The sequence below is a fragment of the Argentina anserina genome, chromosome 5 (assembly GCF_933775445.1).
Source record: "Argentina anserina chromosome 5, drPotAnse1.1, whole genome shotgun sequence".
Classification (NCBI taxonomy): Eukaryota; Viridiplantae; Streptophyta; class Magnoliopsida; order Rosales; family Rosaceae; genus Argentina; species Argentina anserina.
The window spans coordinates 13,228,767-13,335,342 of record NC_065876.1 but is presented as its reverse complement, the minus strand read 5'-3'; the positions used below and the strand labels follow the sequence as shown (position 1 = coordinate 13,335,342).

Genomic DNA, 106,576 nt, shown 5'->3' with positions numbered 1-106,576 from the left:
AATCAACCTCACTAAGAACGTTGATGTTGCCACTAAGGTCTTCAATGGAGTCACAAAGATCTCCTAGCACTAAGCTTCTCTTTTTGTGAATTTTCTTCTCTTTGGTTTCACCTTCTTTCTCCTCTTTTTTTTTCTTGTTCTTGTATCTCCTAGAGGCCACCCAACCTACTGCCTATATACATCATATATATAGCAGCCACATGTATTCCCTAACCCTAGGAATTAAACCTAACTTCCCTTCCTAATACATCTCACATAGAAAAGGAAAAAATCCATATGAATATGGAATACACCTTTTATTTTGAATCCTTTTCTATAACAATTTCCAAACACCATTTAACTAAATATATATTCCCAAATATATATCAATCTACCCATAATCAAATCGGTGGAGACTTCTTTAGTAGGAAAAACAAACCATAATCTTTACCTAGTCCAATTAGGAAACAACTTCAATTCTCCTTTTGCATATCAAATCTTCATGACTTGTCCTCCACACCTTTGGATCTTCATCAACTATATGGAGGCCAATATATGTACCTTCACAAAGCTTCAATACTTCCTCATCCGATCCCCTTCGCTAGCTATATTGCCTATACATAAGGTGTTCTCCATCGTCCTTCTACACTTGCCGGCCAAAACCCTTATATTCTGATATGCATGCTTCATATTATCATATATATACCAGGTCCAGCTTCTCCGTCCCTCCTCTATCTTATAATATAATCTCTTTCAGATATATCATATATATTCAGGATTTCATCTGGGATTTGAGATCGAAGGTGCTATTACATTAGTCCAAGACACTAACCTGTCAAGGTATTTGATCTATTTCCGGAGTTATACTTCTGATTTTCAACATGTTATTTGATGTCTATAGGGTGGATCCTGTATACGGTTTATTTTGATTGCATGTTAGTTAGCTTATGGAATTTGGTTTAAGGAAGTTGACAGATCTTTCTCCTATCAAGATTAAGAAAAAGCACTATGACAACTCTATGAGCCATGCATTGACGTGGTCTAATTGGAATTCAACCTTCAATGAGGGCTTGGATAAGCGACCACTCGTTTAGTCTGTTACGTACGTGAGCTAGTGACACTGGAGGCAAGTCCATGATTGATAGTGTTTTGGCTGAATAAGGAACTTAAGATCAATTTTTGTATCAGATTAGCTGTAGTGAACAGAAATCCTAATAAATTTAATCGATATCATTACGAGTTTAAATCACTAACAAGGCTAAATGTTTAGATATTCTTCCTTAAAACTCCCAATTGTGTTATAGGCAAGGGAGAGAGACATGTCCAAATGGCAGAAAGGGCCGGCGGAAACCTCATTCAATTTGTTTGAATCTAATTCCATATGTTCTTAGTTTATTATTCAGCTGACACCAAAATCAGGGAAGGGAATAGCAACAAGTAATAGAGGATCAGCTGCCCCTATATAAAGCTAGATTAGAGGTGCTTGTCCAGATCGAGTACCGTTATTGAAAAGAAGAAAATAAGAAATGGAATCAAAGTCAGCCCTTTATGCCCCAGTTCCGCCACTCCCAAATGTTCAAGAAATGGTGAGAACCGATGTCACGACCCCGAAATTTCGAGTATGAAAGTCTAATTTCGAAGTCATGAAAACGCTAAAATAAATCTCAATAAATTATAATCGTTTCAATATCTCAGTGGATCATTACTGAGTTCACAATACAACTCATACAAACAAGGCTAAATGTTTAGATATTCTTCCTTAAAACTCCCAATTGTGTTATAGGCAAGGGAGAGAGACATGTCCAAATGGCAGAAAGGGCCGGCGGAAACCTCATTCAATTTGTTTGAATCTAATTCCATATGTTCTTAGTTTATTATTCAGCTGACACCAAAATCAGGGAAGGGAATAGCAACAAGTAATAGAGGATCAGCTGCCCCTATATAAAGCTAGATTAGAGGTGCTTGTCCAGATCGAGTACCGTTATTGAAAAGAAGAACATAAGAAATGGAATCAAAGTCAGCCCTTTATGCCCCAGTTCCGCCACTCCCAAATGTTCAAGAAATGGTGAGGACCGATGTCACGACCCCGAAATTTCGAGTATGAAAGTCTAATTTCGAAGTCATGAAAACGCTAAAATAAATCTCAATAAATCGAAATCGTTTCAATGTCTCAGTGGATCATTACTGAGTTCACAATACAACTCAGACAAACCAATTATTACACACCAAATTTATAATTCAACATTACATCAAATGAAAATGTAATAATCCTCACACATTCTCACAAAAATTCACAAGAAATCCTCACCACAAGATGGAAAATGAACGACTTCGAGTTTTCAGAGTTGTCCTTCGATTCCCACTAATCGACACCTGCGGAATTATCCCATACACCATCGAATAGGTGCACCAGGATTGTAAACACAAACCCGGTAAGCTTTACAGCTCGTATGAGTAAAATAAAAATATAACTCGCACATCAATATATACGAAAATCCACAACTCAACAAATATAAATGCACTCATGAGTCAATAGACGGCCCATCTGGTTGTCCCAAAAATATGAAAATGAAAGTGCTCATGAGAAATTGGGCAATCCCTCTGTTTACCCAAATGCATTTATAATACGGGTACTCATGAGCGCTAGTACACCTTTGTTACCCCTCATTTAGTACGCCGCCAACATTGGAAAACCATCTGTCATCCAATATCAAAATATATATGGGTACTCATAAGCCGATAATCCATCTGTTTCCTCACATGCAGTACTCCGGCAGACAGACTAGAGCTCTAACTGTATCGTAACTTTCGCCCGGCCAAAGGCTAGGTTCCGACATGCCAAACACGTCCGAAGACTGGTCCGAAGACATAAACACGTCCGAAGACAAAACTCGTCCGAAGACATCAATCACGTCCGAAGACAAAAACTCGTCCGAAGACATCAATCACGTCCGAAGACAACACCTTTTAACAAAATTCAATGTTAAAACCACGTACAATAATCATCATATCATATTGTACAAATCAAATCACATGCTCGATATATAAATCTCATCACCAACGTGATCATATTCACAACGAAATCCTGACAGTATATAATATAGCAAACTATATATATATACCTATTTACCATTTATACAATATATATATTCCACTATATCATATACATGTCCTATTTCATTCTTTAAAATTCTACATAATCTTAAATCTCCAAAAGGGTAGATTCGTAAATAAGTGAGATTTTACTCACCTTATAATCTCGTGCGTAATTTCACAATTTCCGAAAGTAATTCATTTTCTTAATTTATCGATCACCTTGAAAAGATAAGAAAAGAATTTAGAATCGTTACGTAAACCTTTAAATGCCGAAACCGTAATTATATGTTACTGTTCAGCAATTTCTGGTTTTCCGAGTTTACTGTTCACGGAGTTACTATTCATGTATTTACTATTCTCGTATTTCTATACAAAAACACATCAATTACGTATTCCTATATGTATACATACTATTTACGTATTCCTATACGTATGAATACTATTTAAATGTAAATAATGTCTCAGTAAATAATAATTACTGAATTACACTTCTAAATTAATTTTTACATTTACTGAAAGTAATTTACATTTACCGTACGTAAATCACCTTTTTACATTCACCGTCGTAAAAATAAATTTTACAATTTACTGTTTGAAATCACTGTTCACGCGTCGCCGTACGTGGCGGCGCGTGGGGTACACGCGCCACTCGCCGGCGACCGCACGTGGCGCTCACGCGCCGCTCACTGTGGCAGCGCGTGGGGCCCACGCGCCGAGCCTAAGGCCGGCGCGTAGCACGCCACCGCCGCCCCCAAACCCGTCTCCTTCCTCCCCTCTTCCTTCCCACGGCCTCACGCCGCCCTCCACACGCGCCGCCTAAGACGGCGGTAACTCCTCTCCCTCAATCCTCCTCCGATATCCACAAATCCAACCCAAACTCATAAAAAAATCACACAACAACACTCACAACATCCAATATAGTTGAAACCTCACCTATTCTCGGCCTTGGGAGCACCGGAGCTCGTTGGAGAGCTTGAACCAGTCGAGCTGGGTTCGGTGAGATGCGGCGAAGCTTCACGGCGGCGAGGTGGGTCGCGTCTTGCTCGGAGGTGAGTCGCGTCGAGCTCGCGAGGCTGCTGGTGCCGGCGGTGAGGAGCACGTCCCTCGGAGGAGGGAGATCGGCGGTGAAGCCGAGAGGGAGAGAGAGGAGTTTCGGGGAGAGAGAAGAGAGGGAGGTGGAGAGAAAAGAGAGAGAGAGGGTTTTCTAATTATGGAAACCCTAATCTCAAAAATGCCCTTTTATACTCGTTTCCAAAATCGGAAACTAATTTCCGACGTTAATAACCTTCACATCCGATATCCGATTCGAACGCGTGACATGTCCTCAAAATCGTATCGACGAGCTCTACAACTTCCATGAAGGAAGTTTTCGCAAACGCGCGACGGAATAAAAGTAGATATTCATGTCGCGGAAACGTAACGTTTTTCTAAATAAATGTTCCGAGAACGTTTCTGTTCTTGTTTCGTAATGTCACAAACAACTAATTTCATTTTAAATGAATTTCAGAACTTTATAGAATTTAAATCAAACCAAACATCATTCCGAAAAATCGGGTTATTACAACCGACCCTTTTCAGGTACCAGAAAAATACATCAGGATTCAGGAATGAAACAAACCTTTAAAACGATGCTGTTCTGTGTCCTCATCTTTCTTCTGAGGTTCCCATCATGGATCTCTCCCTGCTCCTAAAAGGGCACGAAGAGGAGCTCGACAAGCTGAAGGAATGGGGTTTCTTTCAGGTATTTCATGATACGTGCACGGTGCACCCTACTGGTTCTGTGTAAGAGTTCAAACAATTTCAATTTCACGTAAATATATCAATGAGACTAAACTGGATTTGCAGGTGGTGAATCATGGAGTGGCAACAGAAGTGAGCAAGGGCTTGAAGGACGCGGCGGAGAAGTTCTTTGAACTTCCATTGGAAGAGAAGGACAGAATTGCAATCCCGCCGAATGACATACAAGGCTATGGTCATACTCAAGTGGATCACAAGGTGCTGGACTGGTCCGACAAACTTGTTCTCGTCGTTTACCCACACCAGTACAGAAAGCTCGACGTTTGGCCGCCAACTCCATTCAAGTATGTTCCTAACTTCAACAAAAAACAAGAACAAAACAACACAAGTGACACACAGCTTACAGAATACATTGGTACAGTACATTTTATAAATTCAAAGACTCGTACGAAGACTTCAGTATACATAACTAGGGGTGGGCATAAAAAACGAAAATCCCGATCCCGTCCCGAAATTTATAGGGACGGGACGGGACGGAGGTCTAAAATCGTTCGTCCCGTCCCGTTTCATAATAGTGGGATGGGACGTGGAACGAATAATTTTTATCCCGCTTCGTCCTGTTCCGTCCCACTTTTAATGAAAACTTAAAAATTCTTATATATTTGTATCAAAATGAAACTAATTTGTGTTCTTAATAACTCCAAAATTATATCAACTCATATAATAATGGTAAATTATAATATTTTGAACATAATATGCATTTTTTTTTAAATTTCATTATTGAATGTTATTTTATTAATGAAAAAGTAAAAATATAGGTTTTTTATTTAACTTTATATGAAGGTGGGATTTGTCTCGTCCCATCCCGATCTCGTCCCGTCCCAACCGGGATTAATCCCGAGTGAGATGCATTCTTAAAAACCCTCGTCCCGTCCCGATCCCGTCCCGATTCAAAAGAGTGGGACGGGACGTGGGATGACCCCTGTCCCGTCCCATCCCGTCCCGTGCCCACCCCTATACATAACCATGTGATATAATGATCCGAAATCTGAAGATTCAGATTTCTGGATTGATCAAATTGAAAGGTTTATTTATCTGATAGCCGGCTTATCATTTGCCTTTTGATTTGATTACCAAAATGTTACCAATATAATTGACTGTATTCTGAGATAATTCTTGTGCATATCATCATCTCTTTAGCGTGGCATGTCTATATGTAGTTATATCTTTACATCAACGTATGTGCTTAAGATTTGATTTGATGTTTTCTTCACTGAGCTAACAATAATTCGTACTAAATTATTGACTTATGAATCGGGAGAAGAACCGAGGGCGAACGCAAATTGTTTCCCTGGGATTTGGTGATTCATTTTGAAACGAATTTTTCTTTTGTGAATCAAGTTGCACCGTATTTGGTTTGCCAAAGATGTCCAACACCTTCAGTGTGTTTTAGCAAGAATGTCCCATTCCTCAAATGAATTGAGTTACCATTCTCTCAATTTATGTGATTGTTTTCATCTGATTTTGTGCATCTTGTAATTGCATGTAATCACCTGATGCAACCTGTCATCTTCTATACATACTTTTTGTAGTCTTATAATTCATTCAGTATATGAGAATCAATTTCGACAATGCATTTGTGAGGAATACAAGCATAGTGCTTAAGCAACAAAAACACTTCCACACTCTTACATTGTGTTTACATTAGCTCTTATGTAGCACAAAAGGATTATGACCCCTTGTTGACTCAAAACTTGTTTATAAACGGTGCAGGGAGGCTATTGAGATTCAAGTGAAGTTAGAAGAGTTGCAGAGGAGCTTCTCAGGTCTCTATTTGTGATCATGGGGGATGAAGAAGAGTGCTCTTCTCGAACTACATCAAGAGTTGGTCCAACCTCTGTCTGTGGCGTACTATCCTCAGTGCTCAATGCCTGACAAAGTACTAGGCCAAAGTGCACACTCAGACAAAGGGAGCTTAGCCATAGTTATGCAGAAGGAAGACGATGTAATGGGACTACAAATCAAACACGATGGACAATGGGTACCAATCAAGCCACCTCGCAATGCCTTTGTTGTCAATGTTGGAGATATTGTTGAGGTACATCATCTTTCTATTTAGGGTTTTAAAAAAAAATCAAATTTTTTCAAGGAACTGATTAAGCTACTTGTGATTGTGTTATATAACAGATATGGAGTAATGGGAGGTATAAAAGCATTGGGAACAGAGATATAACAAACGAAAGCAAGTTTAAGTCAACCTAATCATGATTCATGAGTGCACAAATTTTTCACCACTGGGATGACAATGAATAGCTAGAACTGCTCTTCAAATATTAAAATCAATACCTGTGTTGTTTTCATGTCACAGTCGACCATCGTCCATCAATTGACGTTTCTTGACTGACTTGACGAATAACTTCCTCATCTTGTTGGAATTGAAATCATAGATATCATACATGAACCAACAAAACCACATGCTAGGCTCACTTGGGGAGCCTCCAATTCTTGTCCGTAATAGCATCATTCAGCAATCCTGTGTAGAAGTGTAAGTCTGAATCATGACTCCTATGAGTCTTTGTCTAATCTGCTTTATTAGACACATACCTCAGTTCTTGTACTACCTGTTTTGTCTTTCAACTCATGGCGGTAGGAAAATATGATCTATAAAAAGAACAGCACCATATGCATCTGCTGGGGATGAATAATGTGAACGATGAGACAACGCATGTGATTTTAGGATTTGAAACAAGATAGTGTCCCTCATTGGTGCCAATCTTAACCACTGATTTCATGTAGCTAATGATCTTCCAATCACCCTTTCTTCATCTATAAATATAGACACATGAATTAATGATCAGTAACTCAATCCTCTCATCAAACATCAAAGCTTCCTCTCTTTCTTAGATCCATTCAAGTCCTTTGTATTGTTTATCCACTTGAGAATATAGAAACCATGGGTTTCCGGCTCCCAAGAATTTCAAACACCAGGAGAATTCTTACTCGATCTCTTTCTAATGGAAGCCAGACAGCTTCAAAGACCTCAGATATCCCAAAAGGTTATTTTGCAGTCTATGTTGGAGAGAGCCAGAAGAAGCGATTTGTGATTCCAATATCATACTTGAACCAACCTTCATTTACGGATTTGCTGAGTCACGCTGAGGAAGAATATGGATACGATCATCCAATGGGCGGTATCACTATCCCCTGCAGTGAAGACACCTTCCTTGATCTCACTTCTAGCCTGAGTGTGTAACTGATTGATGTAATGAATATGGGATCCAACTACATATTCAAATGGCATCAGAATTTCAGATCATGCTGCTGAGTCAAGATGAAGAGGAAGCGAGGCCCTGATCGGTTACCAACTGAAAGGAATCACCGCTTCTGTAGTTCCGTGAGTTTGAAGATGCAATAGGAGCTGAATTGAAAGATACACAAGTCATGAAGCAGACAAATTTACAATATGCATCTTCAACAACAATTGGTGCAACAATCACAGTTCTAGTTTTGAACTGAAAGGGAGTGAATTTATGTGTTCAAACCCATGTAAACATATCTCAAAGAATACACTACAACTCTCATCGACTTACTTGTCTTATTTTTCGCCACACCATTACCATTAGTCACTGACTCGCAGTAGATTTACACAAAATAAATGGTTCAAAGCTAACACCGTATTTGGCATCCGAAATCAACAATGGTGAATACTTCCTCACTCCCACATGTTTACTGGGATGACTTACATGTTATAGGATATGAATATGAAGATTATTGATGTAACAAAGTTGAGCCAACCTACATAGCCATCAAAACAAATGAGAGCACAATGCAAGAAGAAACAGCCATGTTCAAGTAGCTCGATAAGTCATATACTAGAATTCTAATCTCAAACCCAAGAATTACACATAATGTAATGGAAGAGTGAGTTCAAGTAAGCATTAGAAAGGGAAGAGGATCTCACACGCATTTCATCGAACAGGTTGTGAGCATCAAACCTCAGCTTGTGATATGCATCATAAATTGCTGAATGACCAGAGCCACTGATCATTCTAAGTCACAAAAAGCAAAGATAATGGAAGGAAAACAGAAGCCCAGAATGCAAAAAGCTCTGAAAAGCAGGTGAAATCATAGAGAGAAGGGAAAAGAGCGGAAAAAAAATTTGGACCATTTCTCGATTTATGCGTGTCATCCTTGCGCAGGGGCCATGCTAATCTTCTCTGTATCGTTCCAATTTTATCGGATGTCCCCGAAGGGACGAGCTCTATTGCTTCCTTAGCATATATGAGCAGGCTACTGTAGTTTCTGTTTCTCGATGTGGGATCTCTAGAACACAGCTATTTCAAAACAGTACGTGCGACTCACGTGCTCTTCTATGGGAGTAAGGTTATTAGGGGTTATAATCTAACAAACTATCACTCCTTCAGGCACCCTTACAAGTTAATATATTTCTACTCTTTGTACGAACATGAAGATCATGTTACAAGTTTTGACCTCATGTTCTGAGATGTACATAGAGTAAGAGTATACTTCCTATCAATTAACATTGTGCTTGAAGCGAGGCAGTTAAGGAGGATGTACGTACGTAGATGAATACAGTGCAGATTTTTAACATGCAAATTCAAAGGAAGGGAGGTTATTGCATAGTCGACTCCCTCAAATAAATTTTGTTGCTGGTACAACATGTCAACATGATAGTCCTTTACCGACCACCAGATAATTATTGCAACCTCTCATCATAGCCAAGCTTACCTAACATATATCGCTTGTTAGATATATGATAAAACTTGTGGTAGCTAGTCTTGTTCTTGTCTCTGCTACATCACCATGGGAGGTAGGGAATGTGTTTCTAACCAAGCATATACAGTGGGGCTGAAGTTGCTCATGTGACTCACAAGCTAGTGTTCCTAATTGGAGCCCATCTCTTTTCTTCTTCACCATTCATTTCATGTAACAGATGATTTTCCACATACCATTTCACCTATATATACACACACATGATCAGCTTCATGAGCAACTCAACTCTTCTTCATCTAAGCCCTGTCTCCCAAGTCCTTCGATTTCTTTTCTCCCTTCTTTGATCACTTCAGTCTATAGAAACCATGGGTTTCCGATTGCCTCGAATTGCTAACACAAAGACGCCAGATATCCCTAAAGGCCACTTTGTGGTCTATGTTGGAAAGAGCCAGAAGAAACGGTTTGTGGTTCCAATATCATACTTGAACAAGCCTTTATTTCAGGATCTGCTGAGTCAAGCTGAAGAAGAATTTGGATACCATCATCCCATGGGTGGTATCATTATTCCTTGCAGTCAAGACACCTTCCTTGAAGTTACTTCCCGCCTTAGTGTGTGAGTCGAGAACACTAATGAAGTGGAGTTGGATCCAAAACATCATCATTTGGAAATTCACAGCTGAGTCAAGCTCAAGAAGAAGCTAACTCATCATCTACTGAATGACTCCGCCTCTTGCGCCGAGGGGGAACGACATCTGGATATTATAAGGTGATTCTGAGCTGATAAGAATAAGGAAGAATCAATATCTCATGATTCATGAAACAGGTGAAGAATGTGAGACTGCATGGACTATCCAAGACAAAAATCTATAGCTAGTTCTTGCCTCCAAATTCTGAATGTAACATTTTCTTGTCCTGAAGAAAAATCATTGGAATTTACAATCTATTTCAAATTATATATTATTATATCCTGATCAACTTTTTAATTAGTTGTCATTAATTTTGCTAAATTGAAATTTTTGTTGTATTTCTCATACCGGTCTAGAAGACTACAACTACGAATTACCAAATCCTAGCAAAATTTGACAAGGAAATAATACTAAGGCGAGGCTTATTTAACAGCATCAAATGAAAATCATATTTCTAATGGCTTATGAATCCATTAGTTTAAGGATATGCAGAGACGCATGACAAACTCAGAGACTAAAATATATTAGACTAGCTAGCAAGGTAATTATTTGTACCACAGTCTACAATATAAAGTGAATACAAGAAAACATATGCAATCAGTGAAATGCTGGATAGTTGAGTTCCAGCAACTGATTTAACAAATGGGAGAAGATATCCCCATTATTCCAAGTATTGACTTAGCTTCATCAGAGATTGCTTACAAAGAATGAACTATATATACGAACAAGTAAGGTAGTGACTTTCTAATTAACCAGTCAAGGAAGTTGAATGTACTACCTCAAACCTATAAGAGTCATTTAAGGTAGAATGCTGTCGATGGCCTGAGCCACAAAGGCATGCATGGAAACGATGCAGCCGTTATCTATATTTCAGAGAAATTGGCTAGCTTGCTGTGCTTCCCATTTCGAAGCTCAAACATTGTATATTTTGTACAGTACAAAAATAAAGAAGTCCCTCCAATTGATCCCTGCAATTAAATGTTCTTGACTGAGAAACAGAAAAACACCTGAAATATTATGCACAATGACTGCGTCAGAGAACACTCATATTGTTGGCATTTCATTCTCTCTCTGTTTTTTTTTTTTGGTTTGATGGCATTTCATTCTCTATTACACATAGTTTGTACCTTCATTTCAATTTCGAAGGCCAAAAATGAATCATTCCGTAATTTAAATTTTATTAATTTATGTTAATATATACAATCTAGCAACTATTTATCTCTTTTCTTCAATTCATCATCAGGTATGTTTTCTTTGATAGCATCATAGCAAGTTAATAGTCAATTCATAATCTGGCTGGTACGTTCCTTGGATAGGAAGCTAACAGAAAGATACTGATGATTCACAGTATGAAGATATGATATAACCAAAAAACAATTTTATTACCATATCATTCTGTTTGACTGATGCCTCAAGCACCTCACCAACCATATTCAAGAATATAAAAAAAAAAAAAACAAAGACGTTGCAGCTGAATCGATTCAGCAGCAAAACAGACAGAGATGTCAGATGTGTAAGCTTTCGGAATTTGCAATTTAAATAGTTATTCATGAAAACATCAACGTCCCTCAACTCTGGTGTTTGAGCAGTTAGCTTGATGGTATAACATATAAGCAATTCAGTACCTGTACGTATGCTTTACGTGTAATGCATGACAAACAGTGAAACAGAAGAATTTCCTAGGTTGACCACATGAAACAAAGTACTCCCTCAGCCTGTTGAAACTACAGATCACAAATCACAGATCAAACAAAAAATCAAACGCTAGGCTGGCTGGGTGCTCCCAATCAAGATATAGCATCCATTTATATCCGGCCACAAGAAAACTTGTGTTATCAGCACCACAAATTCCTGTCTGTAAGCAACATCAATTATCAGAGTTGGGCAAGATTAGAGTTGATCTACCCCACAATGCTACCATCTTTGATCATCACACATTTTCATGTGAAATTTAATGGGTGATGAAGTGGTCCAGTAAGACAACTCCATGTGAATTCTCACAAGCTGATGTCTCCAACTGGATGAGTCCCATCTCAGTTTCTCTTCACCAATCATTTCATGTAACTGATGATTTTCCACATATCCTTTCATCTATATATACACACATAGATGACTGGTTTCCTCAACAACTCAACTCTACTCAACTCTTTCCTTGCAACAAGCATCAAAGCTTTCTCTGTTTAACAGTTCCTTTTTCTTCTGCTCGGCCTTCAATCACATAAAAATACAGAAAGAATGGGCTTCCGATTGCCTCGAATTGCCAGCACAAAGACATCAGATATCCCAAAAGGCTATTTTGCAGTCTATGTTGGAGAGAGCCAGAAGAAGCGGTTTGTGGTTCCAATATCATATTTGAACCAACCTTTGTTTCAGAATTTGTTGAGTAAAGCTGAAGAAGAATTTGGGTACCATCATCCAATGGGTGGTATTACAATTCCTTACAGTCAAGATACCTTCCTTGATCTCACTTCCCGCCTAAGTGTGTGACATAATGAAGAGGATATCTTGGATCCAAAACATCATCATTTGGAAACTCACTGCTGATTCAAGTTGAAGAAGTGCCTACGTGGTTGATAATTCTCATCATCTACTGAACCACATCACCTCTGCACCAAGGAGAAATCTGCTTTATTTCGTCAAGCTGCTTCCGACCTGAAAAGAAAGATGTCCAAAGTTGAAGAAGAATCAAATCATGACTTCTCAATTGCATGAACTCTTCAAAGCAATTCATCTCAAATTCTAGACAACAATTTTGAACACAATGGCGGCCGAGTTCTGTATTTTGCACTCCATGTAAAACTTCCTTGTTCTCCAGAACTGTTGGAATATAAATAATATACTTCCAATCCTGCAAAATATTCTTGCCTTTTAAAAAAAAAATACTTAGAGTGAGCTCTTCATCCTCTGACAGTTTCCAACTCTACATGATTAACCAACATTAAACACAGTGGCAAAACTCTGAAAGACGAACTCTTAAATTTGACCTGATCTTCTGTTCACAATATCTCCAGATTCACAGATGTTCACAAGCAAAATTCATTTGAAAAAAATATAAATATACCTGCTTTAGTTGCTGACACCAAACCTATGTCTGTCTGTATATTCCATACTTGTTTTGCTGAAACACTGAACACTTTTGCACTATGCTAGTACCACGCACATCTGATGCATATGCAAGGCGTAACAGTTTCTTAAGAACTAACTCAAACTCCTTAATACCCGCAAAGCAATCTTCACATACGCATTTATAACAGTACCACATATGAAATTTTATTGAAAACAAGTCACCTAGCAGCTTCAAGCCTTTTCAAGAACTCATTTGCTTTTAAATCAATCAAGTCATTCACCTGGTCCAACATGATATCCAGTTCACCAGCATGTCCTTGTATCTGATGAATGATATATCAAGTTGCGGTAATGGAACTTGCATCTGGCATTTTTATGTTTTGCAGCTGTAACACTTGTAATACACTACAATATGCTGATACAAGAGCAGCAGACTGGTCATCCCTATGATCAGCACCACCACAATCTGGTCCTTGAAACTGATGTCAACTATATACAAGTATAAATTCATACCTGTACGGTTTTCTTGTCAAGCTTGACCAACAACTGAATGTTATAGGATTTCACCAAATAAGACGATAGACCTCCATCTGGTGATACTATTATGAACGGATCATAAATCACACAGAGAGCAAATGGTTAACCCTGTATATTCCGGACCCATCATGAAAATATATTATCAGCAGCAGCAATTCATGTCTGTGAGGCAGCACTAGTTAATGAGCTTTTTGTTATGTATAGGAGATAGGGACAGATGTTCTTACATCATAGATTTCAGAACATCAGCATATGCAAAATAACCGTGAAAGACATGGCACACAATCTATTTCTTGATTCTCGCATGCTAGTGTCACCAACTAGTGCCAGCTTCACCACTCATTTCATGTATCAAATAACTGATGGAGATTCTCAGCTCATTTTATGTAGGGACTCCAAAGGGAGGCAGGGAATCATGATTCAAGACAAGGATACAGTTTTGGTACCATTTGCATGTGAAATGCCCTTGAGGTATGAAGAACTTCAGTAGGAAGACAAACCCATGTGGTTTCTCACAAGCTAGTGTCCCTTACTTCAGCGTATTCACCAATCAATCACGTACAAGATGAAGTTCCACATAACCTTACAGCTAGCTATATATAAATAGGGAAGATCAGTTCATGAGAAACTCAAGTCTTCTCCTTCCTAAGCATCACAGCTTTCTTTCTTTTCCCAAGTCCTTATAATTATTTTTCTTCCTCCACTTGGGAATATATAAATCATGGGTTTGCGGTTTCCTGGAATTGCTAAGACAACTTCAATCCCAAAAGGCTTTTTCGCGGTATATGTGGGAGAGAGTCAGAAGAAAAGATTTGTGATTCCAATCTCTATTTTAAACCAGCCTTTATTCCAGGATCTGTTGAGTAAAGCTGAAGAAGAATTTGGATACAACCATCCAATGGGTGGTATCACTATTCCTTGCAGTGCAGACACCTTCCTTGACCTTACCTCCCGCTTAAGTGTGTGAGTAAATGCTTGTCATTTCAACCTGGGATCACAATCATCCTCGTTCCAGAACTCGCTGCTGAATCACATAAGAAGAGGCAAATCTTGATCATCAAAGGGATAGACAGAGTCTACTGCTGACTAGGAAACTTCTGCAATTCTCAAATTGTCTGCAAGATAGACCGAAAGATACAAAGTTTTTGGAGCAGAGATATCATAACCTCGCATAAACCATATTTACCCCAACATCATGACTCGAGTTTAGAAATTAGAATTCAACCACGGTCAAATTTTGTCTTACTTGACCGTTTTAGTCCCATGTATAATTCAATTTTGAGTCTCACAAGAAAATGTGGTAATAAGTATCATATTTAATTCCTCATCTCATGGCTTTTTTTATTCTTAACTATGCAATTCCCTAGGTATTTACTTTACCTTGTTCATCAAGGTACCTAGCAAATTTATGTCCACTTCAACTCATATGATCTAGAAACAGTCCTAATGTTTGTAGTTTCAGCATTTCAAACTAGTACTTTCGGTTGGCACTTCTAATCGACATACTAATGTTTAACTAGCGAAAGATATACTGTAAAGATAAAATCTGTCATAGATTACATCTTTTCTTACAGCAGCTATATGAGCCGTAGTAAAATATGAGGATCATTGTACAAAATTGTTGTAAACTAACTAATGGAAAAAATACATAAGGAAACTGTCTATTGTACATAACCTTGTACTATTTGACAATAGATTTTTGGAATATTACTTTGCAATTTTATATTTTTCTCTTTTGAAGTTTCTTTTGGTCATTTTCATGTCTACTACTTTTTGAGTACTTCAGCAGATTTACAGTTTCCAATCTTCTTATGTAGTACAAGTTTCTCAAAACAATAAATAAACATTAAGATCGATCAATCAAATTATAATTATCTATTCTCCTCGTCCTCAAATATATATATTTGAATGACAAGCTTTAAAATTTAAAATCTGTACCTGTTGGGATTTCTGGTCATGGTTGGAAGTCTTTATTTTTTTAGATTGATCATGCAGTCCAAACACCTCATCAGCTTGTTGTCACTGGAGACAGAAATGAAACAACATAACTACATAAGCCCACATGCTGGCCTAGAATTGTTGATCCAGTATATACTATAGTACCACAGATTCTTGTCTGTAGAGCTACTCCAATCATCTGTGCTGGGTAGAAATGCACAGATCTGAAGTCTTCTTATTAGATAGAGATTTCACTTGTCGTGGTCCATTTTCTGTCTCTCTTGCAATGAGGTAGGGAAGGATATTTCTACAACAAAGTTTCATCAATGGCGAGACATACCCATGTGATCTCTTGATTTTTCACAAGCTACCGTCCCTCATTGCTGCACATCTTCGCCACTCATTTCATATAGCAAAACGGATAGTATGTCTTCACCACTCATTCAAAGATTTTCCATAACCCTTGCATCTTCTATTTATACACTGATGATTTGAGATCAGCAAGTCAAGTTTTTTCTTGCCTTGGATCCAAAACCTTCTCCATTTCCCAAGTCCTTTGAATCCTTTTCCGCTTTCTTCAACCATAAGAAACATGGGATTCCGGTTGCCTGGAATTGTCAATGCCAAGAAAAGTCTTATTCACTCTCTATCTGCTTTTAAGACCTTAGATGTCCCAAAAGGGTATCTTGCAGTATACGTTGGAAAGAAACAGATGAAGAGATTTGTGATTCCAGTATCATATTTGAACCAACCTCTGTTCCTGGATTTGCTGAGTCAAGCTGAAGAAGAATATGGATATGATCATCCAATGGGTGGTCTCACAATTCCTTGCAGTGAGGACACCTTCCTTGATTGCACTTCCCGCCTCAGTGTGTGATGGGATACTAATGATGTGGATCTTGGATCCGAAACCTCATCATTTCAAAACTCCCTGTCGTTTCCAGATGAAAACGAGTCTATGCTTTGATCATCCAACCAAATGGCCTCACACCTGTCCGAGGAAAACTTTGGAAACCCTGAAGCTGCTTCAAGCTAAGCATGAAGATACTAAATTTGTGGAGCAGACAAATGACAACACGAGTGTCCATAACAATTGGTCCAATATCAGGACCCAAATATGAACTTGCCGTATTCTGTATTTCAATCCCTTGTAAAATTCTTTACTGCAATCAAGAAAAGTAAGGGAAAAAATCCTCAACAAATTTTTCGGTCTTTCATTATTTACTTGCTCCTTTCCCTGATTGCCTCACCATCCCAAAAGGGCAAAACCTAACTTGTGATGATTAAATGTATACTCACATGATATGGCTCGACTTCTGGCAGATAGAACTGATAATTTCACTTTAGTTATTCATCACAACATCTTCATAATTCTCTCAAAGTTGTTTCTTAATGCATAACATGTACTTATCACTTAAAATTCATTACTGTGTTAAACAGTGACAAGCGTGGCCCGTGGACCAACTGTACCGATATTGTCCCAACTTAGCCACCTCACAGGTGTTGAGTTTTAATCACAAAAGGCCTCGGTACAATTGGTTATTATCCAGCCACTTACAAGCTTTATTTTTTTTGTCACTTCTTAGATGTGGGATCTCTCCTCTCCAACACGCCCCCTCACGTGCAACCTAATTTTTAGGTCTGCACGTGACAGATTAACATCCCACATACTGGGATGAAAGAAACTAAAGTCCAGTAACCAACGACACTTAGTGGCCATCCAATCGGAAATCCTCCGATGGCATGACAAAGTGGCACCCAACTCAGGCCCACGAAAGATTGGAGGCGCGACTGGAGAGGGACCCGCTCTGATACCATGTTAATTGGTTTTGGATGTGAACCCCAGATCACTTTATCATGGTATCAGAGCGGGTTACCCACGTCCACGTGTGAAGCCCAAATGGCCACACGGACTCTACGTCACCCAAAATGTTGTCCACGTGTATGGCTTGAAAATTCGCCACACGTGCGGGGGCGTGTTGAGAATATAAATCCCACATTGGGAATTTGAACCTAGCTTGTGGGTTTATAAGGGTTTGGGCCACTCCATCCATTGCCAATTGGTTTTGGATGTGAATCCCAGATCACTTTATCACTGTGACATCTTAGTTTATAACATACATGATTCCACTTTAGTTATCCCTGCTAAGACAGACCTATCATTAGTTAAGAACTGCAAGATGAAATTTCTTACAAAACTATTACTTTTGAAAAATACCTGACCGAAGTCAAAGGTGCATCTATAGTTTGCAAAGAATAATTGCAAAACCAAAATCATTACTACGTAAATTATTTTTCACAAGAACATCTCATATCAGTTTGTAACAAGCAGGGTAGAGGTAGAGAGTATGTTATCAAGGAACACCAACATTACAGAAAAATAGAAAGAAACCAAAAACTAAAGGTCTGACTGGTGATCTTGAAAAGCACTAAAAGATTAAGAAAATACTTGACGCCACGTTTACGAATAAAAGCATGAGAATATTGAAAAATGGAGTGCATAAAAAGAGCTGTAATCTTTCCCTGAGAATAAATTAGCAGGGAAATGATACCCCGAATTCCATGACCAAGTGCACGCTCTAACAGACTCTGGAATTTTTATACTTGAATACACTACTGGACAATCCTTGGAGAGAGACAACTTCTCTCAACTGCACTAAAGATTCTCAACATCTAAATATACTAGTAAGCATTTGGTCAGAACTACTATTTCTCATATAAACCAATACACATTCCGAGCAGGATGATTCTAACGCAAGCAATTCATGAGGTATGAATGTAAGAAATTGTTTTGAGGCATTAAACCAAGGTGTTGATGCATGTAAAAATTATAGATTCTGTTGAAGATAGAGAAATGGGGAAAATATCTTTGAAAATTCCCAAGTGTCAACCGTGTTTTAGAGTTTGCGATGCTTTATGTAGTTGAAACAAGTCAAGTTTAAATCAGTAATTTCAAACTTTATGCAAATTTCCAATTGGCTTTACTTAATCAAAAATACTAGTTTCTAATTGGTTTAAATCAGTAACTTCAAACCATTATAATGTCTCAACACTAGGATTTCAACAAATAGCTGAAACTGATATTTAAATATTAAATCAAGATCTGTGTTATTAGCTCATCATGGCTGATAATCAATTGACTTTTTTTATTTGACAAAAAAAATGAAATACTTACTCGGTGGAAACTGGAGATCAGAGATACCATACATGAAGCAGCAAGACCACATGCTAGGCTGGCTTGGTCAACACATATTCTTGTCTGTAAAGAAATATTATTCACCAGCGGTCCAGTGCTGGAGAGATGTCCAAGTCTGAATCATGGCTATTACCTAATAGATTTTATTAAACAGGTAACTCAGTACTGAAACTTGTGGCCCTTCTTTCTGTCATCTCAAGGAAGTAGGACAAGATGCTGGAGAGAAAAAAAAAAACAGCAGCATATGCATCTGCTTGAGGGATGTGTTACCTGAACGACGAGACAAACCCATGTGATTTCTTGATTTGAAAGAAGATAGTGTCCCTCATTGAATCCAACACTAACCACTTATTTCATGAACCAGATGATCTTCCGAAAACCCTTTCTTCATCTATAAATATAGACATTTGAATTCATGATCAGTAACACAATCCTCTCATTCACAGAACATCAAAGCTTTCTGTCTTTCCCAAATCCTTTCCAAGTCTTTCCTTAGAATATCCACTTGAGAATACAGTCATACACATACCATGGGTTTCCGCCTGCCCAGAATATCAAGCCCCAAGAAGATTCTTATTCGATCACTATCTAATGGAAACCAGACAGCTTCAAAGACCTTAGAAATCCCTAAAGGCTGTTTTGCAGTCTATGTTGGAGAGAGCCAGAAGAACCGATTTGTGATTCCAATATCATACTTGAACCAACCTTCATTCATGGATTTGCTGAGTCAAGCTGAAGAAGAATATGGATACGATCATCCCATGGGTGGCATCACAATCCCCTGCAGCGAGCAGGCCTTCCTTGAACTCACTTCCAGCCTAAGTGTGTGACCGAAGTCACCGAACAATGAGATGAAAAATGACCCAACTTCATACTTAAAGAGCGAGCATCCAAATTTCAGGCATGGATGCTCCGGAGTCCGGAGTCAATATGAAGAAGCGGCGAGTATCACCATTGTTCCATCAACTGCATCGACTCACGCTTCTGCTGAGGAGAAGCTTCAGTGACTTTGAAGCTGCAATGGAGATGAACTGAAAGATAGGTACAAGACCTACAAAGCAGACAAATGGCTCAGAAAGTAACTTTAAATGCAATATTGCATGCATACTGTAAAACAATTGCTGCGATAAACATGGTTCCAGCTTTGAAATCAAGAAAGTGAAATTCAGCATTCAATCTATATATGTAAACATGGCTCTCGCAGGAGAACAATCTAGGATCATATAATATACTCCAGTTCTCATCAGCTTAATTGTCTAACTTTTCGCCACACGATAACCATTAGTCACTAACTTAGTTTGCTTCACAACAAATGGTGCCGAAGGCCTTAAGTATATACCTTAAGGTTTTAAACCCAGCAATGGCCAGCATGAGCAGATCGATAGTTATGCTCAAGTCAATCAGTCAAATGCATTAGGGAATAAAAAAGCAAGATGCAGGTCTCACACGCATTTTATCAAACATGTGGTGACCATCAATATCAGTTTGTCAACTGCATCCAGTCTCGGTGATCCAAGGACCGAACCACTGACCACCAATCGTCGGATGTGCCCAAAGGGACGACCGATAATTTACGAATCTGTGTTATATAATCACTGTGTTTCAGTGTGGGATTGGTAACTCGAAATATTCCAAACGCAAGTGTGCAGAGTTCTAATAATCTGAGTTTTTTTTTTTCGATTAGAACGACGCCTTTTCTTCATGAGACTAGGGGGACGTTTATTGAAAGTATGCTTTCTACCATTCTGGCCTATTAATCGAAACCAGACTTAAGAACCATGAAATTTACACACCAAAAGTTATTCAATTATGAGAAATGTAGCATGCTCTTATAAGACAATTTATAATAGAGTTGGGTAAACAATTGAAGATGACGTACAAGACAAACTATTAGTATACGACTATACGTTGTACGTTACGGTAATCATTCCAAAAGCAAACAGAACAATTCATCAAATTCTAACTAATATAAATCGATATGGTTCAATGCAAGCAACCAACTCAAAGACTAGCTAGCAACTCTTCACTATCAAGTATCAACCCTAGAAGCGAAAACAATAAATTTCTAGAAATAAATTGAAAAACCCTAGAAGCAAAAACATCGAATCTTAGTTTTACTCAAAAGCCCATTGATTCTCTTTTCGAACCTCTTCTTCCTCCTCTGGAGTGAAGTCATTCGTGATGTTGAAAATACCGCGAATCTCCTCGGGAGTTTTTCCCTTGATCATGTCCGCCACTGTCTGGCAAGTCAAGTCCAGCAGCTCTTTAACATTCAGATAGTTGGCCGCTAATATGAGATCAAAGAGTACATTCTGGTCGACTTTGGCGAACTCGGCGTCCCAAGCTTTGAGAGAGTCTTTGCCGGCGCTGCCGGTTTCGGCGGTCCTCTCCTCTACGTGCTTCCGGCAATACTCAATAACCTTGGCTAGAATGGAACCTGACACGTTCGGCAGAGGGATGACATTGTCGGCGCAGTCATCCTCCACCATGTGTTTGATTGTCTGCGATTCAAGGGCCACCATCTCCTCAACCTCAAAAGTCTCGTTATCGAAGCTCTTCAAGGTTATAAACTTCTTACCCTGCGATGTGGACGACGTTGTTGCAGCAGGCTTTTCAGGGTTTGATGGCATAGTTTCGGCAGGAGGGATTTCACTCTTGGACGACATGGTATGATTGGTATCAGAGTTTGGGATATCTTTTTGCGGCAAATTGCTTTGAAGTGTAGCACCCCCTTATCGTGTATATATAATGAAGCGAGGGGGGAGTCTGAGGAGGCCGGAATTCGAAATGTATGAAAACAGACAATTTAATACCTAAAATTCTTATTTAGAAGCCATTTTAGTACTTTTGTCAATTTTGATTATGTTTTCAGAGTGAAGGCAAATAACTCGTTTATGTTTCAGGATGAAATAATTGTGTATTATTGAATGATATGGGGGCCTATATATAGGCATTACAAAACCACAATCCCGTAGGATTCGGAGTCCTAATCTATTACGGAGATGCTAATCTATCTCCTAACAGGAAACCTATTAGGCTAAGACACATACAAGGGTAGAATAGTAATTCTCCCGGAACACTCCCCCTTGTGTCGCATGCCTAGGTTGCATGGTGCACACATCGTTGCCTCGGTAAAAACCTTGTCAAGCAAAATAAAAACCTCTTGGGTAAAAACAAAAGCTTGATCGAAGGGAAAAAGAGCACAATGCACCGTCTACATTTGATAGCATCATGTGAGGTAGACTCCCCCTGAAGTCTACGAAACAACTCCCCCTGATTAGTGTCATAATCATGGAGTACAAAGAACAACGTATACAACGTTCATTACATGCTTCTCAAACGTAGTCTTGGGCTAATGATTAATCATTAATCTAGCCACACATCCTTAGATCATACATGCTATACTTAGCCAAACTTAGATCTTAGGAAACAAGATTGCATAACAACTCAAAACAAGAGTTTGCAATGAAAATCAGATTCTCGGGTAGAAGAACCTTCACTCACTTAAACGGCCATAACTTCTTCGTCAAAATAGGTATCAGCGAACCGTAAAATGTTCTGAAAAGTAGACACCCGTGGCTTTCCAGTGACATAAGGTTCACAACCTCATCCGATCGGAGCAGTTCACAATGCTCTGTCGAAGTTGACTGACTTGCAAATTTCCGGACAGGACTGTCCTACTTTGCTAAAACGGCCATAACTCACTCAATATGATAGCTATGAACTAAAGGTTGATGTCCTTGGAAAGTAGACACATAGACCTTTCCAATGGTACCAATTTCACCATATTTCATCGAGCGAGCTATCCTGTAAGTCACGTTCAAAGTTGACCTACGAAACTGGACAGATTCTGATTTGTCACATTTAATGTGTCTTTCGCGAAAAGAATGGGGGAATGGACCAATGAAGGACTGATTTTGGTCCAAGACGGAACCGTACGCATCCTCTACGCTACCAGTGTCGACTGCTACACCAAGGCGTACGTTGATGTTGCTGGAGCTGCTGGTGGCGTTGGTGTGGATAGGATTTGTGTTGGTTCACTAAGTGTAGAACTAAACCCATGTCAAAGAAGCAATGCAAGTCCAATGACAATGCATAGGCGCATAGTTAATCACGTCATAATGAAAGCAATAGTGTCCTAACAACACTAGCATGTATGAATGTATAGCTCATTGAATCTCTTCATCGTCTATACTTAGACGGAATAGAGAATCAAGAATTAGCTTCATATGAACACATATGGGTATGAGTTCTTGCAACCGATTGTACTACGTTCTCTCTAACGTCGCAATCTGATTACATAAGCTCTCCGTGGTCTGGAGGCATTTAAAGTCCCTCGGGCACTCTCATATCTGCATCAAGATCCCTTTACAGATATTCTATGACCACTATTATATGCTGCAAATCAGTTTTCATGGACACTACTACTGATCAAGTAGCGGAAAGCAATTATGTCCATAACGAGAGAATATAACTCATCGTACTCAATACTAGGATAATGAGACAATCTTTGCGCCATAAGTCCTGCGTATATCGCATGACTTCATCTTTCTCATTATACTTACGAACAACGACTAACATAACAAGTCTAGTTCAGCCTGTATTGATTCTTTCCACTTCGGTCAAGTTGCTCATCGTTGATGCTTTACAACGGAATAAGAGCATAAGCGAATACATCATCAATCATAGGAGATCAATACATTAAACACACGCGCGCGTTGTATACGATCAATTCGTGAGAGTTCTATTCTTCTCTAACATCAACAAAATGAGTCTGTAGCGTCCCACAGAAACTTAGTTGATACACATGTTTAGAGGATATCTCTTGATGATGGGCGAAATACTTGTGCCTACGCACTTCGCTTCTTTCTAGATTTGATTCTAGAGAATAATGGTCTCCCCCTCATCTAGGCAGGAGCCAAGACCGAAGCTATGACCCTTACTAGTCCATCTTTGCGTTTGCCGCCCTTGTTTTGTGGTGCAATGCCACGGGCGCCGACAACACCACAGCGTACGATGGTGCCATCGTCGGCTTCCTTCCCACTGTCAGGGATGGTGCCAACGGTGCTAGGACCAGGTCATATGAAATTCTCTCATATTCTGAGAGTCTCAACCTTACCGGCACATCACAGCATTTATGTGCGATCTCGTCACTTTCGCAATATCGGTAAAGTCATTGAGCATCGAATCTTTGACTTTCTAGAGGTCGATAATGCGTTGCACATTTGCTCACTTTGAGTAGTGCGGGATCTTAATGAGACATAGTGCCACACCACGTCAATTCCTGGCGTTAAAAACCAGAATGGGAGCATTCCATATCTCCCTCTAACGACGGGAAGTATGTCTCATCAAAGTGACCGTCTGCTAATATCGCAGGATAGAGATCAACGGTTGTAGATTGGAAATAGCGGACAAGTGTTGGTGATTCATAAATCATAACCAACCAGAATGCTTAATCGTTTCAAGTAGACCCATTGAGATAACTACAATAGAGGCACATAAACAACTTTAACCAAATAGGCGTTTAAGGAAAAGAACGTTGGGATCGTATCCAGTAACCATCTGGTACGCACTAAACGCTTGGCAAGTTGTGGGTCTAAAACGAATAAGTGTCGCTGCATGCAACATCATTACATATCCGCATGCAAAAATCGGCAGGTTAGTACCCATAACCAAGTCCGAGCTCTGCTAGATCGTGCAGTGAATGAACATGAGGAATAATATGTTCAACGACGATCCTAGTAGACATGTAAAACGAAATCATCAAAGTCGTTGGGGTGAACTCTCCAACGGTATCCATTCAAATAGATTTGAGAGGATGGGAAGGGTGGTGAGCCCTTAGTATGATGATCATAGCTAAAAACTTAGCAAATGCAGCATTCCTTGTGGAAAGCAAAGCGACGTGTGACCAACGCGTCGATGCTCTTAACCTATACCATAAAAATACCGAAAAATGTCCGCATTCGGTTGGATAGGGTCCACTAATGTCACCTTAAATACTTCGTAAGAATAGAATGTTCTCGGTTGGAGCCTTAGCAAATAAGGACTTACTTGAAATCTAGCAAAAGAACAAGCTTTGCAAAATGAGCGATTGGCATCAGAGATTACCATGGAGGCATTAGAAAACACGGGAGGAATCACAAGCTCCTATGAAGGAGGGGATGCCGCCACCGACGGCCTTAATGCCATGGAGCCGCCGAAATAGGCAGGCTCGGCCTCACCGTGCATGGCACGGATAGGCTCGGCCTCATCGTGTGGAGCATGGGTGAGGTGGTCCTCCAATCGCTTCGTGAACATGAAAAATAGATGATAATGTGAATTTCAAAGAACTCGAATCATCATATCTTGTTCAAAATGACCAAAAAACGATCATGTCAAAACCGAGAAGACAGTAAAACCGAACCCATGATTCAAAGAATCTTGAGTTACATAAAGCTACTGCTGCAGGCAAGCAAAACGATGTATGCAGGCTAACAAAGCTACTGTCGAAGCTTGAAAAAGATACTGTCAATGAAATCTGACAGATTTATTCCTCTCCATTCTTAACACAAATATCAAGATGAAAATCCATCATTGGCATGTATGGCCTTTAAAACTTAGCAAGGCACGAAGATATACAACACAATCTCCGCACGAGATCCGTAAAACAACTACCTGCGCCGTAGGACAGTGTGGGTGGTTACGCAATTAGCAAGACTATCGATTTCACGGCGGGACATTCTCAAAATGAAGATTAAGAGAGTCAACAACGCGGTGAACTTCTCTACACAATACGCCGTAGGATATTGTAAGAGAGGGGATTGAAACAAATGGCAATCACATCGAATGTATCACATGGCAATAGAACTACATTCTTCAACTCAAGAGTTGGAAAAACATGGTATTGGAGCAGTTGAATACCAAACGATCTGGGTTGTAAAAACCATCCAATTGGTGCGGGTGGTCACCAATAATAATAAAATCATTTGAGCTATGAAACGACTTGGAGAAAACCGGAAAATTAACCGGAAAACCATGTCAATATAACTCAAAACCGGGTGAAATTTGGACTGGGAAAACTTGGCAGCAAGAACTGCTGAAATATGCGGAAAACATGACGAGAAACGACGGAAAAAAAAAATCGTCGGAAAAACTAGTCGGAAGCCGGCGGCACCGAGTGCCGGAAAACTGGCCGGCGGCAGCCGGAGCCGGCCGGTATGGAGGCCGTAACTTTAGGTCCGACAGGGAACGCCATCCGGAACAGGATGGCGGTGCCGGAAACGCCGGAATATGGCCGGAAGGCGGCGAATACGCCGGTAAAACGTCAAAAAACGTTCCGGAAACGCCGGAACAATAACCGGGAAAAACGACGTCAATTTTGACGTTCCGAGGTCCGTTTTCCAAATTTCAAAGTCCAAAATCACAATGTAGTGCTATTGGGGTCTCATGTAACCCAAAAGCGGCCAATTTAAAAACCACGTGAGTTGCAAACGTTGACCATGCATGCTAAGCCAAGGCAAATAAAATTCTCACGAGTCGAAGGAAGACGAGAAATTTTATAGAATATGCCAATATTTAATACAACACAACCAAACTTCCAATTCCAATAGACGACTTAAGCTAAAGTCGAACAAGAAACATGGCAATGCCAACGTCATACTTGAAAAATAGTAAGCAGAAAACATAGTCAAAATAGATTGACTAATCAAAAGTCCGTAGCAACAAAATCTTGCATATCGGATCGGGCGGAGCCTTAGCCTGAGGCTCAAAAATGTTTGCTTACTTGAGAATGGAAGAATGTTACTTTTCCATCTCCAAAATTCCCTCAAGAAATAGATACAGGTGCCAAAAAGGGCATGCGTTTCTTGGATGTGGAGTATGCATCAAGGTCAACTCTGATAATACAACGTCATAGACGTTCATTAAATCACTTTAAGTGTGTCCCATAGAATTCTTTATTTTTGGGATCTTTTGTCAGCAAATAGTGCTGCATCAGAGTAATGAATCAACTCAAATAAATGAGTACGTAGACCTTGGGATTATCGTTTATAGACATGAGTTTAAGAAAACTCAAACATTCAAATAACAGTCGCGATGGCGACGCATCCATAAGAAACGAGGGTTGTATAGGTTTCGAATAATCGAAATATTCAAGTATGTAACCGGAATTAGAAGGGTTGTGATGTATATGGTCACAAAATAATCGATGCATATCGGCGATTCTCATGATCGCACCCAAAACAGCGGTGCACTCAGGCGACCACACGAAATCGATATCTTCCTTTTTAAATAATAACGTGACTCCCCCAGGACCGTCACACGAAAAACGTCGACCAAGAGGGGAATCATATCCCTCTTTGGTCTCATCGGCGTTATAAGAAAGGCCGGAAAAGAAGACATGAAAAAGGCTAATAGAGCCCGATAATTTATATATATATATATCTTCAAAAGCAGCAACTTTAAGAAAAACATACTTGTTGGTCTGCCAAATAGACCGCATATAAGTAAATTGCTCTGCAAATCGATCGTCATGCATGAAGTTGCTTGTTGAATTCATTTTCGATCTTCGTCTGATGACATAAAATCTTGGGAGGGTACGATCAAAATCGTATGTAGATGACAAAAGTATCATCCATCTCGGCATGAATGTCATCACCATAGTACGACGAGTGATCACTTTTCCTATGCAAGCACGTGAAACACAGTTAGAAAACGAAAACGTGCAAATAAACGATTTAATAAGCAATAGGAAAATAAAAAGGAAAAAAGAGAAATAGTTTAAAGGCCCAAAAGGGTAGAGAAGACGGGAGTAGCTTCTCTTGAGCGAAGAGTTTGCTTGTGCAGTTCGCGTTCATTGCGTATATATGCGGGAGGAGCAATTTTGAATCCTCTGATGCGGGGTTTTTCGGGGCAAAAAGATGTTTTTGCGGAGCGAATGCGGAGGATACCCTGCGGGGCTGCGGAGGCTGCGTGCAGGGGCAGCAGGGGGGGCTGCAGGGGTGCGTGCGGGGTAGCGTGCGTGCGTGCAGGGCTGCGTTGCGGGGGCTGCAGGGCTGCGTTGCGGGGGCTGCAGGGCAGGGCAGCGTGCGGGGCTGCGGGGGTAGCATGCAGGGGCTGCGCGCGGGGCTGCGGGGGCAGCACGCAAGGGCTGCGCGCGGGGCTGCGGAGGCAGCATGCAGGGGCTGCGCGCGGGGCTGCAGGGGCAGCACGCAGGGGCTGCGCGCGGGGCTGCGGAGGCAGCACGCAGGGGCTGCGCGCGGGGCTGCGGGGGCAGCACGCAGGGGCTGCGGGGCTGCGTGCAGGGCTTGCGGGGGGGGTGGGCTGCGGTGCGGCGGCAGCGATGCGGCGGCTGCAGGAGGTGCGCCGGCGAGGAGATGCCGGAGCTTGGAATCGACGGCGGCCGGCGGAGGAGAGAGAGAGAGAAAAAAATAGGGCTCTAAAAGTTCAGGGTTTTAGAGCAACGTGCTGATAACGTGTTTCAGGATGAAATAATTGTGTATTATTGAATGATATGAGGGCCTATATATAGGCATTACAAAACCACAATCCCGTAGGATTCGGAGTCCTAATCTATTACGGAGATGCTAATCTATCTCCTAACAGGAAACCTATTAGGCTAAGACACATACAAGGGTAGAATAGTAATTCTCCCGGAACAGTTTAAGAATTGTTTGTTCTATTTCCCTTTAATCCATTCCCCTATTTATCATCGATATATACTCAAAGAATACGAAATATCAAGCACATACGTGTAGTAGCAACTAAAATATTTAGCAAGTGCAGTACAAGATAGAAAGAATATGTGTGATAGCCAAAAATTGAACGATTACAATTGCAGCAGCAACTAAACTTCCGATGAGAAATAAATAAATTTTAGAGACATGACATAAGCCTATCAATAAAAGAACAGGTTAAGCAAGTGCCAAGTCTATTATGTAAACCTGGAGTGGCTTACAGTTGAACCCAAAGATTAAAATAGTTAAAAATTTCACAAAGTGAAGCACGTGAAATTGTGAGACATGGTGGCCATGCAGAACACCAGTTTGACATCATATAAATCTATGCAAACATACGAAAGCTGAAAATTATTTCAATTTAACAAAAGACCAAAGACCATATCCATCAGAAATGACATATCATCAAAAAGCTGTTCTGTACAATTCCTGGATGATCTTGTTTTGGTTTCCATATCTATTCAGGAAATCCTAGAACAGTTTTTGCAACCGTAGTTTAATAAATAAAAAATCAAGTTTGAGAATTAGGCTAGGACCATGTTTGAGAATTAGGCTAGGACCATGGGATCTGTCTTCGCCTTCTTTGCACTGCCTTTTTTCACTTTCTTATCCTTTCTCTCCCGCTTCTTTAAAGCAGTCATGTGAGCCTTTAGCACAGTTGCATAAGAAGCTTGAAATCGCTGATGTTCTTTTGCCCCAACCTGTTCAATCAAATTCCAGATAAGATTGTTAGTCAACTACTTAAACTTATAGTCCCAAGATCAAGTATACCAACGATTAATAAACAATACTACACAAAAGAACAAAATAAAACAAAAAGGTTGGTAAACCATGTTGTGCACCTACTTAATTTGTAAGCATGGTCATTTAGGCTATTTATCTCACGTTTTACCCATACCAAGGCAGCAGGACAAAAAAACAAAGGCATGAGTTTAACATTCAGGGTTGTACGCAACATTAACAACTCAGAAAAATTTTCACTATCCAACTAATAGACTAAACTACCGAACTTCAAGAGAATACAAGCCTGACCAAGCAATATTTTGTGTACATCACACAACCAATACCAGAATGACAGGAACACAAACAAAGAAATAATAGAATCTATAACCCTATACCCATGCTTCGGTCCATGTTTCATGACTATATAAGCACAACAGTATCCTATACACATGAAGAGACAGTCAGACAGAGGTACATACGGAAGTAGAAATTGTCTTGTTCCCATATGTTGCTCGGATCAGGCATCTGTAGTCGATTGCTTGACCAGCAGTTTTCATTTTATTCCTCTGAACCTTGGACTTCAAGGACGCTGCAATAACAATATTAAGTTTAGCCTTTTTTATCACACAACTCAAATACTACCATACTATAGATCATTTAAACATTGAAAGGAAAAATCTCATTCCATCACAGTGCACATACATCTTTTGAAGGTGACCCAAACGGACCCCTTCTCGGTGCTTTTCGCAAACATGCTGGTAAGTTCACTAAGAAAGGGATCTGGCTGTAGAAGAACCTGAAACCATATAAAGGAATGATATTTTAACCATTAACTTCATTAAACATCTCACAATCATATCACACAGTAATCCATAATGCCGAATTACATTAATCCACATCAAATACAAACTCACTCACTCATATATTTCAAACATCTCAGTAAGGAAACCAATCACGACAAAGCAAAACTGATTCTTGAAACTCGATCACAACAAAAATCATATGTCAATACTTAAATCTGTACTGCACTAAAAACAGAATCGCACGACCTGAAAACACAAGCATTATAATTTCAAATTGGCCTAATCAACACGCCCATAATCCAATCCCCAGATGCCTTACTAATGCGTATACAAAATCACCGAAACGAAAACCTAATTTTGCGATAGAAAAGTTTATCAGATTTCATAAACGATCAGATTCAGATTGCGCTGTTGGATTACAAAGATTTGCACTATTCAAGCCTCCCATTATCCCAATTCCGTCACCAAATCTTATCAAGCAAACCCTAAATTCCCAATTATGCAAAGAATCGAATGCAGCAAATCGAATTCAAAAGGGTGAAGTAAAGCCCAAAGCTTACGACTCTAAGAGAGAAAGAGAGAGAGAGAGAGAGAGAGTACCATGGCTACAGTGGCGTTGAAGAAAGAAGACTGAGCAAGAGCGAAGGTCGGCGGTGATCGAAGACTGGTTGAAGCAGAAAACGCAGACTCGGGGGTTAATAGAGAGAGAGAAGGAGATGGTAAGTTTATATAGCAAGTGGGATTTACTATTCCGGTTTTTTTTTTTAACTTTTGACCGATCCTAAGGCCCAGTTTGCCCCGATGTCATCATAAAATAAGATGCTTATGTACTGGTGGTGTTTCCGTCCTACTCTTCTAGACCTTCTGACCGGAGCCGGAGATTGTTCTGCTTGGTTATTACTACCTCCGGCGTCCATGTTTCAAACTTTCAACAACTAAAACAAAACACAAATGCAAACCAAAGTGGGTGGGGTGACCAATCCTAGGTTACAAATAGGGGGTTTGGTTCCTTGACTTGTTGAGTAGTCAAACGGGTATTTACCATGTACAAATAGTAAAATATCGATCCAACACATTGATGTACTTGCCTTACACAAACACGTTTTCAGGGGTGAAATAATCGGACATGTTCCTTCTGAAGTGTCGATTTCATAGTCATGAGTTGTTTATATTGTTTTGAGGGTCAAGTTAGCGTTGAATAATGTTCATCATTACACTTTGCATCCCGACTGATACTATCACTTTGAAATCGTGTTGGCCAAGAATAGCATAAGAATGATCCGGGCTCATTTGGTCTTTCTCCAATCGTAGGTTTAGAGAGACACTTGACTTGTTCCCTGAAAACCATCTCTAATGGGTGCTGAAAATCATCATTTTTGAAGTTCTTAAGTCTAGGTCGTTTAGACCATGGAAAGAAAAGTAACAATTTGCCCACCAATTTGGAAGCTACAATTAGGGACTTTTCCAACCCTTTATGTTTCCAGATAAGCCTTGCAGCCACCAAAGTGAGAATTAGTTTGACTACATGGACTTTTCAAAAGCTCGGGCGAACCTGGATCCCAAATATGAATTCGGTAGTAACGTTGCTACTTGCCATTTGCTTAAATATAACTCTTTTGCATCTAACAAACAAGCTTAGTACCTCTGTTAAATCTATGACCCGACCAACGTACTTGTGTACGCTTAAGTTGGGCATATAGAAGTAATAGAACGGCTACACAAGCACCAAATTCACCGAGTAGATAAATCAGCCAATGCTTATTAGAGGGGAGAACATCCGGGGACCGATGATTTTCTTGATCTATATACTATATCTACGGAGCCAGGGGATAGAGGTTAAGCTATCTATTACTGATCCGCCGAATTGTCCGATCAAGTTCTCAGATAACATATCCAGATTTTGGTCAATCCGCTGGAATGTAGTCCATTGATATTTCTGAATTTACCAAGTAACCACATTTTGCATTTAGTTACACTGGATTACTATTGGCCTACAAATAGCTATCCACAAAACCTGCCTCTGAAACGTAGCATTTACCCGCCATAATATGTACAAACAACTAATTATACTTTTGGGTAACTAGACGATAGCAACAGCAACAGCTGTTTCAATCATAATCTTACTTTCATTCAGTAGTTTACGCCGCAAGAACCAGGACCTTGATGGTTCCCTGACTGTTAGCTGTTAGCATTGTAGGGCTATCATTCTTCCAACATACAGCACTGATGAAGTAAGACCCCGCCTCATCTTCGGTGTCTTCCATATCAGGTGACCCAAATCTATGCCAAGTCACAGCTTTAGAAATTTCCTGCAAATCATACCCCAAGAGTTTTAGTTAATGACCAGATAACGAGCGCAAAGTTGAATTAATTTGAATATCACCAACCTTATGGTACACAAACACTTCATTTGTTTCGCTGCCACATGCAATGTACTCACTGTTAACTGTAAGACCTACAAAGTTCTTCTCGTTTGTGTGACCTTCAAAAGTACGAACCTTTGACCATATACAAATAGAAGATTCAAGTTAGTTACACCTTTTGTATAATATCAGCACATTAATAGTTTCATTGTCTTCTGTGTTTTCTCTTTTGGTTTTGGCATTGCCAATAGATCGAGCATGATAATAACTTCGAACCCATATCACTTACAGGCATATTATCCTTCACATTCCATAATCGCAACGTGCTATCAGTAGATGCCGAGGCAAGCTCATAGTTTGACAAGAATTTCACATAGGAAACAGCTTTCCTGTGCCCAGTGAACACATGCAGTGGTTGACTCACATTTCTTAGATCATAATAGTGAATGTGATGATCTGCTGAACCAACCTGACAGAGCAAAAGATTAAGGCTTCATCATTTGATGGAAAACATTATATGAGAAAAGTTGGTATGACTATTTCAACATAATCATGTTCTAAACTTCTAAGCATGGGTCAAATTTGCATATCCCAATCTTAATAATGGACGTGCTGACATTGTTGTAAAGGATCTCCTTTTGATTTTCTTTCGGACAATCATACGTTACAAGGTATTGTAACTTTACACTGGTGACACATGTCAACAGGAATACCCATGATAAAGTTCTCTCAAACATACAGTACCCCATCAAATGACCTCGGAACAAAATGTAACAGTATATAGTGATGCGCATGCACACATGAAACTATATATATGCCTGCTGAAGGCTTGTTAATTTGTTGTATCGACCCAGAAGAAGAAAATTATCAAGCATAATGACTAATATCTTCTGTGTTAAATGTCTGTTCCACTCAAATCCTCAGAGTGCTATAGTGGCACATCCTCAGAGTGCTAAAGTATGATCAGATAAGTCCAAATGATGATTCATTCAATAAATTGGTAATAATTACCGCAATACAGTTGCTAGATCCCGGATTATACTTCACGCAACATATGTTTGCTTTCATGTCAATGTTAAGAACACTAGCTTCCTGCCTTGTGCACCAAACCTTTACCTGCTTATTGTACAGGTAATAAAGCACAGCATAGTTAGTTTATAATGATCCATTTCTTGGGAGTTATAAATCTGAAAAGAGAAAGAACCATGAGGTATCAAAATAATCCACTCAAACAGATCAGCAGTTCATTAGCCTAAATTAGGGAATTAAATAAGAAGAGTTTTAAGATCGCCTAAGAGTAAATGCAAGAGTGAGCTGAATAATATCAACAATTTAGAAAGTACCTTACAATCGTCACTACCAGATACAAGCATCGAGGGTTCTGTGCAAGAATAATCAACACTCCAAGCACGTTTTTCATGCTCTTCATATTCCATGATACTCTGCCAAAACATTTTTAGGGGTGTTCAACAAAGTTGGAAGGTTAAGGACTATTTTATTCGAGGAGATACCAGCTTGTAATAATCAGAACACAACAAGTATCATTACTTGATTAAAGAACCATGATAATTTCAATCATTACCTGCCGAGTATCTACATCCCAGACGGTTACTATTCCCTCATAATCAGTACTAGCTATATGGTTTTTAGTAAACTTGTTCCAGCTCAAGCAACTCAACTTTGATCGTGTAGGCATCTCTACAACAGCAGTGTGCATATCAGCTGGATCATTCACAACCTGGATATTAATATCATTAAATCACATGAACAACATGTTTCAATGCCCAAAAAGCAGTCGACAACAACCAATGCCCGTGATTGATAGATTTGCTAGGCTATAACAAATCTTGTGTAGTTAAAGACCAAAAAACTGTAGTAAATAAGCATGTCCCCACTTGCACTACCAAAAGAACCCATAGCTGGATTTACAATCTAGCCAAACCATATCCAGTAGTTCATAGGTTAATTTTAAAGACTGGATTTGATAAAAGTACATACAGATTTGTGTCAATCCCTGCAATATTTTATGGCTTAAGTACTTTGAGCTTACTCAGCTTAAATGTAAAAAAAGGGGGAAACCAATCTCATTTTTCAAGTAACTTGAAGCACATTTGGATGTTTTCAACGACATATAACATATTGTAGATTTGCAGGGCTGGCTAAAAGGTGAAAATATAAAATCTTTTTGCTTGTTTCGTTTCGGTAAAATAGAAACTTCCATTAAATTGAACCAGAGAAGCAATACAATGGACAAGTGAACAAATAGTCCCGTGGAAAAGCTAGAGAACCACATATATGAGCTAACTAAAGAAATAACAATTTTACAGAGGCTAAAGACGCTAAACCACAACAATCCTATCATGAGATTGCAAGAAAAAGAATAACAAATTAACCTTTAGAAAACAAATGCCCACTAAGGGGTTAGTAGGAAAGGACAAAACACTTTCAGTGGGCACTAAAGCCAAACACCATTCTAACCATAAGAGATTGTATCGAAAATTCTTTAAACAAACAGAATATTTGATGCCCACCACATAGTTAGCAGGACTGGCCAGGCCCATGGTTTGCTACCATGTGGTCTGGATCATTTGGATTTTAATCTGTCACAGTACTTCCTAGCACAATCTCTCTCTCTAATACACTATAACGAAGACATCCATTTTTTTAAAAGAAAGCCATTATCATTAAATTAATTGTAAAACAGCTTCAAATCAAGATCTTACCGAGGAAAAGTCGAAAACTTTTATGCACTTTGAAACTCCAGCAGTGGCGAACAACTCATAATCACGGTCAAATTCGATGCTGCAAGATAAGTTGGCAATTCTATGAGGTACACTATGGAATAAGCAGATAAATGAGCACATTCTCAAGTCTTAGCACATATAACAATAACAACACCTGAACAAGTGAATGTATGCCTGTTAGAGACAAAAATGACAGTTTAAGATATATGAGAGAAAGCGAGGTTATTTGATATTATTTTCAAGGTCTCTGATGAAAGGAAATCATCACAATTAATAGTATCACTCCCAATGTTTCTCCAGTACAGAAATCATTTATGATGTATTAAGATATTCAATTCTGGAAAGTTATACAGGAAATGCAAAATGATATAATCACCTTGATACTATATTAGCCGAGTGAAATAGATCTTCATGCCTAAGTTCAGCAATGACCCTCATTCGACTGTTCAATAAGAATATAACAAATTAAAAACATGGTGATATAGTCAATCTACAAAGGATATTTGAGAGAAGAAATGCAATATCAGATGATCATACCTGTAGCGTGTTAACGTGGTAAGCACTGATTGAAAATCAGCAAGACCTGCAGTATAACCTTCTCTGGGTATTATAGATCTGTCCCGTTCTAGCTGGGAATATGGTTGGTTCATCTGACGTCGCTTTTGCAGGTAACACTCTTGTAGCTCATTGAACTGCAGCCAGAGTTGGAATGAGAATAAATCAAGAAAACAATAAGATTATATGAGACGCTATGCCTTACCTTCAAATTCTTTTTTTTTTCTTTCACAGAGAAATGAATATGAAACAACTAAATTCCAATTTCATGCCAAGTCAATAGAAAGTTTTTTTTTTTTTTTAAGGTTTGGTAGTGTAAATTTAGGTGCTTTTTGTTGAAGAGGATATTAAAAAAAAGTTTTAAATTAGAGTGTCTAACATAGGATTAAAACACACTTCGTGCCATGCACATGAAACAAGTTTTACGCACCAATGCATGAACCCGCTTTTTCCTGGCAACAACAAGTCCCGATTGATTCTTATACTGGGAGTCTAATGCACTTAGAGCATCATTCCTATGCAAACTTCGTCCCTGAATATTCCAAGAGGATGTTCCTCCTCGCACTCTGAGAGAACTGGTGTTGTTGTCTATTGAGGACGGCCATGAGTTTCTTGAACCACTGATTGTATCATCTACTCCAAGCATCCGGAGCCGGACAGAGTACCGATCCCTGGCACGGTACAAGTCCATTCTGCGTCGTTCAACGACACTTATGTCCTCTTTGAGATATTGAAGATGGGATTGTACCTACAATATAAAAAGTTAATGCCACGATGATAATTCAGTTCAATCAAAATTATGTAATTGCAGTGCATAACACAGCGAGAAACATGACTAGACCTCATTAAGCTCTTGGACTTTTTGCTTCCTTAGGCAATTTAAGAAGTCAAGCAGAATTTGCATATTTCTCTCAGCTTCTTCTTGTTCCATCTTCCTCTTCTTCTCTGCAAGGAGTCCCAATAGGGTGTCTAGCTCCTTGATGGACACTTCACAGCCCTATCAAAGAAAAGTACCACAATCAAAATACAACACACAAACTGAAGTTTATATTATGTCACTTGATTCAGATAGTCAGATTCACCTGCTGCAATGCCTGACGAAAATGCTCCACAGGGGATGCACTTTTTGAAATTTGTTGAGCCGAAGTCTTCTTCAGAAGCTACAATACATGTGGTATAACAGTAAACAGAAGTTCCAAGTGATCATATTCATATTTACAGAGTGGAAACTAATAGGCTACCTTGTCCAGTAAGAAATTTGGGAACAATTGGTTTTTGCTGAGGGATTGGGCACAGCAAGGGCAGTCACTCTTATTGCTAAGGTGGGTGATGATGCACATATAGCAGAAGCTATGGCCGCATGCTGTGAGGAATGCATCCTTTACAATCTGCATGCAAATTGGACATAGCAAATCCTTGTCCACCTCTGACATTCCTTTCTCCTCTGTCAGACGACCCATGTCACTGCTGCATGGATCCACTGAACCTCCCATGCTTGATAGAGTTGGTTCCACTTTTACTGCCGGCACTAGAGCCCCGGTTGAACACTCTTCCATTCTTGGTGTGTATCTCACTGTATCTCTTCCGATTGAACCAATTGATGTCCTAAGAACCAAAACACGGCAATGCACGTCCAGATGTTGTCATCTATAATTTGCAGGAGGAAGAAAGAGTGTATAAGTATTCTATAAATGAACACAATAATATTTCTATACAATGGAACTCCAAATCAAAATTAAAAAATAGTGCGAGATATGACAGCAAGCCACTTGGAGCATAAACCCTAGCAACAGAAGACACAAAATCATACATAACTTAAATTCAATTAATAGTAACTTCTTATATGCCGTACAAGTTCTTGTGGTAATAATTTTTTTATTTCCAAGTAACTAAAGGCGTACACAACTAGAAAAAAAACTAATGATTTCAAGGGGAAGACGGAAGGCAATGTATATGCCTTGGGGCATTGAGACGGCCGCATTTCCCTCATATATTAAATTAGATATGTTAACACGAACATGGTTAGCGTGTTCCAGTACTTCACTCTTTATTGTCTTTCTCATGTTAGGAATCAAATGGGATATATTGATTGTATTGAAAATTACAACACCAAGTCTAGAATTTACTAGAAAACAAGACAAAAAGTGAAGTAATTAAAGAAAGAATGTAAACATTGTTCAATCATACAAATAGAAATAATTTATGCATCTATAAGTGCTGCCGTTAAACTTATGGAAGAAACAACAGAAATTTTTCTTGTTTTAATAGGCATCATTTAATTAAAACGACGTCATTTTGAGGAAATTGAGGGGCAAAAAAAGATAAGAAAAGGAAACTTGTAATCAACCTCCGACATTACACATTAATGCACTGAGGCTTCTGCAAAATGCGACACCTCAGCCCCTTGAGTGATGGCCTTTCCCTCACTTCTTTGGACTGTATATTTTGTTGCTCCAAGGCAAATCCTGGTCGCCTCGGAGCAAGTCAGGCACGCACCTCAGTTTACCTTTGAGAAAAATGCATAATTTTCAGAATGTGAAAGAAGTTTGCCCTTCTCACTTGTTGAATCTCTACACATAATTCCCATGCATTCCATCTTTTGATGATTAGGATATAATTCATTTTCTCAATTCCCTGCCATGGACACTGGACCCTTTCAATTATTCCCAATTATTACTTCTGAGAAGAGGTTCTAGCACAAATTCTATTTAAGCTAACTAAGCTTAACGCTGACTGTTGAAACCTGTGCTGACTGTTGAAATTACTTTTTCACGTAATGCTATCTCCAGGAAGCGGTGTTTGTATTAAAATTGAAAGGGTAGACAAGGAATTCATTTCTAGTCTAAAATTAACATCTGATGATTGACAACAAGAGTTGACCAAGGATGACATATATGCAAGAGGAAATAAACATGACAACATAAATAAATTTGTCAGGTTCCATAATGGCTTTGATGCCAATCATTTCTCATGATATATAATCAATTGGAGGCATAAGGGCAATGCAAGGATACACAATCTGCAATTTAAAAAGAGATCGTTGAACAGTTACCTATGCATATTGTGGAAACTCTATAATCCCAATCCCTCTCTTTCTCTCTAGACCGCTCATACTGTCATAAACACACATACAAATAGAGACACCTCTTCAGCATATCGAGTGTCCCTTAAACCATAGTCTAGACTCTACAGTAGAAAAGGCTCCTCTTTGCGCCTTAATTTGACATACGACCGAGATTTGATTCAGTACCAGGAACACAAACTAACCAGTAACACAAACAACCAAACTTCTAGATTGTCTAAAGTAACAGCTAAAAGGTAAGAACTAAGAACACTAGATCTCATGACCATCAGATTCAACCAGTCCCAAAAACAATCAATCAGACATAATGTGCAACCAAAATCCCACAGAATTCTCCACCATACCAAGTAAACTGCTAGCAAGAACACATGCAAAATGACCCAATTCCACACATGCAAGAATGTAAGTAGCAAAAAAATCAAAACTTTAAGGGACAGGATAATAGAAGGAGCAAATTACTACCCCTAGGAATTGAGACTTGCTGTTCGCTTTAATGGGCTGCTTTCTTCCATAGTTGAGAACATAAACACAACGCAACTAAGCAAAATCTTCAGAACCCATTAACAGATAAGGAGAGAAAGATGCAAAGATAGTAACTTTATGGGAAGTCCTGCAGTTTTTGACTATGCAAGACTATGGGGAGGTCTGAAATTGAGAGAGAAGTAAACAAGGAAAATGGGGGAACTGGGCTTCCTGTTTTTAAGGGGGTTATGTGATTTTGAGGTGTGAAGAAGTTGAGAGAGAGGTAGAGGGAGGTCAGAGGTGTTTATAGCTGAATTGAAACGACGAGTCGTTGGCGGCCACGTCTTTGGTTCACTTTGTGGGTGTCGGCCTTGGGACAATTTGGTTCCCACAGGGATCGAAAATTGTGGCTGTGGTTTTCAGGCTTACGTACTTTGCTTTTCATTATTTCATTTCATGTGTTCGGGGTTACTTGGTTTGTTATTTGGTTTTTTTTTCAAGCTACACTATTCACTTCCGTCATTCTAGTTCTCACTCTTCTCTTTCTTTCTTTCTTTTTTCCTTACTAAGTTGTTTAAAAAATGGAATTTAGTTTACCGAATCAAAGACATAGTGCAACTTTACATTGTTAGAGATGTTCTAAGCGGATTTATAGTACCATGTGTTAAGCACAAATTTCCAAATCTACATGACTATAATTTTTATGAAAATTATACCCATTGTGTGCTAAATTGGTGTGTAACAAAATAAACTCAGGGTTAGACGGACCAGAGGCGGACCCAATGTCTAAATTTTATCTGGCAGTTTTTAGGTAAGTGAATAAAATACCCCCATAAAATTCTCTTGGGTCTGCTCTCTCTCTAAATTTACCCGACTTTTCTGTTTTTTTTCAACGTGGTCTCTCAAAATTTACCGGGCTAGAGCTGTGTTAGCTCTCATGTAGGTCCGCCACTGAGACGGACAAAGTCATCAGATTGGCTTAGAATATTCACTCATCTTTCTTTCTTTTTTTCTCTTTCCTTATTGATCCTTAAACTGAAATAAAATTTACTAATAGGAAAACTAGACGTCATGTCTCTCCCCAATCATCTTGACTATCAATTGTTGCATTCTTTAGCAATTCAATAATCAAAACAAAGCGAGGCTAAAACGTACAAGTTTTTTTTTACATGCTATTTTCCTCTTTTTTTTTAAATAGCACACTTAATTATTATATCTTTATTAATTAAAGCAATTCCTCATATGGAACTACCAAATTAGAAAAAAACCATAATTACCTATTATGGATTAAAATTCCAAAATTATTAAAATATATATATTAAACAATGGATAGAATTGTAATTAAACAAAATAAAATTATTCAAAAATTAAAAAAATGGATAAATTCCTCCCACTTGCCCACTACCTCTAATCACAACCCCTCTATCATTTTTCTTCTTTTATTAATTTTTTTGAAAGTAAATTAGCACCACATAAGGCATGTAAAGAGGCTAGTATCATGTTAATTAATTTATTAGAGCAATATAGTCGAGTGTTTTTCATAAAATGTGATCTAAATATGTTGGAGCTCAGTGCATGCCTTCATGTTAAACATATCCATCTAGAGATGGCAAATGGGGCCAAAAGTCTGAGCTTGGCCCAGGCCCGGCTCGTTAAAAATCAGTCTGGCACGACTCGAGTTCGTTATTGTAATGAACCGGACCGAGCCGGGTCGAGATATTTTAGCCCATGGGTCCGGCCTAGCACGGCCTAAACATGATAAATTCATGGGTCGGCCAGTTAAACATTTAATTTTATATTATTTATATAAATATTTAAACAATTATCATTATTAGACTTGAATATTAGATTTTTTTTAATTAAAATTTCTTGATTATTTCATTATTTTAACTACAATATGTTACAAATATTATCAAAGTAGTGAAGAAAACATTATTATTTTGACATACGTAACATTTTAGAAATAAGATTATGAAATATGTTGTAGTATTTTATGTATTTAACTATTCTAAATAGTTATATAAAATGAATATTCTAAGTACATAATATTTTTATTTTTATTGTATCATATAATACTAATGGGCCGGGTCAGCCCGCTTTTTGGCCCAGCACGGCCATGGGCTTAATATTTAAGCAAATGGGTCTACCCAATACAGAGCACGGAACGAGTACAGTTTTGACCTGTTTAAAATGGGTCGGCCCGACCCAGCCCATTTTCCACCTCTATTTTCATCCTTCTTATTATTTCATTTCTAGTTTATAATTTTTCTTCCTCCGTATAATTAGCTTATGCAATTCTTATTTTACCAGCCTTCAACATATATGTTTGTTACAAACTATAACAATGCTTTTAACATGTCGAATACCTCCCAACACTAGCAGAGGCAGATCTACTTTGTCCATGGAGTGTCTCAAGCATTCCCATTCTAAGACAAAAGGAAAAAAATAGGTATTTAAAACTTTGTTTCTTTAGCGTGGGTTTACAAAAGCATACCCAAATCTCCTAGACTACAATTTGACTTCCTTTCCTCAACTTCACACTTCTTCCACAAACTCAATAGTGTGGCCCCCCTCGGTCACTCACACGCTCCTCAGCCAACAAGGCTACAATACGCTTTGCCACTACTACCATTGTACGTTTTCAAAGATTATATATATTATACTATTATGTAAAATATTGAGCCAAACCAAAAGTGTTCAAATCAAATTACTTCATGATTTTATGATAAATGTAGAGTTTGGAAGTTAAAATATTCAAATTTATTTTTCCATATCTTCTCTAAATTTTTATGATCAACTGCAACTTTCAATTCAGTGTTCATTGGTCAATTTATATTGAAAAAGAGAATGTTGAATCTTAGATAATGAGGAGGTGATTAGAGAGATCGAATATTCATCAACTAATATGCGACAAAAATTTAGTATGTGTGACAAACTTACATTAATTTTGTGCATAAATTTTGATTTCGATTAATAAAATTATCTCGCACTATTAAAATTCTTCTCTACTTTTTTTATTGAGAAGTTTAAGCATCCCCAATATTGTGACCTAGGATCCGTCATTGAACACTAGTGTTATTCTATTCAATGGAGGGATGGCAAGCATCTACTACGAATTCATCATTTGATAGTGATGGAAATGTTAATTGACCACTGAAATGGCTTCTCATGATTCTTAGATGGGAGTTGCTTTTGAAGTACATACATCATCTTCCTTTAAAAATCACCAGCATTCTAGAATGCTAGAGTAATCATATATGTTTCTTGTGTTCAATTCATCATCGAGTAGGTGTAATATCAATGTTGAACAATACTCCATCTAGTTATAGTTTTTTACTTGCTTGATCAATTTTCGCATGTCACTCAACAAACATGTCAATTTTTATAACTCCAAACCACTTTGTAGCTTTCAAGACGAGGAATATGAATCTATTTTCGAATTAGTTAGACACCGTGTGTCTAATGCTCCGATTTTGATTTTTACGATATGCTCACAATATCTTATATGAGTTTCATCTAAGTTATAGGAACGAGGAGTTCCAGGCTAAATAGAGATTTAAATTCACACAAAAATTTGGATATAATATTCTCTTTTTCTTGTTTGTTGATTTTTTTTTCAAGTCAAAGAAGATTTTCACTACATGTCCATCATAAATAAGCATATAATAAAATGGTCAACAAGGCCAATCATAGAACAAATCTCAAACTAGTGGTCAATTATCTAAGTAAAACCATGTTCAGTGTTATGCAGCGCATCAATTAATCAAAAGAGGTTGTAGATTTAGGCCGCGTCTTCAAGGTTAGGCAGTGACAACATTGTGTGGCTTCTTCGACGGCAAGCAAGAGTTCTAGATCGAAGGCGACGGTAATCTCAAGGCTACCGGGTGGTTCTCTCACCCCTTGATCCAGCGTCAACAAAGGTGGTAGAGCTTGGGTGAGTTGGTATCAATTTTAACGTCCTTTAGAGGAGCCAAAGTTATGAGTCCTTGATCTAGCCAACTGCCTGATTAGCCGAGCGACGACAAACTTCCCTCGAAAGCTCTGCACCGGTTGGGTATGTTGAACGGGAGGTGAAAGGTGGCCTTTTGGGCCCAGTCTTAGGGTTACAGTAGTGTGGCTTGGAGACCTAAGTCTTTGGGTTTCATCCTCTCTTTTCAATAGACAAGGCCGGTCTTGGGTTTTGGATGGAGCAAGAAAGATCCCTTTTGAACAAGGGAAGATCCTATATATGTGTGAGGTAGGGTTTTCCTCGTTTCTGGTCTGAAAGGTACACCATCAAGGTCACATTTGATGATCAAGTTCTCAGTTCTATCTCACGCAATAGGTTATCGCTTTTTTGAAGTAGTTTTAGTTGTTTGAACTGTTTATTGGTTTTTGGTATATTGTGTTCTTAGTTTGTAGAGATAATGAGCTTGTTCTTGTACGATATATTGGAGCTTGCTTCTACTTAACTTAACAATAGTTAACTGTTATTAGCTTGATGCTAATGAAGTTATTCATATTCAATAAAAAAACAAAAAAAAGATAAAGCTCTCAATTTTGATTGAATACTAATATGATTGCTTAATCCGGCATAGGTTAAGGATGCTTTTATAATGGTAAAACAAACCTGAGGACAACTACGAACAAAACCCTAAAAGCTCATGGGTTAAAAATAAAACAAAACCAAAATAAACTTAAATTTGATCGGTATATATATTTAGTGACCCTATAAAAATTTCCAATTCGGACCTCGTTTGACCGTTGGAATTACCGGTGAACCGAAAACAACACTAATATGTCATACGGAAATACCCATTACCAAAATGCGAATATCGAAAGTCGTTTGCATATATGAAATTACCTAATTTTTGTCACCGATTTTGTGCGGTCGCACCAAGGAAACTTATTTGACAAAGCCCCGGTCAATGAGGATTTTAATATGTCAAACCGCTTTTTTTTGTTGACTGTAGGTACGGACGGTCAAACAATATCCAAAACGGACGAAATTTTTACGGGTTCCCTAAATATATACACTGATCACATCTGCTGGTGTCGATCGACCATATTTCGAATTGGAATTCTTGATCGCCGAAGTGTCTACTAATATATCATAACCTTTATATTAGGTTTATAATAAAACTATCGCATTATGAAGCGACTATATGACACTTCTTGGGATCGATCGGCACCAGCCGATGTGATCGGTATATATATTTAGTAACCTTGTAAAAATTTCATCCAATTCAGACTTCGTTTGACCGTCAAATTTTCGGTAAATTGAAAAGACCACTAATATGCCCTAAGGGAGGACCTATTACAAAAATATGCGAATGTCGAAAGCCGTTTATATATCTGAAATCATCTAATTTTTGTTACCTATCGTGCGTGGTAAAACTAAAGAAATCTATTTGGCAAAGCCTCTGTCAATGAGGTTTTAATATGTCAAAACACATTTTTTTTAGTTGACCGTTGGTACAAACGGTCATACCATGTCCAAAACGGATGAAATTTTTACGGGCTCTCTAAATATATATACCGATCACATCTACTGGTGTCAATCGACCATATTTTCGAATTGGAGTTGTCAATCGCCGAAGTATCCACTAATGTATTATAACCTTTATATTAGGTTTATAATAAAACTATCACATTATGAAACAACTATATGAAGGAAACTTCTCGAAATTGATCAACACCATCCGATGTGATCAATATATATAATTAGTGATCATTTTAAAATTTCATCCAATTCGGACCTCGTTTAACCGTCAGAATTTTCGGTAAATCGAAAACACCACTAATATGCTCTAAGGGAAGACCTATTACAAATATGCGAACACCGAAAGCCGTTTACATATCTTAAATTACATAATTTTTGTTACCTATCGTGCGCGGTCGCAATAAAAAAATATATTTGGCAAAGCCCCGGTTAATGGGGTTTTATTATGTGAAAACGCTTTTTTTTTGTTGACCGTAGGTACAGATGGTCAAATCATGTTCAAAACGGATGAAATTTTTACATGGTCTCTTAATATATATATCTATCACATTTATTGGTGTCGATCGACATTATTTCGAAATTAGAATTTATTTGTGACTTTTTTTTAGGATGTTTTATAATAATTATATTATTGTTTCAAACCCTTAAATTAGAGTATTATATTTTTTTTCTAACTAAATTCGCAAAATCCGCCTTAAATGGGCGGGTTTAGATCTTTAAATTTATAAAAATACCCAACTTAGCTCGGCTCGCTATTTTTTAAAATTTACTAAGGCCCGGCTGCCCCTTGAGTAATCTTTGGACTACACTGTCGACCACACCACCCGAACAAAACTGTTTAATGCAACCTTATCACATTAAAAGATTGAAACTTTATGCTATAGTGTTTGTATAAAATATAAATGCTATGTACGTCTCTCCGAGCTAACTTTCTTTCTTGTAATCATGCAGACATAAATTATCAGTTGTGCATGTAGTGAACCCCCGCTTCTCTTCTGGTTTGACAGTTAAGTAAGTAGTTACCCATTAACTCAGACCAAACAAGTTAAACCATAATTCAGAATTACTTAACTGGCCCAAAAAAGAGGAAAAAAAACAAATGTAGTTGGTGCGGACTGTTCTCTGTTCATCATAGCATTACTCAATCACTGAGTGAGAGAGATTGAGAGAGAGAGTGAGAGTGAAGGGGAGAGCATCTAATTCCATGTATAAAGACATCCCCATTTGTTTTGTTGTCGATTCGAAACAGAAATTAGTGGTCACAGGAAACCCACAATGAGCACCCCAACCTCATCTTGGGAAAATATTTGTAAAGAAAGTAAAGTAAAGGAGGATTCTTTTTCCCAAATGTCATTGTCATAGTCTCGTAGAGTAAGAAATATAGAATCTTTGGTGGCTCAGTTTGCACCGTCGCTCATATCTGACTTCAAGGGTGAGTCTTTCACTCACTTTCTCTCCTGAAATGATTATTAAAGCTTCGTTTTCTTCATGGTCAATTATTCTCTTGTTCCATGTTGCATGCCAATTTTTTGTGTTCTGCTGTTCACTTTCCACTTGTGTGATGCTCTGCATCATTTGATATTTACTTGCTTAGTGGAGTGATTCTCTGTCTCGATTGTTTTACTTTTTCTGTGAAACGGAAGTAAGTTGAGTATGCATTCTGATTACTTATGCTACTTTGATGGATTTTGCGGTGTAGATTGATTATTCTCAAGATTCTGGGTTGCTATATGACTGCGGTCTGGAGGTAATTATTTGCACGTCAGATGTAATTTTCTTTTTCAGATTTAGTTTCTGGGAAAATCTGAAATCTGGTAATTATTTGGATGTTAGATGGAATTTTCTTTTTCAGATTTCGTATCTTGATGTTACTGTTGTTTGTTCGAATCATGGTCGAGTGTAAGATCTCAGTAGTTGTCTTGTGATTGTAACTGTTGATTCTTTTTTGAGTTAAGAGCTAAAGGAGTATCATAGCAAAGTTTCTTTGTTTCACGAGACTGTTCAGCTTTTGTGTGAGTTTAAGACTTTTTAGAGTAAAAATTAGATCATTAACTTTGTTCATAATCTCAATGCAACTTTAGTGAGTTTGTATCGAGATTTTAAGTATACTTGCGTTTATGTGATTCTTTTCTAATTGGAATTGGCATTTGTTTATAGAAATTATTGACCGGGAGGAGGCAACAAAAGTTCTGTTTCAATTTCAAGTACTGAAATTTTTTTGTGATTCGTCCTCCCAATGGTGTCAAGATCTTATTCCAACTTGCTAGACCTTACTTCTGGTGATTCCCTAACTTTTGGCCGTGAGAAGAAGAGGTTCCCGCGAGTGGCTACTGTTGCTGGAGTTTTGTCTGAGCTAGATGATGATACCAGTAACAATAGTGTAGGCTTTGATGCTCCTTTGTCCATTTCTCAAGACAGGACGATCATAGTGGGGAATCAGCTTCCACTTCGGGCACATCAAAGCGATGATGGGAAATGGTGCTTTTGCTGGGATGAGGATTCACTACTCTTGCAACTCAAAGATGGCCTTGGCGAAGATGTTGAAGTTATCTATATTGGTTGTCTGAAAGAAGAAATCGACCCAAGTGAGCAAGATGATGTAGCTCAAACATTGCTGGACACCTTTAAATGTGTTCCTGCATTTCTCCCTCCGGACCTTTTCAGTAAATTTTATCATGGTTTCTGTAAGCAGCATTTATGGCCTTTGTTTCACTACATGCTTCCTCTATCACCAGATCTTGGTGGAAGGTTTGATCGATCTCTGTGGCATGCTTATGTTTCTGTGAACAAGATATTTGCAGACAAAGTGATGGAAGTGATTAGCCCTGATGAAGATTATGTGTGGGTTCATGACTACCATTTGATGGTTTTGCCAACATTCTTGAGGAAGAGGTTTAATAGGCTGAAGCTTGGTTTCTTTCTCCATAGTCCATTCCCTTCGTCTGAGATATACAGGACACTTCCAGTAAGGGATGAGCTTCTAAGAGCACTTCTAAACTCTGACCTCATTGGTTTCCATACTTTTGATTATGCTAGGCACTTCCTTTCATGTTGTAGTAGAATGCTTGGCCTCTCATATCAATCAAAGCGGGGATACATTGGGCTCGAGTATTATGGCCGCACAGTAAGCATTAAGATTCTTCCTGTCGGGATACATATAGGCCAGCTTCAATCTGTGCTGAATCTTCCAGAGACTGTATCTAAGGTTGCTGAGCTGCAAGATCAGTTTATGGGAAAAACTGTTTTACTAGGGGTCGATGACATGGACATCTTTAAGGGAATTAGCTTGAAACTTTTGGCTTGGGAGCAATTGCTCATACAACATCCTGATAAGAGGGGTAAAGTTGTTCTTATTCAAATTGCTAACCCAGCAAGGGGCCGGGGGAAAGATGTCCTGGAGGTCCAGTTAGAAACTGATGCCACAGTCAAGAGGATCAATGAGACATTTGGGAAGCAAGGATACAGCCCAGTGGTCTTGATCGATACCCCACTTCAGTTTTATGAACGGATTGCTTATTATGTTGTTGCAGAGTGTTGTCTTGTTACAGCAGTGAGGGACGGGATGAATCTTATACCCTATGAGTACATAATATGCCGCCAAGGAAATGAGAAGCTGAATGAGACTTTAGGACTAACTCCAACAACCCCAAAGAAAAGCATGCTTGTGGTTTCTGAGTTTATTGGGTGTTCTCCATCACTAAGTGGGGCAATTCGAGTTAATCCATGGAACATTGATTCTGTAGCTGAAGCTATGGATTCTGCTCTTATAATTCCAGAAGGAGAAAAACAGTTGCGGCATGAGAAGCATTACAGGTACGTTAGTACACATGACGTTGCATATTGGGCACGCAGCTTCTTGCAGGATCTTGAGAGGTCATGTAGGGACCATATGAGGAGGAGATGCTGGGGAATTGGTTTTGGTTTAGGATTTAGAGTAATTGCTCTGGATCCTAATTTCAGAAAGCTTTCAGTTGAGCACATTGTTTCAGCTTACAAGAGGACAAAATGTCGAGCGATTCTCTTAGATTATGATGGCGCTATGATGCCGCTGGGTTCAATTATTACCACACCTAACACAGAGGCTATAGGAATCTTGAGCAGTCTGTGCAATGATCCGAAGAATGTTGTATTTCTTGTTAGTGGGAAAGAGAGGAAGACTTTAGCTGAATGGTTTTCTTCTTGTGGGAAGCTTGGGATTGCAGCAGAGCATGGTTATTTTGTGAGGTATGTGCCCTTGTAACCGTGGCTTTTCTTGTTATTATACCCCATCAATCAGAGAAATGTGATCATACATTTAATTTGTTGACGTAGGTTACATTTCTGATCTTTTTGTTTATCTTCTGGGGGTCTTTGGATCCCTTGCTAATTGCTGATGCTGTTCCACACACATGCACCTTAATTCGTGGTGTCTCTTTCTTTCCTCACTAGTAAAGAAATTTATCTTTTTTCTATTTGTGCTTTTGTATCAATAGTAATTAAGTGACAGAAGGAAGGGAAAGAAGAAGGGCACATAAACTACAGACTTTATGCTGTCCATATCTCTTTTAAAATCACTAAAATAGGAGGATGACTTGTTTCCCTGTATGAAAGTTCCTCGTGAAGTGAATTACTATTAGATCCTTTGAGCATTTAAGATTAAAGTAGTCTTGGATACTTTGGTTTTCAGTAGTGACGGTCAAAGCTTATACTTTGTTGTAGTATGAAAACAGATGAACTGTGACAGCTTGTGTCTGCAGTTAAAGATGGAGTTATATATGATCAACAAGAGTCACACATAACATAGAAGGGTTGAAAGAAGAAATGAAATAGGATGATTAACAAATGTCTTTACTTCTCTGGAATTGGAATAGTCTCCTTCCAGGAGAATTCAATCTATGCATGTGATATCTAGGCAGGCCTCGGGATGAAAACATGAAGAGTCCTGATAGATGTTGTACCAGACAAAACCAGATTCCAAATTGTTCAAAACCAAGACTATTTCGCTATATCGTACTGATCAAGTCACAATGTTAAGTTATTTGGTTCAGGTTGGCGTATTCTCTACTCAATCAAAGACACTTGAATGCTAAAAACATCACAAAGTATCGGTAACATGCGTCGGTACTGCGCCCAAGTCCTAATTCTAATTGTACTTGTTCCTTTAATGAAGTGTTACCACATATCAGCTGCTGGTTTGATGTAGTTATTTTTTGCAATCAATGATGTAGAGATAAATGCTCTTTCCTTAGGCTTGAGATGTCTCAAACACTTTAATTATGATAAATGTTCACCACTGTGATAGTTTTTAGTTTATCATTATTTTTTAATTGAAGTTTAGGGATGAAGAAGAAGGTTGAGCTACATTATAGTTAAATTAGTCATTATCAGCTCCGCTACTGTTATCTGGTGTAATGTAATACCTAGTTCCAAAAGGGAAACATATCTGAAAATTTAGCTTCTATGTGTTGATTGTTGATTTCTAATCTGTTTTGGTTTCAGGTCAAATCATAACACCGATTGGGAAACGTGCATCTCAGTTCCAGATTTTGATTGGAAACAGATTGCTGAACCAGTAATGCAGTTATATACTGAAACAACTGATGGTTCTAACATAGAGGCCAAAGAAAGTGCTCTAGTTTGGAATTACCAGTATGCAGATCCAGATTTTGGCTTCTGTCAGGCCAAGGAGCTTCTGGATCACCTGGAAAGTGTTCTTACCAATGAGCCAGTTTCTGTCAAAAGTGGCCAGCATATTGTAGAAGTTAAACCTCAGGTTGGTCGATTTTTTCTCCTGTCGGTATTGGTGGTCGTTGCAATCTATTTCAAAGATGTTTTCTTTAGTGGTTATAGAAAATGCAATAAAAAAGATTAAGTCATGATTCCTCTGACTTATAAGCAGGACTAAATTTTTAAATCAATAGACAATATTGGAGTATTCAGTCTCATATATCTCCGAAAGGGGAGATGACTCGTGACAGTTCTTTTAGGGGAACTGCATTAAATGTAGAGAAAATTAGAGATAAACCCAATATTGGAGTCCCCATTTGAAATTAAACCCACACCCAAATTCTTTTTGTACAAGTCTATTTTGCCCTTTTGATCATTTTAATTTGCTTAATCGTAACATCTATTTATAAATTTTCATTTTACATGTCTAATTCAAACTCTCTAATAATTTTTCATTACATTAAATTGCTGAAAGATTTGATTTCAAATTTTTCTTGAGAAAAACTTCTTTATATAGCTAATATCAAAGTTTCAAAACACAAACACTAGTCCAACTTTTATAGATCCTATGAGAGAATTCCAAGCTAGCTTGTTGTGTATTTGTATAATTTGTTCGTTTCAATTTTTTGAATCTACCAATAAGGTACGTATGTCGTTATCCATGTAATATGTATGTATATATGTTTTCTCAAATATTTTTTTCGTATCATTGTACATGAACTTTGTATGGCAATAAACCTTGTTTTAGGTTTTAACTTCTTTTTTTCACTCTTTACTGATACCTAATAGATAGAAACATGCATATAAGTATAAATGGCAAATTCAACGTATGAAAGAGATCTTTGGAATGATAGATACCTAACAAACAGGTTGATATAAAAATTCCTAGAAAATATGTAAACATCCATATAGATACATACCTAATCATTAGGTTGTAAGTAAAAATAAAAAACCTACTAGATAGGGAAAAAATGTAGGTTGCATTGTTGTTCATATGAAATCTACCTATGAAATAGAATATTTAAATTATTCAAAAAAATGGAAAGTTTGTGTCACCATTAAGTGATTTCGATATTGAATTGATTTAAATTTGAAAAGCTTCTGAAATCTAAGTATGTAATTAAAGAATGTTCCATTATTTTAAAATTTATAATGAGTAAAAGAAAATTTTCAATTATTAAGGGACTATGAAAATCTATAATTAAATTAGTAAATGAGAGCATAATTTGTTGATTGATTAATCAGCTTTTAATAGTGGCATTTTGTAATTTAAATTTAAGAGAATGTCAATAATTCAGTGTATAATGAAGAAAAAATTATGTGGGTTTCTTTTAAAAGAGCTTTCAAAAATTGGGTGTATAATGAAATACCCCTTAAATGTAAGAATGAAGGATTTCCTTAAGTTGATTTGTCATGAATGAATAAACTAGTGGGTGAACCGATATCCTTGAAAATTGATTACAATGAAAAGGTGAGCCAATTCATGGATGAGTACGTTCTACCCAGGAGTTACATACCAATCAAATTGGTGAGTTGATCAATTAACCGTAGGCAGTTGAGTTTGTAGATGTTCAGAGGATTCAAAAGATAGTAACTAATATGCATTACCTAGGAAATTCATTAAGTTGATTAATATAAAATTTATATACTGTCTGAGCTGTATTATACTGCTGAGGTGCTTGAAAACATGTGTTTGGTCCTTAGATCTTTTCCGCATAAGCTTTTTCATTCATTTCAATGAAGAACATCGTTTGTCAGTCTACAGTGAAAGTTTTTAAGAGAAACTTCTATCATACTTCTATCAGTATAGTTCACAACCTTTCCTTCATGTATCGATTTCATATAACTTTCTATGATTATTCCGTCACTATGGAAGCATAAAACAATTAAGTAAATACTTCTTTGAGGTTGAACTATACTATCTCTTAATGCTCCGAGAGGCATACCCTGATATAATAACGTGTGTTTGTTGCCTGATCCATAGGGTGTCCACAAGGGCCTTGTAGCAGAACGTCTCCTCCTAACGATGAAACAGAAGGCAATGCTCCCAGACTTTGTCCTCTGCATTGGGGATGACAGATCTGATGAAGACATGTTTGAAGTGATATTGAGTGCAAGGGACTCTCTCTCTCCAGTTGCTGAAGTGTTTGCATGCACCGTTGGTCGGAAGCCGAGCAAGGCCAAGTACTTTTTGGAAGACACAACTGAGATTGTGAGAATGCTACAGTTCCTTGCCACTGCTTCAGAGCAAGCAGCTAAAAGTACCCCGGAACCTTCTCAGCGAGTGGTTATTGTAGAAAGTAAGTAGATAGATTATTCATTGTCTCTCCCTCTCTGCACAACTTCCAATTAACAAGCAAGGGATTCTTTCACAAAGATACTCAGATGCTGGTCAGTTTGAAGTTTCGGGTGAGGGTTGAGAACGATGGTTTGAAAGTGTTCGTCTTTCTCATCCATCAGATAAAATTGATTTTATTGTGCCAAGTTGCATAACACTATGGTACTGAGTAGCTAAACTGTAAGGATTGATGCTGGTGTGTTTATATGATTATCCATGTGTACGTATTTGGTATATTGAAATGTAGCAGCATCTTTGTCAGTACGTTGAGCGTTCCAGTAATTCTTGATCTCATAATCCGTTTCCCTGCAAAGATAGAGTTTGCAATTTCTGATCCTCTTTCCTATTTCAACGTCTCAGTAACCTTCGTCTGTCGGCGAATAAAACTTCTAAATTCATAAACCTTTCCTACCACATTCGTTTTGGAATTCCTTGAGCAGAAACATGGAACACCAGTTTCAAATAAGCTGGTCATTTAGCTAGGCTGCAAAGGTTTGCAATTTCTATCAAAAGGAGGGGATGTGTAACCTCATGCTACAATTGTCTGGCAAATGTCTTCCACAGTGGTTCAACGAGAGTGCAAATCTTACACATTAGATTTCGCACTGGTTGTCATTGCCAAGAAGATGACGTACAACAACTATTCTGTTGATTATTTCGTTACCAGTTATTACCAAGCGAATTAAGTTGATGTTCAGTGTTAAGTCATCAGACATATGGAGAAAGATGAATCCAGTGCCTTATAATATATGACTTTTACTGTTTTGCCTGAACGATCAAAGATTGAATGTTGTGGGCACGAACGTACAGTTCGTAATAACTTGAATCTGAACCTCAATACTAGCCAGCTAGGCAATAAATTGATATGTGCTTTCTATTCTTTCATCGGGGTTATGCTCATCGTTTTCTAATTTATGTATCCGCCTTATTGTGTGTGGTACCATATAACTAATTGAGGATTACTTCTAACATTTTTTATTCCACCAAATTCGGAATCGTGGACACGGTACACCATTGATCGATGGTGCTTTGTTTTAATTTAGCAAGTTGTTCCTGATTCTTGATTAGGCTCAAATGTTGTCAGGACAGTTGTCCCTTTCGTATCATGAATAAGGACTTAGTTCAGTTAGTTGTCTATAGAAGATTCTTTAGTTCTCATTTAAGTCATTTTGTAGTACTTCGTTCCAAGAATTTAAAAATTATTCAATGTTGTCTTAGGAAAAATAGTAGAGAAATTTTAAATACGCACCTCAAATCTCTTAATACACACTCATACTCAATACACCACATATTTCAATATTTTTATTAAATACACCACAAATACCTAAATTGCATTTGAATTAAAAAAAATCACAAAATACCTCATTATTTGGCTATACAAGGCTACTTTTTAGTGTGATTAGTATATTAATATATATATATATTGACATATTCTAGATGTTCATATCAAACAAGAATTGTTCTTACAAAACATTATAGATCACAATTGTTCTTTTTAAATTCTTTAACCATAAAAAAGATTAACGGAATGAAGAATATATATATAGTTCCTATGCAGAGTTAAGTTTCAATTTTGGCACACTTTTCGGTCAATTTTTTCACCATAAGTGATTCAATATTTCGGTATGCTATTCAAGATCATCTCTACAAAGTTTCATCTAATTTGACAATGGTTTAAGCTTTTAAAATTGAGATTTACACGAACGGTTCATGTTGAACAATTTTAATTCATTCATTGATTTAATCTAATTTCAATACCTTAGCGATGTTCGAATTGGATGAAATTTTGTAGAGATGATCTTGAATAACATACCTAAATATTAAAGTACTTATGGTGAAAAAATTTGACCGAAAAGTGTGCTAAAATTGAAACTTCACTATTTAATTTCATAGTGAAGCTTCACTCTAGGTAGAGACTATATATAGAGATGAATTGATTGTTTGAAGAAGATGAACATTTCTTTTTAAAGAATGTATGAAGATAAAATTTAATAAAATGAAAAATCATAATTCTTTTTCATGAATTACTTTATTTGGGACTCTAAAAATAGAAATGATCTTTTTTTCGGTGAAAATTTAAGGAATGAATTGATTGTTTGATCTCCCACTTAATTTTCTATCAAAATATATTTAAATTTTCCTATAAATTTTCTTAATTTAATTTCTTTCAAAAATAAATCCCTCTCTTTTTTGATAATTTAATTTGTTTTTTAAGAATTATTTCATGTACTTATTTTGGTCATTTGACATACATGTGAAATCTTATTTAAATTATTGAATAATAGGGGCGTGTATTAAGAGTTTATGGGTGTATATTTAAAACTTCTCAAAATAGAATTGGTCTACTCATCTTATTGCTTAATCTCTTTGTATAGAGAGAGTATTACAATAGTAATTACATCGTATATTATGATGACAATAATGACTAAACGTTACACAATACTTATAGAATGCTAATCACTTAATCACCAGTTGTCTGTTACATTGACGAAGGCACATAACGTGTTTTTCCTTCAACACTCCCCCTTGTGCCAAGTTAATGGTACAATGATGCATAAGGTGTTGCCTCATTAAAAACCTTACCCAGTAATAAAAACCCATTGGGTGAAAATAAAACCTTGGCGGAGGGGAAAAAGAGTACAACGCACCTATTAAAATTGAGAATAATATATATGTGCTAGACTCCCTCAGATGTATGTACATCATCCCGATCTTTACATTAATCATGAGATATTTGATAACTTTTGTATATTTATGCATTATATTTTGTACGTATTTCTTTACGCATATTTGACGACAACGTGTATAGTGATCATTCTCATCATGTCGTTTTTTTTTTGTATAGAGACTAAATAAGCCTAAACCTTTAGGTATCGCTATTGCATGGGCGCAGAACTATACAACGATGAGAGGTCGAGTCAAACATATTGTGTTAAGTGCACTAATGCGTCTTTGCACTTGTATAGGAAGTCTCATTTCCCAACACTTATTCATCCTCTTCCATTTAGACGAAAACATATCTATTTTTAAATACTTTGATTGATCATGGGAGTGCCTGAAGCCGATTGATAGTTAATCATCAATATTATAGTCCTTGAGATCAATTTCGAGACTGTGTCTTCCCAAAGATCATTTTCATTCTAGACTTAGGATTTGCAATACCTAGCGACATCTTTTTAGTTCATTAAAAGTCTGTGCGTATCCATATTGAATACGCAATGACATACTTCATCCAATCCCTATTCAAAATCAAGTATTTACTTCGTGAACGTTTCAATTCCTTTTATAACTTAGCTCTGTGGTCTAGAGTCATTTCTTGGGTGAATGAAGTATGTTCTAGGACATTTATGTATATCTTATTACCACATTCATAAGCTACTTTTGTTAGTTTTTCGGAAACTACCAAACTAATAAGGTAGTGGAGTGCATTGACATCCGTTACAAGAATATTTCTTTGTGGTCCATTACAAATAAATATCTCCTCGTAGTCGATTCCAGTGCGTTAGTGAGAGACATTGCGCTATAAAGTGAGTCTAAACTCTTCTTTTCTCATTACACATCCTAATAAAAGACATATAATAGGATTTATACTTACGGTGTGGGCTTCACCTGCCCAAATACCTATCTCTTTGTTAGTAAATATTGGTTCATACTGGATCGTTTCTTTCTATTAGGCAAAATTACTACGTTCGTATTTCTCAATGAAGTATGGTTCAATATTAAGACTCAATATCCTACGTCCTCATGTGGTTTGTATTTGTAAAAATCTCTATATTTTCAAGGATTTGTTCTAACATCTAAGGTGTCCCCTAGTGATAACCAAAATTCAGGAAATTCTCATGAGACAGATTTGAGATTATGGATCAATGGATCTGATTGTGCCAAACTCGTTTTTTTTTCCTTTAATCGAGTATATATTGACTTAAAGTTGTAACCCCGTCTTCCTTGGAAAGCCACAGTCTGTGGCACCATTTATGCCACTTTATGGCATCACTATGCCACCTTTTATGATGTCGATGCAATGTCTAATTCTTCCTGGATGGCGTCATGTCCTCTTCTTAGGACATAAAACTTTGCAAGCATGTTTGCAGCTGAAATATGTGATCTCGTCACTGTGCGATAATGGGATTTGTGGGGATTAAGATGAGACACAGTGAGGACAAACCACAACGATTCTTGTCATTTCACTAGGACATTCTTTGCTCTTGTCTCCCCTTAACGATTATAAAATTGTCTCATCAAAGTGACATTCTGCCAATTTAGTGGATTAGAGATCGTCTGTCAAGATTTTAACATAGCGGACTATAATTGGTTGCTCATATGCAATAAGGGTACTTATTCACATTAAATGACTTCACAATTATGCACTGTGGCAGCGCAATTTGTCACATAGGACAATCTGATTGAGCTCAAGGATTGTAGATCTGTATTAATCTTATCGAGTTCAAGTATTTTAATCATTCGATGTCATGGGTTGTACTTCCATTTAAAATGATGATGGTGGTGGCCGTGCACTAGTGAATAAGAGGTTATGTAAGCAAAATTACATTACCCTAAATGGAAATATTGGTGTGCATTACCACTATCAAGACTATTACTATAGTCATTTTCTGTGAGACCAAGTGGGTTTGTAACTAGCATAAGCAGTATTATGTTCATTCTTAATATTTGAACATAATGAGAATATATGTGTCCTTTGCATATGATGGTCTCAATCCTAATTTCTTAAAAGATATGTTTTGAATTATTAGCTTTACACCATGTAATCACATTAGATATAAGAAGCATAATATGGAGTTAGTGCATATACTTATGCGTCAAACATTTCACGGTCTCGCCTCAGGGGAGCAACAAAATATGGGGATGAAATCACATCTTCAATTGCTCCATGGAATTATATTTAAGGATTTTTACAGTTCTTTGTTTCTTTAGTTCTTGCTTCTATTTATCCAAAACATGAGTGTCTGTGTGTAATTCCTTGAATATATGGATACACATATCACGACTTGGGATCCTAATGACTCGCGTCAAAGTCTAAATATGTCAGAATCCCGAAATTCATTTCCTTTTGACGTTGTTGGATTCAATTAGCGGTTACATATAACAACTAGGTATACATAAAAACTCTCTATTACTCGGTTACATCCGCAATCATTAGAGATAATGCAAAAGAAATCAATTGTAATCTCACCTATTCTTTTCACATGAAAAGTCATTAACATAAATATTAAAACGTATGAGGGTTCTATTGTCTCTTGTTGGTTATTACATAAAATGTCAATGAGGTATATAGTTAAGACATAAAAATGGAATATAAACCCAAATTCTTTAGAATAATTTGATAAAATCGCAAAACGATACTTCCATCACATAAGGTATGTACATTGTGAATCTTGAATGAGTAGAAGGATTGATCATTATTAATATTTTTAGTTATATCCATGAATATAGTACTATACTGTGGGGATCGCATGATGCATTTCTTTACATTCAGTTATTCATGTCATACTAATATTTTTATGAAGTTGTTTTACTTTATGCGATATTTTGCAAAGTCAAAATATTGAAAATCGAACTATGTATATCTTAATTAATATTCAAATATTCTCAATTCATTGAGAAAAATTTACAACCATGGCTATATGCCAACGATTGCTTAAATGTATTGTCTAATCTAAAGACACTTCAATACCAAAGTCTATTTAAATTTTAGGTATAACATCCAATACAATATCTTAGAAAATTAAAGGCAGACTATAATAAAAAGTCTTGAATTTCATTGCTTGAGCTAGATTCTTATCGCTGTTTGGACTTGAAATTCTTTTTTAAGTCATGCTATTCAATATTGAATAATTTTTTTTAAATCGTCATACTCTCATTATTCTATATTCTTTTCGTAATATGGAACTTCATTGCTCATGTCACATCCCCTAAGCCTTTGTCACACGGTACATTGTTATCAATTGCTATTGATCATTTGTATGAAACTACATGTCCATAGTAATTACCATTTGTTTTAGGGTTATTAGTTATTACTGTCTTATTATGCAAAGTTTGTTTTGGAAAAATTTCTTTATTATGAGAGACCTTAATTTGTCATTTAGGATTTTAATAATGCTTCCAAGCTACATGTAGGAAACATTTTTGTGTAATTCAATCATGGTTGAGCCTTGGCTGGCTTGTACGGGATGTTGGTACTCAAATTTTTCAGAGTTCAATTTATGGACTTCCACGTGCTGGTTTAACCATTGTAGATAGAGTACAAGACTTATGAGTTTTGCATTTAAAATACACGAATTAAAATATACCAAGATATATTATGGCCATTTTGGACCTTTATGAAGTTGCATTAAAAGTCATACAAGTTCATCATTTCCAAAAAATACAAATTGAATTGCAAGACCAAGAATTGCGATGGTCATATTTTTCGATACTTCGTGAAAATTCTTGACCACAGTAATATGGTTGTCCATTTTCATATGATGCTCATGAAATTCATTATCATGCCAATGCTCATTTTGATACAACATGCTTAGTAAATTAATTATTAAAGATAACATAGGTATATCATGTTTAACAAGTAGAGCATATCATTTAACGAGGGTAAATGATGTAGCATATCATTTAAAAATAACAAAATAAGTTGCTCACACATGCTTATTACAATATATAATTATAATGACAAAAAGTAGCATTACAATTCATTTACATGTCAAGCAACAAATTTATTTAATAAAAAAATTAAACTAAGATAGTATATAACATGTCACAATATCCAGAGACTATTTTGCTTACGTAACATATATAATTCCCTGTATATGAATCAAATTTAATAAAAGCGGCAACATAAGTTTAGATCTTACTTCCAAAGTTGCCAAATAAAATGCATATTAATTACACGATTTTTGATCTCACTATTTCATGTTGCTCGTCACGTTGTTATTGATAAATCACATACAAAAATGAGGACATATATATATAATTAGTCACGTTTAATCAATAGAAATTGAATTGAATTTACCAAAAATAGTAAATTTTATTATTTTGAAACAGTAAATTATAAATAGTAAACTAAGATTAACTATCTAATAATTCATTTTTTTTACCTACAGAGGTAAAGTCTGATTTACCATGAGTAAAATTCCTTTTTTCGTGGGTCGGGTCGAGTAGATCCAAGTTGGGGGTGGCCGGATCATCGTTGTTTCTGGGCGGCCCTCTAGGCTTGGAGCATGCCGACAGTTCTAGAAAAGAGGAAGGTATCGTCGATCTGCGGTGGAGCGAGGGGCGAGTCACGCCGGCATTGAGCTAAAGCATAGTGTCGTCCAGTCTATGACGATTGAGGCTATAATGTACCAGTTGGATCGTCGTTAGAGATCGGGCTGCTCAGGATGAGCGGGGCTGGATTGGAAAATCGGGATCGAGACTTGGCTAGGGCCGTCGTGTAGTGATGAGTTGTTCTACCCTAGGCTGCATGGAATCGGCTGTGGGTACGTGGAAGCGAAGCATTTGGAAACGCGGAAGTATTTTTTTCTAAATGTTTTAGAAGTTGGTACGTATTGAAAGCGTTAGATTAAATATATATATATATATATATATTAAAAGTGGTCAAAATAGAAGATATCTACAAGAAAAAAAATATATGCATTATGATATTGTTAGAGTTATTATTAGAGTTTAGTTAAAGAAAGTAAACATCATTCTAATCCACCTATGAGCCAAAGGTCAGTAATTGTTTTTTGTAAAAAACCCATTACCCAATACTGAGGATAGCTACAAACACTACTGGGTATAGAAACAGAAGAAACCCTTTCCTTCTCTCTTTTACAGAAACCCTCCCCTCTTCATCTTTATCTTCTCTCCTACTCCAATTCACTTTTCCAAGTCCCAGATTCTCAGATTTAGAAGGTAAGAACATATGTTTTGATGTCATCGAGAGTTAAGAATAATTGGAATCGCAATCAAGGATTAGTAATCAAAAATTGGATTCGTACGATTTCGTTCTTGATTGTCAGAGGTTCTTTCCTCAAACCTTAGATCAAACCCAGAGGTCTTTCCTCCGATCAGATTTAGTGGTTGTGCTTTTTTTAAGGCAACTATGCCCACGCTTCTTCCATAACCGCCGCCGTCAAGCTTCCGATTTGGAATCGGGTGCTTTTGCTGCGATTCGAAAACTCGTTTTCACAGGAACGCGATTCCGCACGTTTCTTGGTGATTCCATCACGATTCTGCTTCGCTTCCGCTTCGGAAGCGCGAATCGTGGGTGAGTGAGCGCTTCCGTGCTTTCTAGGTTATGCCGCCGTTCTGGGTTGGACGACCATCAAGGCCACTTGGGGCTGCAGTGTAGGCATCGCATTGTCTTTGCTAGGCAGCGCTATGAGGGTAGGTATGAAGGGCGGTGCTGATATGCGCTACCAGACTTGGAGGGGCGACGCTGATGAGTGAAGGTTGGGTGCCCATAAAAGATTTTAGGTGTTCCAACTTTCAAGGCAAAAAACGATTTCTGTTTTTTTCTTTTTCTTCTATAATTAGTTTCCACAAAAAAATTTCTAGAGTTTAGATCTCTCTTTTATTTCTTTGAAAACTCAAAATTAAAGCAAAGTGCTAATAATGTGTATAAGAAAAATAGAATTGGTATACTCATCTTATTGCATAATCTCTTTATATAGAGAGAGTATTATAATGGTAATTACATCGTACATTATGATGATAATAATGACTAAACATTGCACAATAATTATTGAATGTTTATCACTTAATTAACTGTCGTCTGTTACATTGACGGATGCACATAATGTCACTAGGCCAAAAAAGCCTTTAGACGACACCTTTTAGTCATCATATGTTTTGGATGTGCTGTTATGAACTTTGATAAACCTCTTTAGACAACATATAATCCCAAATGTGCGGTCTGAAGAGGTTGGTTTCTGTATCATATTTGAGAATTATCAACGTTTTCTTAACTTGAACAAACTTAAGAACTTTCAGGCAACATATTAGCATTATATGCTGTCTGAATAATTGGAATGGAAAAATTGCATGAACTTTAGACGGTAGATAAACATTATGTTGGCACCCCTACTAGCACAGAGCTAGTATGGCATGCCACCGAGCATAAGCATCACTCTCTAGGCGGATCTACAAGTCACTATGTGGCTCAACCATGATATTCATAGCGTATCTCGTCATACAAGCTTTCCAATGATAGTCGGAACTCACCAAGACACCACCGGGAAGTCACCTTTCCGACCTCATCAAGATGACTCCATAGTAAGCCTAGAGGGGCACTTGTCCCACATTGAAGAATATGTAAATGAGAGGGGTTTCCTCACCTATAAAAGGGACCCCTTATCCCACTTAGAGGGGGGATCACTACTTGTATAACTCAAGGCTATTTGCTTATACTAGTGGATTCAAGTGGACGTAGCCTACCCTAAGAGAGGGAGGTGAACCACTATACTTCTTGTGTCAAACTAACACTCACTAATAACTAATCGTGTGTTCGGCCACCCATCTGGTAATCATTACGTTAACACATTATATGCTGACTGATTAACCGAAATTTTTTGAGAAGTTCAAGTCCAATTCAATGACCTAGGGTCGAGATAAAATTTGAACCGTTAGTTTTACATCGTGAGATCTAGATCGTCCTTTCATATCTAGTTAAACATAAGCCCCATACCCTCTCTAACCAGAATCTTCTTCTCCTACCTTCAGCGCAACAACGCCGTCTACCTTCTCTCTGCCTAGCGTCGACGACTTGATGTCTAACCCAACTAGAAGCATGTTTTCAGACTTATGTGTGACCAACCTGCAACAATCTTCTAAGTGACTTCTGCAAGGATTTGACAGACATACAGAAAATTCAGGTTTGTAGGCGTATTGGTACCGGTGGTTTTCTCTGGTTGTCACCGGCATTCTGGTGATGGTAGCTTCCCATATCTCCGCCGGAAAAGAGAGAACCGAAGGCTCGAAACCATAATAGTTATGGGTTTCATCAACGACGTCGTAGCCTCCTCTCTCTCTCTCTCTAGCATCTCTGATCTCTGATTGAGTTCATCTTGGTAATAAACGTCTTCTCCTCTCCGTGCTCCTTCCCTCTGTGACTTTGGTTTTTGGATTCCATTAAGTCTTAATCTCTTTGGATTCTGGGTTTTCTACCTCTACATGTTCTTTGAGGCTGATGTCTTTAACAGCAGCGGCTCTTCAGCTTTGGTGCCTGGTTTATACATTGGTTGTCCTTGTGAGTGAGAAATTAGCAAGCTTCCTGGGTCCTTGTATCAAATTCATGAGCCCATCGTCAATTGAGATCCATGGAGCAATTGAGAGCCAGAAAGGGAGATTGAAGCCTAGGGTATGTACACATACTGGAGGTAAATTCAAGACTTTAGTCTTGTGGAATGGTTGTGTGATCAGTTTAGAGTTAGTGTTGAAGTCTGTGGCTTGAGTTTTCAGTTTTTTTTGGCGATTGAAGCTAGGTTGCAATTATACTCCTTGAAAACTCATAGATTAAAGGAAAAGGGATGATTCTATTCTACTCTGTTCGTTGGAATGTCTTTTGTAAAGGTAATTTACAGCTTTGATTACAAAGTCTGGTTATTGTGAAATTCAATTCAATATCATTGATTGTTTAGAAAGTTTTTGGAAAATTATGATGGTTGTATGATGCTAGTTTGCAGTGAGACTACGCTACTGTAGTGTTCTATTTTGTTTGTAATTGGGAAGTCTTTTTATCATTGTTTTGCCCAGTTGATCATATTGGAACTGAATAGGACTTGGTAGAATACGTTGGTATAGCTTAAATTACTACTTGAATCATGAGTTGTGATTACTTGAATCATGAGTTGTGATTCTGAATTTTAATGGAGTGGTTCTGTAGTTACTGTTTGAAGTTAGACTTCTGTAGTTCTGTATATGCGGGTTCACAATCTCGCTTATTTCCGGTTCCGAATTGGTTTTCTGGTTTCTTCTCCGCTCTAACATTTATTTCTGTTTTTCTCTGGAGAATTTGTAGGAGGAAGGCAAAGAGCAATGAGGAGCTTTGCAGTGAGCTCCTGGAGTTTGTCGCCGCCGTTGAACTTCTACAAGGTCATGTGCTCTCCATGAAAGAGCTCTCGCAGCACGGAAGGTATTCTTCGATTTCGATTCTCATCAATTTGTGAGTTTTAACTCAGCTTTAGGAAATTAAGTGTTTTGCATACTTAGTGTTTATTTATTGAATTAATTTAGATTTGACTGCGTTAGTCTGCTCACATTTGCAATAGGAGGTAGTGTGTATTAAAATTGAAGACTTTAGACTGGTTTTGTGTTATGTAAAGTGAATGATAGAAATGACAGAAAATTCCACTAATTGAAAATGGGGGCTTTCAGATGATGCTACCCTTCAAATATGAGACTTTGCTCACCTTCTCCATGCACAGAAAATTCGTTCTGTTTTGTGCACTGAAACTTGCATAATTATCCACATGACCTTAAATGGAAATATCTGGTTGTTGTTATAAGCTTTCTGACCATCTGTTAATTTGTTGCAGGGTTCAAGTGAGCCCTTTAAGCTAAATAATAAGACAATAAAACTCAGTAGTCATAATCTAAAGCCTATGATCATGCTCCCTACTGTGGAGCCAATAAGAAACTCAACGATCATCACTGTCAGAGGGAATAAACCTTGTCCTGACAAACATGTGGATAAGAACTCCAATGTGTCAAATTGGAAAATGTCCAAGTATGATGTATCTGTCATTGTTTCTCTTTTTAGTTGCTCTCTATAAATGTTTTGAACGTCATTTTAAATTTTACTGATATCTAAGTGTAGGAATATTGGTGGAAATAAAGTTTCTTTGAATGCTGTACCTCAAAAGGAAGTTAAATCCCATCGGAGTTTAAAGCAAAACAAGGAGCTGCAAGGCAATTTGAAAATAGAAACTAGGCAGATTGTTGATGGCAGTGTGAAGATGCCATAAAACCTTCCCTTGAAGCAAAAATCATTTGAGGTCATATATACTTAAACCCGCAATTTAGTGTAGATCTTTTCCCCTGTTTGAGAATGTATCATGCGTATAACATTCCAAATCAGAGCTTCTACCTATTCTGTTCAAATACTTTATGAAATTTTTAATTGCTATTTCCAAATTTCTTATAAATCCATGTTAACTTTGCAGGGATTAAATCCAGGTTCAAGATCCTTGAAGTTTCTAAAACGCCTCTCTGACTAAAGGAGCTTATGAAATAAAGGTTTGTATGCATACACAATATATATTTTTATATGGTGAATGTATTTAAGATGACACGTGGCTTCTCATTTAGGCACTCCCATGGTTTAAAGGGTTAGAATGGGACAAACTATATCAGATGGAAGCTGCTTTTGTACCAGAGGTTAACAATGAGTTAGATACTCAAAACTTTGAGAAGTTTGAAGAGGTAAGGAAATGATTATGGTTATTTCTTTTCGATGTGGTTGCTCCAATGCTCTTTTCCATCCTTTTGTTATTATAGTTGGCATTAATCAGTCTTTTAAATTTGATTATGCTTGAAGGTAGCAAAATATAAACTTTTTGTTTTGTTTTTGAGAACTATGAGTAGCATGCTTGAAAGGCAATCCATAATTGTGTGTTTTAAAAGGGAACTGGAATACAGAAAATCTTTGCCTTCTTTCTGAGCATATTTCTATTATTGATGAATTAAATCAGAGTAGGCTTACCACAGAAAGGATACTATGAATACTTGCTTGCTCATGTTTACCGTTAATGACACGTCAATAAGATATTAGGTTATGTGATCCCTGGATTTAATGACTATCATTGTAGATTTCAAAAATTATGTGCCATGTATAAACTTTTCTATTCCAATCTAGTGTAAAGCATTACTCCCCATCCCCATCCCCCCTCCCTTTCCTTTTTTTTTTTATGCTTTCATGAGTTCATTATGCAAATTAAGCATATATTCTGCTTTACACGCTTGCAGTTGGGGGCTTCAGTAGAAACTCCATCAAAATTTGGTCCATGGAGAAAGGCAAGTACTATATCATTTACTAAACATCTTTTATTTTTCCCACTTAAGACAGCCTTTTCTTTTGTACACTGTTGACTTGTGAACTATTACCTTATATTCATTTCAGATGCTGCCATCTATGGATACAAATTTTGCTGGTCAATGAACATCACATGCCTGAGATTGGTAAGTATTGATGCATTTGAATCAGTAGCATGATTATTCTTGAATGTCTGTTGAAATCTTTAATGAAGATTCTTACCGATGAATGGAAACTTTTGATGCAGCTGAGTTGAAGAAAAAGACTAACAAGCCAAAGAGACCTTATGTTACGGCATTATTCAGTATGTGTTCCTTGCATTCAGTGTTTTAGGAAAGTGAAGCAATTTTCTGAACTGCTCATTATTACTAGCTATGATAGGTCTTTTGTTTCAGATGAGTGGAGCCACTTTGTTCAATCTCTCTATTCTTACATCTGATATGTGGGTTGTGGTTGTTCGCATATTGTTCTACCACCAGGAGGTACTTTATTGATCTGATAATTTTTTAGTGAGTCTCATTCTTTTCTTCTTTCAATTGTTTTCAATGCTATCATAGTCTTCTAGTACTTCAGATTCTCTTGATTTTCTTTATACAATAGGAGGTACTCTGACCGTTGCTATTTGCAGGTAACTTTGAATGAATTGCATTGTGTTTTCATACTACAATCTGCACACATTATGTTTACTAGTGTGTTCCTGTTTAAATAAGGAATAAATGACTTTTATAGGCGTATTTGTAGAAATTCGAGTGGAATATTCATGTATCATTTGTTTTCACCAGAGCTAAGCAATGGTACAAGTTAAATTAAGTCTTGGTTTTTAGTCATCAGGACCTTCGGAATCATCAAGCTGAGCAAGATAAACCATTATCTCTAATATACAAGGTTTGCACACTTGTCTTGTTCATCGGCTTTACCTAATTTGTTGGTGGAATACCGAATTATGGTTTTTATGAAGATAGGAAAGGATGGGATGTGTTTCCCATAGATTAGGACTTGAGGACCTTCTCATGTAAACTAGAAGGCTGCTGCAGCAATTACTCAATTGAAAGAAAACAAGTCCTTTCATCTTCTTCATAGATATAACGAAGCAGACAAGATTTAATAAAATGTAGGGTTTTAGAATCTGCCTCATGATCGAAGTTCTATACAGGTAGTAAAGACAACATTTATCTTCCACTTCATTCTCATACTATTGCTGACATTTATGTAGGAAGTGGAGACAACACCTGCCTATCCAGATATTTGTTTTGCAGTCGATGACTTTGACTCCACTTTTGATGTTGTTGTAAGAAGATTCTTCTATTGTTTGTGTTGTGGCCATTAGATCATTTAGACTTGTGATGCCAAAAGTTACTAGCCATATAATGTTGTTACCAGACTGAATTGGTTTATGTCATATTCTTTGGTCGTACTTCTTCAGTTCTTCTGGTCATTTTGCTATCATCAGTCATTCTTAAGAAACCGCATGTCTGACTACTTTTGTCTTTTTCTTTAAATCGTTAAATCATAATGTTAGCACCTGCTAGTACTATTTTGTCTATTTATGTATTTTCATTGTCAAAACATCTAAATATTTTTATTTGCCCAAGTTTATTTAGTACAGTCCCAAAATATATTAATATTAACTAAAAATTAGCAAATCCGATAATTCCGATATATTCCGATATATCTTTTTTTCCCTCAACCGATACAACCCCGATAACCGATATTTAGACCCTTGACTATATCTAAATATTGAATTACTGAGTTTCCATTTGCTGCTCTCATGCAGTTTCATTCTTGTGAATTTTGCAAGATGAATATTAAGTTCTTGAATCATTTTTTGGGTTTAGTCATTGTTGATTTTAGGTAATAGAAAAAATAGTAGGTGTTCATGAGGCGATCTCTGTTGCTATCTATCATTTATAATATGTGGCTTCTCTTATGTTGTTGCTTGTCTATACATTGTTTCAGTCTTAGTGCTTTGTGACTTATGTGAGTATTGATGTCATTCATTTCAAAGAAGGCTTGCAGCTGTGGGGAGGAAGAGCCTTAGTACTGATGCTTAATTTTTCATGTGTAACTATCATATCTTTGTAATAGTTTTATTTGTTAGCTTAGTCTTGAAGTTTGCCACTTTGAATGGTATATCTATAATGATATTGAACTTGTTTGAGGCATTGAAAATAAATATAGGATTGTATAGGTGTCAAATTGGCACCTCATATTTTTTTAAATTTAACCTCACGACTTTGCCACTGATATCAGTGGGCACTAAATAGACACTCATAACAGTGGAAGATTAAAAGGGGTTGATGCCTTGGGTTTTGGGATGCCACTGATGTTCTAATAGTATGTATTGCCGCATTAGCACCTGCTACATAGGGCACTGATAGAAAAATAGTGGCTGCAGGGGTGCTAATGAGATTACACATTGTTATCAGTGTGTATTACCCCCAATAGACACCGTTTCTATTAGTATGCAATGAGGGGATTTGTAGTAGTGCTATTTTGATTCAGACAACAGTTAAATGTTGTCGCAGTCACATTAACATGACATAACATGTAACCTTTTGCCATTACAAGCTTACTCACACAACACTTATCTGTCGTTGAATAGTTATTGAAAGATCAATTATCCAAGATTATGAAAGATGATACAATTTAGACATCATATACTCTATTCAAAATTCACTATAAAATTTCTATCACACAACATTATTATGCCGTATGTGTATAAATAAGACGACATTAATATGTGATCTGTTTATACATCATACAACATATAGCCTATCTTTGTCTCGGTTTTGGGTGAATTGGAGATAACTCATACAACATTTAACCCAAAAAAAATGTACTGTCTGGAAATAGTTCATACGACGGTTTAAAACTGTTGTCTGAGATGCTATCACATAGTCCCGAGGTACTCAACATATACGTTTTTATCAGTCAACAGTTTACAACTGCTATCTGAAACCTTTTTTGGCCTAGTGCGTGTTTTTCCTTCAACAAGTGTATCTTTTAAAAAAAAAATCCGTGTAAGGGAGTGACGATGTTCATCACACTTTTAATTCAAGCCATTGCTTAGTGAAGCATGTCTGAACAATCTCGGCAGCCTTGACTACACTTCCGTACCCTAAACGTCTATATTTCCTGCGGTGATCGGGTCGATCTGGGAGTTGCATGATTAACCGATTAAGATCAATCGAAAATAAGAGTTGCAAAGTAACAAAACCATATATATTTTGCTTAATTTGGAATAATACTCGTTTAGGTTTGCACCCAGCCTCCTACGCACCTTCATACTGTATGAATCATATATAGAGAAAATATAAGGTTATTAATTACAGTATAATATATGGTAGTAACTTCCCATGGTAGTAAACCTTACCTGATCTGCTTTAACCATCGCTAAGGAATGAAGTACGTACGTTATTGTGATCATACTTACTTGAAATAGCTGGAGAAAACGAATGCCACATGATGAACTCGATGCGGTAATGCCATTTTAAAGTTATTCAATCTGGTGGATCCTGAACATATTAATTGGATCTGATCAAACGAATGTCAGATTGTCAGATCGAAGGATTCCTCCACTTCAAAGTTTGAACATAAGATTAAGAAGGTGTGAGCAGATTGGTTGAGAAACCCGGGTACTTAAACCCTAGCCTAGTTGTGTGCATGTGGCAGTGTGGGTCTGTGGGATTATTTAAGAGGCGGCCAGGCTAGATATATATAGATTGAGTAATGAGATTAATTATAAGTAAGATGGAGACCTATATTGTTAGTGATGTCTATTTAGTGTTATTGTTAGTGCTATATTTTCTTAGTACTTACTTAGTGCAGCAGTTTCTTTTCTTAGTGCTGTTTGCTTTACTAGTCTATATATAGTTGTTTCCATTGTAGCTGCAAACATGATTCAGTTATAAAAACTAGCAGTTCAATACATCATTCATATTCAAACTATTTCCTTGTGTTACCTTCTTCATGGTATCAGAGCAGTGATCCTCATAGGACCTGTTTCTGTTTCTGATTTTCATTTCATCTTCATTATCATTTCATCATGGCCGGAGGGGATAAGCTTGCAGGAAACTCTTCATCTGATTCCGAAGATGTCATTGACTCCAACACATCATCTCGTCTCACCTCCACCTTGCTCAATGAGTTCAATTACATTCAATGGGCCAATGCCATGACTTTGGCTATAGGAGGAAGCAGAGGACAAATTACATTAACGAGGAAGCAAAGAAGCCCATTACTTCTGATGCTGAGTATGATGCTTGGCTTTCTCAAGATCAACTGGTCAGGTCATGGATTATCAACTCCATGGAACCAAGGCTGCAATCAATCTTTCAATACTCAGAAAGTGCTCTTGACATGTGGAATGCAATCAAGGGCATGTATGGAGATCTAAACAACAGTGCTAGAGTGTTCCAAATCAAGAGGGAGCTGGCTGATCTTCGACAAGGTAATCTAACCTTCACTGAACATCCTGGAAAATTAACTGCAAAATGGAATGAGCTCGAGATCTACAAGCCCTTTACCACTGAGAGAGCTATACTTTTGAAGAGACAAGAGGAAGATATAATATTTGAGCTTCTTACTAGCCTTGGAGCTGAATATGAGGATATCAAGAGTCATCTTCTCATGTCACCAGAGCTGCCTACTCTTCTCAATGTGAGAACCACCATTCAAAGAGAAGAGACAAGAAGGAAGGTGATGACAAATGCTGAAGTTGTTGTTGTTGAAAGATAGGAGGGGGCTGCTGATGCTAGAGCTTTTGCTAGCAACAACAGACCATATCGAGGCAGACGCCCAGATCTGAAATGCACACACTGTGAAAAGATTGGAAGGACTGGAGTAGGTCATGTGAAGGAAACTTGCTGGATTCTTCATCCTGAGTTGAAGAACAAGTTTGATGAAAGCTCGAGGGGACAGTTTAGACCTGTCTATACTCCTAAGGCTAATCAAGCAAGTTGCAGCTCTTCTAACTCACAAGATCTCAACAACTTCACTGCAAATCCCATCAATCTCATCAATGAGTTTGCAGCTTTTATTCAACAGAGACAAGACAACTGTGACAGTGAGGGGGCTACTGCCATGCTTGGCAAGTTTGCAGGCTATCTTGCTGATTCAAATATTGCAGGGCAAGAGGAGATTCCAGGTATCATTTGTGCAATTTCCACTGCCTTAGATTTGTGCAAGAATAATGACTTTTGGATTGTGGATTCTGGCGCATCAGATCATATGTCTAATGATGCATCCCATTTAGAAGATTTTCACACTTTCAAATCTCCCTCACATGTGTCAGTTGCAAATGGAAAGAAAGATCCAATCTTAGGAAAGGGTAGACTTAAGCTTTTCTCTAATCATAAGTACTCATATGTCATGATTGTTCCCTTATTCCCATTCAAACTACTCTCAGTTGGAAAAATCACTCATGTTCTTGATTGTCATGTTTTTTTCTCAACTAATAGTGTTGTGTTTCAGGATCGTATTTCAAAACAGAAGATTGGTGAATGGTTTTTCCTAAATGGCCTTTACTACATTTCAGCTTCTTCAAGTTTTCATCAAAGTCTTGCTGCAGATACAAGCCTCATTCCTCTTCCAAATCTGTGCCACATGAGATTAGCTCACCCTTCATCAAATGTCATGTCATTTATGTTTCCTAATTCTTATAAAATCACTCATGAATGTGAGACTTGTCATAAGTCCAAATCTACCAGATTGCCTTTTCCTAGTTCTAGTTCAAAAACATCTCGAGCTTTTGAGTTAGTTCACATGGATGTTTGGGGACCTGCAAGGGTAGAGTCTTTTGATGGCTATCGATTTTATGTAACTTTTATCAATGATTTTACAAGAACTACGTTTTTGTATCTCCTAAAATCAAAGAGTGAAGTGTTTCAATCTTTCCAAGACTTTCATAATCTGGTCAAAACTCATTTTTCTTCAAATATTTGCATATTAAGATCCGACAATGGGACTGAATACACATCCAAAGTCATGCAAAATTACTCAAGTTCACAAGGCATTCTCCATCAAACAAGTTGTGTAGGTACACCTAAACAAAATCGTCTTTCAGAAAGAAAAAATCGAGATTTGTTGGAGAAGACTAGAGCTCTTATGCTTCATGCTCATGTTCCTAAGAAATACTGGTCTCAAGCAATTCACACAGCTGCATATCTCATTAATCGACTTCCTAGTCGAGTTCTTAACTTCCAATCACCATTTGAGGTTCTCAAAGGAAGAAAAATAAATATTGATCATCTCAAAGTCTTTGGTTGTGTGTGTTATGTTCACACTCATGCCAAGAATCAAGAAAAGCTAGATCTAAGAGCCATCAAGTGTGTTTTTCTTGGCTACTCCTCATCACAGAAGGGATACAAGTGTTATGATTCTCAATTAAGGAAGTTGTTTGTCTCCAGAGATGTGAGATTTGATGAAACACAACCATTATTTCATGCTAAAGATAATGATCTTTAGGGGGAGCTATTTGAATCTGCAGCTCCTCAGCCAGTTATACCTAGTGAGGTTCATGTCCCTCACACTCTAGCTCCAAATGATGATCACTGCATTGATCAACCCTCTTCAACTGTTCATGATGTTGATGAGGTCATCGAGAATGTTGTAGTTAATCAACCTGAAGATGTTGAACCTGATCCAATTGCAGTCACTGAGCTTGATGTCGAGAACAATGTGGCAGATCCACCAGAAAGAAGGTATCCTAGTCGAACTAGGAAACCAAATGTGAGATTTGGTTTTGAAACTCCCACTTCTCTACATACTCTTGGTAATATTGCTACTCTAAACAATGTGTCAGCTCCCCATTCAGTTTTTCTTAACAAGTTGTGTGACACCACTGAGCCTAGATCATTTGAAGAAGCCAATCAGTCACCAGTGTGGAGAAAGGCTATGCAAGATGAACTTCGAGCACTCCATGAAAATAATACTTGGAGCATTGTTTAATTGCCAAAAGGCCACAATGTAGTTGGAGCCAGATGGATCTACAAAATCAAGTTTCATTCAGATGGCAGAATTGAGAGACACAAGGCAAGGTTAGTGGCTCGTGGTTTTACTCAAACGTTTGGCGTTGATTATAAGGAAACATTTGCACCAGTTGCTAAAGTGAACACTGTTCGTGTATTGTTATCTATGGCTGTCAATTCTGGTTGGTCCTTGTTTCAAATGGATGTTAAGAATGCATTTTTGCATGGAGAATTAGAAGAAGATGTGTATATGCGCTTGCCTCCAGGGCATCATCAAGCAAATGAAGCTGGGGTTGAGTGCAAATTGCATAAGGCTATATATGGTCTTAAACAATCCCAAGAGCTTGGTATTCTAAGCTCAGCTCTGTGCTTCTTGAATGTGGTTTTAAAAGGAGCATGGCTGATTCATCTATGTTTGTCAGAACTGGTACTTTTGGAAGACTCATTGTTCTCGTCTATGTGGATGATTTAATTATAATTGGTGACAGTAATGAAGAAATTCAGTCTCTTAAAGGTACCTTGCATACCAAGTTGTCATTAAAGATCTTGGTGCACTGAGGTACTTTTTAGGAATTGAAATGAATCAATCACCCTTTGGCTTGTTTCTCAATTAGAGGAAATATATTGTTGAGCTACTGGAAGAAGCTAACATGAAGGCTAACAGTTCAACTCCTACCCCTCTTCCAAGCAAATTTGATATTGAAGCATCAGGTGATTGTAACGACCCCAAAATTTCAAGTATAAAAACTCAAAATTTCAAAGTCGTTAAACACCAAAACAATCTCAATGAAATCGAAATCATTTAAAATGCCACAGCGGATCATCTTTGAGTTCAAAATACAACTCAGTCAAACCGATTATTACAAACCAAATTATAATTCAACATTATAACAAATGGAAATGTATAATCCTCACACAAGTTGGAGATAAATAACTTCAAGTCCTCTGAGCGGTCCGTCAATTCCCGCTAATCCACACATGCGGAGTTATCCACTACACCATCGAATTGGTGCACCGGGATTATAAACACAAATCCGGTAAGCTTTACAGCTCGTATGAGTAAAATGAAAATATAACTCGCATAACAATATATACGAAAATCCACAAATCAAACAAATATAAATGCACTCATGAGTCAATGGACGGCCCATCTGGTTGTCCCAAAAAAATATGAAATGAAGCGCTCATGAGAAATTAAGCAACCCTTCTGGTTACCCAAATGCATTTATAATACGGGTACTAAAGAACGCTGATACACATCTGTTACCCTTCTCGTAGTACACCGCCGATATTGGGCAACCACCCGCTACCCAACATTCAAAAATATGAGTACTCATGAGCAGATAACCACCCGTTACCTTACATGCAGTACTCCGGCAGACAGACTAGAGCTCTAACTGTATCGTAACTTTCGCCCGGCCAAAGGCTAGGTTCCGACTTGCCAAACACGTACAATAATCTCACATCATATTGTACAAAAATCAAGTCCGAAGACAAATCAACATTTTAACAATCTCCATGTTAAAATCACGTACAATAATCTCACATCATATTGTACAAAAATCAAGTCCGAAGACAAATCAACATTTTAACAATCTCCATGTTAAAATCACGTACAATAATCTCACATCGTATTGTACAAATCAAAATCACATGCTCGATATATAAATCTCGTCATCGAAATGACATAATCACGATAAAATCATAACAGTATATTATATAGCAAACTATATATATATATGTACCTATTTACAATTTATACAATATATATATATAATCCATTATATCATATACATGTCATATTTCATAAACAAGTCCGAAGACAAAAACTCGTCCGAAGACAAAACATTTTAACAAACTTCATGTTAAAACCACGTACAATAATCACAGCTCATATTGTACAAAAATCAAATCACATGCTTAATATTTAATTCTCGTCATCGAAATGACCAATTCCAATGAATTCATAACAGTATATAATATAGCAAACTATATATATATATATGTACTTATTATGTAATCCACTATATTGTATACATGTCGTAATTCAATATTAAAAACTCTTGCAAAATCTTGAATCTCCGCAACGGTAGATTCGTAAATATGTGAGATTTTACTCACCTTCTTTCCTGCGTGCAACTTCCACGACACTGAAAGTAATTTCTTCACTCGTTTCGTCAGTCACCTAATAGCACGATAAATGTTTAGAAAATGATACTTAAAATATCAGGTGACGATTTCAGCACAGCTAAATGTTGTTCATAAAACATTGTTCACAGAACACTGTTCATGTTTACTAATCACTGTTTTTACCAAACCACTGTTCACATTTACTGTACAGATCATTATTCACATTTATTATTCATGCGGCGTCATTGTTCACATTTACTGTTACATATCACTATTCACAGTATTATTCATGCGGTGTCACTGTTTACATTTACTGTTACAGATCACTATTCATGCGGCGTCACTGTTCACCGACCGCCACCAATCATCACCAAATTTCACCACCACAACCTAAACAACATTTCCAACAACTTTCTAGTTGACACCAAGGTCTAAATCCGAGCCTAAACAGTCCAAACAACGAAGAACATAAATTCGGCACTATTCACAAACCCTAGAAAATTGAAATTCTTGATTCGGGTACTTACACTTTGATTTGGCTCGATTCCTTTTGTGGGAATGTTGCTAGGACTGAGACAAGCAAAACCCCCCAAGAATCTCGAGCTATGGTGGCCGGAGGAGGCAGCGCCGACACCGCAGCAACTTCCGGCGCTTGCTGCACCGTGTGTGGTTGTCGACGGAGTGCAAGGCGTAGCCCAAAAGATGGAGATCGTCGAGCCTGTCAGTTTGATAGGTGGCACGACACGAGGCGACGTCGGATGGTGGAGAAATTGGCCGGAGAAGATTTTTGGGTCGGGTGAACAGTACCCGAGCTCGGGTGACCAGTACCCGAGTTGATTTTTTTGGAAAAAAACTGATTTTCTGATTTCTAATCTCCTCTCATTCCTTTTATACTATTTCCAAAATCGGAAATGAACTTCCGACGTTAATAACTTTTACGTCCGATGTCCGATTCGAACGCGTCACACGTCCACGCACTCGTATCGACGAGCTCTATGACTTTCGTGAAGAAAATTTTCACAAACGATCGACGGAGTAAAAGTTGATGTTCACGTCTCGGAAACATAATGTTTTTCTAAATAAACGTTCCGTTAACGTTTCCGTTTTCAATTTCCGACTTCGCAAGGCGGCACAAACACGTTTAATGAATTTCACATACTTTATAAATTCAAAAGTGATCCAAAAATCATTCCGAAAAATCGGGTTATTACAGTGATCCTCTCCCTCACATCTCAGAATATCAAAGATTGGTTGGTAAACTCATATACCTCACAATTACACGACCAAATATTTCATATGCTGTTAGCTTGGTGAGTCAGTTCTTGCATGCTCCTACATCTACACACATGCATTTGGTCAAACGAATTCTAAGGTATCTCAAGGGCACAGTGACTAAGGGAGTGTTTATGAAAAATAATGGTCATTTTGTCTTGGAAAGTTTTTCTGACTCTGATTGAGCAGGCAACACCCTTGATCGAAAGTCTACGACTGGTTTTTGCACATTTGTAGGTGGAAACTTAGTCACGTGGAAGAGTAAAAAACAGTCAGTGGTGGCAAGATCAAGTGCAGAAGCTGAGTATAGGGCAATGACCTCTACTGCATGTGAATTGATATGGCTGAAGGCTCTTCTTCAAGATCTTGGTGTCAAGTGCAAGAATCCTATCACTTTATACTGTGACAATCAAGCAGCAATGCACATAGCTGCGAACCCTGTCTTTCACGAACGTACCAAGCATATCAAAGTGAATTGTCATTTCATTCGAAATCAAGTCCAAAACAAAATTCTGACCACTTCGTTTGTGCGTTCTTCTGATCAACTGGCCGATGTGTTCACCAAAGTGTTGCCTACTGCTCAGTTCCATCGTCTATTGTTCAAGCTTGGTTCGAAAGATTCTCTCGATCCACCTTGAGGGGGAGTATTGTTAGTGCTGTCTACTTAGTGTTATTGTTAGTGCTATCTTTTCTTAGTGCTTACTTAGTGCAGCAGTTTTTTTTCTTAGTGATGTTTGCTTTACTAGTCTATATATAGTTGTTTCCATTGTAGCTGCAAACATGATTCAGTTGTAAAAACTAGCAGTTCAATACATCATTCATATTCAAACTATTTCCTTGTGTTACCTTCTTCAACCTACTGCCTACCCAAGCATGCATTTGGACAGGGCCTCGTACTCTCGCTCATAGCTAGTCTCATCGTTCAAACAATCCACTCTTCAACTGCTCGTTCTAGCTGAATTTAACCTTCCGAGTCCATCTCAAACTCACCCAAATTAAGGGCTAAAAGCTCTTATTTAGCACTCTCCATCTACAATCTCTTAAATTAAAGGCTAAAAGACATTAGTTAATGGTACGTTAAAGGGCATTGTTAAGAATGCATTTTAGCCCTTTGAGTGAGTTTATATTCTCATTTGTTTATTCAATAGGTCTCTCATATTTTATTAATTAAAATTAATTTTAATATTTTTATTAATACATTAATTTTGATGATTAATATAATTACTTTCATTTTTGATAATTAGTATAATTAATTTTAATTTTAATAATTAATAATTAATTTGAATGATTTGTACAATTAATTTTAATTTGATGATCAAAATTAGTAATGGTCTCTACTTAAATGGATTAAAAAAAAAGGTTATATGTTGACAACACACTTGATTGCAACTACCAGAATTAATGACTTAGACAACAACGACATTTCGTCATCTAAGATCATATTTTCGTTGTCTTAAGTCATTAGGCGACGCAATTTTCGTCATCTAAGTTCCGTCAAATAGATGCTGTCACCCAAGTACTTAGATGACAAAATTAAGACATTCGTCGTCTAAGTAAAGGGTTTAGGCGACAAAATTACTCATGTTATCAAATAAATAAGGTGACAAATATTGATACTTAAGCGACAAATCTTATTCGTCACCTTAGTTAATAAAATTTATTATTTTCTGAATTTGTTTATATAAGAACTTTTGTTGTTTTGCCTTTTGTATTATTGGTGTATACTATATTTTTAATATTATTTTGTTTTCTATTATTGTATTTTCGATATTAATTAGTAAATATCATTTTTGTGGTTAATCAGATTATTTGGTATATTGATTAAGTTTCATTAATCTTAATTGTCCTTAATTCACCACCACCACCCACCACCACAGCCATCTTAACTCACAGCCACATCAACTTCCCACCATTAAAACCATCACTGCCATCACCACCACAATCAAATACAACTACCGAGCTTTTGTTCTTGTTCACCAAAAAGTAAAAGCAATTACTTACTCATCTAAAGAGAGGTTGCATTGATGATGTAGAAGCAATCGAAGGTTGGATATTGGCCCTGGGGATCTAAATCTGTACACTGGACCTCATCCATGGTGGTGGGATTTTAGGGATTGATAGAGATGATGGCCCAGGAAAACTTTCAATTAATGGTGGTGATGGATGTTGGGGCATTAGGGATTTTTAAGAGAAGAGAATGGAAAAGAAGGAGAAGCCAAGAGATATGATTTCCAGAAACCAAGAAGAAGAAGAAGAATATACAATTGATTAATGGATGTGATTTCCATCGGCACATAATAAAGAAAAGAGGAAGGCAATTAGGGATGACTTGAGGGAAGTGTCAGATCAATATGGATTGTTCGATCCGGGGGAATCTGATGGTACATACATCTATTCAAACTATGTCTTATAATTGGATGATGTGTTGCAACTTTTAATTGGTTCCACGCCATTTCATTTATTTCATTCTATTTATTTTCTGGATTTCATTTCATTTATTACATACCCTTTATATATATATTCTCATTTTTAATTGCCTTAATTACTTGTAATAACCCGATTTTTCGGAACGATTTTAGATTGTTTTAAATTTATAAAATTTGTGAAATTCTTTAAACGTGTTTGTGTCGCCTTGCAACTTCGGAATTCGGAAACGGAAATGATATCAGAACGTTTATTTAGAAAAACATTACGTTTCCGCGACATGAGAATCGATTTTTATTTCGTTGCTCTTTTGTGAAAACTTCCTTCACGAAAGTTGTAGAGCTCGTCGATACGACTTCGTGGACACTTCACGCGTCCTAATCGGACGTCGTACGTAAAAGTTATTAACGACAGAAGTTAGTTTCCGATTTTAGAGGTAGTATAAAAGGAAAGTTTTTAAGAGTAGGGTTTCCATTTTCGGAAACCCTCTCTCTCTCTCACCTCACCCGCCTCCCTCTCTCTCTTTCTCTCTCTCTCTCTCACCCGAGTCTCTCTCCCTCTCCGAAAAATCGATCGCCGATCGCCCTCCTCCGAGGGACGTGGTCCTCACCGCCGGCACCAGCGCCCTCGCAGGCTCGACTCCACCCTCCTCCGAGCAACACGCGATCCATCTCGCCGCCGTGAAGTCTCGACGCACCTCACCGAACCCAGCAGGATTGGTCCAAGCACTCTGGCGACTCTCTGGTGCTCCCACGACGCGAACTAGGTAAGGGTTGATCAATTTGTGTGATTGTGATGTTGTTGGTGTGGGCCCCACGGGCTACGTGAGCGCCACGCGCGGTCGCAGGAGGTGGCGCGTGTACCCCACGCGGCGCCACGTGCGGCTGTGCGTGAATAGTGTTTTCAAAACAGTAAATTTGTAAAAAAATATTTTTACGACGGTGAATGTAAAAAGTGATTTACGTACGGTAAATGTAAATTACTTTCAGTAAATGTAATAGTAAATTCGGAAGGGTAAATCGGTAAATATTATTGACTGAAACAGTATTTACATTTGAATAGTATGCATACGTACAGAAATACGTAAACAGTATGTACACGTACAGGAATACATAATTGATGTGTATTTGTACAGAAATACGTGAATAGTAACTATGTGAACAGTAATTTCGTAAAACCAGAAATTGCTGAACAGTAAAATGATATTACCGTTTCAGCATTTAAGGTTTACGTAACGATTCTAAATTCTTTTCTTATCTTTTCAAGAAAAGGAATTACTTTCGGAATTGTGGAATTTCGCTCGAGATTATAAGGTGAGTAAAATCTCACGTTTACGAATCTACCCTTGCGGAGATTCAAGATTATGCGGAATTTTAAAGAACGAAATATGACATGTATATGATATAGTGGAATATATATTTGTATAAATGGTAAATAGGTACATATATATAGTTTGCTATATTATATACTGTCAGGATTTCGTTGCGAATAAGATCATTTTGATGACGAGATATGTATATTGAGCTTTTTGATTTGATTGTACAATATAACATGATGCTTATTGTATGTGGTTTTAACATTCAGTTTTGTTAAAACGTGTTTATGTCTTCGGACGTGTTTTATGTCTTCGGACAAGTTTATGTCTTCGGACGAGTTATGTATTCGGACGAGTTTTATGTCTTCAGACGTGTTTTGTCTTCGGACGTGTTTATGTCTTCGGATCAATCTTCGGACGTGTTTGGCATGTCGGAACCTAGCCTTTGGCCGGGCGAAAGTTACGATACAGTTAGAGCTCTAGTCTGTCTGCCGGGGTACTGCATATGAGATAAGAGATGGGTTATCGGCTTATGAGTACCCATATATTTTTGATATTGGACGACAGATGGTTGTCCGATGTCGGCGGCGTACTACATGAGCGGTAACAGAGGGGTACCAGCGCTCATGAGTACTCGTATTATAAATGCATTTGGGTAAACAGAGGGGTTGCCCAATTCTCATGAGTACATATATTTTCACGTTATTAGACAACCAGATAGGCCGTCTAATGAGTCATGAGTGCATTTATATTTGTTGATTGTGTATTTTCGTATATATTGATATGCGAGTTATATTGTTGTTTTACTCAGACGAGCTGCAAAGTTTACCGGGTTTGTGTTAACAATCCCGGTGCACCTATTCGATGGTGTAGGGGATAACTCCGCAGGTGTGGATTAGCGGAGATCGACGGACCGCTCAGAGGACTTGAAATTGTTTATTTCCATCTTGTGGTGAGGACTTTGTGTGGATTTCTTGTGAGGATTTTGTGAGGATTATACATTTCCATTTGTTATAATGTTGAATTATAAATTTTGGTTTGTAATAATCGGTTGACTGAGTTGTAATCTGAATTCAGAGATGATCCGCTGTGACATTTAAATGATTTCGATTCATTGAGATTGTTTTAGTGTTTTTCATGACTTCGAAATTTGAGTTTCATACTCGAAATTTTGGGGTCGTGACATTACTTTTAACATCTCTTAAGACTAAATCTTCCTAAATCGAATTTACATATAATATTTTTAGAAAAATCTTTAATTATTAGTGATTCGTAATGAAATAAAATCAAAACTTTACATATTGATCCCTAACTAGTCTTAGTAACTTACGGACATGAAGGGATAAAATTAGTTACCTACATATATATGCTATTAAAATGAAGTAACGATAATGATATAATAGGGATTACGTGTGTAATGCATATACTCTATTTATATAAAAATATATTCAATGGATTTTTTATGCTAATATACTAAATTCTCTTAATTAATTAGTCTTTATTTTCCTTCAACGTCAATTGAATGCAATATATTACTTATTTATACTGTATATATATGTTTCCAATAAATGGACCATTTCTAATGAGGACCATCTTGTTAAGGACTAGTTGAGGACCAAAGAAATTCACCAATTTTTCGATCTTATATTTAGATCTTGACAGTTTAATGTGTAGATATATATGAGTAGATCATCCTCGTAAATTTTGGTCCGTTCACTAATTTGACTTACTTTGATACCTTAATCTTTACCAAATTTGTTGAAAATTTGTACAAGTAATCTACTTATATAGGCCTAAAATCTAAATGGTTGAGATGAAAAAATATGATCGAATAATATGTTTAATTAACAATTAATTCTTTGGTCCTCAATTAGTCCTCAACAAGATGGTCATTTGGGAAAAGCTCACTTCCAATAAATACTCTTTCAATGTAAATTTCTTTATCAATGGATCGGTGCATATTTAGGATTTTCTATTAATATATGCTAAATCGAAATAACATCTAACTTTTGTCATACCATATTATATGCTGGTATTTGCATGTTTAAATTGTTTGTTAATATGCTAAACTGAACATTAATGGAATGAAACATAATTCACCTTTATAACTTTTTTGAAATTGATTTATCTAGAAATTTTAAATTAATTAATCTTTAACTGTCCAAGAATGTCAATGGAATGCAATAATATATTCATCATCTAAGAAAGACAACTCGTCGTCTTAGTAATATTAAGGCGATGAAGTATAAGTGTATCACCTAACTACTGTGTTTAGATGACAAAATAATAAATTCGTCAACTTAGTGACCATCTTAGACGACGAAAGCCAACATTGTTGTCTTAGTGAGGCCATTTAGATGACAATACAAGTTTTTGTCCCCTAAGTTCACTAAGGTGACGATTTGTTATGCTTAGGTGACGATGCCAATATCGTCGTCTTACCTTTTCTTAGGCGACGAAGATTTTTTGCCGTTGTCACCTAAGTCACTTTTTCTGGTAGTGTTGATTTATAGCTTTATTGTTTCTTTAAAGTTATTAGGCATAAGAGGTAGATAAATTTGCAATGTGATTGCTTTAATTTTTTTTTTAAATATATATTATCACGTCAAATGTGGTTGAATGAGATATTCTTTTAAAATTTGAAAGTGAGAGAATATAATAATTTTAATTAAAATGTCAGAACTAACTCGATCTTAATCATACAATCTTAATTAATAAATAAATTAAAATAAGAATCTAATACAAAATTATAATACTTAAGTATATAATAACATTTTCAAAATCTTAAAAAAATAATTTATGGCTAAAATTTAAACCTAACAGATTGGAGACGGTTAATATCACATCAATAAATAATTCCACTATATAGGGTTAAAATTTAGCCATGCGAAGTTTTTAGTCTTTTGGGTTGGAGATTGCCTGATGTTATAGTACGTCTTGCACTCCCGCTGCTGCTGTCAGTATATCGATCTCCCTCCCCCTCGTATATAATCAGAGCAGACCAAGAAAATCAAAACGAAATCAAGTCAACTTCACTGCATTTTATACGAGTAGATTATTGATCGACATGGACAGGGCCGGCCCTGAGGGGGGGCAGGCAGTGCGGTAGCACTGGGCCAAGTTCCAAAATTTTTTTTTTCTGTTTGTTTGTTTTTTTTTTTCAGTATAAGGGCCAATTTTTTTTTCTATTTGTTTTTTTGTGTGGAGAAAGGCCCTTTTTTTTTCTTTGCACTGGGCCTCAAATTTTACAGGGCCGGCCCTGGACATGGATGCACGACGTAGCATTGTCTGCAGGCGATGTACGTACAATCCGGCATACATATAATTACTCCTGGTCGAAAGAAGACATACGTATAATTACTTTTGTTTTTGTTTGATTTATTACTTAGATCGAGTTTAACTTCTCTGTTAATTTCGTGTGCCCAAAAGAAAGAGGATTGAAGAAATAAGGGTTAAATACTTGTGACACCCTATATTTTAGGTGTAAAAACAGTTTTGTCCTTCTACTTTCAAATTTAATCTGTATATCCTTTAACTTTTAATTTTTAACAGTTTTGTCAATTTCGTTAGTTGACCGTTAAAAAATTCCGTTAAGCCGTTAAAATGTCTAGAATACCCCAAATTCAAATCATTTTTTTTCTTTTTTTCTTATGCCTTTTTTATTTTCTCTTTTGGTCTTCCTTTTTGTTTTTCTTGTTTTTAATTTTCATTGATCATATGTGCTATCAAATGTATATAATTGTAATCAACACAAATTATCAAATTAATTGTAAACATCTTATAATCAATTGGATAATGTCTAAAATGACATGTGAGTGACAGTACTCAAATCCAATTATAAACTTCCTTTATATTATGATGCTCTACAAACATATTTTGATTAATTTCTATAATGCTAAGACAAAAAAGACTTCTACTATCATATCCATACTTTGATGCAAAAAAAGTTTCAAATTATTTATTTCCAACTTGATGCTAAGAAATTGTCATTAATTCTCCTCTTGTTTACAATTAATTTGATAATTTGTGTTGATTATAATTATATATATTGGATAGCACATATGATGAATTAAATTTAAAACCAAGAAAAACCAAAAGGGAAAATAAAAAAAGGCATGAGAAAAGAAAGAAAAAAATCTTATTTGAATTGGGGGTATTCTAGGCATTTTAACGGCTTAACGGAATTGACTAAACTGTTAAAAAAAGAATGACAAAACTGTTAAAAAATAAGAGTTAAAAAATAAGAGTTAAAAGATATACAAGTTTAATTTGAAAGTAAAAGGACAAAACTGTTAAAAAATAAGAGTTAAAGGATATACAAATTAAATTTGAAAGTAGAAGGACAAAACTGTTTTTACACTTAAAATTTAAGGTGTCACAAGTATTTAATCCAAGAAATAAATTGTAAACCGTATGTAAGCTCGAGTAGTAACAGTTAGTTCAAGCATATATATAGGGTATGTATGCATTTTGGGAAAGTACACGTACTTAAGTAGTTACTTTTCAAGAAATAATTCACATACTAGATGTAGCATAGGATGTTTCTTCGATCAAATTGATCGATCTCTTAACGTACTATTGCCTTTGTGTTTTTTTTTTGAAAGGATTGCCTTTGTGTTATTGCCGTTGTGAGATATTAACAATCCGCCGAAAATATGCACAGTTGCTAGCCGGGCAAGCTTACTTACGGTAACGACTAGTACTCTAGTAGTTAGTTCAGTATCTAAAACAAGTGGTAACTTTCGAAACAAGGAAAAAAAAAACAGAATATGTTTGACTTTTACTTGATTCATTTGCATGACATGACGCAACGAATGAAGCTGTCGAGTACGCTAGTAACTTAGTATCAATCAGAAATAGTGCGATTGCGAGAGAACTTCTACTATTTATTGTAGCGCGCTTAGATTCAAACTACTTTGCCTTAACCTTAATTAAACTAAGGTTGAAGATTTACTGCTTTCAGAAAAAAGGTCGAAGATTACTGTATCAATCACCACCAAGCTAAGCTTGATCCGAACATCTCCAGGAGATTGGACAATTTAAAGAAAAACATAAATTTTGGAGGATATTAGGCTTTTTCCACTCCAACAGATTATACATCACATTCTCTAAAATAGATAAATAAATGAAAGAGAATCTGAAATTCTCCAAATTTACAACAATCTACAAAATTTTGCATAAGCAAGAGCATTAAATGCTATACTTTCTCAAATAACTCAACTTATAATAATTAACAACCAATCAAAACAATAAAAAATTGAATCATTTATTTCAAACTAGCAAATTAAATAAATAAATTAATTTATGGTTATAAAAAAAGATTATATAATATTTTATTCAATTTTAATAATGCAGAAATATGCAAAATAAAAAAATTGTTGGAGTTTGAGCATAATATTTTTTAGAAATTTTGGTATTTCCTTCTTCATTTTAGAGAAATTCTACCAAAATTGTTAGAGAGTGCAAAGCATGGTTATCCTACTTAATTACCACGATTGCTACTATATTATAAAGTTTCAAGGATTACTTCATTCTTAAGTATTAGAAAAAAGTAGCTGTTCGTTGAGCAATAAATTGGATTAATACTTCTTCTCAACAATATCAATTTATTATACTACTGTACGTACTCAGCCGTATCGATCATGAACGTTGAATTTTTCTTTTGCTGACATGAACGTACGTTGAAATGTATGATCAGCTCATGCATGTACTTAACATATATGGAAGATTGATGCGCATATATACACATTATATATATATATATGTTTTATTGGTTAAAAAGATCCTTATTTATTAAAATGGTGCGGTTTTGTTATTTTAGTTAACTTTTAGATCATATTTTTGTATGTTAACTATTCAGATCTTAGCTATATATATATATATATATATATATATATATATATATATATATATAGTCTATATCCAGAGTGAAGGTTTACTCTGAAGTTTCAGAGTGAAGTTCCAATTTCGGCACACTTTTCGGTCGAATTTTTTCAGTATAAGCGATTCAATATTTAGATATGCTATTCAAGATCATCTCTACAAAATTTCATCTAATTCGGACATCGTTAAGATATTGAAATTAGATTAAATCAATGAATGAATTAAAACTATTCAACGTGAACCGTTCGTGTAAATCTCAATTTTGAAAGCTCAAATCATTGTCAAATTGGATGAAACTTTATAGAGATGATCTTGAATATCATATCTAAATATTGAATCACTTATGATGAAAACATTTGACCGAAAAGTGTGTTAAAATTGGAAGTTCACTCTGAAATTTCAGAGTGAACCTTTACTCTGGATAGAGACTGTATATATATATATATATATATATATATATATAATGTGTGTGTATATCACTATACAATTGGTGACATTCATCTAAGTCATCCTGTTCTGCATAGGTTTTGTACTCTTTTAATTCTTCAGAACACTGAAGATCGAAGAAGTTAAGCTAGCTAGTACATACGTACTTCCATTTATTTGCTCAAAGCCGTTCAGCAGCTTATCCTGTCCCATTTTGTGCCAGAGCATCATGTTGCCACGTACCAGAATTCTAAAAATTGATCGATAGACTATAGATGATGATCGGTTACGGTTGAATAGGGGACCGGCCATTGATCTAGAGAAGGCAATCGATCGGCGGAGCTCTCGATATTATATTATGCATGTGTGGTTTGTCAATCAATTCCTTGATCGAGCTTAAACAAGCTCTACCTACACAGAAAGTGAAGGGGTGTACTATTAGAAAACGATTGATTATGATAACAAATAATTGAGAAAGCAAAGTAAGTTGGTGTGTAAGTTTACTCATCCATCGTGTTCTAATATGAACGACTTGTCTATAGCTTATTCGATCACAACGTAACTCGATCGATTTAACGTAAGTATCAAGTATTTGTCTAAATATAGATCATGTACATCTATTGCGTGTGTTCCCCAAATATGATCATAGGAAGATATTCAGTGCTTTAAACTCCATTGAAGTATTTAACCCAGGCCAGTGACACTGAAACATCACCAATATGAACCCTACCATGTGGATGGACCTTAACAGAATAATAAACAAGTCTTTCTAATGAGGACCATCATCTTGTTAAGGATTAGTTGAGTACCAAACAGATTCACACACTTTTCGATCAAATATCTATAATTCAACCGTTTAGTTTGTAGATATATATATATATATATATATATAAATAAGTAGATTATCATTGTAATTTTTTGTTCAAATTGAAAATCATTAAGACATTTATAAATGTGATTTACTCATTATGAACTTGAACGGTTCATGTTTAATAATTTTAGTCCGTTCACTAATTTGATTTACTTTGATACCTTAACCATTACTAAATTGGTTGAAATTTTGTACAATTAAACTACTTATATAGACCTAAAATCTAAACTGTTAAAATGAAAAAATATAATCAAGAAATATGTCTAATTTACAATTTAGTCTTTGGACCTCACCAAGATGGTCTCCCTAATAGATACTACAACTCTTAACAGTTGAGATGGTCACAACTATACAAAACAAGCTAAACTAAATCTCCACCTTACAATTCGATTGTGGGCCTCTCAAACTCATGAGAAACTGCATGATGTTATATAATATGTGACAAAAGATGGAACAAGTCATGGGAGGAACTCGATCTTCAAATTTATATACACCAAGACACTAGTTGCTGCAGATAGCTTTGGAAATCAATAAAGCCCTCATGTCATGCCAACCCAGCTTAAAGCCCTCATGTCATGTCAAACAGGAAACTCGTACATCCATCTACCTCACTCGAGAATTAAATTTTCAGAGTGAGACTGCAGCTAGAGCCAAAATCTCATAACGCCATCCGCAGATTTTGTCATAAAGGAAAACGAATTGATATCTCAAAATGGAGAGGGTTAATTAGATAATGTCTAGCAGCTATCTACAATTCTACAATTGATGACTTGATAAATAATCTAAGGTTTAACATAAGATGACATTTCATGAAACTCGAAGGTGTATCAGATTATTCAACTATCGAGTTCGCTTTCTACTTAAGTCTATTGGAGTTATTATGGAGGAGATCGATGAGCTTATATAATTATAAGCCCCAACTGTCTCGGTGACCAAGTCACAATTCAATACCACCTGCTTATGACTATATCTCTATCCTCCTCTTAATGGCATATCTAACTTTTGTTCCTCTCTCTATTCTTTCCATAATGCAACCATTTAACACCTCCATCTGGTTACTCCAATCCTTACAAACATGAATCCTGTACATTGTTTTCTTTTCACTCACCAATTCAATTCCACCGCTCTCATACGTTCACTTACCTAACCCTGTTTTCTTTTTCACTCGCCAACCGATTTATATATACCACTAAGCACACATACTCTCATCTCTTCTCTCCTCAACACTATTAAGGTTTCAACATGACTTCAAAGCCGGATGCATTTTTCTCGTCCGGCAACGTCAACGGCGATCATGCTGATGACGACGATATGTTGAAGCTGAAGGAGAAGAAGACGAAACAAGAAGAAGAGAAAGAGAACAGGAAGCGCAACGTTCCATTACTCAAGCTCTTCTCTTTTGCTGATTCTTACGACTGCGTTTTGATGGCGATCGGATCTGTCGGGGCTTGTATTCATGGCGCGTCAGTCCCTATCTTCTTTATCTTCTTCGGAAAATTGATAAATATCATCGGCCTTGCTTATCTCTTTCCCAAAGAAGCTTCCTCTAAAGTAGCCAAGGTATAATGGTACCTCGCTTTAAAAATGTTACCATGCTTTAGTTGGTAAAAAAAAAAAAACGAACCTTTCAATTCAAACACGTCCATATCTGGGTTTTAATTAATTCTTGTTGTTTTCTTTCTGCGCAGTACTCCTTGGATTTTGTATATCTCAGTATAGCTATATTGTTTTCGTCATGGACCGGTATGCATTAAGCTCCTCATTACTAATATTTTTGAATAGTAATTTTTCAATAATGCATGTGAAATCAAACAATAATTAAAAGTAATTTAAGTGATCTTAATCTTGTAGAGGTGGCTTGTTGGATGCACACTGGGGAAAGACAAGCAGCGAAAATGAGGATGGCGTATTTGAGAGCCATGTTGAATCAAGATATAAGTCTTTTCGACACGGAAGCTTCTACTGGGGAAGTCATTTCTGCAATCACAAGTGACATCCTTGTAGTTCAAGATGCTCTTTCTGAGAAGGTAGGTAAATTTATCAAGGATCATATGCCAAGTAATTCCATACATGCATATCTACTCAAGGTAGGTCCAGCCCTGATTTATTGATATCGAACAGACTGGTGGGCAAACGGGCAATCATCATTATCATCATCATCATAATCATAATCAAGAAAATAATCAAGAGAAATTAATGAGTCAAAAATAGTCGGTAGGTTTTTAATAATTGTGAACAAAATTAATTGGTGAAATTAGTGTGAGGCATGCATTAGTTTCTAGTGCTCGTTCGATGAAGACGATGCGAAGAAGTTAATGCAAAGAGCATTTATAAGTCGGTTGAGGAGGTCGGTTGGGTGGTTGGCGCTACGAGATTTGGAGTTCCAGCTGTGGATGCATATCTATTTCTGGAAATTAGTTATTGCAAGTTTGAAACAAGAAATTGAATTTTATCTATAAAACCATAATTTAGTCTGCGCAATTTCAAAAAATTTTGTGGGTTTATTTTGATATGATCCGCTTTCGAATGATCGAGCCGGCCCGGGTCGGGTCGGGTCGAATCATGTAATGATACTGCTGGGTCTGTGTATATGAAACCCCGCGTTAATAAATTGGTCAGATATAAAAAAAAAATCCAGAGGACAGAAAAGTTAAAAAAGAAAACCCTAGAATTGCAAAAATATCCAGTTGCAATTTCAAAAAGAAGGAGTTTAGTTACATGTTAGCTGGAAAACTGGGTTTAATTTTGGTATAGTCAGGAAAAAAAATCCCTGGCTCATAAGTATGCAATGATGAAGATGATGATGTTGTATAGATGACATGTTTGATTTTGTACAGTTTTCAGTTGTTTAATATGATGCATGTGATGGTGTGCAGGTAGGGAACTTCATGCATTACATAAGCAGATTTCTAGCAGGATTTATAATTGGGTTTGTAAGGGTTTGGCAAATTAGTCTGGTCACTCTCTCCATTGTACCCCTAATTGCCCTTGCCGGTGGAGTCTATGCCTATGTCACTATTGGCCTCATTGCTAGAGTCAGAAAGTCCTATGTCAAGGCTGGTGAAATTGCTGAAGAGGTCAGAGATCAATGACCCCTCGATCGCTTTTTCTCTTTAGAACACTATGATTTTCTAGTGGTTTGATGTTTGTATGAATTTGATTGAATAGGTGATAGGAAATGTAAGGACAGTGCAAGCATTTGCAGCAGAAGAAAAAGCTGTAAGGCAGTACAAGACAGCTCTGTTGGGTACATACAAGTATGGGAAGAAAGCAGGACTGGCCAAGGGTTTGGGGCTTGGATCGCTGCACTGTACCCTTTTTCTTTCATGGGCATTGCTCGTTTGGTTCACTAGCATTGTTGTGCACAAGCATATTGCTAATGGCGGCGAGTCTTTCACCACCATGCTTAATGTTGTTATTGCTGGCCTGTGAGTTCATTTTGTTCTAGTATCTTCGCTCATTGGTCATTGCATCACATTCGTATTTTCAATTACATTGAAATTCTCTTCAAATTTTCCCACATGTTCTACATATACAGAGTATAATCAACTAGCTCAGATTTCATCTGATGATGGAGACACGGCTAGTTACAGAATTGTGTAGCAGTTTATATGTAGAACATGTGGAAATGGGAGATAATCTCAATGCATGTGTTTAAAATTTATGCATTTGATTGAGTTGATTGTTGTTATTGTGATGAATCTAGGTAGCCTGGAATTGTATTTAGAGTTCAAATAAGATCAAACCAGATGATACTATTGTTTTCTCTTTGCTTGAAAGGTCACTCGGGCAAGCAGCGCCTGACATCTCTGCATTCATTCGAGCCAAAGCAGCTGCTTATCCCATATTTGAGATGATAGAGAGGAACACAGTGAACCAATCCAGCAGTATAACTGGCCGGAAACTGGACAAACTTGAGGGGCACATCCAATTCAAGGATGTATCTTTTAGCTACCCATCTCGTGCAGATGTTAGTATTTTCGATAAGCTCAATCTTGATATCCCTGCTGGGAAGATTGTAGCTCTTGTGGGAGGAAGTGGTTCTGGCAAGAGTACAGTTATATCTTTGATTGAAAGATTCTATGAGCCACTTGGTGGCCAAATATTGTTAGATGGAAATAATATAAGTGAACTTGACCTCAAATGGATGAGGCAACAAATTGGGCTGGTCAATCAGGAGCCTGCTCTTTTTGCAACAAGCATTACGGAGAATATTCTTTATGGTAAAGGTGATGCTTCGATGGATGATATCAAACATGCAGCTAAACTTTCAGAGGCTCTTTCTTTCATAAATAACCTCCCAGAGAGATTCGAAACTCAGGTATGGATACACAAATTCTATTACAACCATCATTATGTATTATACATGTGTGTGTGTGTGTGTGTAATTACTATACAGGCAAGAAAAGTACTGCATTATTAGTACTTGCAACTTCTTTTTAAAACAAACTTCAAGCTATGAGTACCAAAAAAAAAACTTATGTTGCATGTTTGCTATATAAATCACTTTGTTTAATCATGATCCTTATTACATTGCAAAGGAAATGTGTATAAATGAGGAATTGTTGCTTGTCTTCTTCTTTTTTCTGATGGACTGATGATAAAATTTTCTTTTCCAGGTTGGTGAGAGAGGCATACAACTCTCTGGAGGACAAAAGCAACGGATTGCAATAGCACGCGCAATTGTGAAGAATCCATCAATTCTTCTATTGGATGAAGCAACAAGTGCACTGGATGCGGAGTCTGAGAAGAGTGTGCAGGAGGCACTTGATCGTGCCATGGTAGGGCGAACAACAGTAGTGGTGGCACATCGTCTGTCCACTGTCAGGAATGCAGATATTATTGCGGTTGTGCAAGAAGGAAAGATAGTTGAAACTGGGAGCCATGAGGAGCTAATTTCTGACCCCAATGGTGTCTATGCAGCACTTGTTCATCTACAAGAGACAGCTTCTTTGCAACGTCCCTCCACATTTGGTCCTAGCTTAGGACGGCCACTGAGGTACAATTTAGACTCTTACATCTTGCAGTGTTTGGGTTAAAATTCTGGTGCTCATACTAAACTGTTCTTGTAAGTTCTGGAATAATTGCAGCTGTTGAAATAGCTGTCGGCTTTGTAGATGTACTCCTTTATAGTATTGATAGACATACATAATGTGGGAGCATTTACTATATCCCCTACTTGCTGAATTTACTGATAGGAATAAAAAATCCTCTATGCCGTATAATATACTACAGATTTCAGTTAAACTGGGAATGACATATATTTTCCATAAAACTTTGTAGCTTAAGGTATTCACGAGAGTTATCTCGCACCACCGCAAGTTTTGGTGCCAGCTTTCGATCTGATAAAGAATCTCTTGGCCGTCCTGGTGGTGATGGAACAGAGTTTAAGTCAAGGCATATATCAGCAAGTAAATTGTATTCCATGGTCCGTACAGACTGGCATTACGGGGTGATGGGCACCATTGGTGCCCTTATTGCTGGAGCTCAGATGCCTCTTTTTGCTCTTGGTGTCTCTCAGGCTCTAGTTTCCTATTACATGGACTGGGAAACAACATGTCGTGAGGTTAAAAAGATCTCTTTACTCTTCTGTGGGGCTGCAGTGTTAACTGTCTTTGTTCATGCGGTAGCTCATCTTTGTTTTGGTACTATGGGAGAGAGACTCACTCTTCGAGTTAGAGAGAAGATGTTTTCTGGTATGCACATTTACATACTTTTTACATAAAACAGAAATGAAATACTAAATTTCTTAATGCTTCTGTTGATTTCTTTATATATGTACATTCCAAGATTTGTTCTTCCGTAGAAAGTAATCTGTAGAATTGATAGGATGTCTTTACTTTTATTTCATTTACATTGATGGATCCTTCATTCTCTTGAAAACGCATTAGAAGCATTTGAGTTATACTTGATGGTGATAATGTGTATTTTTTTTTATCTGCAGTACTACAAAAGCGAACGGTTAAAAAGCTTCTAAGAAAAATTGTAACCTTTAGGGATAGTACAAAACTGTCAAATTTAATGATTGAAGACCACAGCATTCACTAGGTTTAACTTCGTAATCCAGAGACCATGATGGCTAGTATAATATGGATAGCTCCCCTTTACTGGGATATAAAGTACTTCAAAAATATTGTTCTAGTTATTAATTTTGATATTGCCTTTTCATATTTAATCTTTTTATCTAATTGCAGCAATACTAAGGAATGAGATTGGATGGTTTGATGATACAAACAACACCAGTGCTATGCTATCGTCTCGTCTAGAAAGTGATGCTACTTTATTACGAACTATTGTTGTTGATCGTTCAACAATTCTTCTACAGAATGTGGGTTTGATAGTGGCCTCATTTATCATTGCCTTCATCTTGAACTGGAGAATCACATTAGTGGTCTTAGCTACATATCCTTTGATCATTAGTGGTCATATCAGCGAGGTCCTATACCATTATTTCTTTCAGCTGTAGTTTTGAAAGAATAACTGAATAAGAATGTTATGCCAACAGTTTCTACCTTTTGTTACAGAAACTTTTCATGAAAGGCTATGGTGGCAACTTGAGCACAGCATATCTGAAAGCTAACATGCTAGCTGGGGAAGCTGTAAGCAACATCCGCACTGTTGCTGCATTTTGTTCTGAGGAGAAGGTCATTGACCTTTATGCCCGTGAGCTTGTTGAGCCTTCTAGACGCTCATTTACTCGTGGTCAGATAGCTGGCATATTCTATGGTGTATCTCAGTTCTTCATATTCTCATCCTATGGCCTGGCCTTGTGGTATGTTACTTATACCTCCATCAGCCCTCCACTTTTCTATTACATTGGCAGAATTCTGTTGTCATTGTTTGATGCTTGGCTGAAAGGTCCAAATACTACTTTTGTTCTATGGAAAAATCAAATATGTAGTACAAACATAAAGCTTATTTAATTTGTCATATGTATAAGAATTCAGTCATGACAGAAGAGCTAGATATGGTTCTAAGCATAAATCCTTTTATTTTTTGTCCCAATCAGGTATGGTTCTGTTCTAATGGAAAAGGGGCTTGCTAGCTTTAGATCTGTCATGAAATCATTCTTTGTATTGATTGTAACGGCATTAGCAATGGGTGAAACTTTAGCACTTGCCCCAGATCTTTTAAAAGGGAACCAAATGGTGGCATCAGTTTTTGAAGTCACAGATCGCAGAACAGAAGTCCTAGCGGACATAGGAGAAGACGTTACAAAACTGGAGGGGACAATTGAGTTAAGAGGTGTTCAATTTAGCTATCCTTCAAGACCAGATGTAGTCCTTTTCAGGGACTTCAATTTGAAAGTTCATTCAGGAAAGACTATGGCATTGGTGGGTCAAAGTGGTTCTGGTAAAAGCTCTGTGATTTCTTTAATTCTCAGATTTTATGATCCGACAGCTGGGAAAGTTCTGATAGACGGTAAGTCTTATGCATAAGGTTTTGCTTAACATCTTAGACAAAGAACAATAGAATTTTAATATAGACGAAAACAACTCAGAGCATTTTAATTGTGAAGGAAAAAATGCGAGCGGAATGGACACCCCCCTTTTTAAACTTCATGACATGACATGAAGTTGGTTTAAAAGAAGTAGGAGAGAGAGAGAGAGAGAGAGAGAGAGAGAGAGGTGCCAATTTATTCACCTAAGTTATAGAAGATGTCATAGTTTAATAGTTGGTTCAATTCAGGAAATGATTTTCAAATTATTGCTAGAATGATTTGAAATTGTATGTCATTGCAGGGAAAGACATCAAGAAAGTAAATCTCAAATCTCTGCGGAGACACATTGGCCTGGTTCAACAAGAACCAGCTCTCTTTGCTACATCAATTTATGAAAACATCCTATATGGAAAAGAAGGAGCTTCTGAAGCAGAAGTAATTGAAGCGGCCAAGCATGCCAATGCACACAGTTTCATCAGTTCCCTTCCTGAGGGCTACTCCACTAAAGTTGGAGAGCGCGGGGTGCAACTATCCGGTGGTCAAAGGCAAAGGGTGGCCATTGCCCGAGCAGTTCTAAAGAACCCTGAAATTTTGTTACTAGATGAGGCCACCAGTGCTCTAGATATGGAATCTGAGCGGGTAGTACAACAAGCTCTCGACAGATTGATGAAGACTCGTACAACAATAATGGTGGCGCATAGGCTGTCCACTATAAAAAATGCCGATGAAATTTCAGTCATACAAGATGGAAAGATTGTGGAGCAAGGAAGTCATTCAACTCTTATAGAGAACAGAAATGGAGCATATTACAAGTTAATAAACATTCAGCAGCAGCAGCATTGACCATACAAAAATGTGAACAGGATTACTCAAATGATTTTTATGTAGGAGATTTATTTTCATCCTTTGTAATTCTTTTCATTTTCTCTCTAAATTACAACATATAATGGAGATTACTAGTGCCTGAAAATAATGACAATACATATATGTCGGGAATTTCTGTACAAATATGAATATACTGGCATTTCTTAGTAAAGGCTAGGGTTTAGCAAACTGAGAAATTAGAGACGTTATTAAGATTGATTGTGTGACTCTTTGATTTTTTAATCTAACAACGCAGTCTCAAATATATATAATTAAATGTACGGTACACCATGAAAACACTCTGGCCCGTTTCATAGGGCAACGAAATTGAGAGTGCACCGCCTAACTATGAAAACAGAAAAACCTAGCAAACTAATCTACCCCCAAATTAGATCTATGACCAAATCCGCTACAGTCTCGCTGAAAAAGTAACCAGAAAAGAAAGAACTAAAAAAGCTCATGTCAATATCCGCTAACTTATGTCTGAAACTGAAACCGGAATCAGACAATAAATGCCTCCAGGTTCCAATGCAAAGTGGACCAAACTCTTAAAGGCCCAAAGCTGGATAACAAGCCCAAAGCCCAAAGCCCAAAGCAAATTCAACAGCAAAAACCCTACGCCGGCAATCACCGTCTTCCCCGTTATGGGCTCCTCCCCAAGCACCACCCTGCCTAGGTCGTCGGAAGACTGCAACACCACCCCGCAAATCAATGGGAACCACACTCGCCGGAACCACAACATCACCCTTTGCCTAGACCACCATCTGACACAACCAAGGTGAGAAATCGACGACATCAAGACTCGAGGAGAGAGCATAACCACCCCTCCACAGAGATCCGCCGCCGCCAGATCGAACCCACGGGCCAAACAACCACCAAGGTTCAAATCCGAATAGGAAAAGCCTTGCCTTTACCAAGAGCACCGCCACGGGAGAGGAAGAGGCCACGAAGACAGGCAGCCTAGGCCACCCGGTTGCTCGAAGCTGGACGAAACCATCCTCGCTAGATGCGCCGCCGCCGCCGAGAGAGAGCAAAGAGTTAAAACCAGAGAGAGTCTCATAGTTTTTTTAGCGTACAACTTACAAAAGTTAATAGTATCTTAGAGTACGTAATTAATCAATTAAGGACCTTGGTAGGAGGAGCCTCTTCATCTTGTTGTAAGCTCCCTCTTTGTGCGACTCTTTGTTAAACAACGGGCACATTTCATTTGTCCTTTTCGTAAAAGAGAATTCCGTTGATAAATAAACTAGTACAGGTGAGGCATCGATCGGCCGGAAAAATTGATCTTATGAGTTTTTCTTGTGATTTGGTATAATTGTTGTAGGTAAAAAAGAAATGATGGTTGTTTTTATAATTGTACTAATAGTTGCAATAAAGAATGTCGTTCCGATGAATTTTCTCCTGAAATAGAAAATGATGAAGAACTTGATATGGAAGACGAGAATCTTGAACTACTTTCTCAAAGTCAGCTACAACAAAGAGCAGAGGCTAATGCTTGGAAACTATTGCTGAAGCTATGTGGGAAAATAGACCACGGAATGGTGATAATGAAAGTCAAGAAGATAACAATGATATTGAAGGCAATGCGAATGAAAATAATGAGGACAATGCGAATAAGAGGGATCATGAAGACTATGATGACAATGAGGTCGGAATGAATGAGTATGCAGCCTCTTAATGTACTTTTCTAATTATCTTTGTAATTTTCACTATATAATATTTGGTTGTTTTTATATTTTTATTACTTTGTAAAATACATTATTATTTTGTAATTTTTTAAAAAAGAAAACCAACTTATTAATTCTCCATGTTCTATATTTTATTATTTAATAATAATATAAAAATCATACATGCACTTGTGAAATCCAAGCAAATCAAGACAAATCTGGTCAATACAATACAATGAAATCTGGCTGAATCTATGTGGAATTGAAATAATTTATGGATTTTCAGAATCCGTTGATTATAATAAATCAATCAGAATCATTTAAAATCAGAATTGAATACACCCCCTAAGCCTAGCTGGAAAAAATAATGAATCCAAAACATTTAGAAGGGCATGTATTGAAGTTGATCTTAAGTTTTACAAACTCCTCCGTCGACCTTTAGTGGAAGTTGAAAACAAAGCATGTGTACGAGGGATTATCAATGACTTGCTTTGAATGTGGCTGCTAAGACAGTGACCGCCGTGTTAAACATAATGTACTTTTTTTCAACGATTTCAGCAGGTTAATGCCACTGCTAATGGAACTCCAGTCTCAAAGTCATAATGAGTGCTCCAGTCATGCAATGACTATGAGTGCTCCAGTCATGCAATGACTATGAGTGCTTGGATCCTTCATGACATACTATAAACTACGCATAGTGGTCTACTCATCTCTAGTCTACTAAGAATCTGGATAATTCGTCCCTTGAGTTGAGAGTCTGCATAGTTTGTCGGTAAGCCAAAGGTTTGCGGTTCACAAAAAACTGTAACATAAATTAGACGAAAGGGGTATTTTACTATTAACCCAAATTTTAGAATTATTTTTAAAGAAAAACTCACATATTTTTTTATATTATACACCGAATCATTGTCTAAACTTTATATTTCAAATGTAGATTTTGTTCATTTCAACAATTTATACCAATATACATGTTTCTATCTATTAGGTAACAGTATGGAATGAAGAAAATGAAAATTTTGAACACAGAACAAAGGTTTACCATACAAAAATTCACAATAATACTAAAAAAAAATATTTTAGAAATATATATATATATATATATATATATATATATGTATATATCTCTCATGATAACATACCTTAATGATAGATTGAAAAATTGAAACGAACGAACGATACAAATACACAACAAACTTGAAAATTTGGAATTTCCTTATATGATTGATCTACAAGAGCTAGAATAATAATTTAATTCGAAAACTGTAATAACCTGAATTTTCGAGTTTAAATTCTTTTAATTTCTTACAATTATTATGCGTGGTAATTCGAGTAAAATCGCATTATACACCTTCTCGTCGATGTCTTTATGAAATGAAAGTGATTTCAGAAATTTAAGGTTGAAAAACGTTACGTTTTCAGTGGCTCAAGAGTCGACTTTTATTATGTCGCTCATCTCTAAAAACTTCATTCACGAAAGTTGTAGAGCTCGTAGATACGAGTTTGTGGACACGCGACACACTTTAATCGGATGTCGTACGTAGAAGATGTTAGCAACAGAAATTTAGTTTCCGATTTTGGAAGGCTATAAAAATGGCATTTTTGGAAACTAAAAACGCCCGACCCCGACCCGATTTCCCTTTCCATCCAATCCTTTCCAACTGGCGATCTCCTTCCACCAGCTGGTGAGAGTGGGGCATGAGGCGACCGTCGCAGGCTCCTCCTTCTAGGTGTGAATCGACCGGCGGTGAAGCTCGAATCGAGCCATTTCGTCTCTGATCTTCTACCTCCAATCTAGGTTCTAGCGGCGGCGATTTCGACGGTTTACGGCCAACTTGGAGCGAACTACAGGTATGGTTACGATATACTCCTCATCATCTACATCTTTGATGTTGGACGTTTTGTGAATTGTGGAAGTTTGGGCAGAGGTGATGGTGGTGCGCGTGCCGCCGTCTAGGGCGGAGCGTGGGAGCAGGTGAGGGCGGTATTGACTAGGTATTAGGCCTAGGACGGTGTAGGCAGGAAATTGCTGGGTTTTATGCGCTGCAAGTGAGGTCACGCGCGGCTACTTTAGGCGGCACGCGAGCCCCATACGCGGGTACTTTGGGCGGCGCGGCTGCCGGAGGGTGGAGCGTGAGCCCCACGCGCGGCCGTCTGTGGCGGCGCGTGAACAGTGTTTTCAGGACAATGTTTTTTCGTGAACAGTGTTTTCAAGACAATGTTTTGCGGGTACATCTAAGGATGTTGTTATGCTACTACGTGACTGAAAAAACGAGTGAGAGAATCGCTCTTGGTGTCGTAGAAGTTGCACGCTGGAAATAAGGTGATTAAATCGCACTATGAAAAGTCTACACTTGACGGTGACTCATATTTTTGATTTGTTTCAATGAGTGAACTATGACATCGATATAATATAGTGGGTTTGTGTATGTGTACAAAAATGGTAAATACAATACATATACATGAGTTGCTATATTATATAATGTTACAGTTTTTATTTAAATTATGAAATTTTATTGTTTGTGATTAATTGTGGCGGATGAGACCGGAAGGGAGATAATGTACCTTCCGTATAATGGATTATGAGAGTCATTTGGTTGTAGTACATAAACATGCGTGAATTGTTATATTGTACCTGGTTTGTTATATTGTACGTGGTTTTAACATTGAGTCTTGTTAAAACGTTTTCTGATCTTTAGACTGTGATGATATTAAATCGGAACCAAGCTTTGGTCGGATGTTGGTTACGTGCAGTTAGAGCTCTTATCTGTCTGTCATTGTACTGCATGATAGGTAACCAGATCGATGGTGTAAGGAATAGTTCTACACATTGAGGATTAGCAGGCTTGGAGGATTACTGAGGGTTTTCTTCTTCAGTTGCGGTGATGATTGAGTGAATATTACATTTCCAATTGTTTTAATACTTGAGTGTATGAACTGGTAATGTATTATTCAAGTCAACTGAGTTGTACTGTGAACTCAGTTTCGATACACTGTTATTGTAAGATGGTTTCATTATATTTGAGATTGTTTTAGAGTTATTATGGCTTCAAATTCGAATTTTTATCATTCGAAATTTCGGGGTCGTGACATAAACTTTGATATCAATATTAGCTATATATAGAAGTTTTTCTAATAGAAAATTTGAATTCAAATATTTCAAGAATTAAAAAGCAATGAAAAATTAATGGAATGATTTAGATAAGTAAAATGGAAATGTTTTATATTGATGCTGAAATTAAGAAAACTAAAATGATACAAAATGGCCAAATAGACTTGTAAAGAAAGATTTTGGGTCTAGATTGAAAAAAAATATTGGGTGTGGGTTTAACATAAATAGGAGGTTCCAATATTGAGTCTATCTCTAATTTTCTGATGTTTTATTGTCCTAACACACATGACTAAAATAGTAAAACTAGTTTGAACAATGATGAAGACGTAGGGATTTCTTATAGTGTACGAGAATATAAATTGGAATCGAATCTATTCCAATCCAAAATGCATTTCAATGTCCACGGACTTTAGGCTTAGTATTCTATCCCGAATTCTCAATGATTTCTTCAACACCGAGCCTAGATCTCATCTATCCATATGTTAAATTCGACAGAATCACTTTAAAAGGAAATATAAGCTGGGGGAGATCAATGCGAGGTGCCAGACCTAAATTTTTTGTCTACAAGTTTTGCCACATAATTAGACCCATATGCGTATCTACTTGGTAGGCTACTTGGGCTACAACCTAGACAATATTATGGTATTCCCTTTTTCATATGTGTCATCTATAAAAGTGAGGTCTTGGGTTCAAGTCCTTCCATTGAAACCTTTTTTCCCTTTACTTATTCCTTTTTCTTTTTTCTCAACACTTTTTTTTTGGTTTTCTCTCACTATTTTCTTCCACAAATATGCTACATACCAAAAAGGTTATACAAAAAAGCTACACTAAATGATGTCACATATGCCATATCATGACCTACATGTGATTCAATTCTATCTAAAATCATCGACATTTTTCGTGTGACGGTCCTGGGGGAGTCACGTTATTATTTAAAAGGGAAGATATCAATTTCGTGTGGTCGCTGAGTGCACCGTTGTTTTGGGTGCGATCATGAGTATCGCCGATATGCATCGATTATTTTGTGACTATATACATCACAACCCTTCTAATTCCGGTTACATACTTGACTAGTTTCGATTATTCGAAACCTATACAACCCTCGTTTTCTCATAATGCGTCGTCATCACGACGGTTATTTGAATGTTTGAGTTTTCTTAAACTCATGTCTATAAACGATAATATCAAGGTCTACGTACTCATTTATTTGAGTTGAAATTCATTACTCTAAAGCAACACTATTTGCTGATAAAAGATCCCAAAAATAACGAATTCTATGAGACACACTTCAAGTGATTTAATGAACGTCTATGACGTTGTATTATCAGAGTTGACCTTGATGCATATTCCACATCCAAGAAACGCATGCCTTTTTTTTGCACCTGTATCTATATCTTGAGGGAATTTTGGAGATGGAAAAGTAAGATTCTTCCATTCTCAAGTAAGCAAACATTTTGAGCCTCAGGCTAAGGCTCTGCCCGATCCGATATGTAAGATTTTGTTGCTACGGACTTTTGATTAGTCAATCTATTTTGACTATGCTTTCTACTTACTATTTTTCAAGTATGACGTTGGCTTTGCCATGTTTCTTGCTCGACTTTAGCTTAAGTCGTCTATTGGAATTTGAAGTTTGGTTGTGTTCTATTAAATATTGGCATATTCTATAAAATTTCTCGTATTTCTTTTTTACAAGATGGACTCGTGAGAATTTTATTTGCCTTGGCTTAGCATGCATGGTCAACGTTTGCAACTCACGTGGTTTTTAAATTGGCTGCTTTTGGGTTACATGGGAACCCAATAGTACTACATTGTGAATTTGGACATTAAAATTTAGAAAACGGACCTCGGAACGTCAAAATTGACGTCGTTTTCCCCGGTTACTGTTATGGCGTTTCCGGCACCGCCATCCGGTTCCTGCCGGCGTCCCCTATCAGACCTGAAGTTCCGGCCTCCATACCGGCCAGCTTCGGCCGCCGCCGGCCGGTTTTCAGGCGATTGGTGCCGCCGGTTTCCGGTGAGTTTTTCCGACGATTTTTTCGTTGTTTCTCGTCATTTTTCTGGCATATTTCCCGCATTTTTTTACTACCACGTTTTCCAGTCCAAATTTCACCCGGTTTTGAGTTATTTTGACATGGTTTTCTGATTTTCTCCAAGTCGTTTCATAGCTCAAACGATTTTATTATTATTGGTGACCACCCGCACCAAATGGATGGTTTTCCACCCTAATTGTTTGGTATTCAACTGCTCCAATACAATGTTTTTCCAACTCTTAAGTTGAAGAATGTAGTTCTATTGCCATGTGACACACTCGATGTGATTGCACATTTGTTTCAATCCCACCTCTTACAATATCCTACGGCGTATTGTCTAGAGAAGTTCACCGCGTCGTTGATTCTCTTAATCTTCATTTTGAGAATGTCCCGCCATGAATTCGAGTGTCTTGCTAATTGCGTAACCACCCACATTGTCCTACGGCACATGTAATTGTTTTACGGATCTCGTGCGGAGATTGTGTTTTATATCTTCGTGCCTTGCTAAGTTTTAAAAGGCCATTTATGCCAATGATACATTTTTATCTTGCTATCTGTGTTAAGAATGGAGATGAATAAATCTGTCAGATTTCATTGACAGTAGTTTTTTCAAGCTTAGACAGTAGCTTCGTTAGCTTGTGGACATAGCTTTACTTGCCTGCAGCAGTAGCTTTATGTAACTCAAGATTCTTTGAATCATGGGTTCGGTTTTACTGCTCCTCGGTTTTGACATGATCATTTTTTTTTGTCATTTTGAACGAAATATGATGATTTGAGTTCTTTGAAATTCACAGGATTATCTATTTTTCATGTTCACGAAGCGATTGGAGGATCACCTCACCCGTGCTCCACACGGTGAGGCCGTGCCTATCCGTGCATGCACGGTGAGGCCGAGCCTGCCACTCTCGGCGGCTCCATGGCATTAAGGCCGTCAGTGGCGGCATCCCCTCCTTCACAGGAGCTTGTAATGCCTCCCTTGTTTTATAATGCCTCCATGGAAATCTTTGATGCCCATCGCTCATTTTGCAAAGCTAGTTCTCTTGCAAGATTTCAAGGAAGTCATTTCTTTGATAAGGCTCAAACCGAGAACATTCCATTCTTACAAAGTATTTAAGGTGACATTAGTAGACCATATCCAACCGAATGCGGACATTTTTCGGTATTTTTATGGTATAGGTTAAGAGCATCGACGCATTGGTCACACGTCGCTTTGCTTTCCACAAGGACCGCTGCATTTGCTAAGTTTTTCGCTATGATCATCATACTAAAGTTAGGGAGAATGATGCCAAATCAAAAGACATTGAGCTTCATGGTGAAGTGTCGCAAAAAGTCTCATCTGAAGTGGCAACATTGTCTGGAGAAAGAAAAGCCAGCCATGCCATTCCGGTCATTCGCTATGTTCTGAAGTCTAGACGAAGGGAGGGGAATCTCCATTTGCGGGGACAAAGTCACAAGAGTGTCCACAAAAATTAGAAGAGGATGATGTGAAATTGTTGAAGGAGGAGTCAACATTACCATTAATAAATGTGAGCAACCAAAATCCCACGAAGCAGCCATTAAAGGGGTTTGTCAAACCAAGTCAAGGTAAGACGGAACATGGATCGCTGCCCAAGAAAAGAACAAGTGAAGGGTTCGATCCTAACGCATACAAGCTGTTAGAAAAGGCCGGATACGACTTTGGTTCATCAAGAAAAAAGGATGACCAGATCGCAGCAAGGATGGCGCATGAGCTCGATGAGTCACAAAAGAAGTTAAGAGAGCAAGAGGCAATAGTTGATTCTTCTAAAGCTGGTCTCGGTTTCACTTCAAGCAAGCCAATCATAATTTCAGGAAGAAGGAGGGCAGAGCGAGCCAATGTGCAACATATCAGTGTCGAGGTAGTTGAAGAGAAGAGTCAAGAGGTTCAGTCGACCCCTCGCATTTCGTCGTTCGATCGCATTCGTCCAAATTACCGAAGAGCAACATCTGAACGCATTGAAGGATCAATCACAAGGGTGTCGGTTCTAGACCGTGTGAACATGACAACAAGTAGAGGTTCAGTCTTCAATCGCATCGGTAGTACAACCACTCGGCCTTCCGTATTCAATAGGATGTCAAGTTCAGACAAAGATAAGAAAAAGTCAAACCTCATTCCGCAAAAGCCTGCGTTGGAAAGGATCCAAGCACTTGAGGAACGACAGATATGCAAGTGGAAGACAACTTGTAGTCGAGCGGAGAGAAAAGAAATCCGAAGTCTTATCCCATCACGAATGAAGAGGCATTGTGTGTTGGAAGTGGATTCCACAGATCAACTCAAAGTGAAGCAACATACCATCATATTCACTGGCCAAAAAGGAGATAACAACACCAGCAACCTCGATAATGACGGTGAGGATGACATTGTCGAAACCTCTTATCATGTCACGGTGGCAGAAACAGATGTCGTAGAGGAAGACGATCATGAAGATTTTGAAATTGAAGTAGACGAAGCTCCTCTAGAACTTGAAGACGGGGGGGGGGGGGGGGGCAAGCCACTATGGATGAACTTAAGGAGATTAACTTGGGAACAGAGGAAGACCTAAGACCTATTTTTGTAAGTGCGTCTTTAAGTTCTGAAGAAGAAAAAGAACATCTTGATCTGTTGCTCGAGTACAAAGATGTATTTGCTTGGACGTATAAAGAAATGCCCGGCCTAGATCCAAAGGTAGCAGTTCATCGACTTGCTGTCAAACCAGAGGCTCGGCCGACCAAGCAAACACAAAGACGCTTTCGAACAGAACTTATTCCTCAAATTGAAGCAGAAGTTGATAAGTTGATTGCCGCGGGCTTCATTAGAGAGGTTCAGTATCCCAAGTGGACCGTAAACATTGTTCATGTCAAGAAAAAGAACGGACAAATCCGCGTTTGTGTAGATTTTCGTGACCTAAATGAGGCATGTCCAAAAGATGATTTCCCTATACCAATCATAGATCTCATGGTGGATGCGACAACCGGGCATGAGGTTTTGTCATTCATGGACGGATCATCAGGTTACAATCAGATAAGGATGGCCTTAGAGGATGAGGAACTCACTGCATTTCGAACTCCCAAAGGAATTTATTGCTATAAAGTCATGCCATTCGGGTTAAAAAATGCCGGTACAACGTACCAACGTGCTATGCAGAAAATTTTCGGTGACATGTTGCACAAGTATGTAGAATGCTATGTTGATGATTTGGTTGTCAAAACAAAGAAAAGAAGTGATCACCTGCAAGATCTACGAAGAGTGTCCGACAGGTTACGCAAGTAACAGTTAAAAATGAATCCTTTGAAATGTGCATTCGGCGTCAGTTCTGGAAAATTTCTTGGATTCATCGTGAAGCACCGAGGAATCGAGGTAGACCAATCCAAAATTAAAGCCATCCAGGAAATGCCAGAGCTAAGAAATTTGCGCGAGTTAAAAAGCCTCCAAGGACGACTTGCCTTCATCAGACGGTTCATATCGAACCTGGCAGGCCGCTGCCAACCATTCAGTCGACTCATAAAGAAAGATGTTCCGTTTGTATGGGATGAAGGTTGTCGCAATGCCTTTGAGAGCATAAAGAAATACTTGGCGAATCCTCCGGTGTTGGGTGCACCTATCGCCGGGAAGCCTCTTATCCTTTACATCGCGGCTCAAGAGAGATCACTTGGGGCCCTTCTTGCCCAAGAAAATGAAGTAAAAAAGGAGAAAGCCTTGTCGGACTCTCACTGGACCTGAGCTAAATTATCCACCGATAGAGAAGATGTGTCTTGCACTCGTCTTCGCCATTCAAAAGTTGAGGCATTACATGCAAGCTTACACAATACACTTGGTGGCGCGAGCCGATCCAGTTAAGTTCATATTATCTAAACCAGTTCTAACCGGGCGCATGGCTAAGTGGGCATTATTATTGAACCAATACAACATCGTATATGTGCCCGCTAAAGCAGCGAAATGACAGGCGCTGGCTGACTTCCTGGCAGACCACCCTATTCCAGCGGATTGGAAAATCTCAGATGAATTCCCGGATGAGGAAGTCTTCCTTGCAGAGGTCCTCCCTACTTGGAAGATGTTTTTCGATGGCTCATCTAGGGCAGACGGAGCAGGGGCTGGAGTTATCTTTGTCTCTCCACAAAAGCAGATATTGCCTTATTCTTTCACTTTTTGGGAATTGTGCTCCAACAATGTCGCAGAGTACCAAGCCTTGATCATGGGATTGCAAAGAGCGTTAG

The 106,576-nt window shown here is 37.4% G+C and overlaps 7 protein-coding genes, 2 long non-coding RNA genes, 1 other non-coding gene and 2 pseudogenes across 15 annotated transcripts; 8 read left to right on the top strand and 4 right to left on the bottom strand.

Annotated features, from left to right (window-relative positions):
• The first annotated feature begins 1,984 nt into the window (after positions 1-1,984).
• Positions 1,985-7,089, top strand: LOC126796184 (protein SRG1-like; annotated as a pseudogene).
• Positions 7,090-7,111: 22 nt separating this feature from the next.
• Positions 7,112-8,224, top strand: LOC126796200 (auxin-induced protein 15A-like). The gene has a single exon (XM_050522966.1). The coding sequence runs from the start codon at positions 7,766-7,768 to the stop codon at positions 8,063-8,065; it is 300 nt and encodes a 99-aa protein (XP_050378923.1). The 5' UTR covers positions 7,112-7,765; the 3' UTR covers positions 8,066-8,224.
• A 741-nt stretch (positions 8,225-8,965) lies between these two features.
• On the bottom strand, positions 8,966-9,068 carry LOC126796551 (U6 spliceosomal RNA). Its single transcript, XR_007672393.1, has one exon. It is a non-coding gene; the product is annotated as a U6 spliceosomal RNA (small nuclear RNA).
• A 3,335-nt stretch (positions 9,069-12,403) lies between these two features.
• Positions 12,404-14,802, top strand: LOC126796193 (auxin-responsive protein SAUR32-like; annotated as a pseudogene).
• Positions 14,803-16,012: 1,210 nt separating this feature from the next.
• On the top strand, positions 16,013-16,650 carry LOC126796201 (auxin-induced protein 15A-like). Its single transcript, XM_050522967.1, has one exon. It carries the CDS (start codon positions 16,366-16,368, stop codon positions 16,648-16,650), a length of 285 nt encoding a protein of 94 aa, XP_050378924.1. The 5' UTR covers positions 16,013-16,365.
• A 4,433-nt stretch (positions 16,651-21,083) lies between these two features.
• Positions 21,084-21,635, bottom strand: LOC126796190 (SKP1-like protein 1A). Its single transcript, XM_050522955.1, has one exon. It carries the CDS (start codon positions 21,633-21,635, stop codon positions 21,084-21,086), a length of 552 nt encoding a protein of 183 aa, XP_050378912.1.
• A 7,387-nt stretch (positions 21,636-29,022) lies between these two features.
• On the bottom strand, positions 29,023-30,932 carry LOC126796194 (signal recognition particle 14 kDa protein). Its single transcript, XM_050522958.1, has 4 exons — positions 30,809-30,932; positions 30,108-30,201; positions 29,885-29,994; positions 29,023-29,383 (listed from the first exon to the last, which is right to left on the bottom strand). Exons 1-4 carry the CDS (start codon positions 30,809-30,811, stop codon positions 29,231-29,233), a joined length of 360 nt encoding a protein of 119 aa, XP_050378915.1. The 5' UTR covers positions 30,812-30,932; the 3' UTR covers positions 29,023-29,230.
• Positions 30,933-32,107: 1,175 nt separating this feature from the next.
• Positions 32,108-39,665, bottom strand: LOC126796172 (E3 ubiquitin-protein ligase COP1). Of its 2 annotated transcripts, none has more exons than XM_050522937.1 (14): positions 39,415-39,665; positions 37,112-37,517; positions 36,953-37,030; positions 36,712-36,867; positions 36,301-36,618; positions 35,853-36,007; positions 35,692-35,757; positions 35,295-35,373; positions 34,154-34,309; positions 33,915-34,013; positions 33,583-33,687; positions 32,861-33,040; positions 32,596-32,706; positions 32,108-32,517 (listed from the first exon to the last, which is right to left on the bottom strand). In XM_050522937.1, the coding sequence occupies exons 2-14, from the start codon at positions 37,424-37,426 to the stop codon at positions 32,347-32,349; spliced, it is 1,989 nt and encodes a 662-aa protein (XP_050378894.1). In that variant the 5' UTR covers positions 37,427-37,517; positions 39,415-39,665; the 3' UTR covers positions 32,108-32,346. The 2 variants fall into 2 exon arrangements, with proteins under 2 accessions (XP_050378894.1, XP_050378895.1); XM_050522938.1 differs by lacking the exon at positions 39,415-39,665 and adding an exon at positions 38,225-38,362.
• Positions 39,666-46,612: 6,947 nt separating this feature from the next.
• On the top strand, positions 46,613-53,239 carry LOC126796170 (alpha,alpha-trehalose-phosphate synthase [UDP-forming] 5). Its single transcript, XM_050522935.1, has 4 exons — positions 46,613-46,643; positions 47,054-49,120; positions 50,375-50,648; positions 52,587-53,239. Exons 2-4 carry the CDS (start codon positions 47,133-47,135, stop codon positions 52,908-52,910), a joined length of 2,586 nt encoding a protein of 861 aa, XP_050378892.1. The 5' UTR covers positions 46,613-46,643; positions 47,054-47,132; the 3' UTR covers positions 52,911-53,239.
• Positions 53,240-62,660: 9,421 nt separating this feature from the next.
• LOC126796204 (uncharacterized) lies at positions 62,661-65,945 on the top strand. Of its 3 annotated transcripts, none has more exons than XR_007672324.1 (7): positions 62,661-63,310; positions 63,416-63,503; positions 63,952-64,065; positions 64,750-64,927; positions 65,096-65,168; positions 65,241-65,354; positions 65,898-65,945. It is a non-coding gene; the product is annotated as an uncharacterized LOC126796204 (long non-coding RNA). The 3 variants fall into 3 exon arrangements; XR_007672323.1 differs by having other exon boundaries at positions 63,412-63,503; XR_007672325.1 differs by lacking the exon at positions 63,416-63,503.
• Positions 65,946-66,049: 104 nt separating this feature from the next.
• LOC126796205 (uncharacterized) lies at positions 66,050-68,136 on the top strand. 3 transcript variants are annotated; one of them, XR_007672327.1, is made up of 6 exons: positions 66,050-66,110; positions 66,212-66,268; positions 66,346-66,446; positions 66,789-66,849; positions 67,178-67,252; positions 67,921-68,136. It is a non-coding gene; the product is annotated as an uncharacterized LOC126796205 (long non-coding RNA). The 3 variants fall into 3 exon arrangements; XR_007672326.1 differs by having other exon boundaries at positions 67,178-68,136; XR_007672328.1 differs by having other exon boundaries at positions 66,747-66,849; positions 67,178-68,136.
• A 20,359-nt stretch (positions 68,137-88,495) lies between these two features.
• Positions 88,496-95,626, top strand: LOC126796169 (ABC transporter B family member 2-like). The gene is made up of 12 exons (XM_050522934.1): positions 88,496-88,813; positions 88,942-88,996; positions 89,105-89,284; positions 90,134-90,330; positions 90,422-90,681; positions 91,034-91,574; positions 91,873-92,252; positions 92,537-92,949; positions 93,448-93,689; positions 93,778-94,025; positions 94,263-94,675; positions 94,996-95,626. The coding sequence occupies exons 1-12, from the start codon at positions 88,496-88,498 to the stop codon at positions 95,535-95,537; spliced, it is 3,789 nt and encodes a 1,262-aa protein (XP_050378891.1). The 3' UTR covers positions 95,538-95,626.
• The last annotated feature ends 10,950 nt before the right edge of the window (positions 95,627-106,576 follow it).

Bases quoted from the DNA above. Each gene is read 5' to 3' on its own strand.
- LOC126796190 (XM_050522955.1), bottom strand. From the start codon at position 21,635: ATGTCGTCCAAGAGTGAAATCCCTCCTGCCGAAACTATGCCATCAAAC.
- LOC126796200 (XM_050522966.1), top strand. From the start codon at position 7,766: ATGGGTTTCCGGCTCCCAAGAATTTCAAACACCAGGAGAATTCTTACT.
- LOC126796201 (XM_050522967.1), top strand. From the start codon at position 16,366: ATGGGATTCCGGTTGCCTGGAATTGTCAATGCCAAGAAAAGTCTTATT.
- LOC126796170 (XM_050522935.1), top strand. From the start codon at position 47,133: ATGGTGTCAAGATCTTATTCCAACTTGCTAGACCTTACTTCTGGTGAT. The intron at 49,121-50,374 runs GTATGTGCCCTT...TTTTGGTTTCAG, and splicing joins GAGCATGGTTATTTTGTGAG to GTCAAATCATAACACCGATT. The intron at 50,649-52,586 runs GTTGGTCGATTT...CCTGATCCATAG, and splicing joins TTGTAGAAGTTAAACCTCAG to GGTGTCCACAAGGGCCTTGT.
- LOC126796194 (XM_050522958.1), bottom strand. The intron at 29,995-30,107 runs GTATGTGCACTG...TTGTTATTGCAG, and splicing joins TTGGGTCACCTTCAAAAGAT to CGTCCTTGAAGTCCAAGGTT. The intron at 29,384-29,884 runs GTATGTACCTCT...TTGATTGAACAG, and splicing joins ACAAGACAATTTCTACTTCC to GTTGGGGCAAAAGAACATCA.
- LOC126796172 (XM_050522937.1), bottom strand. From the start codon at position 37,426: ATGGAAGAGTGTTCAACCGGGGCTCTAGTGCCGGCAGTAAAAGTGGAA. The intron at 36,868-36,952 runs GTGAATCTGACT...TTTCTTTGATAG, and splicing joins TTCGTCAGGCATTGCAGCAG to GGCTGTGAAGTGTCCATCAA. The intron at 33,041-33,582 runs GTAATTATTACC...TTGCTCTGTCAG, and splicing joins GATCTAGCAACTGTATTGCG to GTTGGTTCAGCAGATCATCA.
- LOC126796169 (XM_050522934.1), top strand. From the start codon at position 88,496: ATGACTTCAAAGCCGGATGCATTTTTCTCGTCCGGCAACGTCAACGGC. The intron at 88,814-88,941 runs GTATAATGGTAC...CTTTCTGCGCAG, and splicing joins CTTCCTCTAAAGTAGCCAAG to TACTCCTTGGATTTTGTATA. The intron at 94,676-94,995 runs GTAAGTCTTATG...ATGTCATTGCAG, and splicing joins TGGGAAAGTTCTGATAGACG to GGAAAGACATCAAGAAAGTA.